The sequence below is a fragment of the Anopheles marshallii genome, chromosome 3 (assembly GCF_943734725.1).
Source record: "Anopheles marshallii chromosome 3, idAnoMarsDA_429_01, whole genome shotgun sequence".
Lineage (NCBI taxonomy): Eukaryota > Metazoa > Arthropoda > Insecta > Diptera > Culicidae > Anopheles > Anopheles marshallii.
In genome coordinates, this window is record NC_071327.1 from 65,985,135 (window position 1) to 66,129,313 (window position 144,179).

Here is a 144,179-nt window from a genome sequence, read left to right on the forward strand (position 1 = left end):
GCAAACGAAATTTTTGTATCCTTCAATGGCCCCGTCACCAAGCACGAATTTATTTGCCTTGAATCAGAGGGCACCGAAGGTAGATGGATAATTACTACCCATAACAAAGGTGTAAGTAGTGAAATTACAACTCGTTAATTTGAAAATCTAATCGTATAAGTTGACTTTTGTTTTTGCAGCCACTTAAACTGGATAAAACTTCGTTCTGCTTAATCATGTTTGATGGAATGTTGCCAAAGTATAAATGTTTACTTATCGTTCTGTTGGCCCCATTGTTTGCGGTATAAATGGCTTACTAGGCTGATTGATTTTATAGCCAGTCCTTGCTGTGGTGGAAAGGTTTTAGCGCCGGCTAAGTAAGTCAGTAAGTATATTTCCATTTGAATTGTTACACATTAATATTCTGATTTTTTTTTTCTAACAGGACTATTTTGAAACTCCAAAATCTCAACAAAAAAGTTATACACATACTGGGTAACCGATAGGGAGGCAATTCGAATCCACACAATGTGTTGATATAACTCATGAACCGCCAACCGAACGTTACTGCAGGACGCGCCATATAGGATATACGGAATTCTTTTGTTAAATTTCGTGATAGCGTCCCCGGTGCAACACGACAAGAGCAATACAAAATCGTACCGTGCCAATCTTTCTTTACCCATAGTGCTGACTATATCAGTTCGTGTTAATAATGTTAAAGACAGCCAGAATCACAGGCTAGTCCTCTGGCGGTTGTATACACTATAGTGCCACTACAGAAACAGGAACAGGAAGAACGAATACGTCGTCAACAGTTGCGGAATGCTTCGGCACAGAACGAGTCGAAACTGGTTGTCGCAGCACCGATCTATGATTTTGGGCACGAACACGATGAGCTGGGTATCCTAACGATTAAATTCGATAATATCAGACTACTCTTGTCACTGATGCAGAATGGTTCTGTATAAAACACCGCAATGTTTCTGGACAATGGCGTTACTCATTCAAATTGTAAATTTAGATTTATGATAAACAAAAGATTATATTTTGAATTATTATTTACAAAAGTATGTATGTTTTAATCATTCCCATAGAGAGAAATAATGGTAATATTTGCTAATCATACATTAGTTACAAAAATAACGAATACCCATGCATGGACCTTAGAAGCAAGTACGATTTATGTTTTCCCGCCCTTTGTCGTGGGAGCGTTTGGTGGCAGCGGCACAGTGGGTCATTTCCATCAACAAAACTATTATTCCCGATATCATTGGGTTCCTCATATTTTCATATCTCCTGAGTATAGTCCCACTTTCAACAATGATGCTTGTAAAAGTATATTTACAAATCGTGTCAAGGGAAGAAAATCAATTGAAACGAACAATGTTTCAACATTCTTCTGCTGTGCGGTAAAATAGCTGACAATCCAAATGTCCATACGACCTACCACCTTGCGCCTTTAATGGATTGTTGTCATATGAACACGCCTTTGCACCTTTGCCGGGAACAAGTCGTACGTTTTCGTTCAAAAAATCATTTTTACGTGCAATTTGTGTTGTATTCGTTCGTGAGTAACTCCAGATATATCCAAAGTGCAGAACTACATAAAGGGTAAGTAATGTTATAACAATAATTCGCTTCACTGAAGAATTGCTATGTCAGGTTTTTTATCGATATAATGAATGTTTGTTTAATAACTACAGGTAGATTCAAAATGCAAACTGAATGCGATATGAAGTTAGCACTATGAAAGTATGTGAAATATGTGGGAAAATTAACTAATGTTAAAAATGCTGCAATGCGATATTTCTCGCTTAGAAACATGAGGTAAAACACGATGATTCACAGTGATAGCGTGAGCAGCAGTGATGATTAATGATCATTCGACATTCGAAAACACACGCTCATATATTTTCTTTTGCTTATCAAACAACTCGAGGAACTCCGAGTGGAAATGGAAATGTCCGTCTGCAACTGTTCAAGATGTTCTGATTGTAGATACGATTGCTTATTTCCTGTGTGCGTGCGAAGCATGCGCAAATGCCTTATGGTGACGTGTTTATTGTTCAATCGATCGTCCCAAAAGTATTCGATTGAAGTGTTATAAGCGTTTCATTGAGCATTGTTTTTTTTAAATAGAAATAAAGTTTGTGTAACAGCGAAACACGATTGTAATAAATGGTAAGGTAAAACTATATTTTTAACGTGTCATAAATAGCTTTGTTGAAGATAAAAATACTAAAAAGTGATGTTTTTTTTTTATTTGATTTTGAATGATTTCAGAAAATGAAATTCAAGGTGATACTAATGTTGGGCCTATTGGGCCTTATATTAGTGTTGCTCTTTTTGCTGGATTTGGCCATTCGGTTCGTTACAGCATGGTTGTTCGGAACCGGTATCATCTCTTGGATTTTCTCGTTTGGCCCGGAATTCATGTCCAATATCGTGTTCGCAACAGTTCAAGCAGTGCTGCTCAATTGGACACTTACCAGGTATGTAAAGTAAAGTGCCGTTGAAAGGAAACATGTGCTCTATTTTTATTTATGTATTTACAGCCTCTTGTGTTTAATAACACACGTCAAGGTGCAACGCATGACACTGTCAGAAAACCCAGACTCCTCCACCTTGAAACTAGAGCTTTTGTTTGTTGCAATCAGCTATAATCATCGAGGCATCGATACCAAAATCAGATCGATACAAATTTCGTTAGACATCGATCCAAACGTATCGCCATGGATCTCCATCACCATCATCGATCCGTGTGTTACCAAGTGTATCACCAGAGAAACGTTTTACCGAAACGTAAATTCTGTACCCACGCATGAACCTCAAACTGCCGTACCGAAATTGTTAGAATGGTTGTTAAACATCAAACATGGTGGATTGCTGCAAATTCTCTTACGGCATGTAAAGTTCTGCGTTACAAATGGCACATTGGAAGTGAGGGATTGGACAAGCAAGTTTCAACTCTCAGTTCGCTTGCACTGCAAAGAATTTGGGCTTCGCGAACACAGTTCCATTCACGAGGATGCAATGTACACTGACGCATACAAGCAACTGTACGTGAGAAAATTTACTGCAAAGATTTTCGTTCAACCGAATGCAAGTGCAACATTCCACTGCAGTTTCTTCTCGCTTCACGTTGCGTATGTTGATCGTGTACGCGGTCAACCCTACAACAGTAAAGCGATGAACATTCTGCTCGGTCGGCAGTATTGGAAATTTGACGTGTGGATATCGCTGGTTTGCTTTTATCTAGGCACTGGTGAGCTGGACGAAAACGTACGCGAACGTGGCGAAATATTTTTCGCACGACAGATTGATATTACGCTGGCCAACATGCGAAGCAAAACACAGGAAACGGGAAAGCTGAAGATGAAAGTGGAGCTGCCGATATGTATGGAGTATCGTCCTGAGCTGGCCCATTTCATTATAAATATGTTTCGCTGCATCGCTCATTTCCGACCAGTTGTTGCAGACAATCGTGGCCAACAAGCAATGGTACCCGTTCCGACCAGTCAGCAAACTTTTCCGGCCGCGCTAGACATGGTGATCGACGTCACTTTGGGGAAGGTATCGTGTCTGCTATGGAACGAGCATAATACCTGTCTGTTGGTCAATTGGAAGAAGCTTACGATGCAGAAATTGGACGGCGATACGGTAATCCGACTACATACCCTTGCCATGCAGATGGGTGATTACAGCGAATTTACCAACGCAGAGTGCGGCAACGAGAAGCTTACGGTGGACGAAATCATAATCAAGCACGGGGATGATAATGCATACTATCAGGATTTGTTCATTGATTTGAAGAACCCAATAACCACCTGGAATAAGGATGTGCACAACCACGTTAAGCAACTGATCGAGGAAATGAAGACACTAACAGCGAAGCTAACCCGATTGATGCCGCCACCATCTCGGCCAGGGAAACGTGTGACGATTTGCGTATCACTTTTCGGCACTGTACGTTTTTTACTTCCCTTAACTACTGCAGGACCTACCGTGAAGATAGAGACCCGAAAAATAAAAGTTTCCAACGCTGGCAAGGACTACCTCTGTGTATGGGATGCTGTTATATACGTTGGTATAGCACGGTTAATCATACACGAATATCTCTGTTTTGAGTCGGAGGACAGGGAAACCAGGGGTGGCTGGATAATGACTACCCACAACAAACACGTAAGTAGCGAATATGTGACGCGTGAATTCGGAAGCCTAATTGGATGATTTGTTTTTCCTTTGTCTTTGCAGCCATTTGAAATCAATAAAACCACATTGTACAAGGTAGTATTTAACGGCTTTGTGCCAATATATAAATGGCTACAGGAGTGGTGGTAACAACTGGCATGTGACAACTAATACGTACACGATATTAATTTGCAAGTATCTCAGGAAACACGAAAAGGTTTTATATATAGTAGGTATAGCTGAAGGTATATACTTCTTTAAAATTTTAAACATTAAACTCAATCTCACTGTGAATCGTTAGTATGTTTAACATACATCCTCTAGATATGTTTGCACCACTTTGTGCCGTAATCTCTTTGACAGAAACTCTGAAACAACGAACTGTAAACCATTGATAGATACTATTACTATTTTGGTAGTAAGAGTAAGTCATCAATATTTGCAAACATTGCATTTTAGGAGGTGAAATTTTGAAATTTTAATCTATGAGAGAGAATTTTTTTTCGGAAACATAAAATGTTAATAAAGTGGATTAGAACTTTTGTGACCAAACAAAGCGGATGCTAGGGATTATATAGAGAATATTTGTGTATGACAGTTCCAGATTTTTAATAAACTAAATCCAGCATAAATAAAGTCTTTTATAAACGTTACCAATTTAAGCTCTCAAAAGCACACTGCCAAGAAGACTAACAAAAAAGGCAACTTGCTGCTATCACGTGCTTGCTGCAACTCGCTTCCTAGAAAACTACAAGTTCCGTGTTTTCAAATAAAATGATGACACTATATTGGGATGTGGATTCTGTATTCTCCTGCGCAGAGTTTTAACCGAACAGAAAGGCTGTGATGGCCAACGAGACTGACGTCTGCCGTCTTGGTCTTGGTCTTGGTCCTCAATGATTTGGAGTGACGCAAAGAAGAAAGTCATTGAGGAATCGTTCAAGAAAACGGAAATTTCAAATGCCCTGGTTGAAGCAAAAGAGATTATCACTGCGATGATGACTATTCCAGACCTCGAAGACGCAGTTGACGTGAAACATGACGAGAACGCAGCTAAAGAATTCCATGATTGTTATCTGTTTACTTTTGTTAAAAACGATTGTAAAATGTTGGTGCGCACTATACTGGATACCGTACAATAATTATTTTGAACTGTGTAGTTTGATGATACAAAAACATCGCCGACCGCTTTGCATAAAAATGCCACTAATTAATCATTGTTGTTAAAAAAATAAATAAATATTCTTTCCCAAAGTTCAAACCGAGCGATAGGAGCGAATGAATCACCCACATGCGGACATTGAAAACATCGCACACTGCTGGGACCGGTTGGAGCAGAAACTAACAACAAAATCGGAACAGTGCTTAACGCAACCAAAGAAAACGAAAAGAATCAAGCGTTCCTGCGTCGATCAACAAGTGTGAGAAGGTAATTAAAAATACGCCACCCAATACACACGGTAACGGTACAACGTGAAACCGAAACTAACGCATACACTCGTAGCCACATTTGCACGTGGCGCTAATGGTTTAACTGTGTACAGTGATTTTCTTTCTTTTTTGCTTTCTCTTTCTCTCGTTTTAGTTCGTTGAATAGTTGAAAAAAAAACAGCCGCCACACAAAAAACGCTCCGGAAGAAATTCACTGTAGTGCATGTGAAGCACACAGGTAGGATGCAAACAGAGGAAACTGCACACTAAACTAATGCCATTCGCCACGGGTTTCCGTATCGGAATCGTCGGAAAAAAATGCGAATTGAGGGAAACAAATGGAGACGCCTGGTCGTTCGTTCGCATGATGCTCCTACGAATGGCGAGAGAGCGGACGGTACTGTGCCAACTCGTCGCTCTCAACCTCCGAGTTGCGAGACACGCTTCAAACGCCTACCACGATGAATCGACCACCTCACGAAAGGGGGGGGGTACTGTCGCTCGGGGTGGAAAGTAAATTTAGGGACAAAGAAAAAATCGAACTTGAAGCCAGTTCAAAAGAAGGACGGTAACCATGATCATGGCGGCGGGGTCGGTTTCGGGTGGCCGGCATCATGCGAATGTTACGAGCAGATGAGAAGCAAATGAGCAACATTAAGCCACTCACCCCACACACACACACACACACCATTCCATTCGGGCGTTTTACGGGCGTTTGCCGAACGCTCGGACACGCTCGGAGGACATGCGGCCAACCGAGCAAACCCGAACCGTACGACTGGGACGCGAGAAACGAGCGTGATCGTAAATGATACAGAGGAGCGGTAACACAGGAAAAAAAAGCGACAAGAACACCAGCGGATCTGCAGGTCGACCGTGATCGAGCCAACGAAGACCGGCACGGGGCGAATCAGTTTCAGTCGAGCTTTCGAGCAGTAAAGTGAGTTAACCGCTGGGCAGCTAAGTGTGCAATGGGAGGATGAGAGTGTTTCGAGTGTAGACGGGTGGAACAGCAGGCAGTGTGTTACGTACCACATTTCACTTTGTGCCCATGGGACATAGTTCCTGTTGGAAAGAGCTCTAGAACATGTCGGGTCTCATCGAGTGCTTATAAAGTGGTTTTGAAACAGGCGGAAAAGTTACATTTTTTTTGTAGACGAAATTTGTGCTGAAGGTTGTTAAAACTAACTAACAGCGAGTGACGAATATAAAGATGAAAAGTCTCAAAACGTACCCAAAACGTGTTAAACACATCAAAAGAAGCGTTGCAACGCAAGAATTCTTGACCGAAACGAGAGAAAACCCTTTTAAATGTGAAGTATTGCTACTGAAGAAGGAAAATCGCCTTAAAAAACTGCTTAAGTCCGCACAGCAATTCAATTCCACAATGCCGCACCCCTCCAAATGGGGGAAATAAATCTTGTGCACGAGAACAAACCGCGGGCACAAAATGAAAAGTCTTCAGTTTGGAGCCTGCAAAATGATTGAGTAATCGCTGAACAGCAGTCATCCTTACATAATCGTGATTGGGGTGGGGGGAAGGTTGTGTTTGTGCAAAAAGTGATCACATAATGCAATCCGTCGCATTGCGAAAGAGTGCGGAAAAATCGGCAAACCGTGCGAATAACTCGCTCGAACCACGCGATCGTTGGGGCTTTCCGATTCCGATCGATTCCTGAACCCGAAGCTACGTGCGTGTGCGTGCACATGTTTGTGGCAGTGTGTGGGTGGAGCGGTACGCGGGGGCGGGCGGTGGCATGAATGTCAACTCGAAATGGTGTGTGCGTGTGTGTATGTGCGACCATTGCACCATTGCAAAGTGGGGTGGCTTTAAAACAAAATAATCGAATCTAGCTCAATATCCCTTCCCTGTCGGTGTGTGCATTTCGGTACGTTACAATGAAGCCGATGATGCACCAAACGGTCCACGACAAGAAAGACGCGGTGCGAAATTGGTGTTGCAAACAGGTTTTCGCAGGCTGCCGTGCGCGATTGTAGCCAATTGTTCGCGTTCGCGTAGTGCGTTCACACCCAGAACCAGTGGCGTTCGTGTTCGGCAACAGTGTGTGCGTGCGTGTTTGTATTGTTTAATGCAAAAAAAAACAAAAAACAAGAGAAACAAAAGCCATTCGCTTGCGGTGTCTGTGGTGCAGGAATGGAAGGTTCGTGAACTCACGCGGTTACCCCGTTGATACGGCGAGATCACATCGGGCACGCACATCACCGCAGCCAACCCATCCGGAACGTGGTTTTATTTTTCGATTCCGATACCGATCCGCGGCCGGTGTCCGCGCAATGCTGCCACTGCTGTTTGCGCGTTTTGTTGTGTGCCAACCCGCCGTCCCAACCGTCCGATCCGTCTGGGTTGGCGCTGGGTCCGCGCGCACCGTAGCAGCTGTTTTCGGTTGGCGCCGGAATTGGAAGCTGCAACGCTGATGGTGATCGTGTTTCGCGCGAGTGAACGCAGTGATTAAATGTGGTGTGGCAAACGGGGGTTTAGGTGATCATCCGCACGGTTTATCCACCCGGTAGCAGTGGCGGGGGTTTTTCGGGATGAAAATGAACCGGATCGGATAGATGGGCAGATGGGACTAGATCGTAGGATCCCCGTAAGCCTGTGGCAATGTGGGAAATTTGATACGTTTTGACTGTCCATGAAGCGATCCACTAATTAAACTAAATTAAGGCAAGCTAGAATACCGCCAGCAAATTGGAATAGAAGTCATCCGGATTGATTCCAATTGCAATTTGAAGTTACTACGAGTGCAACACTCTTAGTAATAATGCACATTTATTACCTGCCAGAAACACATTTAGCATCTTTCCCTCAAAACATTCACGAACCCCCTAACAGATTCACAAATCCTCGAGGATTCATAAATCTCCGAAGACTCGTGAATCTTCAAAAAAGGCATTAATTGCTCATGAATGTTACGCAGTTTTTCAGGTTTTCAGTTTTTGAAATAGGAATTTCCGTACTGGTGAACCCGGAGATTAACGGAGATAGGAAAATATCCACACAAAACATGGAGGATTTCTTAATCTTTGACGTTTCATAATTCTTTGAGGATTTCTTCATCTTTGACAATTCACGAATCTGTGGAAAATCATGCGCCCCCTGTTGGGGATTTATGAAACTCACGACTGCTCAAAGCTACAAAATCTTCATGAAAAGAGATTCAGAATTATTCAGTCAGTTTACGGTAGTCAGTTCCGAGTCAATCGTACAGTTCTTTCAGAATCTGAATCTGATGCAACCAACACTGAATAAATCGTTAGAAGAGCGCTTATGCACACTTTGGTGAGGTAAATCAAGGACACATCCCACAGGAAAAGCGCCAGAATTGGAAATAAAAGTATGGAACAAGAATTGCAATAATATGAATGATTCTTCTATATCGGAACAACAACTTCGAGAGGTTAAGAGGCCTGCCATTTCTTGTTTTCTTTGACTTTATTCACCCGCATGCTGGATAGTCAGTCCTGCGTACGGGGGTTTGGCCCGAATGGGAATTTGGGAACAATTCGCATTGCTTCATTACACCTCAGTCAATCAGAGGTAAATCCTGGAAGTTTTGCATAAATACAGACATTAGAAGTAAGTAACGAAATGTGTCGTCTTGCTAGGAGTGTTGATAACATGGTGTAATATCGAACCGGGTCTGAAGTGCCTGATTCAACCCGTTTGTTCGGTGACGATAGTAAACATTACCCTGCAAATTGAGGCGGAACTCCTGTAAGAAGTTACTCACTGCACAGAAAACCTGAAATAGGATCGACCAGGGGGGATCACGAAATGAAAGGGGGATCAATTCGCGGGGTTTATCTCACAACCACCGACAAGCCGCGGAGATTTCGATTATGTACCTTGCGTTTTTTTTTTGCGCACCGCAGTTCAACCAATCGGGTAAACCAGCAAGTCGTCGGAACGTGGCTACACGAGCGCCAATCCCACACACAGTGGTGCGCACTGGGTTCGGATCGGTTTTGTTAACCGTTTGCCAACAATTTATAGAATCTAGAACATGGTATTTTAATTTAAATTGAAATTTCTCTACACACACTGTCTTCGGGTGCGACAATGTCGTGTTCGCGCAATGGCGGAGTGTGCACGGTTTGTGGGCACGCGGGCGCGGGAAAGGCTAAGTAACGATTTAGTAGCGGAACGTTTGTTCAGAGGGTGGTAGTGGTGTGTTTGCAGCTCTCTGCACGCGAAAGCAACACTAGCGCACTCTAGCAAACTGAACCGCACACACCAAGTACACAATGAAAAAGGGACAACAAAACTCCCGAAAACCTATCCGTCGGGCAATGACAGACGACAACACAACCAGACAAGCCGAGAGCAGTCAACAAGCGAAAGGGAAAAGAAATATGTTACTCCCAAGCGAATAGGAAGTGGAGTACCGCGTACGGTGGAGTGGTTCGGGGGTAGGGTGTTTGATTGCCAGCCAGCGATAGGCTGCGTAATTTATAATTAGCGCTAAAAACTGGCTACCACATTGCGTACGGATCTACCGACAACACTAATGGTGGATGGCGTTGATATCCCCGAAACCTGTCCGATCTACACAGGCCTGCATGAATGTCTCAGTTTTCAAAACGTATCAATTTTACTTGGTACCAAGACACAAAACAGCCAAACGAAATCCACATACAAGCCCGGTAGATATTTTGGGCGCCATAAGTGCCGCTGATAAGCGAAGAAGCGAACCGATGTTTGTTTGGTGCGAAAGAGTACAGACACGCAACCAGTTTTCATTCATGCATTCCCCAAGAAAACTCCCGGGGAGAGGTCAGTTTTTGTTGCTTTCTTTTCCCTCTAAAGCTACCAATTTGCAGATCGTTTTGGCAACGGTTTCTCAATGTTTCGAGCGAGTTTTCACTTACCTCTATTTGCATTGCATCACTCGTCCCGCATGTCACAACATGCTTCGACCGGTTCCAATTTGACATCGGATAATCTTTGCTTGACGGTAAAGATTTGTTACGTCCCTTGGTGCTGCTTGTTTTGAAGGTTAGAACGTCGGTAAATCGTGCCATTCGACCACCCCGGAAAGTCATCTACATTGCGAACAAGAAAACGATATGCCAAACGCATTTTTCTGAGGTTATGGCTACAACATCCAAGCATGCCTTGAAGGTTTCGTGGAAAAGTACATGCTGGGTTCGACGCAATTTTATTAAGCCTTCTTGATCAGGAGAAGGTAAATACCTCCGTTGATGATATTATTTTTTATCATGTGGCGTCTTTTACGCCATACGTCCAAATCCACCACGGAATTCTAAATTGTCGGTGCCAGGACCGACATTATCCCGCTTGTGGGAAGATCCCTCCTTCGGTCCCAAACGACGAAAAATTCCACGGTCGTCAGCGCTGCGCGGATCGGGAAAGCCGCCATCCTTTGGCACAACAATCGGCACGACTCGGACTCGACTGATCAGCGTCGACGGAAGCAAGTGATCGGAAATGTGCAGATAGGTACGCAGATAGATGATACCGTCGTTGGTCAGCGTCCAGTAATACCAGTTCCACGAATAAATTTCCGTCACGAGCTTACGCGAAAGAAGCGACTGCATTATCTTTATAACATGCAGGTTTGGAACCCACTTCAGCTCGCGGTGCATACGCTTCGGATGATGGTCTTTAAAGGCCACCAAGACACCATTTTCGAACAGTGCTCTGTAAATAGCCCTGCGTTCACATTTACGGATGTACATGATGCTCCTAAGTGAAAAGGGGTTAAGATTCAGGTGGAATTATGATTAACGAACGACGATAAGGCTTAAATTAGACTTACAATTTCCTTCCAAGGTGTTGCTGCGATGTGAAATATGTGACTTGCCTCCAGTGCGCTCTATACAGAATTCCAGAAACACGAGGTAATGTCAAACCTGGGCAATGGTGCCAACTGCTTTTTGCACAAAGCATCGATGTACGCAAAGCGACAGTTTACTGTACCGACAAATTGAGAAAGTTAAAAGTCGGTACATACTTGCGGAAAGTCGGTACAACTCTCAACCAAATGTCATGAATAATGTATGTAAACAATGTGCCTTTCCGCAGATCAGTATGTTGAGTTTAAATTATACTGCATTTCATTTAATGTAAAGTTATTATACTGCTTTTTGGACAATTTTAGATACGTGATTGTGATTAATCCAATGTTATTGTTTGCGAAAGGATAATCGACGATTTTTCCTTGAAAAAGGATGAGCATCTTTCGGTAAATGAAATACTTATTACACTTAGCTTACTTCGAAAGCTGATCTTTGGTGATTAATCTGCACGTAAAACAATGCTGGTTCATAGCATGAACTTTATTTCATTTATTTTGTAGCGTGAAACACATTTCAATGCTCGTTGTATTTGATTTTGTGATGGTGACGGAGGTGACGAAAGCGCAGTATCAATCTACTCACTGAATCGGTATAGGCAAATTTGCTGTAAGTAAGCTGTCCTTCTAAAAATCCTCCTGTTGGAATGAGTTTTGATTACTCATAGTTTTCATATTTCATCAACAGTTTTTATCGTGTTCATGTGTAGAACACGATCGATGAACGTACGAAAGCAGCGTAAAGAAAACGTCAAGGAGACCTCATCTGATCTTGAAAAATATTAATACCTGTCCACCAACGCGTAAGGTGTGTCCGTACGGAAAGCAGGATTATTAATTCACCCTCGCCAGTATGTGCCGGTTGAGCAAATGCAAAAATGAGCACGGTTTTACGGTTGTTCTCCTGTCCGACGCCCGGCGAATGGTTTATTTACGATCCGTTTCTGTTGCTGTTTACGTATCGCATCGGTTACCTTTGCGTCCTTTTTTTTCAACGTGTTTCTATTCCACCCAAGATTACGTGGCGGAATGTTGGAATGTTCCTGCCAACAGCTCATTTCCAACTGCGTAGGCGTTGGCGGTGCTTAGAAATGTGTTTGGTTCAACCGTACGGTAGAGGGTGTTTTGACGGCTCTAGACGCCGGGTGCAAACAGCACTACCAGGTGCGAAATTAGCGTCTACTCACTCACCTGCTGTAGTCGTGTACCGGACGTAAGCAAAAAGCGGAAATTGCTCAAAATTCGCTACAATGTTTTGGTCTTATTTTATACAACAACCGACAGGCAACAGCCGTACCTGACCCTCGCTCAATTTGGTTCGGTGTGACCCCGATCGATGGGTTTTGTTGGTAATGTTCATGTTTTTCTTGGCCAATTTCGGACGAACCATTTGACGTATTGGCGTGCGAACTATTCAGCTTCACCTTGTGCCGGATTGGTTTCGCGATGGTCATTTACAGGCTGACAGACGATCCGATCCGATTGCGCAATCGTAATTGAAATGTGGGTCCCAGCCGAACCGCGGTTACTTATCACAAATGAAAGAGGCGCTACGTGAAGAGGGTGATGAAATTGGGAACTAAATTTAAATCTTTAAAGCCGATCGTTAACTACCTCGTAGGCGCCCATTTTCATTGTTTTAGTTTAGGCCGATAGGTTCCTTGACGCTGTAGATCATCGGTCTCTGTGGTGCGTGTTTTTATTGGCTTTTATCTACGCGTTGCCACATCTTTCATTCAATCAGTTGGCAAAGATTGTGGAATGTTGCACCATGTGTTGCTAATTGAGTGTTTGCTTACTTTAGAGCGTGTGTATTTGTTAGTGCATTTGGTTATATCATGCGAGCAAATTGCGAAACGTAGCAAAGATTAGCGTAGCGTAGACCTATTACGAAATTATTATGCATTGTGTACAAGCGGTTAGAAGCGAATTTATGAAAATCGATTCAACGATTCATGTAGCAGGCGGTGTTATATCGTAGACAAATCACGTAAACAAGTTCAACCACCTGCGGCTTTTCTGTCCATGCGGACGATGTAAAAGAAATTTACAGATTGGGTCGTTCGGTGCCATTTTAATGACATGATCTGCACATCGAAGCCTGACGAGCATATTTCGCTATACGATAGTCAGTCTTTCACTCATACGGGGCCAAAAATGCTTCTGAGCGTCTTTCTCTCGAACGCGATGAAAAGACTATTTGATATGAAGTTGTAATTGATTTCGCTTTATCTAACTAGTCTTAATGTCGGTAGTACAGTGAAAAATATCAGCATAAAACCGATTGGTTAAGAAGGTTTTGGTCTACCATTGGTGGCATTCTGAGACTTTATTTGTCTGTATAGCTAGCTCTGAATATCGAAAATATAATGGTATTAGTCTTGTCAGTCTAGTAACTCCTTATCCGCTTCTAGAAGATTCTTGTAGGACATGTAGTTCCTTTAATATTCTTGAATTTTTGAAGGCTATTTTATGGTGACTTCATGCAATTGAGTTTTATAGTACCAATTCAACTAATAATATACATTCCCTAATGTTTAATCTAATCAAGAACTATTTTAAGACATCAGTTTGATAGTTACCAGATAGTTGTTTAAATGGATTTATTGAATCTGCCCTGAGAATCCTTCAAGACTACTTACTTAAAATAATTTACTACAAATATTATGTCTAATTCTCTACTCATTAATTTCCAAATTTATCACTTGTCATATATCAGTATACTCAATAGTTTAATATTTTTTTCGGTGTATTTTAAAAATGGATTTAAGTGTTTGAGTATTTTATTATATTTTCTCACACTTTAACTTTAATCACACTCCGAAACTTTAATCCCCATTTTTCAACGGTTTACAATAGTTTTTCCCCCCGTATCAGGCGAAATAGAGAAAGAATCAGTAGAACGATCGCCGTTCCGATTGAATACTCGCGCGTGCTGTAGTAGTGTTGTGGGTTAGTAAATGCGTAGTGTGTGTGAGTTTACTTAGTGCAGTGAAAAAAAAAATTACCGTCAAGAATTTCCCCTTCTGGTTAGTGTTAGTGTGTGGGGTGTGTTACTCTACTCCTTCTGAACTGTGAATCTTCGCTCGGCAAGTTTATAGGCCATAGTCCTCCCTTCCTCGTGACCGGCACCACAAGCCGGGTTACCTTTCTCTCCAGGTTTTTTTTTCGTTCTCCTGCACCCCGCTTTCAACTCGCGCATCCTAGGAACCCGTAGGGGTGCTTCTTACGAGTGGCGTCAGCCTTAGAACTGCCGTCAGCATGACGCTGAAAGATGAAATATTGACCGCCGATGTCAAACCCGGTAATGTGTGCTGCCTCTTTTGGTGTCTTGTACCCTCACCCACCTGTCTGAAACGTGTTTATGTCTGTACCTTACACAGTAAACAGTACGGGTGATCTTCACGCCGGGTTAGCTCCGGTCGCATGTCGATGACTAAACAATGATGTGTAGCTGTTCGCACGTGTTTTGTCCACCACCTACTCTATATTCGTCCCTCGTCACTGGGTAATTGTTGACAGGTAGTATCGTCTGCACACACACACACACACATACAAAATAAAGTTCACACACACCCAAGGGCGAAGCGCGAAATACAAAGGAAGAAATAGCTTTCGCGTTGACAAGGTCAAGCGCTTACTGCATGCCGTCCCGTCATGTTTATCTTTTCGACAAACCTTTCCCAGCCGTGAACGAAATTTTCTCCGTTTTCCCAAACGGTCCCCGGGGTTGACATTCCATTCGCTTTCACGGTTCAAGACGGTTCGATTCTTGGCGTGATCTATTTCACCCCTCCCAAGGCACATACGGTGTCGGGCGTGTGTTAAACGGTGTTTAACGCGTGACAAATTTATCTACCCTTACGATACGCTGCATTAATTTTCGGTTGGTAGTTGTTTGGTTGTTTGTTTGTTTTTTTCCAATTCAAAAATGGACCTCAAGATTCAGCGTTAAATGCAGTCCCAGCAGTCTAGTCGTGTGTTTATATGTTTATGCGCAAGGTATGTGCCCTCTTATGTGAATCATATTACAACTACGAGAAGAAACGTATCATGCAGCGATGTGTCAATTAGGTGCATGGTGATTAAATGCGATTGCATCAGAGCGTGCGCAAGTAGGATAGCAGCAGTGAATGTGATACCCCCCCTTATAATTAAAGCCGATGGCCGAGATTTATTGCTTTTTTATTAACACATCCATACGTTTGCCGTCCCGTGATACACTCTGGGAGCCCGTTGCATTGGTGCAAAACGTGATCTTCTAGAGCGTTGTCGTGGTGTATCGCTGTTAACGGCATAAGAAGATGCCTTGGTTGTCCCATGTCAGTTGCAAAATATTTGGCGCGTAAACCGGGCGCCCTGCAAACCTCATTGCAATGCTACCTGTTTTTTTACGATCGGATACACATTACTTTTGTGTTGTGTCTGTTGCATTCAGGGAAAATTATAGTATATAAACAAATGATTGTTTAAATGATTGATGAACAAATGAACTCCTTTGCAGTAGCGTGACATTTAAAGTTATCCAAACGGTTAATATATATATTTTTTTTGCTACCTTTCTTCATGTTAATAATGCAGCATTTGAGTCTGACAAGATGTAAATAATGTGAATTTTACAGTCAAGTTTCATTTGGTTAATTCTTGTATTAAACACCATTCGTTTCCACCGCGATTTTCTTTACTTTTGCCCTCAATATATTGTAGTACAGGGTTTTGTTTTTATTTACAACCCCAACCCTTTCAAAACTCTCTGTTCTCATGGTTCAGCAATCAACTGACTTAAATCAACACTCAAACCTGCCGTTTCACTAAACCATCATTTGCAAAGCTGTTTACCCAGGCTGAGGATCGTTAACTTTTACGATCCATAACCGATCCTGGCTCGTTGTCATCGTGTTTGTGTATCCACACATCTGTGTTTTTCTCCCCATTTCCCAGCCGCACGACCGTTTCGCTCCCACCCCACGATAGAGAAATAACTCAAAACGTTCATGTACGATCAATTCTCGGCCCGGTTAACACCTTTTCGTCGAGTGTTTGAAGTGTTTCCGTTTTATGTGATGTGATGTAAAGAAATTCGTAGAGAAAAAAAAACGCGATTTTAAAACGTGATTGTGGCGATTGAAGCGGGCAAAGCTGTAAAACCCACACACAAAAAACAGTGAACCCTTCTGTTGACTAAACGCAAACACCGCTACTAATGGTTAATTTTAAATGTTTTCACGTGAACTGTGGTACGATCGTAAATAATTGCGAAATAATAATGAAGTCATTAAACCACTCAAGCTCCCGAACTGGAAAAAAAACTCTTTGTTTAAATGTATTTCATGTGAACTAAGTATTTGTTTACAGTGGTGGACGATTTGTTAAGCGTGTTTACTGCTTGGTGAATATTGCTGTTATTTAATTTATATCTTTTGCATCTTTCCCACCTGCCTGCGGTGTGCTGAAACAGACTTCGGCGTGTCCTATAGCAAGGAAGACATCCTTCTACCGTCGAAACGCCAACACCGCGCTCCTCAGGCGCCACCAGCCGACCCGGTACCCGCAACACAGCCCTCCCAGCATCGTTCCCGGGAGCCCGATTGTGTTGCGGCCCATCGTCCTGAGTCACAGCGACTGGCGACGAGGCCGATCTATCACTACCGTCCATGCAACACGACGTCCTCTGGGCTGCGCTACTCCAACGATCCCAACGAATCCGACGACGATAACCCTAGCGAGGGATTTAAGGTAAGTGCGGTTGCTTCACGTGTCGATTTGAACGCTGAAAGCTGTTTATTTATTGCCCTTTTGGACCGATACCAATGGTACTAACCATTTCGCTGCGCTGAGTGGGAGAATTTTTTTTGAACATTTTCAAATTTGATACATTGCCGTAGGTCCCATCGGGACGGACCTTTCAGAAGTCATCTTTGTGCGGCGCCAAAAATGAAATTGCTGCCCGAACGCGGTGAACGCAATTAAACAATTTTCACATTCTTTTCTCACACTTCCGTTCGTACCGTTGGCCGTGGCATCCGCTTTCCGTGCGGCTTTCCGTGCTGGCAGTCTGCCGGTAACCCGTGTGGGGTGTTGATATAGATGGGTGTTTTTAAAAATAAATTATCTTACGCTTCGTGGGAAATTTCATACCGTGTGATGTGTGCGGCAAACGCATACAGTAAATAAAATGAAGAAAAAAAATGGTACGTTCAACCAAAACATCAAAACCACGTCGATTCGTAGCGATACAAGTTTGAGCGCAAGAAAGATTTGGTACGAAGTGTTGCGCCCTCTAGTGGTGGGGGTTTAAAGTTGAACTTTCAAAGTTGGAGTGACGCTGAAAGCGCCATCTAGTAGTATTTTTCCAATCATTGTTGGAACAGAGGGCGAGTTGAAAAGTTCCTTTTATTGGTGATCATGAAGATACGCTGAAAATGATTGATAGTAAATATGCTTTTTTTATTTGTATTCTAGAAGTAAAATACACATTTCTGGATAAAATTAAATCTTTTATTAAGTACTCTTGTTACCAACAACCATGCGTCTCCATGACGTATTTTTTCAACATAAAAATAATCTGTAAATGGGATAATACTTATTGTACTAATAATACATTTATCACAATTATAAGAATCACTATCATACATTGAATATATTAATGTTTTTTTTTAAACAGTATTTAAATCGTCACTCGAATTTCTGTATTTTTGATATTAGATTTAAGAGTACCTAAATAAATATTTGCCACAGCTCATATGATTTGAAATGTGTAAACCCGGAGGCATTGAAATCCATCGCCAGCGTAAGCATTATGCGGGAAATATTAAATCATTTATGCCTCGTCACATTTTACGCGTAGCGTTTAGAAGGGCCTGCCATGAATCAGTCGGGACGACAAGATTACTTTCGAGAGTGGATTTACTGTTCAAACACTTAGACCGCTCCGGGTGACGGATAAAGTCCAACTGCATCCACCCTCAAGAAGATCAACGTGCGATTAAGACGTTCGTTTGCATTCTGCCGACAAGCGACACGTAGGAACGTGAATATGACGCAGGTGCAAAACGTTGAGTAGGCGTTGGTATAAAAGCGAATGAATTCTGCTGCGTTGCTTCATACCATGCGAATTACAATGCGAAAATACGTATGATTATGCATAGGGCTTGTTGTAAAACAGTTCAAAACAAATGATTGTACTTCAGAACTTCATGTTTTATTTCATCCCTATCGCCATAAATCAATTTTTCAGTTATTTTTTTACCATTATAAATCATAAACAAGATCATTTTACTGCTGTTTGATTAATAAGCTTTGTCCCTGTCGGAGTGGGCATAACGTTTGTCACACCGAACACAACTCAGCGATTAAATAAGTTACACGTCAGACACGAATTCAAACAACGTTTCCTGACTCACGCCTCGCGAAATGGAGGCGCATGGTAGCTTGTAGAAATTATTTCTTTCGCTACGGCTGAAAACAACGTTCCCGGGCAAAAAGAACACATTCCTTGTTTCGTTTTGCAAGCAAACAAAAAAATAACAGTGTTTCCGTACATTCTTCAGTGGTAAATTGACCGCCAAAAAAGATGATGCGCTGATGCATTCGCGCCAAAGCCGGTTTTCCTTTCCACACAAAGTTGATCCACTGCCAGACACCCGCGCTTGGCGGCAGATCATTTCACCTTTCATTGCGGGGTGAGCAAAAGGCGAGAATGGCCCATCGCTATGATGCATGCCAGATGTGCAACCCGACCCGATTCGGCCGGACGAACACAAACGGCAGCATACCGTGCCAAAAATGGATTCATGCTGTATGCTTTGTGTTGGGTTCCGTTCAGCGCAAAACCCGTTCGACCGAATCATTGTGCAGCATACGGCAGTCGGCTGTCTGCGGAAATAGGTGTACGAAAAATGTTTGTTTTGCAGCAAACAGTTCTCCCGCGTTTTGATACGCTCATGCCATGCCTTCCCTTTGTGCAACGGTCAAGGTCTATTTGCAGTAAAGCAAAACAAAAGAAAAGGAAGCAAAAAAGAAGGATCACGAGAAAATGAAAACATTCCACTGATGGTGGTTTGTTTACCGGGTTGACGCATCCTTAATGAGCAATTTTTATTAAACTTCGTCTCAAGTTGCAATCAAATTGCGGTAATTTAGCACCTACCGATGGAATATTCCTTGCGCTAATGTTGCTCATTAGTCCGCAAGTTAAAGCGCAGAAAAATTAAAGCCGACGTGTACAGCAAGACGCGTGTAGGGAATTTAAACCTCAAACAACCACTGTTATTCAAAAGCCGATGCACTCTCGCACATTCCACTGCTTCCGCGATTGCACTTAATCCAACCCATCTCATCTGTCAGTCCGACTTTACGGACAGCAGTCCGTATGCATTGATGCGCTCCATCAGCGTCGGGACCGGTTGCACACGCCGCCTGCAACGGGCATTAATTTACGCTGCTGTCAGTTCCGGGAGTGGCAAGTGTCGACCGGGCGTCGTGCATCGTGGGTACGGAAAAATCCTACCAGATAGATGGCAAACTGTCAAATAACATCCATCAGTCGTCGTCTCGCAGTTCCGGTGCGGTTGTGAGCGGTTCAGTTTCCGTTTTTAAAACTTTTTCCTCATCTTAAAAAATGCGGTTGACCTTTGCGTCGTGGAACCTTGATCGAGTTCATGATCTTTCGCTGATGTGGATGAGGATCCGGGGGCTGCGACATACGTAAATCAATCGACGTGGATCGTAACCCGATACGAACGGTTTACGACACGTGGCACCGCAAAAAAAAAGTGAAGCTCAACCTGAAATCGAAACCGGAACTAACCAAGATCATTTATCTTTCCCCGTGCGATGGTTCATTTAACACCGCAGGAAGCTGACGTCTTTGCCAAGTTCACCGGCATATACGCTTTAAAAGCGAAAACGTACAGTTTGCCATCGTTCCAAGCGCAATTGGCATATTTTTTGGGTGAAACGATTTGCAGGATGAACCACTTCTCGGTGATCATTAATCACACCGGCACGCTAACGATTATGGTGTGATCTTTCTCCACACCCATTTAGACGACAGATGAATGGCGATCGTTCGTATCGGTGCGGTGTTATTGGCTACTACCGAGCGTATTTGCCGCAATCGGATTTAACGCTTAAGATGATAAGGTGACAGATTTATTAATCCTGTTCAATGTTTATTACCTTATTGACTTTGTTTTCGATGCATCGAAAAACATGAATCATTTGGTGAATTGAAACGTAAATTTACAGTTTTGTTTGCGTTGATTCAAAGCTGTAGGCGTTCATAAATCCAGAAAATAGATAAAATTTTCCATGAAGTAAATTTAATGGAAAAAAGTACTTTATCAACAATTTTATTGTGATCGTTAAATTGTAAGAGTGCTCTATATGTTTACGAGTGTCTTGTGTCTCGTACTAACCGCGCCTGAAAGTATGCAATATTCCAACTTAGAGTCACAGTTAAGGTAAATTTGTAAATTTGTTCAAAAGTTGATTTCGGTTTGAAAAAAGAATATATCAAAGAATTTCCTTCGATATTTCTTAATTTAAATGTGCTAATTTGTAAACCAATTGCATAATTTTAGGCGTACCAGGAAATGTTTTTGTTTTATATTAGCTTCTTTTTTATCTCTTACGTTACGCGTTTTATGACTTTCCAATGAAATTCACCCAACAAAATACAATTCTTTACCCACTGCATAAGGCAATTCATGCATTTCCACCCCCCATGTTCTCTTCATTTACGTCCGTTTTCCTTTGAAAAAAAAAATCATAACTGACAGCTTTCGAATCACCCACCTACAAAGAACCTCCACAACTGGTGATGTTTGAGTTTGATTAATTTCGCGCTTGTGGATCGTTCCCGGGTTCCTGTCGGTGTCTGTGAACAAGGCTACCCGTCATGTTTTACACTGCACTTCGTACCAGCAAAGGCAAACAAGAATAATGTGTGACATTTCGCGGAAGTCGCTTTGAAGCGATCCTCTCTTTCTTCTGTCACCCATTCAGCGGTCGCTAACGTCTTGATTCTTCCTTACGGGTAGGTAAGTTGCCTGCTAATTGGAATTACCAGTTGGATTGAATCATTGATGAGCAGAAGGATTGTACTTGACGTACAAAAACAAAACGTTAACAAGACTTTCCCCAAAACCAAACCAAGGTCGAATCATCGAACTCTGTCTGTCCGTCTGCAGTGATTATTCGTTGTCAATCATACCCATTTCAATCACGATTTGGTGTAAAAATCATCCATTTAAACTGTGAATGATTAATCACAGAATGCGGTACTCAATTCTCAGACAAGACCGATTTTTTTTTTCACTCAGCAAAACCATCGTTGTTTACAAACAAACCCCCGTTTTCTTTCCAACATGGTTCCAGTTTGTTCGTTTGTACGATCATGAACATTCGGACACTTCCTTTGCTTACATTTTGCAAAATGGAGATACAAACCACATTCCACGTGTTTGCGGGCGGGGGTAGAGTGTCTTTTTTTTTCCCCCACAAAAACACACGATCAAGCGCGTTTCGTTACTCGCATCGCGTGAATGAGGTTAATAAACGGGTTGAGGTTTGCAGTACGACACCAGCTTGCTCGGCGATGTGCTGCGTAACAAATTGTATAGCAAGAAGTGACACATAGAAAAAAACCAACCCTCGAGGACGGCAATCATCATCTATCATGGTCCAATTTACGGTCGCAATCTGGTCCGGTGGTAATTTTTACACCTTCGCAAACTTCGCAAAACCATAGCACAGGCACTGTCTCATTAGACGTTGGAGGCAGAATAATCGGGACACCGCTTTCACCTGTGCTAGCGTTTGGTGGGTGAGCTGAAAAATGACCAGCTGGTGGTGGAACATCTAAGAACTTGGGGTGTGTTAGACGAGAGAACACGAACTCGTTGCTCTTCGGGGAGAAAAAAGAACCCGATGAGCGATGAGTCACTGCTCCCGCGTTCGGTTCCCAAGCGATCGCGTGATCTTGAAGCAGGAAATCCCACCATATCCCACGAGGATCAACGGACCGACACGCTCTCGCAGTTGGTGCACACTCTCATCCCGCGCTTGGTTCTCTCGCTTGCCGTTGTGTGCCGAGCGTTGCATCTTTGCTCCGTTGGAAAGGAAGGTTGGCGAGAAGCAGTTGGCCTGGGCAGCACGGGGGCAAGGTTTTGATATATTTAAATAAACGATCCCACCTTGTGAGAGCACGCACGCACGAGTTTCCCAGTCAGTCAGTTCGAGACGGTTGGTCGGTCCGGACCCGTTCAAACCAAAGCAAAGCCCCGGCAGGAGTGTAAGCAGCGCAAAGCAATGTTCTCGCCGTGCGTGATCCCAAGCGTGAATGGTTAAGAGGCGAAAACGCACGTGATACAACAGTTAAATTATTTAGAGTTTCGATATATATATGTGATAAAAAAGGGGGAAAAAAGCGAAGTGCAATCAGCAAGGCTAGTGCAAATGTAGAGGAAAGAAAAACGGCGCTGTGACACAACGAAAAAAATGACCGACGCGTTACACCATCCTGTCACGCAGTGCCGAGAGCGTTAATTGCAAGTGACATAAGTGAAACAAACAAACAAAAAAAAAACGACAGCAAAAGAACACCTACCTCCTACAACTTATTGGCAAAATACAAGTGAAAGCCTCACCGGTGGAGGGCTTCAATAGGCGGGGTTCGGCAGAGCTGCCACCGTCTTGGTCAGACGACGCAAAGTGGGCAAGAATTTAAGATATTTTTAGCAGCGAGAAGAAAAAGAAACAAGCAATAGGAAGGTACTTCCCGCACTCCATCTTTTCGGTTGGTGAATTATTCGGCAAACCGGTGGTGTTGTGTATTGGCCTGTGTGTTATTTCACTGCCACGAACCGCTCTTGAAGAAAAAAAAAGCCGCAGAAACCGAAACAACCACCAGCAAAAGTCACGAAACATCCATCAAATTAGTGGATCATTCGGACCATTCTTCGCGGCGAAGGCACCAGAACCAGCGCTAAATGCCAACAGGACACACGCAGATTACGCTACGTTTCGCAGCCATTTTGGCATTTTCACGTGTGTGACGGGAAACGGGTTGGGAAGTGCAACGCACCAGACGGGAGCGGTGCGGTGGATGCATAAGGGCGGACCGAAAATAAACCTATTCCGGCCACCGCATTGCGTTACGCATCGACTTACGCAGCAACGTTCGTGTCTTTTTTCCCGCGTGGTGGGAGAAAAAAAACTTCCCAAATTCTGACTCACGTGTTTGCACGAGTGTGTGTGTGTGTGAAGGAACTGTGAAGAAATCTCAACATCATTTTTTGGGCACGGAAACACTGCGGGTTTCCGGAGAAGATAAATTTTCCTGCGGGAAAGTTACGGTGAAAGTGATTGGTGCTATTTTCGGAACCTGTTTGATGCAGTGATTTTGGCTGTGAGCTACTGTTTGGAAGCACCCGGAATGCAAGACTGCTAAGCGCGGGACACCGATCGTACTTGTATCACGCGTTGCCACTTTCGGGACACAAAAACAAAAAAAAAAAAAAACGACCCGGCCGCACCATGTCGTTCTGTCGCATCACGGGCAAATGTCGGTCGCTGCCGAAGCCCAACTACTTCCCGATGCTGCCACCAATCTCACCGGCGGCAGCGAAGCGTTTCTGTCGCGTGACGGGCAAATCGTACGGGTTGCCCTCGCACCACTTCATCCCGGTGACGCTCGTGAAGCGGTCGGCCGGCGCGGACCGGTGCCGGGTGACGAACGTGTCGGCGGAGCTCGAACCGCACCACTACCAACCGGGCGCGTACGGTAACCGGCGGCACGAGGTGCTGTGTGCGTTCCGCTACGTGCTGCCCGTGCTGGACGACAGCGATGAGGCGCAGCGTAATCTGACCACCATCCTGCAGCAGAAGACGAAACCGCTCGAACAGAGCCTGTACGTGTACCGGGTGGATGAGCGTAGCTTTGGGCTCGTTTTCCCGGCACGCCTCGAGGCGGCCGTCCGCGACGGGGACGTGCGGGACGTCATGCTGGCGAAAGAGTCCGACAAACTGCTGATCAAGCTGCGCAAGGGCAACAGTGTGAGCGTACCGCTGCAGAGCTTCGAGCACACGGCGCCCGAGTCCGGCGCACTGTACGAGGGCGAGGGCCCGCGGGAGGAGGTGCTTAAGCGGAGGGAAAAGGAGGACGCAAAGCGCCCGAAACCGAAACCCAAATCGAACCTCTCCAGCATAGCGAACATCTTCGAGAGCAAGGAACGCGTCGAGGAGGAACAGATCGAGCAGGAGCAGCGGTTCATTGAGGAGCACCGCGAGAAGGCGGTTCGGCTCGCAGCGGAACGGCGCGAGCGGCAGCGGGCGGAGAAGCTGCAGGCACTCCGGTTGAATGAGCACCTGCTCGAGCAGGACCCGGAACTGGGCGATCTGGTCAAACCGCTGATCGAATCGTGGGACTGGAGCACACTCGAGCGCGAAGCGGCGGACCGGAATGCGGAACGGGAGGGTGTGCGCAGTACGGTCACGGCCCTACCGAAACCGCTCAACGTACTCCCGGTGGTGATCACCGCACGGAAGCTGCTGGTGGATGAAGCGCAGCTCGAGCACTGTTCCGGCCTGGAGGCGGCCTCGTACGTTGGCACAATCACCCCCGCCCGGGTAGAGTTGAAGCCGGAACGGGGGGCAGCAATCGGGGCACTAACGCCCGACATGCTCGGTCAACTTGCCCTGCTGGAGGAACGCCTCGGACCATCGGCTGAGCTGCTGCCCCATCTGGACGATCTGGCCTCGGTCATGACGCACCTGAGCCAGGCCCAACCGATCGAGGTGGATGGAGTGCCCGGCGTGAAGCTGATCGTAAACCATCAACCCGTATTCGTCCCCGGGCAGATGGTGATGGTCGGCGGTAAGCCAACCTTCGTACCGGGTCAATCGCTGCCCAGCTCGGCCGGTGCTTCCGGTGAGCTCGAGTTCATACCCGGCGTCACCATTACCGGGCAGGACGGTGCGATCCAATTCATCCCCGGCGAGGTAACGACGGTCCGTGCGGGAAAGCACCCCACGGCCACCTTCGTCGCGGGCAAGGCGATCGCCGGGCAAGGGTTCGTGTGTGGCCAGGTGCTGTCGGTGAACGGTGAGCCACGCTTCGTGCAGGGACAGACGATTGTAACGCCCGAGGGGGTGAGCAAGTTCATTGCGGGCGTGGTGGACGAACGGACGGGGCAGTTCGTTCCGGGCCAACCGATCGAAACGCCGGACGGGTTGCGGTTCGTGCCGGGACAGACAATCACCGTGCAGGGTCGGGAACGGTTCATCCCCGGCCAGAACGTGCCGAACCCGGACGGCCACGGTGAGCTAGTGTTCGTGCCTGGACAGACGGTTGCCATCGCCGGGGGGAAGGATCGTTTCGTGCCCGGTAAAACGATCGTCACCGCGGAAGGGGCGAGGTTTGTGCCGGGCCAGTACGCCGGGGACGCGTTCGTGCCCGGCATCGTTGATGGCAGTGGCCGATTCGTGCCGGGCGTTAACATCGAAACGAAGGAGGGTTCGAAGTTCGTCGAGGGACAGATCGTGCACACGAAGCACGGCGATGTGTTCATGCCCGGTACTACGACGATCGGACCGGCCGGTGGCGTGTCGTTCGCGTTGGCTTCCACGATCGATGCGGTGCGGTTCAGCGAGGCATCGCCGGTTGGCATGGTGGTGGACGGTGAGCGGCTGGCAATCGAAGAACCGTCGCTGTGTGTGTTTGGCCATCTGGTGCAGAACGACGTCGGGGTGGAGTTCTACCCCGAACGTATCGGGCGGGAGCATCTCCCGGCGGGCAAGGTGGTACCGGGCAAGCTGGTAAAGCAACTCGCCGAATCGAAGTTCATACCCGGCATCAAGACGGCAGATGACGGGTTCATCCCGGGACAGGTGGTGCTAACCGACCGGGGCGAACAGTTCGTCCCCGGCCAGGTGATTGAGACGTCCGAGGGCATGAAGTTCGTACCGGGGCAGATCATCGAGACGAAGAGTGGGCCCAAGTTTGTACCGGGTCAGACGATGGAAACGCCGGACGGGCCACGGTTTGTGCCGGGCCAGATCATCAATACGCGCGTCGGACCAACCTTCATCCCGGGGCAGGTGATCAGCACCGACGACGACGGGGAAAAGTTCGTGCCGGGCCAGATCGTCGACACGGACGACGGACCCCGGTTCGTGCCGGGTCGCGTGGTGGAATCGGAGAATCGCGTCACCTTCATCCCGGGCCGCATCGTCCAGACCGCCGACGGGCCACGGTTCGTAGCGCCGGATCTGAAAGACAACGAGGACGGTGATGAAGAGTTCTCGGTGCAGAGTTTCACCGTAACGCCGGAGGAGCTGAAGCTGCTGAAACCGAGCCAACCGGCATACGGCGGAGCGGTTTCGGGCGAGAGCACGCTTGTCGTTAGTTTGGATAGCACGATCCTGCAGAGCCTGGCACAGTCGGGAATGCCCATCGGACGTCAGGTGGAAGCGTCCGCCGTGGATTACGTACTCGAAAGCACGAAGGAACGCAAGGCTTTGCAGCAGTTCCTGGCCGAGAACAGTCTGCCCGGTGCGAAGCTGGACGTGCTGGAGAGCATCTTCGATGGGTTGAAACAGGTCTGCCGGAAGGTGGACCGCGAATCGCTCCAGTACAGCGATGCACACGCACCGAAGGATGAGACGGTGTGCAATGGGTCGATCGGCGCTGTGGAAGCGCTTGCCTCCAGCCTGGCCACAATCCTCAGCGAAGCGCACGGGTCGGACGCTAACGCACCCGAGCGGTCGATGTACGAGATGATCGCGGAAGCGATCAAGGCCTCGACGGGCGAATACACGGTGGAGGAACTGCAACACATCATCCAGTCGCCGGAAGCAGTCGACTATCTGTTCGGCGCTGTTAATCGTACGATCGTCAAGCACAACATCGATCACAAGCTGCGCACGCTGACGGCACTGATGGAGGAGGACCCGGTGGGCGAAGATACCGCACCGGGTGCGGGATCGCTCCCGACGGGTGCCATCGAAGAGTTCTGTGAGCTGCTCGACAACGGTGGAATGTCTGAGGCGTTCGTAAATCTGCTCAAAAAAGACGAAAACCTGTTCAAATCCATCGTTACCAGCCTGAAGAGTTCGGGCGTGGTGGAGGACAGTGTGAACATCTCGGAGATACTGCAAACGGCGCTGGTCGATAGCATTCAGGAGCGGGCCCAGGCCGCACTGGTCGAGCTCGTTGAAGATCCCCGGTCGCATGACGCATTACGCACGCTGCTCCGTAAGTCGGAAGGGCTGGCGCACGCCCTCGGCCACGCCAAGGAGGCAGAGGCATTGCAGTACCTGCTGACACATCCGGCGGCATTGCGTGATCTCCACAAGGAGGATGAACTGTTCACCATCATCAATCGGGTGCTGATCATGGAGCAGTTGGCGGAAGATGACGACGAGTATCGGGAGCTGATGGATGGGCTCGAGCGAACACCAGCCCACGCTACCAAGAGTGATAAGCTGCGGGAGCTCATACGGCAGAGTGGAGCGTTGTCGCATGCGCCCGCCCGGCGCCCCGTGATCGAGTCTTCCCGCGACGTGCCGCTCTCGCTGTTCTACACCAACAACCAGCTGGCGATCGAGGAGTTCTTCCTGAAGAGTGGCCAAAACCAGCGGCACCAGTACCCGAAGGCGTTCCTCATCATCAAGCGTGGCATACAGGCGGTGATACCGCGGGAGTCGAGCCACGAAGTGCTGGCGGGCAAGATCGCCTACACCGTGCTGGACGAGGACGGTATCCGTCACTTCCAGCCGATGAATGTGCTGTCCGCGTTGCGCCTCACGCCCAAGTTCCTGCACCGGTTTTCGATGTACAGCTGCGAGGTGCAGGAGGAACCGGACTACGAAACGCTCAGCAGCAGCGGCAGCAGCAGCCACGATGCGTTGGACAAGGTGGACGAGGCGGCATACTTCTATCGACCGCTGGCACGAAGAGGGTCGCTGCGTGTACCACCGGCCACCGCACCGGCCAATGGCGCTGCCCGGAAGGTCGAGCGTCAGGAATCGTTCAGTCCTCGGCTGATAGCACGCAAACTTCCGCCCATCAACGGGTATCATCCGGCAGGTTCGTTGCCACCGCTGCAACCGCTCTACCAACCGCTACACACCTTCCCCACCGTCATCACCCACCACCAGCAGCTTCAGCAGCCTGTACCGCCCCGGCAGCACCAACAGCAGCAGCAGTACCAACATCATCACACCCAGCATTACCACCCGGCAGCAATGGCAGACAATGTTAAGGTAGGTTCGCCGGTCTCAGTTCCTTGGCTTCCGACGGATAGGCCCACCCTGTGAAGCCGCGTTTGCTTTTCGGTAGCCTCGCCTGGGAAGGGCAAATAAAGCGGCACACTAATTATAGACGACATCGAGCGGCCAAATAATCAGTTTGAAGGACAACCGACATGACGGTTGACATTTCTTGTGTGCTTCGGGGCTGGCGAACGGTGCGCAGTCAGAAGAAGATGGGTATAGACGAGTTGCGTTGAGATGTTCCTTCCTTCGTGAATGGTTTGTTTTCGTAGATTAATCTTCACAAAAAATACACACAAACACCCACGATCGTGGTCGCGTTGGCGTACGAAACATGTTGTTTTCCATAAAGATGATAACATCTTGTCAACGGTTAGTCTCCATTTGCTAGCGCACTGTTATAAATGAGTTAAGAATTGCCCGAAACTCTGTCTCACTCGGTGCTCGTTAGGGGCGCATCAGTGGAGAATACGGATGACCAACATTCCACTGGATATGCTTCTAGATCTCGGAACTTCCAACTGAGCACTACACTAAGAACGATTAGAACTCAGCCCTTTCAATGTGCTGTGGAGCTGAGGCTAATCCTGAAGAAGTCATCGGTGTGATAATGGCAAACAAGGGATGTCGATTTGTGGTACCGTTCGTACCGCACTACAGAGGTGAAGAGCTAGAGGAGATGTCTATTTTTACCGCTTCAGTTACTGCTTACAACGAACGACACACACGAGCGGAATCTTATGCTTCGGTCTGAGTTCCCTAGCGAAGACGCATCTCAACGCAAGAAAAATCGTCAGCCATGTTCGTTATGGTAATGGATCATCATGTGCGAACCGTTCCCCGACCTCGAGATGGATCGTCTATAAATAGTGTGCTTAATAAGGGTATATGCTTACCGTTGCCGAATTGATCGATTCGACCGGACTCAAACCCGGGGGGGACGAGACATCAGGGCACTGCAGAGAGCTAGCGTAGCCCATTATCATTTTCCCGTGTTTACTGCGCTGTATGCGCCTGGATAATTGCTGATTGTGTGCAGTGTCTGTCTCCGTTGAGTCTGTCGGTCGGTCGCTGTCTTGCTCGGGGTATTAATTGCGAAGAAGCATCATCGTCGCATGTAATGGAACATCTGCTAATCGTTAGAAGCAGACACCACTCGTTCGCTCACTCACACACAAACTCTTTCTCCCTCTCTCTCTGTCAATTCGTTTTAGCAGACTCTACCGATGGCAATGAGGATAGCGATCAAGGCCTCGCTTGCGCAAGGCCGCGAACCATCGACCTGCTATCGCTCCAACAGCCGGGACTCGATCCATCGAACGTCATCCCGCACCAGCGTACCCGACTGGAGCTGGAAGTGATGTGTGGTGGTGCATTCGTCGACTGGCTGTCATGACAGCTGTCAACGCAACACAACTTTAGATCGCCTTTTTTTTCGTTAATGATTAGTTAGTTAGATGATAAGAACCATGCGAAGAAAAAAAAAAAACAAAACCAAAAACCCGTCCTGAAGCTGAACTGAACCCGTAACGGCAATGTGCACCCACTTGTACTGGCCAAGTGAAACTGTAAATTACGCCAAATAAACCTCTGTATCTGTGTGGAGAGAGAACAAAAAAAAAAAACGCTTCCAACCCACCATCGGCAGTACGTCAGTCCAAAACCCCGTACGTGTACGTGATATATCACACGCCCGGCCCGGGTTGCTTTGGTGCTGACGTTTTGCAGTTTCGATACGGCACGGTGCAACGGAATACAAAACCCGGCGACCTAATATTTCATCTTCCCTCCCGGGCACGTACATTCGATACTCTGCAAACGGTAATTAGTCAACGGTATGGAGACGTTTAAAGCCGTACCGCCGTGCGTAAATCATGCGCCGGCAGCTTGGGGGCGCCTTGGATAGGCTGGGAACAACCACTCATCTGTCTGCACCGCATATTGTGTCCGCGGTGCTCCCGCAATGCTAATGGACTGTGGCAGAGTGTGCGGCAGTTCACTGGAGGTGTACAAAACGGCCGCGCAAGGTCACTTGGATACTTGATCAAACGTCAGCATTTCTAGAGGATATCTTTAGGAACGGCTACGGTCGTAAGGTTTTCCAGTAATGTTGTTATTTGCTCCAAGTCATTCCCTGATGGCGTTGGAAATGGTGCTCAAAACGTAAGAACCACTTTTGCGCTTGACCCACATCCGTCTTCTAACCACCGAACGGTGTTCGGGTTATGCAATCTGGAGCAGAACACGAACAGACAAACATCTGCCTCCCTGTTTGTTGATGGATTACCTCTTTGAAGATGTTGTCTGTGTATGCGCCAACAGAGAGATCTCCATATTTTCAATTTCCGCGAATGGATTTCAACTGCAAACTGTTTGTTATTCTTACACGCAGAGTGTACCAGCTGCAGAGTTTATCGAATTCTTCCATGGCTCCATCTCAGCAAATGGAGGAACTTGGTCGTCTAATTCTTCCAAAAACGCTTAATCTTAGCTGCGTCTGCTTGCAGGCGTTGCCTCCACAGCACGACACGGAAGTCCACCGTTGGTGTGTAAATAGCGCTTTGCTGTTTCATTAGCTCTCATTAGACGATCCGCTTTGGCCGGTACCCAAATTGGCTCATGTGTCACTCACCTCACCGCGTGATGATGAAGATGACGAAGATGACACGTTGGTCGGGTTCACCTGCTCACCCAGTGCAAGTGGAAGTGTCCTATTAGCGGATTAGCGATTACCAAACCGTGCCACCGTGAACAACCCGTGTAGCTGTTGTGTGTTGCTGGCCTGTTTGCCGGTGCGTCTTGTGCTGCCCAAAGCCACGCGTTGCGTGTCCCGACCACTCGCGCAGCGGTCCGGTTCGGTTCGGTTGCATAATTCTTAAAATAGATTAGTCCGCTTCGTTCTTCTTCATCGGTTTGCAACACGTACTGGTACGCACGCGGCAAAACGCATCAATCGTTTGTACAGGGTGTTTCGGCAACTGTCGACACTGAAACAATATAAAGTAGAGTATTTTTATTTGTCAGTACATATAGTCAAAATGGCAGTATATTACACACTATTTGGAGTACTGTATTGTACCTTCTCACAAATTTAATCAATAATATTCTTTCTGATTATGGATATACAGGGTTTAACAGTCCTGTAAACAACTGTCCACATGATTATAACAACTGACTCTTTGACTAGACACCTGTCACTGTCTACCACTTGTACACACGCCAGATGGTGCAAGCTACTATGTCCAATTGAATGTCACAATAGTCAACTTCTTTTGAACAATTGTCATCTTCGCCATTTCGGCTACATGTTTATCATGTATATGCACATGTATACCTAACTTTTTCCGATTTTTTAATTTATGATATAGAGGTGAGTTCTGCGATTTCCATTTGAGCTTTCAATTGGCTTTTATTTACAGTCATTTAGTATTAAAATTCAATTTTCGCAAAAAAATTCGCAGAACTTACCTCTATTGAAATTGAGCATTCGGGAAAAGCTAGCAATACATGCTCATGTACATGATAAAGATATATCCTAAATGGCGTAAATGACAGTTGTTCAATTGAAATTTACTATTATGATATTCAATTGGACAGAGTAGCTTATTCTAAACTCTGTAATTCTGTCGGTCTTGTCTACTAAGAAGTCTTGTATTGTGGGTCTTGTAGTCTTGTCTTGTATTCCATTATATCAAAATCAGGAAACAGAGCAATTTAAGATTCCTCGATGAGGAATTTAACGAAGTACAACCCAATAACACGTAAAGTCTAAAAATCACTAACTACTACAGATACACCCTGTGCCAGCCACGTGTTGACAAATGGAACACTCCACCTCGTTCAGGTGCTCCAAAATGTCCGCGGACTCCCCGAGTTCGTAATGCATGGAAGGTGTAAACCTGCATTACGTTGGACAGGTTTGTGATTTACTGGAGGTCGTTCACCACACACCACCCGCACGGGTAGAATGAACTTCCCACCATCAACCATTTTGCTATATATATATTTCATCTTTGTTCCATGACACCTTCGCTTTTGTACAACATACCGCCCATTCTATTCACGCTTCTGGAAAAGCTCCTCGACTCGCCAAACAAACGGATATGACGTTTGCGCCGTACGGGAAGCAGCAAATTGCACACTGCTGACGGACATAATGAGGCATACGGCACACAACCCATTCTTCATCGCTTTGCGTAGGAGCGCTGGCCAATTCGGCTCTGAGGATTTTTGTCTGCAAAAGTGTTTTCGCATGTTCTCGCCAAGCGGCTCACATTCGCTAGCAGATGTTTTATTGTTCAGATCGAGGGGTGTGTTTGAGAAGGGAGTGGCAGCGACCGAGCACATCATCGTTTGGCGGCGGGTCACTACTACCCGTGCTTGACGTCATGGCAGGGGCGGTACATTCAGCACGTGGTGCGAAAAATGTAACCAATAATGAGCTCCAGATGGGAGTGCCCGATGGTACGGGAATCGGTAGATCGAAATGAACGATAGGAAAATATGGTGATCGCCGAACGAGTTCTTTGACTTAGATTTAATGTTCCACGGGGGTATTGCGGTGATCGTGCGTATGGCGCTAATGGTTGCCGCGGGTTAGCTAGCAATACAACATCCATTCAAGCCACCACCTGATGGGCCGGAAATTCTAAAAATATTTTAACAAAATGTGGCCTCCATTGACCTGTGTGCCATGACAGTTCAGCCATAGCTTTCGCTGATTTAGACCACGATACAGATGATGAACGGCAGGGGTTTCGTGCAGGGAACGTTTTTCTTTTTTTTGTTTTGCAGATGCAAGGGAAAGAACTTAGACACGTAGATGACAGTTCAACCGCCTATAAATCATATTCCAAGGTGGAAAAACTCGTCTAAATTATCTTCTATCTGTTGTGAAGTTGCTGAAATGTGGAGCACACTTTGGTACTTTAGCTGCTTTTCTCTTCTTATCTAACGACCCCGCTATCGGAATAGTCCAAATGGTACGAACAATTTTATGTTTAAAAGTTTTCCTTTCCAGAGATTTATTTTCATGACCAAAACTACATTTCCAATACAGATTTTCTATTCTCACGACCTGATTTTATTAACGCTCGTAGCTACTTATTATGTATTATTGCTAATTTATAAGTCAACTTCAGCATCAAGATGATCACAATGATCGAAAGACCATTTGCGGTGGACGTGAAGCCATAAAACTATTTCAATCCAAAACAGCAATTAATTTCATCGTTTCGTCGATTGCCACAAAACAAAAACAAACCCGTCACTGGCATTCTGCCCCGCAAAACGAAGGTGACTCAATCTCGGCTCCACGGTTTTTTTTATGGGGGGAAAGCTCGTTTTTTATTCATGCTCGCGATGTTATTTACATTTTTCCCACCTCCCCCCGCATTTTTTTTTCATTCCACTTACCATTCCCCGCTTTCCAAACACGCGAGCCAAGATGCCTTTCAGAACAGCTGGTTTTGTCACGCGGAAGCATGAATGAATCGTAGATCGCACACGTGACACGTTTCCGTGTTTGACCTACACCACTTGATCGGTTGGCAGTGTGGTGTGTGCGTGTTCGGGTGCGTCGAATAATAACGTTTCAAAACACAATCCACTCGCGCGGACCAACGTTGGGGTATGCAAAGTTTACGACAAACAAACAATTTATTGCCCACAATCTGGAGTGGCTGTTTTGTTGGACCACAAACATGGTGAATTCAGAGGAAAAAAAAAACAACGCATGCCTTCACTGTAATGGCACGATCGTATCAGTCGGTGGAAAGTGTATGCTAATAGTTGACCCATATCCGTCGGCTGGATATCACCAGGCAGGCGTAACGTCATGCGTGCGTGCAAAGAAATGATCGCTTTACTGCTGGCAACCCGGTCCAGAAATAAACTTTATTTATTATTTATTTTCGCGCAGTGGCTCCAACCAACCAACCAGCTAATAGGCAGCGAAACGCATAAATATCTGCGCGGCGGCTAGTGGGCATGGGCGGAGATCCCTGTTTGTTGATCCGGTTTGGCATTTATGTTTTGGGCAATATGATCGACACTTCCGAGCCGATGATCATTACGAAGTCCGGAGTACAACCTTGGAGTCATGGTTGCGTCTACGTTCGGCTTTCCCTTCCCAAGCATTTCGAAGAAGTGTTGCGCAGAAGAGCTTGTCAGTAGTGGCAGAATTTTCTTTGAACGCTGCTCAGTCACACGGACACGATTGACAAGTGCAAGGTGATTCATTGGCCTACGTTTCACACGATCGCGCGACCCAAATGTGTTAATAGGGAGAAATTGAAGATGACTCAAGAGTACAAACCGTGCTGGTGTGCTTCAAATTTTCAATTTTCCCATCTTTGAGGGAAATTCGTCGGAAGGAAAAACCGGGGCGACGGCAATGGTTAACGACCTGCAATGTCGTACTCGGTAGCGCAAATTTCTGACAGTGACAGTGATGCAAAAGTAGTGGGTGGTCGAATGGAGATCTGCTGTTGGTAAAATAATACACCTGCGCTATTATTTCTTCCCTTGTGTCCGCACACTACAATTTGTGCTTAAGGACACGAAAGGGCAACCGACGTCATGGTTGATTCATTGGTGGTTCAACAGTAGAAATAATTGTACCAGGTGGATATAGCCTGTAAAAGTGAATTTTAATTAGAAGTCTCACACGTGTTCGTGTTACTAGGCTGTATTATATTATATTAGGGCGTGACACCTATTCCCAATTGTGGCCCGATCATTAATATTGAGATTTTAATGTTTTAAAAGTTGGTCTTTTATATGTACAGAAGCCTGATAGTTGTCTACTTACTTAATTATCAAACGCTCCAACTTCTTCTGACGGACACATCAACGTCATCACTCCATCTTAATTTTGGCCTACCACGTCTCCTCTGTCCATGTGGACGATCTAAAAAGACTTGACGGACTGGGTTGTCCGGTGTCATTCTCATGACGTGACCGGAACCTGGCGAGTCTAATCCGCTCTGTGTAAGTTCGCCTTACAGCTCATATAGCTCGTCATTGTAGCGGCTCCTGCATTGGCCTTCCACATATACCATGCCAAAATTCCTTCTGAGCATCTTCGTCTCGAACGCGGCTAAGAGGGTTTCGTCAGTTTTGGACAAAGTCCTTGTCTCAGAGGCGTATGTGAGTACTGGAACTGTATAAGTTCTATATAGTCCCAGCTTCGTTCGTCGCGACAGGTGTTTTAAGCAGAGAAGCTTTCTCAGACTGTAGAAAGATCTGTTGACAGCCAGCACCCTAGCGCATAACTCAACATCAATGTTATTGTCCGTAGGGACTTCTGACTCAAGATAGATGACATTTTGGACGACTTCGAAGCGCTCACCCCTGCAAAGGTTAGGATGTGTTAGAGGCACCACCCCTCTATCAACTTGGTTAATCTCGTTAATATCCATCCCGGGGTTTTCGCTGTCTGTTCAATCCTTTGGTAATCATCCGCTACGTAGGAGAGTCGTAAACCAATGATGTATATGTCACCAGGATCTGGATTGACTTATAGAAGATGGTCCCTGAAATTTCCACCTCCTAGCCGCGGAGGGCCCTCTCTAGCGCTAGGTTGTGAAGGTTGTATATCTAGAGGTCGTCAGCTGACGATTTGTTATGATCAGACACTTAACGTTGAATTCACCAGGAATCTAACAACAAGCATGAATTCTTGCCATGCTGTTAATATTGATTTATTTTATACCTTTAAAGTATTGAAACTAAACTTGCTCCACCTGCAACATCTTCGATTCATCGTTTATCAGAAAATTGATTGCGTTTTTCCTACTCATTTTGATATTTTTACCTGCACCATGAACGCAAACACACCCTAAATGATCATCCCTTAATCATCTCACCGAAACTGTAACCATATGGCGCTCCGTAGACGTCATTTCATTCGATCATTTTCTACCATCAGATATCACGCTGACTCGCTCCAGAATTCGCGTTACAAATTATAATTCAAATCACATTCCTCCTCGCTGGCCTTAAACGGTGCACACCGGCACCGGGCTGGTGGGCGATCGATGGTTCGGCCTGTTTTTCTTCTGTTCCACCGTAAACAGATCCGAAACCATCAACAAAGCAATCACCACGCGTAGACGGCGGCACACCTTGGACGGTGGTGGACGAGATAAAAAAGCTTCGTAAATATACGTTCCTCACCTTCCGCTTCCAAGCGATCGCGAGTGTGTAGCATCCAGACCGTGCACCGATTGCCGGCCACAAACTATCACATTACTTATCGCAAACGGTAACACTTTGTGGCTAAATATAACCGGAGTACAAATTGATGCGCAACCTGTTTATCCCCAATTCCGGGGCTGGACGGGGAGATTGTTATTCCTAGCAGAAGTGAAGGTTCTCCCCGGAACGTAAGTGGAACACCACGGTCAAGGTATGCCCGACACTAGGTCAAATAGGAGCGAACGAACAACAACCAAGAGGATAGCTTGTATCAGCTTATATCATCACCGTCTTGGTCTCGGTGTTCTAGTGTGGCAGAAGAACTCACAAAACGAGGTCACATGTCACGGGAAATGTCATCTCGTGTTGGTGATGTTTTTATTATTGTCCAACCTTTTTTATCACCATCTTGGTTTGACCACCCATTTTTGGCACACCGGACGGAATTGCACTAAACCATTCCGGTTGACTGTCAGCACACCGTTTTCTGACAGTCTTCTGACGGAGCGCCAATTAGCAAAACTCACCATTCTCGCCATGTTTTTTTTCTTCTCCTATTCCTGCTGTTTATTCATACTGTGGATGAGATCTATCGGCTTGACAACTGGGATCTCTTAACTTAGCTTGACTCGGATGACGTCTATGGTTGGCGTTGTTCGATAAAATTCGATCTCAATTAGTTGCGATCAAGCGTACTGATATGATCATCATTCCTGCAGTGGGATCTGACTCCGACGATCAATTCATTCCCATTTATCTTCGCGTAAAAATTATGATCTCATCCGTATTTGAATTCTTGAAAGCTGTCAGCGCATGGCGACAAATAAGGGTGTAAAAATGGAGCTAGTTTTAAATGCATTGCCGAAACCTCCCTTTTCAAATCTCCCACTGGAGGTGTGCCAAAACACAACAAATCCCCATCCAAAATGATATAAAAACGAGCGTTTGATAAATTGTAACGATTGCGGTTGACGGATTTATGGCCTCATTAGTGTGATACTCATCTGTCGTACGGTAAGGTTGTTCGACTGGTGTCGTGAATCACTAATCCGTTTGCCTTGTGTAGCGAAAACGACCTCACCATACGAAAACGGGAAGAAATCGAATCCGGTGCAATAAATTAATCATTTAAGATTAATTTTACTTTTTAAGAGTCAACCCAAGGCAAGTATCACATATCAGCCGCTAGTGCCGTAAGGTTGGTATCGAGCGGAACATGCGATATGGGGGGTTTTTCCCGCAAATTAACACCCCGAACGGCGGTTCGTGTATCATTGGAGATACCGAGCTGGTGCCAACACGTTCTTTCGTTTTCATATTTTCGAAATAAATGTTCAACTTTAGTCCTCTTGAGATGCCAAAAGTTTTTCCCCAAACATAGCGGAATACCTTGTTCGTGTTGACGCATACTCGCTGAATAAGTACACCGTCCTAAGGTTTGAGTAGTAAGGTATCGGTCCAAAAACTGCCCAGGTGACAAACATAAAAACGACAAAAAATTCTTACGACATGTGGAAATAGAAAAATTTGTGTTGTAAATTGCATAACTTTAGGAGTAAACGATGAGGCGTTATTTTCTTAGTATGAAATTTAGAAGACAGCACGATTTTTTTTGAGTCACCTGGGTCAGTGTGTTGCATATTTGCTCAAGAGCTGTCCCAGTACGCTCATTGAAGGTAATTTTTGGCACCCAGCTGGTGGTCAGAATCATTAATTTTCATTATATTTCATCCCCGCATGACATTCGACTAATCCTTTCCGTTCTGCTCCATCTACGCGCAGATGTACGATATTTTGGTTGTGAACAAAAACTACGATGCCGAAGGACCGGACTCGATCTCGGTGCGAATTGGCGATCTGGTCGAGGTACTCGACATGGGCGATTCGGCAGTCAATGCGGCAAAGTAAGTATCATGATGATCCACCTGATGAACACACACAAACCACAGCCTGCACCCTTTCAATCGGCAGGAAGCCCAAGCTCGATCCGCAGATGAACATCGGTCAGACCGAGGATCGGCTCGACAGCTCGGCCTCGCGGCACAAGCTGGCGGTGAAGCCGAAGAAGAACCACCAGAGCTCGTCCCATCGACGTAGCGTTAGTCCACAGCCACCGTATCAACCGAAACCGAACGAGAAGTATGGTTTGTTTGAGCATGTGAGTTGAGAATAGTACTGTTGAGTGTTTTATCTCCTTTTCCTGCACAAGGTGGAAAGTACGAATCTTCGACGGTGATGATAATGCCAAAGCCGGCTGGATACCGGTATCTGTGCTGGACGTGAATCATACCGAACAGGCCGTGTTTGGCGAAAAGTCCAACGATGCTTCCTATCGACGAGAGTGAGTTCTAGCATTAGATGTGGTTGTAATGGAATGGTGTGGTTGGTTTATGGAAGAGCATTCTCATTACCAGGGCGGTGGTCCGTGAGCTGGTGGAAACGGAGGAAGAGTTTGCCAAGGATCTCCAGCAGGTCGTCGACAACTACCTCAAGTACATCGACAACAAGGACAACAAGGTGCCGCGGGTGGTGCGCGATCATAAGGATGACATCTTCAACAACTTCAAGCAGATTGCGGACTTTCACAATACGTGAGTATGCGATCGGTTTTATTAGCCACCATTGCAAGTGGATTCTAATGGCTGAATCTGCCTTCGTTGCGCGGCAGGGTGCTGATCGAGGGCGTTAAGTACTACGCAAACAATGCGAAGATGATCGGCAAAACGTTTCTGCGACTCGAGCGGGACTTCGACAAGCACGTCAAGTACTGCCGGGATGCGCCGGTTGCACAGGAGTTCCTTGCCTCGAACGATGCTATTCGCGACTTCTTTATGGTATGTAAACGATGTACTCATGGTTGGAAAGTATTGATGTTGATTCTCTGGACATATAATAATTCGAGACACTGTACGTTAAAGTTTATATACCATCTCCTATGCTGTGTTTTCCAAGTTTATAAAGCTGACGAGTTGCTTTCAGTATGAAACTGCTGCAACTCTCTTCATTGCCGTCAGCGCCATCTGTTGGAATTAAATCCAACATCGCTGGATTTCGCAAGCACACAAGAAAAGGCTTCTTCGATCAAAGTTCAGTGTAGCGTTGTGGGGATTTAAATTCGTAAATTTAGCTTATAGCTCTCTCACGTCGTGTCTCTCTCGATCTCTCATGTTTTTTGTTAAGTGTTGCTGTGTATTCAACACCCTAATAAAACATGCAAGAACGCTAACGATCAGAGATCGTTGTTCGACTGATCCGATGCCGGAAAACTAACCGGAGATTAGCTGCGACGAGGCTGGGATTAGTCCGCTTTGCTTAATATACGATCGCTCAGAAGATTAGCAGCGAGCTCGTAAGCCAAGTCCCCCCCCCCCCCCCTTTATTGCAAGTTTGTAGCCGAATGCCCCAAATGACGGAAATGCAGACATCAATGCGTTGATGTTCGGCACAATTTCACCAACCGACGTAATAAGAGTGGCTTGCCTCGCTGTTCCTCCAAAGGTCCCGCCCGAAGACCATCCGACAGCTGTCAAACCGTGTGTGTGCGTGTGTGTGATGAAACAACGGGGGCAACATGCAAACAGTGTGTCCGTGTGCCGTCCCGGGATCGGTTTACGGTCTGCAAACAGCCTGCACACACTTGTTACTCAACCGCCTGGTGCCGGAAATTGTGTGTTTTGCCGGACTGTCGGACCGTCGTGTACACGTACCAAACGGATTAGGTTTCTATTTTTTGACTTTATAGCGAAAAGAAAAAAGCCCACCGAGCATGTAAATGGGTTTGCCTGCTTTCCGCTTGGTGAGCGTACACCCCATTACAATGTCCTATAATCCGTTCGCGTACGTGTTCAGCATTGCAACATCTGGGTGGTGAAACCCCAATCAAAACTTGTCGACGATTATGTCACACGCGGGTCACAAGGAAGGGGACGGGGAGGTTTTCAATGTACGATTTAATGGTGGACGGAATTATCGTACCTATTATACAACTGGGGTAAATTAGCGCTCTTGGCATGTGGTCGTGCGTTACTTCATACGGACGTCTTTAAGTGCCGGCAGAAGTTTGCGTTCAATGATCTTCCTTGTGTGTCGTCCATTAACTTTTATCGCTCGATAACCATCGCAGCAGCACCAGCGGGCAACAATGGCCGTCAGGCGAATCTGTCACCATCAGCGTACGAAAGTTTCAAATGGAAGGAGAAAAACCCCCGTATCGGATCAAATTACGATTCCGTTCCCGTTTTTCATTTTACTCCATTAACTGGCCGCTGGTTCATTTAGTTTCAATAGAGGAAGCAAAAGGATAAAACAGACACAGCTTGCTGCGTTCACTTTCTGTCGGTTTTATTGAGCGACGAGCGTTTTGATTTGGTCTATTGAGTTGGTCTAAAATTAAAGCACACACAGCAGCACGGGTTTCAAACAAACGCAAACAAACGTACGGCACAAGGGCCGTTATGGTTTTTGCCCGACCCCTGTCGTCCGTTCGCTTCGTTCCGGTCAATTCTGCGTAACCCGCAAGCGGTAGATCGATCTGCGAAAAAATGGCAAGCAGCTGGCGCCGGTGTCAGTGATCGGAAAATGTTGTGCTGTTTGCATGGGTGTGTGAGTGAATGTTCGCAAAGTATTTTTAAAAGAACATTTGTAAAACTGTTCCACTGCAGAAACATACTTTTTTAAAAAAAAAAGAAGCTTCATAAATACAAGCTGATTTGTGTGTGTTCGGTTTTTGTTTTAACCAATTTTTAACATGTTTCGAAAGCGTTCAGCGTCGTGCAGCCATGTTTATCCATTTATTATGTCTCATTTGTTAATAGAAATTTTTGACACAGACTGTAAAACAAGATGAAACTTTTTTGCTATAAAACGAAACGCAAGGCAAGGGAAATATTATTAGCAGTCAATAGTCAACCAAAGCTTGGAATTAAATTCATCAGCAAAGACTTCTCGCCATTTTTTGAGGTCTAAAAAGCTACTGATTTAGACATCTGCCAAATCAAGAACTATTCAGGATATTTTCCACAATTTTACGGGTGCAACTTATGCTAATGAAAAATAGTGCTTTACAATAATATTAATTTCAATACTACAAAATAATAAAATTGTAGTAATGCTAGACGTCTCGTGGCCGATCTCCTTTAAACCTTTTCCTTTCCCTATAATTACAACGCAATCATGACAGAATGTCGTAGAATGATAATTTTTACGTTCAGTATTTACATTCAATTAAGTACGCCACATAGCCCATCACACACTCGGACGACGATGAACGAATGGCGCCAGTTTGAACTACAATCGCCACAGATGTGTCACATTCCTGGCACCGTATAATGCAGTAGAGGTATAATTTTATCATCTCACACCGCCCGAAAAGGGACAGATATGAGTCAAGGTGAACAAATTTTCGGCAGTCCGTTCGTTCGTTGTATTTTGTTGTTGTTGTTATTCCACCCTGCGCTTTTTGCTTTGCTCCACCAAGATGGCAGCGAACCAAGAAATTATCAACCTGGCATCCGCACATTAACGTCACAAAAAAAAAAAATCAATGCCACCAGCACACACGCTCCATCTAGGTCGCTTAACCTTCAGGTGGGCAATTTAGGAGCATTATTAGTAATTATTTTTTTTCATCAACCCCCCTCTCCCCAACCCTATCCCTCCTCTAACGACACACAAAACATATTTGCTACAGTGTGAAGCATGTAATCCAGCTGCATGCTGCATGGTTTGACGCAAGGGAAAGATATCGCGTCTATAGCCGTGGTCGTGTCGATCTTTCTCTGGCATCCGCATGGCCAATGGCCGACAAATAGCTCCCTTCATCGCCGACGTTGACGGCATGTCGTGGTGTAGAGCGCAACCCCAAAACGAACACATTCACACAGCGCAGACCAGATCGCAGACCTGGCCCTGCTCACGCGTTACGTTACGCTTCGTACCACCTGTTACCTCTCTCTCTCGGGGTGAAACTCCTCTCCTTCGTTCCCGCTGCCACACGCCGACCACCCGACCGGCTATGTAGCACGTAACCACGTAACCAACACACCAACGCGGCCCAACGCGCTCTCGGCGCTTGTCGGTAAAGGAAATTTTTCGGTCCGGACGTAATTTTAGAAATATCTATATTTTTCGCTCACGGTCGATGGGGTGGCCGAATTTCAGTCGTACTTCAAAGCTGCCAGTGGAAAGATCGATCCGGTGTGCTACGCCCGTAACAGATTGTGCCCGCCCGTAAAGTTTCGCCTTGTGCGTGGGAAAAGATCCACCGACGCGTCCGTCCCGTCCCGGCGATTGTGATCCGCGGATCCGGTTCGGTTCGGTGTGTGTGAGTGCGTTTTAGCTTTTATGAGTTCCGCTGGAGTCGCGCGAACGCGATCCGATAACGAGCGACCGTGATTTTATCCATCCTCCCGAGCTATTATACGAGGGTGCGAAGCTGCAGTGAAGCTGTAGGCTTCACGAAGCGTAAGAAAAAGTGTATTTAAAGTGAGTTTAAACAAGTGTATTAGCTTTCCCTAAATAAAAATGGTGAAATGCTTCCCATTTTACACTTGGCACAATATTGCATAATCGTTGATATCACCGTACGGCACAGAAAAAACAAGTGCTTGCATAAATGTTCCCCTTGCTGTGTCGGTGGAGAAAGCAACTTGTGGTCAAGTTTTGTGTTATTTTTGTACAACTGATCGTGTTTGTTTTTTTTTTTGTGTAAAAGCAAATATTATCTTACACCGTAACACATCGCTACAAATCGTGCCTGAGAGAATTATTCCTCATAAAAGAAAAGCTTTAATTAACAGTGCTGTGTGTATGCGACGAATCAATGGATAATGTTTGAATTATTTAAAAATATTATATGCAGAGTGAATGTGGTGGAAAACAAATTAGTAATGATGAGCCACTTGAGTTTGAGCGCATAAATCATTTTCTAAATCGAGCGCTGATATAATCCGCACAAGTTCATAGTTTTTTTTTGTAGTGTGGCTGTGTGTATGTGTGTTTGTGGGACGAGAGAGAAGAGAGAAAAGGAGTGAGTGGAAAGTGTGCAAAAAAGTGAAGCAACGATAAAAATTCAACCCTCATATTTACGTCACGTTCGCCCACGCGATAGCCGGAAAAATCTGACTTATTTAGTCTGATCATAGCGATATAATCTATTCCTTTTTTACGTTTCAAATGTTATTTATTTGAAATTTCTTTTATAAACTCGGTTTATCTTATGCTCAATCAAATATGTTTTATCTTTATATGTTCCCGTTGGTTACAGAGCCAGGCTTTTACTTTGCCTTAGCTTATTAGAAATACGACAAAACAGAACACAACCGTCCGCATTCACGACAGCTTTAATTACACATGTCGTCCGAAGCGCGAAACGGAACGAATTTTATTTATAACAACCGACCAACCAGCCTGAGACCAGACCCAAAAACCATACCAAACTACTAACCACCGTTGGGGAAACGGGGTTTCGCGGAACGAACCAATGGGAATCGTAGGCGACACAGGGACAACACAGGAAGCGAACGTTACGTTTCGTTATCACCTTCCGTTCCGAGCGAGGAAGCGACACACAAATTTGACAACCGCAAGCGTACCACCGCTCCGCCCCGTTTTGCAACAGATGCAAAACTTTCCGAAGTAAACAATCTCATTCAAAAGCTTTAAATCATTCAACGAACGAACAGCGAGAGATAGAGCAAAGCGGCACATAAATTTAGCCGATGTGTCGTAACGGAAGAAAAATTAGAACTGTGTGCGTCAAAAGATTGCAAAACAGCAAAGCGGATAAATATTGTTTTTTTGTACATGTTGGTAAAAGATGCAGCAAGATTAGTCCCGTCGATGGTGCGATGGTGTTTCTTGCTAAAAATATTCATTTCTAATATAAATATCAAACATTCGATGTTGGAGTTTGGTTTGTACAAGACACCAGGCGTCTCCATACAGTTTTAATGTCTGGAATTAATGGACGGATGCTAAATCTTGCTTTGAAATAGTTCGAAGGTTTGAAAAACTATTGTTTTCTACTACTATTAGAAACTGAAAAACTATTGTCTCATGACATTCACTAGTTAACTCTTGAGGATACAAAATTCGTTTGAGACACTAGGCGTCTCCATTACATGATCACATTGTGATCAAATGATATTTCTTCACTTTAGCTCATTCATAGAGTAGTCAGTCTATTAAAAATCTCTAATTTTTTTGTTTATGTATTGGAACCACTAGATAGCAAAGCATGTAGCTAAACCACTAATAGAAATTTTATAATGTTTACTTAAAGCACTGGGCGTCTCCATCGATGATTTTAAAAGCTAAATTTCCATTTCAATTGGCCCTTTTTTAACAAATACTTTCCCTAACTATTTTTTAACCATGTAGTTTTTTTTTAGATAACTTCTAACTGCTCTCATTCCAAAAGCAAAAACAACCAATTTCATGCCGACATTGCTCTACATACGGTAAAACCGTTGAAGGTCACACTTCGCTACAAGCTATTCCATCACACACCGTACTAGATCCTGTCGGTCTAAGCAGTGTCGGCAGAGGAACAAACAACCTTCCATCGGCTTGGCCCGGGGTAAAATATTACGCTCGTGAAATGAACCACATACGACGTGAAAGGTTGACATTACCACACATATTTCCCATCGGTTGTGCGAAAGCTTGTCCCGTAGATTTGGTGCAAGTAGTATTTGTTTGGCTAGCGATCAATGTACTGCCCACGGCACAGCACGTTACCTAGCGCTGACTGACTAATGCCGACGTCGGACGTGCCTCCGCAAAATAGCAAAATAGTACGGCTGTTTGCTTCTTGGTGGACGAAGCGAACATGTCACCAGTAGATGTTACCTTCGTAGGCGGGTTACGGTAGATCATCAGCTGCTGAAAGTTGGGGGTCACACCGGACAGAAAGCGGGTTATTATTTTACGCCCATTGGGCCCTTTTCCAGCTGCTCTACAAGTTGGTAAACATATGCTTCGCGAATGGCCACGGTACCAACCTTGGCCTCTATCCGCATACTATTGACCGTCTTTTAATGAGTCTTCATTTTCTCCTTCTCGTCCGGTTGACCTTTTGCTAGCTTTGTTTGTTTAAATTTACTTTTTCAACGTTTATTTTTGGAACATTTTTAACGATTTTGGTTATGCTACTACCGCTGATCGTGCGGCACTTGAGCTAAAACATATTTAGTCGTGTGACGATGTTCCATCTCCATCAAGGAAAACCGATGGAAGATCGCGATTAAAAATAGTCTCCCATGCTAGCGGGGCGACCAATGATTCGATCGATTTATTTCCTCCTTCCGAAACGAAATACCGTTCACCACATTCGTTCCGTTTTATCAACCGAACTATTTTTAATGCCGCTGGTGCTCCAAATATGCGCCTACACCCACTGCGAACGGTCGAGTCATTACCGTTTCGAGTGACAATCTGGTTAATTTATTGCAAGTCTCGTGTCGCTAACCCTACGCTGCGGACCCGTTGCAGTGTTTGCGTTAGGAAGAAAATATTCGACATTAAAGTGTAGAAAATGTGTGCAGTGTAGAAACCATTTTAGTGACCCCTGCTATTACGGTGGAATTCCATCAATGTGTTCATCTAAAGTGTCTGTGAATGTTTTGTGATCAAGTTAATTAAAGGTTCAATCCTGTATTTTTTTTTCTTCGTTTCGTTCTCTTTTTCTCTCTCCGTTTGTGTTTGTGTCCGTGTGCTTTCGTTGTGGCATCGTTGTAGGAGCTATCGGCAAAAATCGACGACGATAAAAGTCTCACCGAGCATCTGAAGCTACCGATCCAGCGCATCAACGATTACAAACTTCTCTTCAAGGTAAGCCTCACCGAAACATGGTGAGCAACTGGTAACATACGAAATACGCACACCTATACATTCAACATCAATCATTCATCCTCCACATTGCCATCCCATCTCATCTAACGACAGCGCAACTAATCAGCTGAGCTAAACCCGTAGCAGCATGCTTTAGATGAAAGTAATGCAATTCATACTACTAATACTGATTTAAAAACAGCCTATCGGTGCACAAAACACTTGAGAAAGGGAGAAGAAAAAACATGGCCTTCAAAACATTCGCCCATTGGACATCAGCAAAAAAAAAAACCCCACTCGGTTCCACAACAAAAAAATGAAGGGAAGTTTGAGTAAAACAACATTAACCTTCACCACAACATAGCAAACACCGCATAGTCGATCGATCGGCGATCATCGACCAAGTCGAATGATAAACAAATAAACACCAAAACAGTTCCTCCAGTGCTATATTTAGAGCTCCTTCTCTGCATAGGGCGGGGAGAAGTTTGTACATTCAAACCGTCGATTCAGCTCGTAAGATTTGCCGCTAGAAAAGCATCCAGGAAGCAAATATGAAATGCGCTGACCAATGCTATCTGGACCGGTTTTTCTTAGTATCTCGTGAGAGATTTATATACATTATACATTTACACCTTGTACTGCAAGCCATATGGGAATGATCTTTATTATTAGATACAGTGCCGGCTGTATTCATTATCTGCTGTCTTCCGTACGATGAATGTACGTTCCTTCCACCACCTTGTGGGGTTTGTGCATTCTATTCCCAACCAATGACGCAATGGCACACCGTACCTTGACGCGATTAGCTGTCGTGTACGTATTCGCAACCGAAGCACACGCGTTGATGGATTATGATATGGTTAACGAACTTTTCTCTCACCATTCGGCAAGGGACGGTGAGTCAGTGGTGATGCAATTCAAGGCGTTTGCTTCGGTAATCGCGGCTGCTTACAACGTTTCACCAATACTACATTCGGGAAGCAATTAATCATGCTCAACAGCACTTGAATAACATACCTGCCGCGCAACTAGGTCTAGCTTCATTTTGTTTTCAAATGCTTTCACTAGACGCAAGACTCCCAATAGCTGAATTAAAAAAGTCTACAAAAGCACACCGACTACACTTGAAAGTTTGAGAAAGTAAAGCGTAAAATTCTACGAAATAGTGTGTGTTACCTAATATACACATCGCGGTTACGGTATATCAGAAAAAGCATCCAACAGCCAGTACGTTCAGCACACAACCACAGTCCGACACCATACCTTCTGCACACGCCAGTGTTTTGTTGCCATTACTGACTCATATTCTGCTGTTCATCTTGCAAATTCTTCAATAAAAAAAAAAAATAAAAACCACACACCCACATAAATGGCGCACAGGAACTGCTCAAGTACTCGACCGCGCTCGGTGAGAATGTGCTCGACATCCAAAAGGCGCTCGAGCTGATGCTCTCGGTGCCGAGCCGGGCGGCAAACAACAAATTCCTCGAGGGTATCGAAGGATTCCGAGGTAGGCAAATGAATCGGCGGATTCGCACCAAAAAAAAAAAACCAACAAAGCGTGACAAACCGTGTATATCCACCTGTTTTCCCTTCCTCCCCTTTACCACGTGCTCTTCACCAGGCAACCTGCAGAAGCTTGGCCGGGTGCTCGCCCACGAGTACTTTGGCGTGCGGGACCGGGAGAACAAGATCAAGGAGCGCTACCTGTTCCTCTTCAAGTCGCGCATCCTCGTCACCAAGGTGAAGCGCCTGTCGGACGAACGGTCGATCTTCATCCTCAAGGACATCGTGCGGCTGCCGGACTGTGAGCTGCGGGATATCGATACGCGCGGGTTCGAGCTGGTGCCGAAGGCGAAGGGTGCCGACCCGGTCCATCTGATCGCGTACTCCGAGGAGGCGAAGCAGCGCTGGATCTACGAGATCAACGAGTACGCTAGCAATGCGGTCGCGCTGCAGGAACATTCGAACGATGATCTGCGGCTCGATCCGACCCAGACGAACATCGACGACAGCATCATCAAGCTGCCGCAGCGCATCGAAGCGCACAAGACGGATGAAAACATCAAGCCGTCGGACATCGCGGACAGTTACGTGGTGTTCAAGCACAAAACTAGCCGGGATGAGTCGCACCAAGCGCTGCAGAAGATCCAGTATCTGCAGCAACAGCAGCAGCAGCACCTGCCCCAGCAGCTGGGCGAACAAACGCCGACCGAGGAGGGTGAGGAAGAGAAGTCCGCTTCCGTGCAGGAACGGTTGGCCGCATTCGAGGTGAAGAAATCGGCCAAAAAGCTTGACCTGACGCACACCAAGCAGGAAAGCGTCGTTACCGCGTCGAGCGTTGTGCAGTCGGAAACGAAAGTCGCCTCCGTTGCCGTTAAGGAGGAGCAGCACGAATCGCAACGTTCCGTGGCCCTGAAGCGTCAGCAGGCGGTACAGCTGGAAAGTGTCACCAAGAGCAGCAAGGTACAGTCGGAAAGCAAGACTGTATCGGTCTCCTCGACCACATCCTCGAGCTCGTCGCAAGAATCGATCGCCGCCGTGGTCGAGGCGACAGCCGATACGCACCAGACGCAGCAGCAGCTGCTCGAGCAGCAGAACAAAATCAAGCAGATTGAATCGAAGTACGCGGCACTGAAGCAGAAACAGCTTGAGCAGAAGTCGGACATCGTCGACGCCAAGTTCCAGATCGTTGAGTCAAAGTTTGCCGCACTCAAGCAGAAGCAGGAACTGTTGCTGCAGGAGCAACATCAGCAGCAGCAGCAGGTAACCAGCACCAGCACTACTACCACCGTTACGAAGCAACAGCAGAGTGCTGTGCAGCAGGTTGAATCAGTGTCAAAGATCCAGCAGATCGAATCCAAATATGCTGCTCAGAAGCAGGAAGAGTCGGTATCGAAGATTCAGCAGATCGAGTCCAAAATTGCTGCCCGAAAGTCATCACTCAGCGGTGCCTCTGGAGAAGAGTCGGTCAAGCTGAGCGAATCCAAGCAAACGACCGCTGCTGTCCAACAACAACAACAACAGCAAACCGTTGTCTCTTCGGTCACTGTAGAAACGGTACAAGAACCACTCACTAAACTTCAGCAGCTTGAATCTAAATACACCGCACACATTCAGCACGCGAAGGAATTGGTAAAGGAGTCGGTAGAAACGGCCTTGACCGGTACTGTTGAGACGAAACCGGACGCACCGGACACTCCCCAAACTGAATCACTGTCCAAGATTCAACAAATCGAATCGAAGTACGCCGCACTTAAGGCACGCCAGCAGCAGCAACTGCAGGAGATGAAGACCGCCGAAACGGCGACGGAAACGACTGTAACTGTAGCGCAGCAAGGTCAAACCGAACAGCAAACAACCGAGGAACCTCAATCGAAGATCGCGCAAATTGAGGCAAAGTATGCGTTCAAGAGACAACAATCACAGAACGCCGATGAGTACACCAACTCGAAGCTACCGGTTCCGGCCAAAAAGGAAGAACAATCGATGCAAACGACCACCACCGGGAAGGTTGCGCTAGAAGCAACAGCTGCTACCGAGCAGCTCACGAAAACATCCGAAGCTAAGCAATCGGAGACCGTAATCAAGAAGAGTGTGGAAGTTGCCAAAACCCAGGAAGCGACCAAGGTTGAACAGGTAGCAAAGGTGTCGGAAACGAAAAAGAAAATCCCCGAAGCGATTAAGCTTCCCGAACAAGCGACCAAAACGGCAAGCGACAAAGGTCCGGACTCGCCGAAAAAGGGCAAAACACCGAAAACGCCGAAATCGCCGTCGCCGAAAAAAGAGGCCGCTCCGTTCAAGGTGTCCGAGAAGTCAAAATTGGAAAAGTCGGAAAAGGTATCCGAGGTGGCTAAAGTGGTCCGGGAGGATACGAAGAAAATCGAGTCTGCTGTGAAACCCACGGCGGTCAGTGCGCCCACTAAAGTTGAGCCAACCAAGTCTGCTGAACCGGCGAAGACTCCTGAACCAGTAAAGTTGGTCAAGTCTGCAGAGCCATCGAAGCCAGCTGAACCGGTTAAAGCTGTTGAAGTATCGAAGCCGGTTGAGCCAGTCAAATCAGCGAAGACACCGGAACCAGTGAAGCCAGCGGAACCAGCTAAGACTGTCAAACCCGCTGAACCAGCTAAGACACCTGAGCCAGTCAAGACTGTCAAACCGGCTGAACCAGCCAAGACGGTCAAGCCGATTGAACCAGCTAAGACACCTGAGCCAGCTAAGGCTGTCAAGCCTACTGAGGTATCGAAGCCAGCTGAACCAGTAAAGTCAGCCAAGACAGCTGAACCAACTAAGACTCCGGAACCGGCTAAGACAGTCAAACCTGCTGCTGAACCAGCTAAGGCACCTGAACCAGCCAAGACTGCAAAGCCTACTGAGGTGTCGAAACCAGCTGAACCAGCTAAAACTGTCAAACCGGCTGAACCAACCAAGACAGTCAAGCCTACTGAGGTACCGAAGCCTGCTGAACCAGTAAAGTCAGCCAAGGCAGCTGAACCAACTAAGACACCTGAACCAGCTAAGACAGTTAAACCTGCTGAACCAGCAAAGACACCGGAACCGGCTAAGACTGTCAAGCCTACTGAGGTATCGAAGCCAGCTGAACCAGCTAAGACTGTCAAGCCGACTGAACCAGCTAAGACACCTGAGCCAGCTAAGACGGTCAAGCCTGTTGAGGTGCCGAAACCAGCTGAACCGGTAAAGTCCGCCAAAACAGCTGAACCAACGAAGGCACCGGAACCGGCTAAGACTGCAAAGCCTTCCGAGGTGTTTAAGCCTGCTGAACCAGCGAAGGTACCTGAACCAGCTAAGACTGTTGAGGTGAAGCCAGCGAAAACAACTGAACCAGTTAAGAAACCAGCTGAACCAGCAAAGGCACCAGAATCTGTTAAAGCTGCCAAACCAGCAGAGCCTTCTACTCCAACGAAGATTCCGGAGCCTACCAAACCGGTAAAGTCTGCCGAACAAACCAAAGCTCCGGAAACAGCAAAGAAGGTGGAACCAACGAAAACCACTGTACCGGTAAAGGTTCCAGAACCGGTGAAAGTTCCTGAGCCGGCCAAAAAGGTGGAAACTCCAAAACCGGTGCAGGAAGCTGCAAAACCAGCGGAATCACCCAAGATGCCGGAACCACCAACCAAGGCGGAGGAACCGTCACGCCGTCCAGACTCACCAAAGTCCGCTAAGAAGGCTTCGTCTCCGAAGAAGGCATCGCCACCGAAGGTAACCGAGCCCAAGAAGGTTCCGGAGCCAGAAAAGAAGGCTACCGAACCGACATCGAAGCTGGCGGAAAAGAAGACTGAGACCGTCAAGGTACAGGAAAAGAAGACTGAAACAACGACCGTGCAGAAGGCTAGTGAAAGTGTCAAGAAGGTAGAGACTGTTACGACTCGAAAAGGTAAGTGGCCACTGCTTTGACAATCTTTCACCGTACTTTCTTTTGCGCTACTCGCTGCTTTTCTCATCCACTCACATCTCACATCTCATTCCATGCTCATGAATATCGTGGAAGAGTTCCATTACCTCACTGTACATTACTTTCCATCTGAATATTTTTATCACCCGATTGTTACGGTTCTCGTCTTGTGATAGCGGATACCGCACGTGCAACAGGTCGTACTACACCTGCGGCGGTGTCCGACGAACCGGACGCTTCCGTCGAGGGTGTCGTCGAGCAGAAGTCACGCGAGGAGGCACTCAACCGCAAGCTAGAGGAAATATACGCCCGTGAAAAGGCGGCCCTAGCGGAGGCGAAGCGTGTGCGCGAGCTCGAGGAGCAGGAGATCCGGCGTAAGTTCGAGCAACGCAGCATCCGCGAGATACAGCAGATTAAGGAAACTGCGTCGGAGTTTCTGCAGCAGATTGCTGCCACTAGGAACCTGGTGCAATCGGTACTGGAAACGAGCACCGAACCAAGGCTTCCGCAAATTAGCAAGGCGACCACCAGTGGAGAAGGCAACAATACGCAATCGGCTGGCTCTGGTGCGGATCAGGGTTCCACCGATCAGTCTGCGGAGCAGGGGCAGGGCAGTGAAGAGCAGGGAGCATCCTCCGACCCGTCGGAGCAGGCCGGCGATCAAGGTTCCGCCAACGGTGGTAACGACGGTGACGGACGTGAAGACAGGAAGCGAACCCCGCCACCACTACAGTTGCCCACGTTCTTTGATCCGCCGCCACCGCCGGTCTATCAGGCAACGATAGAGGTGTTCATCAAAAAGGAGCGCCCTCCACCACCACCACCGCCAAAGATTACCCGCAAGCTGGTCGTTAATACGGACGAGCTAGAGCGCAAAACGCAGGCCTTCTTTGACGGCGAGATAAACGAGCCCGATCCGGACTTTTCGATAGCGGCCGCCCACCGTAAGCTGAAGGGCATCAAGAGCATCTGCAAGAAGGCGGACGAAACCGTGCTGTACGCGGAGGACACGATCGTGAAGGCGGAACAGGGCGAGTTCGACAGTATCGTCATCCCGGAGCAGGAGGAAGACAAACGGCCCCGGGAACCGGTGTACGAGTATCAGTACACGGTCGAGGATCCGGTGACTGGTGCGCGCGTCTGTACGGCCGACCCGAACGTCGTGCTGATCGAGAAGGAGCTAAGGATGGAGGATCAGTACGGTTCGGCGCACACGCGCTACTCCACTTCGCGCTTATCCTCACGCAGGAGTCACACCACTGAAGGTACCGAAAAGCCACCGTACTGTCGTGTTGCGTGGATGTGTCTCTGTGTTGTGTCGTAACCACATGTTGCACCATGTTTGCTACATCCTGCAATGTAGTACCGTGCATTTACCGTTAGTGTGACCCTCGCAACTTGAAACGAAATTGTATCCAGATTGTTATTATTCGCACGCTATGATTTTTTTTGCACAGGTTGCTGAAGATCGTTTGATGTTTCGCGAAAAGACTACTGCCACGCAAGCAAATGTTTGTCTCGAGTCTTCGTTTGTCACTAATGGCTCAATGTTACTCGGCGCAGCTCGTTGTACTGTGGCGTCGTATCGATGGTTGTCACCGTGTATATGAAGATCATTGTGTGTTTGTCTGTTTGCTAGATATCAACCTAATCAACTAACAGTTCATCCATCACACACCATTCTCATGTGCTGATCAATCATTTCTCACAACGCTCTGTCGAACTTTCCTTCACTCTACGCTTCCTGTACTATGGTGATGCGACCTTTACAGCTCGTTCTCTAATGGGATGCTTCTTTTCTCTGTTTAATTTCTATTCTCTTACACCCACCGACATGCAACACCCATTCGGACACGTAACCAATGCCTAATGGTTGGCCTAATGCCTCATGAAACATTTACCCCATTTTCCACACAACCCACACGGCCCCGTACACGATACCACCGTACACTACACTCACCTTCCGACCCGGAACTTATAATACCCAATTTTACATGCCCCACCCTCATCACCGCTCCCTGCCGGCCACGTACATGCGCACCGCACATAGCTCACGAGAAAGAACTAGCTGCGATAGAGACGCGCCACGAGTCCAAGATGTCGACGAACAACACGAAGAAGATCCGTGTACCGACCAACATACGGCCGCACTTCATCAAACCGATCCGTGGTCTCACCGTGGAGCGTAAGTGTTCATCCGTTCTTTACTCCTGTCAAACACATCCAGCCAGACACGCACAGTCTAATAGTCCCGCCCCGGGGGACCTAGCCCGATCCGTTTCACCACTGTCAGTCGGAGCGTTCCGGAGCGGAACCCTCAAATAGCGTGCCAAACAGGTCACGAAGGTCCAGCGACTGCTTACTGCTTTCACTGTACTGGTTTTCAAGTCCCTTGTCTTACTGCTTATATTGCAATGCCGTTTGCAAACTGACCGACCCAATACTGAGACTGTACTGAGGGAGATTGTCAGTAAAATGCTAAACCTTCTTGCGAAAAAAAAAAACCCATTCGTTTCGCTTTTGTAGATACAAGCTTTTGTAGAGTATTACGCTTTAAGTACTCGTTCCAGTGCCGTCCTCTGTCCTTGTTCTTGTACCGTGACCGTCCCATTACGTGTGACGCTTCTGTCCGTCCCCAGTCCCCAGTCGGGACAATCGTTCCAGCAAAGAAATATCCCTGTTGTTTCCGTTCTACATCCTCCGCCACACTCTTGTTGAGCGAGTTTCGACTCCCGGACAAACCTGGTTACCTTACTACCTTCATCCTTCTGGGGCGGCCCGGTGGCATGATGGTAGCGGCGCCGGTCTTCACACGAACGGACCGGACCAAAATCCCATCCGGGCCAAACCCCCGTAGCAAGGACTTGACTATCCGGCTACGTGGTAAAATAAGTCGGATACGGCCAGGGCCGTTCTAGCGAAAAAAAAACCTTCATCCTTCATCACGGTCAGAACTGTGTGCGGTACGGGACAGTAATGGGTTCGTTTTGTCTACTCCACAGCGGGTGAAAATGCCAAGTTCAGTGTGCAAGTGGACGAGATGTCCAACATGCAATGGCTGAAGGACAACAAACCGCTGGACGACCGTCTGGCCGACCGTGTGATCACGAAGGAGAACGATGATCTGACGTACACGCTCGAGATACAGCACTGTCGCGAACAGGACAGCGGTATTTACACCGCCCGTGCCATCAACGGCACAGAGAATGCCTCCTGTACAGCGCAGCTCATCGTCGAAACGCGTAAGTACAGCGTGGCCCTTCATTCCCTACTTCGTGTTTATATCAAAGCTGTACCGTTGCATCCCACAGTGACACCGGAACAGCGCAAGGCAATGTCGGAATCCAACTCGCCGGTGTTCTCCATTCAGCTGAAGGACACCGAGGTAATCGAGAAGACCTACCTTACCTTCATGGTCAAGGTGAAGGGCGACCCAGCGCCGAAGGTTCGATTGTAAGTATTGTGGCATGCGCCACGACTCGACGTAGGTCGACCTAACCGTAGAAACGCTTCCCAGTGAATGCATGTCGCCAACTGCATGTGTGCTCTTTTACTATATTCCCGTTCGAAACACTATAAACAAACGCTCCAAAACAGCTGCAAGGACGACAAGGAAATCTTAGACACCGATAAGCGCATGAAGATCAACCGGGACCATGCGGAGACCGGCTTCTACGAGCTGATCATACCGGAGGTCCATAAAGGCGACTGCGGTGTGTACTCGTGCACGGCCTGGAACAAGTTCGGCACGACCAAAACCGAAGCCCAGCTGCTCGTGGCCGACCAGCTCGATCTGTTCTCCGAGCTCGACAACCTGGACGATAAGACCAAGTTTGTGTGGAAGAAGAACGGCGTAGCGTTCGATCCGGAGGAGCGCTTCAAGGTGCTGATGGCGGATGATTCCGACTCGCTGGCGCTTGTCTTCCAGCACGTAAAGCCCGAAGATGCTGGACTTTACACTTGTGTTGCCGCGACGTCCTCGGGTAATATCCAGTGTAGCGCTGAACTCACCGTTCAGGGACAAGTGAATCAGCTCATACAGGAACCATCCAAGCCGCACCTGGAGGTCGAGTCGCAGGAAGCGCTGGCCCGAATCGGCGGCAAAGCGCTGCTCGAGATGAAGGTCAAGGGCTATCCGAAGCCGGAGATCGTTTGGCGCCACGAGGGTACGATCATCGAGCCCGGTGGTCGGTACAAGTTCCTCTACGAGGACGCCGAGTCCGTGTCGCTCGTCATCAAGGACGTGCAGCCGTCGGATGCGGGCGCCTACTCGATCGTGGCCCAAAACGAGCTCGGCGAAGACTCGACGTTCATTAATTTGGTTGTGAAGACGCCTCCCACCATCACGAAACCGCACGATATGGCGGCGATGGTGAAGGAACAGTACAAGATGTCGATCGAGGTGAACGCTGTGCCGGCGGCAACCGTGCGCTTCTTCCGCAACGGCAAGGAAATCCGGGAGGACGACCGCATCAAGTTCCTCACCGCGGAGAACTACTACATCATCAAGTTTAACCACACCGTACTGGAGGATGCTGGCAACTATTCGGTAAGCGATTCGCGCGGGAGCAGGTCTCTTCGAGGTGTGGCGCGATGTTGACTAATGCGTTGCCATGTTGTTTTTTTTTAGATCATTGCGATGAACGAAATCAGCCAGGCGTCCGAGTTCTGGGAGTTTACGATCAACTCCCCACCACGAACGACCCTGCACCTGCAGGAGGAAACGGTCGTCAACGAGAAGGAGGACATCGAGCTGGTCGTGAAGGCCGAGAGCAACCCGGCCCCGATTGTGCGCTGGTACAAGGACGGCAAGGAGGTAGTTGCGGACGGTAAGCGCATCGTCATCATCGCCGAAGACGGGCGCTACGTGCTGAAGATTCACGCTGCCAACCGTGACGATACCGCACTGTACACGGCCGACATCATCAACGACTTCGGCACGGTGACGGAGAAGTCGCAGGTTAACGTGAGCACCAAGTCGAAGGTGCGTGAACAGCTGACCGCACTCACCTGCAAGGAAGGCGACACGAACGTGGTGCTTGAGGTGAAGGCGGACGGCTATCCGCGCCCGAAGGTGCAATGGTACATTGACGATGTCGAGATAACCGAGTCGCGCAACGAGTACAAATTCCAGGAAGATGGGCTGTACTATCAGCTCGTGCTGAGGGAAGCGAAGGCCGAATTGCAGGGCGTGTACAAGGCGAAGTTCACCAACGAACTCGGCACGGACGAGACGAGCGCCAAGACGACGGTGCAATGTTCGCCCAAGGTGCGCAAACCCCTCGTCGACACGGATGTGGACGAAAACACCACGCTCACGCTGGAGGTGGAGATCTACGCCGAGCCGGTACCGGAGGTGTCTTGGTTCAAGAACGGGCAGCCGGTGCAGACCGACGCACGGCTGACGATCAAGCGGGATTCGCAGCGCGTCGAGAACTACACGCTCTCGCTGACGATGGTGCGCGGTGCGGATTCCGGCGACTATGAGGTGCGAGCTGTCAACTCCATGGGTACCGCGACTACCAAGGGCCGTGTCGTTGTCCAAAGTGAGTATCGTAGTGTGAGTGTGTGGGTGTGTATTGTCACTTTTCTCCGCCCCGTCTGACACGTCCAATAGGTATACCGTGGAAGATGAAGATCGCGAAAATGGTTCCACTTGTAAACTAGCTGGTTGTGTGTTGGTGCTGCCGCTATATGTTGGTTTTCTTAATACCGTGTTAATACACTGTATCGATAGTTTTTGAAGCTACACACGTGCAAAACAAGAGCAAACCCTGTGATAATCCTTTTTTTTCTATATGTTCGTTTGTTGATTGCAAACCCACACACACGCACACACATAACCTCGGCGCGTCCGCCTACACACGCAGCTGTATATGTAGAAGTGCGGGCAGATGGGGAACCACCGCTGGTGGTCGAAGCGGAAGCGCACGTTACCGAAACGGTTGCGTTCGAGGTAGAGGAAACTGTATTGCAGGTCCAGTCGCAGGTGGAGCAGTGCGTACAGGAACCGGAAGATGAGGAGGAACCGTTGCCGAACGTCCTGGCGGTGGAAGTGGCGACGCTGGTGCAGGAAGTCATCACCGAGGTGACGCTTGCCGCACCGATCGCGGTACCGGAACAGGTGCCCGAAGCTATCGACGATGCGCCGATGCCGGCGAAGAAGATATCGACAGTGGAACAAGCGGGTAACAACTGTCAGCCATGGGGAGCGAGACTGTTTCGTTTGCAGTTTTACCCGATTTTTGCCTGCCGGTTTTTTTTTCCTTGTTCAGCATCCACTGTTGCTAGTTAATAGACACCGCTCCTGTCCACCTGTTGACTTGCTGTGTATTGCTCGTTCGCGATGCTGGCTCGATAGATGCATAGTCACTCTGCCTACCCTATTTCCGCGCGCAAGCCAGCCGTGTACATAGTTAGCTAAGATGTGCACAATCACAATTGGTTTGACTGTTGTACTTCCGTGTCTTCAGCCACAATAGTTGCCTCGCTCTCGAACTCGTTTGACATAGCCTCACCCTAGCAGTGAAGGGCGGCGAACGGGCCAAACGTTTGCATTCGAGGAACAAAAACACTGTACAAATAACATTTTTGTTTTGTATTTTACCCATTCACATTCCCTCCGTTGCGTGTCTCGGTTTCACACGTCGCAAACCAACCACCCATCTGTGTTACGGCCATTCTCCGCCACGCCAGAGGCCATTGTAGCGAGCCCCGGGGAGAATGCCGAAGCCCACCGTATGATAAGTGAGTGTATGAAGATCGGTCAGCACGGTGAGACGATCATGGTTTCGGTGTGTACCGAGGAAAGCCACGCAGCAATAGTAACAGGTAATTTTCCGTACCGTGTTTAGTGTTCGTTCGACATCCCTTTCTCGCCCCATCCCGCCCTTCTCCTATACGGAGGATCCCGTAAAGACATGCCTGTTCATGTTTTTAAAAAAACCTCCTTCACGAAAGCATGAAGGCATGGACCACCTGCACATCCCTTTAGTTCCCTCTAGCCCACACTGTCTCACCTGTCTCAGCAACACTTGATCGCGGCCAAGCACAAATTCCCTGTTCGTTCACACTGCATATAACCCGTTCTGTATCCTTCCTGTTATGAAATCACACTGCACGCACAACAAACCCAAACACCCCGCGCCCATCCCACCCATCGACACCCACAGGGCCCGAAGAATCACACTCGGTGCATCAGATGCGCGCGACAACGGTCATCTTCGAGGAGGACAGCGGTTCACCGATGGAGGTGATGCAGAAGATCATCTACCCCAACAAACCGCACGCGTCGGCCCTGCACGTGGAGGAGATCGACACGATCACCTTCACGTCACCCGAGCAGAAGCGGCAATACCAGTCCCAGCTGTCGGCAACCGAGGCGTCGGCCGGTACCCGCACCGTAATCGAGGAGATTGAATCGGACGGTGAGGCGACACCGAAGGGCAAGATATCGCGCGGCGTGTCGATCACATCCGCCTCGGAGGAGGAACTCCCGCTGTCACGCCAAAACAGTCGCACCGGGGCCGAGTGTGAGCTGGCGAAGCCAGCAAACGCAACGCTCGATACGAGTGAGCTTCAAAGGGAAAATGTCTCGCCGGGTTTGTTTGACGCAAAGTCGGAGCAATTACAAACGGAGGACGTTCCAGACTCCCCGCGGAAGGGTAACCTGCTCGAGGCGGGTGTGTGTGAAGAGCGAGGCGGCAAGCGGATGATCGAGAAGAAGGTGTCTTTCGAGGATGAACTACCCCAGCAAGGCAGAGCGCTCGAAAGGCAAGAGCTTACCGAGGGCGAACCCGAACACCCGGAACCGGTACAGGAGGAGCAAGTCGAGAAGCGATCCACGGCTAGCCAGAAAGCTCTTGTGAAGGAACCGATTCTGGACGGTACCATTGATGGGAGCGCCGAAAAAGCTGTTACGAATGTTCCACTGGAACCGGCACGCCCTGAAGGTATAACATAATTACACCAAACCAAACCAACACACACACGCACACACACAAACACTACAAATTCTCACCGAACAGTTTGGTAGCTCACAGACACAGCATGATCAACAATGATTGCTTCCTGTTTTTTACTCCCCCCCCTCTTGTTGAGACTTTCCTTCTACCCTTTTCCAATCCATCTTCCTTCTACTGCCTAACGTTCGAGTTGCTCGGTTCAATTGGTATTGGTTTGTTACAGAAAAAAAAAACGCTTCACTAACCATTTGTCTACCTTACGCAAATAGCACGCGCTTGGATTAAGGTACTCCGGCAAGGATGCTGATCGGTAAGTTATCTTCGTTCGTACCTTGCGAGGTATCACAAATTGTGCATTAAACCACTGAAGAACACTCAAGAAATTTCCGTTGTAGATAGCTGTTGTACATTAGCCGCCATCTTTTGTTTCTTCCCCACCTTCCGCTGATCGTTCTACTTGCGTGTGTTTAGTGACCGGATCTAGGATCTGTATGGTTTTGCGGGAAGGGAGTGTTGCTGTAGTTGATTCTGTGGTTAGAATAGTCTAAATTATGTACATACTGTTTGATTGGTGCGATGAGTCAGGCCTCCCCCATCATGATTGGAGCACTCTACCTTCACAATACTTTGCCGTTTTCTTTGGCTAATTTTCACCTGTACAGTCCGCCGCTCATTAGCTGACAATTCTGACTGCCTCACCATTTGCTGTCTTGTCTGTCCGCCTGTCTGTCACTATCTCTGTCACTCTGCTGTACTGTATATACTGCTGTAAATATTGTGATATCGACTCTATAAGATAATATCTACTTCCAAACTTCACTCACCATGCAACTATCGGAACTAACCAAACCTCTAGTGGTCGGTAGTTCGGCCTTGCACTGCTGTCATCTGTGTTGGTGATGTGACCTTTCTAACCGTACGTTTGCCATTACTATCAACCCAGCATCGCCGGAGATCCTGAAGACGGATATCGCAGACGTGACGACGTTCGACTCGCTGCCACTGATCTGGACGGTGGAAGCCGATGGTATTCCACGTCCGGAGGTGGCCTGGTACCATAACGATGAGCTTGTGAAGGCTAGCGATCGCATCCGCATCACGGACTCGGGTGTAAGTAGTCTTGTGGAGGGGGAGCGGGAGAATCGCATACTGATGTAATTAAACTGTACCCCATGTAGACGACCTACAAGATCGAAAACCGCGACGTAAAGGAAGCGGACGCTGGCGAATGGAAGGCCGTGGTGAAGAACCGCATTGGCGAAAAGTCACTGCCAGCGAAGCTGACCGTTATTCGTACGTTCCTCGTAAGTTCGTGAATCCTTATCCTACCGTACTGACTCTCGTCCACTCTATCTCAGCTTGCAAGGAATATCGTCGCCCGAAGTTCCTGAAGGGTCTGGAGAACATTTCCGTGCACAAGAACGAGCCGGTGTCGTTGACGGTTACGCTCACCTCGGATCCCGAGCCGGAGATCACCTGGTTGCAGAACGGTGCGGAGGTTAAGGCGGACGACTTCATCCAGATGAAGACGGAGATCAAGGAGCTGGAGTACAGTCTGAAAGAGATCACCTACACGCTGCACATTGATCAGGCCCGCCACTACGACACCGGGGACTATACCTTCCAGGCGAGGAACAAGTACGACATCAGCGAATCGAACGGTCGGTTGGATGTGCTGCTGAAGCCGGAGATTGAAAACTTCCACGACACGACGGTGCTGCCGTTCACGCAGGGTGTATTCCAGGTGCTCGTTAAGGCGAATCCGAAACCGAAGGTAACCTGGACGAAGGATGGTCTTAATCTGTGCAACAACGACAACTGCGATGTCATTGCCGACATTGAGAAGGAGGTCTACACGTAAGTGACATCCGGGATAAGCGATGAGCTTAGCAATGACCGGGGGTTGTTTTTCGTTCCTCAACAGACTGGTGATTGAGTCTTGCGCGCTTGCCGAGCACGGCACCTACACGCTCACGGCTTCGAACGCACAGGGGGAAACTGTGGCTACTGCCAAGCTCAATGTGCAAAGTAAGTGCCAGCAACAATATATTTTAAATGCGAGTACCCACTGACATTACGTATCGTTCTATTGCTCAACCTCAGCCTCGAAGCCCAAGTTCACGAAGGAACCGGACTGTCTTACCGTGCACGATTGGGCCGACGTGTACAACAAGGTGCTGGTACAGGGTGTGCCACGTCCGGCGATACAGTGGCTGCACAACGGTACGCCGCTCGACACGCAACAGATCGACGAGGAATCGCAGGAACCGAAGATCAAGATCGTGACGTCGGGCGATACGGAGGTGACGAGCGAGCTGTTCATCACCCATTTCGGGCCGGAACTGCAGGGTGAATACTCCTGTCTGGCGACCAGCATCGGTGGTGAAACCGAGGCGAAGTTTAACATTCAGGTGAAGAACGAACAGCCTGTGTTTGGCAAGGGACTGGATCGCTCGCTGGACCTGGAGGAGGATGATCGTTTGGAGTTGCGCTGCATCGTCGACGGTAGCCCGCTGCCAAAGATGACCTGGTACAAGGATTCCAACGAAATCAAGGCCGATGATCAGTAAGTGTGCTCAGTGAGGACCGTCAGGAGTGAGTGATTAAAACGTCGTATCTTTCGTTCCCTTCCCAGCGTTAAGATCACCTATGGCCACGATGGTATCTGTCGCTTGGTGATCGAGAACTGTCTGCCGGGTGATAGCGGCTGCTATAAGCTGGTGCTTTCCAACAAAAGTGGCGATGTGACCACACAATGCTGTGTCGCTGTCACTCGTAAGTATTTTTCACGCGAGTGTCTCTATCTTGGCTCGTGTTCTCATTTCCGCCCCCTCTTTCTGTCCATCCGCAGCCAAGCAAAAGCCTCCGGTATTCTTGCGCTTGCTCCAGGACCACAAGCTCACCGTTGGAGATACGCTGCACATGGAGGCCGAAATTGCGGGCTTCCCAATGCCCGAGGTGCGCTGGTTCAAGGATGGATTGCCGCTGCGTCAGACGCGCGGTATCAACTTCATTAACCAGCCGGACGGTCTGATCGGTTTCATTATCGATCGCGTGACGGCCGAAGATGGTGGCATCTATACGTGCGAGGTTAAGAACAAGAACGGTGAGGCCAAGTCCGCCTCGCTGACGGAGATCGTACCGAAGGGCAAGAAGCCCCAGTTCGTCAGTGAGCTGATGAACGTCAACATCATCGAGGGCTTCCCGGTAAAGTTGAACGTCAAGGTGATCGGTTATCCGCAGCCTTCGGTCAAGTGGACGCACAACGGTACGCTCGTATCCGGTGATCGGTACAAGATTACCGAGGACACAGATGGCGCTTTTACGCTCGCACTGGACAAAAGCATCGGTACGGACTGTGGCGAGTATCAGGCCATCGCCACGAACGAACATGGCGAAACGATCAGCGCCGCTACGGTAACGATTCTGCCCACGACCGATCCTTCGCTGCCAGAGGAACCGCCAAGCTTCCTGGGCGGTCTGCGCGACATCACGGCCGACGAGGGCAAGGAGCTCACGTTCTCGGCCCGCTTTGCCGGCAACCCTGCACCCGAAGTCATCTGGACGAAGGACGGTGAACCGTTGCAACCGACCGGCCGTGTTTCGGTGACGTGTGACGGCAAGAGCGTTGGGCTGACAATAATGCCCGCGGAGATGTCCGATTCGGGCGAGTATGCTTGCCTGATGGCGAACCCGCTCGGTGAGACGGAAACCCGTGCCTCGGCGATCGTGCGCAAGGTGTTCCAGAAGCCGAACTTTGTATATCCATTCTCCGATCTGCAGCAGCTGCCCGGGCTGGAGGCTAAGTTCCCGGCCAAGCTGGTCGGTGTGCCACGCCCGGAGATTCAGTGGTACAAGAACGAAACTCCCATCCACGCGGGTGATCGCTACAAGATGAAGTACGAGGGTGACTGCTGCTGTCTGTACATCAAGGAGTGCGAACCGGACGACACCGGCCTGTACTCGTGCACGGCGACAAACCGTGAAGGTAGCAGCACTATTGAGGCTAAGCTGGATGTCGTCACCAGAATGTAAGTGTGTGTACGGCCACTGTGGCGAACAACTATTTCTGACCAATTGCGTTTCCTTCCACAGTGAAAAGCGCGATGAACCAACGCCACCATCATTCATGAAGAAGCTCAACGACATGACGCTACTGGATGGTATGAAGGCGAAGCTAACCGTGTGCGTTGATGGATTCCCGATGCCGACGGTCGAATGGATCCGCGATGGTCGTCGGCTGGTGCCGAGCGAGAAGTACCGCATCGAGGCAGAGAGGAACGGTCTCGCGAGGCTTATCGTGGATGATGTGCAGGAGGAGGATCTGGGACGGTACAGCTGCAAGGCGGTGAACAATCTCGGTGAAGCCATCTGCCATGCCAACCTGAAGTTCGAACCGTCCGACTACCGACCTCGCCGTCGTTACGGCAAGGGCAAGGGTAAGGATCTGCTGCACACGCCACCGTATCCCCTCACGGAGAAACCAATCATCTCCAAGTTGTCCGATCGCCGCCTCACGCTGTCCTGGCGCCCATCGATGACGACCGTACCGCGTTATCCGGTCACCTATCAGCTGGAAATGATCGAACTACCGGACGGCGAGTGGCACACGACCCGGTCGGGTATTCGGGGCTGTTCGTGCGAGGTCCGCAACCTGGAACCGTTCCGCGAGTACAAGTTCCGCATCCGCGTCGAGAACCTGTACGGTGTGAGCGATCCCAGCCCGTACGTGCAGACGTACCGCCAGAAGCTGGAACCGGAACCGCCAGTATTTTATCCATACCTTGGACCGGGCCGTGACTTCCGGCCGGACACCTCGTCGTTCTATCCGCGCGATTTCGACGTGGAGCGGCCAGGGCATCGCCACCAGGTACAGGTGCCGGAGTTCCTGCGCCAGGAGAAACCCGTACAGTACGGTACGAAGAATCACAACGTGAGCCTGTTCTGGTTCGTTTACGGTTATCCGAAGCCTACAATGACGTACTACTTCAATGATCAGATCATTGAGGCGGGCGGTCGTTATAGCTTCAGCTATACGCGCAACGGCCAGGCGACGTTGTTCATCAATCGTATGGCCGATCGGGATGTGGGCGTTTACGAGGCGGTCGCCACCAACGAGCACGGCACCGTGCGCCAGCGTGTCTGTCTGGAGCTGGGCGAATATCCCAGGTTCCTGCAGCGCCCGGAAGAGGTGTTCATTATGGGACGCCGTTCGGGACGTGTGGAGGCAAAGATCACCGGTGTACCATTCCCGGACATCAAGTGGTACAAAGATTGGCAACCGATTCACGAATCCTCTCGCATCAAGGTAGGCTATGGAGGATGGCAAACTGTGCCGCAAGGTAGTGCAAACCGCTTATTATGTTACGGTCCTTTTTTTTAGATGATCTTCTACGAGCCGGATACGTGCGTGTTGCTGCTGACGGATGCGATTAAGAAGGATGAGGGTCTGTACTCGATCAGCGCCCGCAATGCGATCGGTTCCATCAGCTCCTCCGTGACGGTCCACGTGGAAGACAACGAGGAAGACTACGTGTACAATGCGCATCACCGTACGCCGTACGTACGCGCCCGCAACAAGGTCTACCAGGACTTCTACGACATTGGCGATGAAATTGGCCGCGGTACGCAGGGCATCACGTACCATGCGACGGATCGCTCCAACGGTCGGAACTTTGCCGCCAAGATCATGTACGGCAGCCCCGATCTGCGTCCGTTCATGTTCAACGAGGTTGACATCATGAACATACTGAACCACCGCAAGCTGATCCGGCTGCACGATGCGTACGACATCAACCGCTCGATCACGCTCGTGCTGGAACTTGCTTCCGGCGGTGAGCTGGTGCGGGACAATCTGCTCAAGTATGATTACTACACCGAGCGCCAGATTGCGATCTACGTGTACCAGGTGTTGCTCGGGCTGGAGCATATGCATACGCGCGGTATCGGCCACATGGGACTGACGATTAAGGATCTGCTCATTGCACACCCCGGCAGCGATAATCTGAAGATCTGCGACTTTGGGCTGGCGCGCCGCATTGAAGATGACAAGCTGTACACGCTCGACTACGGTATGCCCGAGTTCATCGCACCGGAGGTGATCAATCGGTGTGGCGTTGGCCTTGGACAGGATATGTGGTGCGTGGGTATCATCACGTACATCTTGCTCGGTGGTGTCAGTCCGTTCCTGGGTCGGAATGATCGCGAAACGCTGACCCGCATCAAGGAGGGCAAGTGGACGTTTATCGGTTCGGTGTGGGATAACATTTCCGCGGAAGCGCGCGACTTCATTACGCGCCTGCTGGTGTACGAGGAGAAGCACCGTATGACGATCCGCGATGCGCTCAATCACTCCTGGTTCGATGTGATCTACCGGCGCACGTTCGAGGAGTACCAGATCGGTACGGATCGGTTGCGCAGCTACTACTACCATTACCGCGACTGGTACACGAACGCGTCCTGTCGCACCTGGTACCGTCGACGACCGCTGATGAGCTGCTTCGACCATCCGTCGCGTATGGTCTACCCGCCGGGTATTATCTTCACGCCCGAGGGTACGCCACCGCCGATGCAGGTCGACGACATCCCGCACAAGCGCAAGAAGTGGGAGGAGTACGTGTCGAAGGACAACCATCCGGACTACGAGACCGCTTCGTTCAAGTCGGAAAGCCACTACCAGTACGGTCCGGACACGTATCTGCTGCAGCTGCGTGATACTACCTTCCCGTGCCGTCTGCGCGAGTACATGAAGATCGCGAAGCACCGATCGCCGAGCTTGGTGTCGGATTCGAACTACGATGGAAGTGTAAGTATTGCGCTTTGTCAATAAGGGTCTTCGCTCTGTTCACTGACTTCCTTCCTTCCGTTGTTGTAGCTGCCCATTATTCGTGAGCGTCGTCGCTTTACGGACGTGATGGATGAAGAAATCGACGACGAGCGTCGCAGCCGCATCACGCGCTATGGTACGGATGACAGCTTCACGGTATCACGCCGCATCCGCAACGAGGTCGGTACGCGCCTTGGTTCGTACGCGGAAGCGGAAGCATTGATTGAGTGCAAGCGGGAAGGACAGGCACCATTCTTCCGCGAGAAGCCACAAACCATCTCGATCCGCGAGGGTGAACCGAACCAGATCATCTGCTATGCCGTCGGTGATCCGAAACCGTCGGTGACTTGGTTCCGCAACGACATGGTCATCACCGATACGAACCGCATCAAGGTGTTGGACGACGTGGACGGTCGTTCGGTGATCCAGTTCCATCCGGCCACGCACAACGATATCGGTGTGTATAAGGCGGTCGCAAGCAACCGTATCGCGAAGACGGTTGCCCGGTGCCGGGTGGTGCTCGCCGTTATTCCGGACGCACCGGACGCACCGGATGCGGTCGCCGTGAGCGACACGGAGGTGCTGCTGCGCTGGAAGCAACCGCGCAGCGACGGTAACTCGCAGGTTATCTGCTACAGTCTCGAGCAGAAGGAGCACGGCAAGGTCGACTGGGTGGACGTGGCGTGCAACATCGATCACGAGTTCTTCCTGGTGCATGATCTGCGCCCGAACGTTTCCTACCAGTTCCGGCTTGCCGCGTACAACCGCATCGGCTGGAGCGACCGTGGCCTGCCGACGAAGAACATCACCACGCTGGAACCGGGCGCGCCCAAGATTCAGATCACGCGCGCCATGAAGCATCTGCAGCAGCTGACGGAATCGGGCCAGCAGGTCGGCCCGGAGGAGCGCACCGGCCGGCTGGACTACAGCTACGAAAAGACACCGCTCAAGTGGAGCATCGAGGGTAACTACAACGAGAAGTACACCTTCATGTCGGAGATGTCGCGCGGCCGGTACTCGATTGTGGTGAAGGGTCTGGAGAAGGCGACCGACAAGATAGTGGTGGCGAAGATCTTCGAGCTGGGCGATGAGCGTGCGGCCGAAGCGGTGGAGCGAGAGTTTGACGTGCTGCGCACACTGCGCCACGAGCGTATCGCCGCACTGTTGGCGGCGTTCCGTCCGAAGAACACCTCCATCGCGGCGTTGGTCATGGAAAAGCTGCAGGGTGCAGATGTGCTGACCTATCTGAGCAGCCGGTCGGAGTACAGTGAGCAGATAGTGGCCACCATCGTTAACCAGGTGCTGGACGGTTTGCAGTATCTGCACTGGCGCGGTATCTGCCATCTGGATCTGCAGCCCGACAACATTGTGATGGCGTCGGTGCGTCAAGTTAACATCAAGCTGGTAGATTTCGGTTCCGCCCAGTACGTGTCCAAGCTCGGAACTAACGTGACCCGGTCGGGATGGTTGGACTTTATGCGTAAGTTCATGAATGGACTAACAGAGAGAAGAGCCCGCACTAACTTGTATTTCGTTCCGAACAGCACCGGAGATCCTGAACGATGAGCCGGCACTGCCCCAAACCGACATCTGGACGGTCGGTTGTTTGACGTATCTGTTCCTGTCGGCCACAAGTCCCTTCCGTGGCCAGGATGAGGCAGAAACCCGCGCCAACATAAGCTTCGTGCGCTACCGGTTCGAAAACCTGTACAAGGAGGTTACCGCCGAAGCGACCCGCTTCTTGATGCTGATCTTCAAGCGTGCACCAAAGTAAGTGTCAACGGCTCATACATCCCGCGTCAGAAGATAATGGACCGGTAAGAATGGTACTGACCGAGTTTATAAACTATCTTTACAGCAAGCGTCCAACGGTCGAGGAATGTTTCGATCATCGCTGGTTGGTCCATACCGATTTCATGACGAAGAAGCGCGAGCGTGCCATCTTCCCAGGCAACCGCTTGAAGGTTCGTTACCGATCTCACTACCTTCATCCTGCCACACTAATGCACAATGTGTCCCTTCTTGTTTGCAGCAAATTTCCGAAGAATATCATACGATGAAAACGAACGAAGCCACCAAGTCGGAGACGATCTCCAACTTTGGCGGCCAATCCCCACGGCAGCTGTTGCGATCCAACAGCATCCAGGAGGAGCTGCTGACCACGTTCTAAAAGCCATTTTGCCGCAAACCTATTACCCCTTTCATCGTAGTGTGTTCCGTTTTCAGCGTTCTTTATTTGCTTTGCTTGCACATCTGTCTGTTCGCGGCCCACGCAACGCAACTGTCCTGTGCCTTCTGTTTTGTTTAGCTATTTCCTTCGACTGTAAATAGCACTGAAGCAAGATGGATTTTTGTGTCGTTTTTTTTCTGTAGTGCCATGCTTAACCCCCCCACCGTGACCACAATTGTCAAATTTATTCGCTATTTGATATGTTCGTGGGTTGGTGGGCTGTTCGTTAATGAGTAGCGTTTCGTGCGTCGAGTTATCGTTTTCCTGTCCGTTTTTGTTTGCTCGCAAACTGCAAAAGAGTACTTATAAACGAAGTCAAACGATATAAAAAAAAAACCTTTTAAAAAAGTGTTCAAAACACTTAATAAAAAAAAAAACAAACAATATAATGCAGCATACGCAACGATTTAACAAATCCTGTTCTTTATATACAATCGTAACACGTTTTTATACACGCGACACACATTTTGCCGGTATGTGATGGAAGCTGGGCTTATGGATACGCGTACCCCCGGGGGATCTTTTTTTATATGACTTTTTTAACCGCAAAACAAACACCACTGTTATACACATCCCTAAGAAAAACCGGGCGTTCGTCGTTCCACCCAGCGCAGTGCGCGCGGTACGTTAGCTCACTAGTTGTATAGGAAAATTTCGAGAACGGCACGGGGTGGGGTCTCTCTCCCGCTCTGTTCTCCTCTTGCGGGGACGAGTTTCCGGGGGTGCAATCACCCTCGGAATCCGCCGCAAGCAGGTGCCGGAAAAAAGAGTGTAACTTATTTATTTGTATATTGTATATTTACTATTATTGCTTAGTGATACAAAATTACATTTGCTTCCTAGTCCCATGAACGTACAGATGGATTCAAAAAGAGGGTTTACTTTTATATATTAATTTGCACAAATTCAATCAGCTTCGACGCTGATGTTTTTGACCTTTCCGGAGGAATAAAATTGTTTTTTCTTTATGTTTCTGTTCAAACAATGTGTCTACTGAATGTGATGTTGTAACTGTTTGAGAAAATGTATTCGAGAACGTTTGGTAAGCAACAGTAACAATGTTCTATCAACAAAAATAAAACAAAGGTGATATATGTAACGACGGATTTTACGAGCACAAAAAAAAAAACTAAGTCACACTGTCTAAAAAACTTTGGTACGGAATATTTAGAACCTTTGTTGCATCTTCACTCAGCTAACACACCTTTTTTCAAAAACAAACCTCCTCCCTAACGTGAATCACCCTAAACCATTTTAATTCCGCCCTTCCATGTATGCTTAGTCGCTTTATTCCTACCTTTACACTAATCCAACGGTAACAAAGCACAATCCGGTATAACATAGAAGCACATTAGTAGTGACTCAATACGGATACGATAAATAGTACGGAAATAGGCCTAAAGACAACAAACACCTACAACACAAAATCGAGAAATCATTCTTTGCACCTAAGATCATACTTAAATAAGATGCTGATAAAAAAAATGCTGCATCGAAAACATAAATAATCTCACACTTACATTAATAAAATGTAAATACCCCTGATTGGTGCCATTAAAGCTTGCCACTATATGTTCTTTGCTATATGCCGAGCCGCCACGCCCTAACTTGCTTCGCACACTCTCACTTATTGGTCATACCATAGACGGTGATTTCTGTTCAACAAACTACAAAGCAATAAAGCTTCGATGCAAAAATCTACCTTTTCACTGGGTACTTTTGCTATCTTGAAACTATTATCAAACTGTATGGTGACCACATGTGTCAACCACACTTGGTTAAAATTACGTTTATGCTGCGATGATTGCACTTGGGAACCTTGCCCGAACTTGGTACTGATACTGATAATGAATGTGATAAATTATGATATTAGAAGATCACTAGATTTCATTGTATAGCGCGCGAAGAATATAATTTGGTGAATTTGAAGCGTACTTTTGTCTTATTGATAAACTCCCTAATCCAGTGATGTTTCTTAACGTTTTCTCTTTTAAATCAGCTGTTGCACACCTTCCTTATGATTTGGAGAACTTAAATACACCCTTCCGAAGGCTCTTGTTTTCCGGCTGAAAGTACGCGAGAATAAATTTGCGTATAGTAAAACAAAGTATATAAGGTTCTAGAAAACTTATGCTAATAACAAGCGGAACATGCTTGATTAGATGCAAAGGAGAAGATAAACGTAAGCTATTTTCAGGGTTTTTTTAAAACAGGAAAATAATCAACAAAAAGTTTGCTTCTATGAGATCGTAAATGGGTGCTTTAATCAGTACAAAACCGAAAGGACTTAATTCAGGTTAAAAGCATCGTCTGAAGCAGATCGTCTTATATCCTTCCCATGTGAACTCGCAAATGACTTCGCATGTTTAACCATAGAGGGCGCTAAGCACAACGATACCAAGAACTATGGCCGAGAGATAGAGGAATCGCAATAGAATCCGTGCAAATGGAGACAATAATTGTTTTGCTCAATAAACGAAATGCCAAAAAGAGACCTTTATGCTTTTTTTGTTTTGATGGTGCAATTTGTGTTGCGCTTAATATAATGGACTTTTGAGGTAAATTGCCAATATTTCATTATGATACGTACAGCCCTGCAATCGAAAACAAATAGCAGAATACAAAACCAATAGTGAGCAAAGAAAATCAAATTAAAACATAACAACAAGTTGTACTAACAAAAAAAAAATATGCATCACACATGTACCTTATTCCGAGCACGCTGTTCAATCGTACAACATACGTGAGCGTATTTAGTGTGAAGAAAAAAAAATATACACAATTCCGTCAGACAGCAAGTTCTTCCCATTTTGTGAACGCGGCAACGAACGAAGCAACGGTATGGACTGGTTTACTTACCGCATGTCGATTGCCGAACAGCATCTTTGCCTTATCCTCTTCCTGCGGTGATGGTTGCTCGTCCACAAGTGCCTTCTTCAGTTTCAACTTTTGCTTTATTGCCTAAAACCGTAAACAAATGGAGTGATTAATTTTACATTCACTCGAAACGCACTCAAACAACATCGCTGCATGAAGCTACCTACCTGCGATAACAGAACACGCCGACTGTCCGATTTCATTGCTAGCAGCAGGTCGAGCCACGTCCACGTGACATTGTGATACTCGAGCGTGGGTATCAGCAGTGCCAGGTCCGTGATGTCTTCGAAATTTTTCTCCTTATTTCCCTTGTAGCTTACCTTCACCGGTACCTCCGGTATCTTGATGTAGATAAACAGCTTGTTCTTCTCTGCCCGCTCCTTCATTTTTTCCACATCGTCCTGAATGCGCACGTAGAAGTTGCTATCCTTGGACGCCTTTTTGCCTCCGCCGGCGGACGATTTCGACCCACCGGCGGTGGAAATGGAACTGCTCGAGGAAGCGGATGCACCACCACTGCCACCAACGCCACCACCACCACCACCACCACTTCCGGCACTGCCAGCTAACGAGGACGAGTTCGTTTTTCTGATACCTCCTTTCACGGCAACGGATGATCCACTGCCGCTCGTACTAGCAACCGATCCGCTCCCATCGCCGCTTGCATCAAGCTCATCGGCTGCATCCGCTTCGTCGCGATCCGGAAAGCAAAACTTGAGCATCGTGTTGTAAAACTTCTTCGAAATTTGTATCGTAATCGGTACGACGTTGATCTCGAAGTGTTCCTTCACGGAAATTCCACCAACCGGTGGTTTCTCGCGACAGAACACCCGCAACACACGCTTATGTTCCACCGGCATGTCACGTTGAATTTCGGTCGGACAAAGCACCTCCGTGTAGCTGTCGCGCGGTATCAAATTACTGATCCTAATGTAACCCAGCTCTAGCAGATGGTCCACCGAGTCGTCACTCTTGGAGTTTTTCGTGTACAGGAAATTGCTCAGTATGAGATCGGCGATACCGATCTGACCGTCCGCTTCCGTCAGACGCCACTGGGCATGCTTGAAGCAGATTTCGTTCGCACGCACTATCGTGACCGGTTTGTCCTTGCGGAACGTGGCCAACCGGTTCGAAGCGGACAGCTGTGCTTCGTTGTAGCACGACAGCATCATGTCCAGCTCGTCGCTTTTGGTCGTTAGCAGTTCCTTGAAGTATAGGATGGAGTTGTGCACGTCTTCGAACTCCACACGAAGATCCTCCGAGTCTCCGTCTTCCAAGCGCGCCTTCGTGATGAAATGGATGTCCTTCTCCAGACACCGGATGCGCGACATCAAACTGCGGATCTCTGTCTGCAAATGCTGGATCGGTCGCTTCTGATCCTCGCTGCTATATAGCTGCAGCTGGAATCGCATCCGGGCGAGCTGTTCCAGCGCTTCCTTGCGCTGGGGTTCCACGTACAGCAGCAAATTGTTCACGATGTCCAGGATCATCGCGTACTGGAGCGAGTTGGTACAGACGTCAAGATCGTGATGCATCAGCGTGAATGCATCCACTGGTTCGTCCTGATTTTCCCACGGGCTCATCGATTCCTCGACCGGCGGTGGCGGTACCTCACTGATCATACCCGGATCGATGCTGGTGTCACCGTAGCTGACGTAGAAAAATTCACATTTACACCGCGACACGATGCGTTGCAGCTGGATCGGGGGCTTTTGTCCACTGGTGTAGCTGCTCTCGCCGAGTACTCCAACCGTCTCGGACACGACTCCACCCACGCTCTGTCCACTACCGACGAGATGTGGCAGATCCGGCAGCTCACTGATCACTACCGGTGCGTCACGATCCTTCTCCTGGATGTTATCCACCGTCAGCCACATAATTTCTGCCATCTCGTGCGAGTCACCCTCGTTCGCGCTTACCGTAGCGTAGTACTGCATGCACTCCAGCGACCCGACCCAGGTCGTTTTCGAAACGATCGTGTGATCACGCCATACCGGTCGATGAACACGTTGTAAGATCTCCGCCTTAGCTGCGCTCAGTATCACATAGCCGGACGTTTCGCAGCCTTTCAGCAGCACCTGCGAGTTGACCAGCGATATTGCCCAATTGTAGTGTAGCACATCACCCTCCTGGTATGCCTGCAGGCCCTTCAGCTGTTGCTGGCGCGTCTGAGCTGACTGATCGTCACTGTATACTAACGGTTTGTGGTCCGCTTCCTGTATCAGCTGCTGCAACATCGCCATACTGTCGCTTGACTGCTGTGCTTTTCCCTTCGCACTTAGGTGGCCTCCACTACTCGTGGTCCCTGCTACACCACCGCTACCCTGATGTAGATCTTGCCCGGTACTTCTTGATTTGAATGGTGTTCCTAGATCCGTTCCTCCTGCTGCTGTTGTTGCACCACCTCCTGCAGAACCGCTACCGGTGCCCGCACCCGCGGTACTTCCTTCCTTGCGGAAACACTTCAGAGCTTCCGTTGCGAGGTTGTTTTTCAGCTTCTGGCTCTTGACAAGCGAATCGAACAGTGCGAACGCAACATCTCTGTTGTCTTTGGTCCATGCACCTTTCAGATCGTACACCACGAGCTTGTGTGTCGGCGTATCCTTTTCACGCTCGTTCCCATTGGTGGAGAGCAGTGCTTCCCGCCCATAGGAAACCCTTGCGACGCTCAGGAAATAATACCGGTAGATGTCGCCACTAGCGTTTGAAAGGCTTTCCGAGCTCGTATCGGTACGTTGCTGCTGCTGCTGCTCGTTGCTGATCTGTGTTGTCCGCAGCCAAATCTCGGCATCGTTTAGCTCACAGTTCATATACATCACAGACCAGTCGGCCCGAGGACGATGAATCAATCCGTCGTCAATCGGTAGCAGTGTTAGTGTGTGCTCCGAGCTAAACGTAATTCTGCCACCGCTCAGTTGAAAACCACGATTCAATGCGTGCGACATCCAGTAAAATATCTGAAACCGGTGCAAACTCATCTGAAGATTTGCTTTGCGATAATGGCGGCTCAGTTGCTTTTTTCTCGGACGCACATTGTTAAACACTGGACCACGACGGGTCGGGCGCGTAACGCCGGAAAGGATTAGCTTTAAGCTTTCGAACCACCGCAGCGTACTGCCGTACAGGACCAGATTAGGGATATCGTAATCCGACATAGCATTTTGCTTGATTTCGAACGACACCCATATGTTTAGATGCTGCGAACGGAACGCCCGAAAGGAATCGTGCACTTGATTGCTGCTGTACTCGGGCAGCTTGTCTGGCGCACACGGTACGACCGCATGGTGATCGTTCGGGTTTGCTAGGCATACCCAGTTCAGCTTGAACGTTAGCTTCAAGTTTGGCAGATGCAGCAACCGACAATCGTCGTATCGTGAAGCCGTGCGCACATAGATATTCAGATCGCCCTTGAACATTAGGCGCGCATTCGAATACATTATACCGCAGTTATTCCATGTGAGTTCCATTTCCTCCGTTGTGTTGTACGGATCTAGCGAGGCGTGCAACAAAATTGTAAACTGCTTAGCGATGATCGACAGCTGTCCGTGCATTAGCAGACGCATCTTATCCCAGAACGGTAACGGGGGACTCGGATCACGTGATGGGGCCGATATTTTCTCCATCATAAGATTACACTGCGCCATCACCGGTTCCCAGCAGGGTCCGAACGCGTACGCCAGATAATCCAGTTCCCAGTTGAAATCGTGATAAAACTTTATCGACGTCATACTGCGCTGCACCGTGTGCGTCCCGAACGGTTCGCCCAGTTCGATCTCGACGTCACGCTTGGCCCGCCTTGGCGGTGCCATCTCAGCGCCTGCTAGTGTCCCGAAAAGATGCATTGCCTTCACGTGAAACATTGGCTGCGGATAGTCGCGTAACATAAACTTCCACTCGCTGCATCCGATATTGATGGCACGCACCCACAGCGTCACGAACTCAATACCTTCGTCGGGCCATGGACTTTCCGGGTCAAGCATACGCAGCCAACGCACTGCATTGTCTCCACCATGCAGTGAGGGATCTGCCATAGCCATTATTTCTAAATCGGTCATAATCCAAGCGATAAGACGGGTACGCGGTGGACCGGATTCGGAGATTTTTTTCGATCGTTGTATGTAAATTTCCGAATTTTTCTTTATCAGGTTCGCGTTTAGCTCCTCAAGCATACCGGGCGGTAACATTAGACGCTCCGAGCACAGTTGAGCTATCTTTTGATCAAACAGCTCCTTCCGCTTGACGCTTTCGTGGTACTCATCCAGCAGCAGCACGTAGTTGTCGCGTAGCTTCACCTCGAATGGGTCGTCGCTCATCTCAAGCAAAAATTCTTTGATCTGCAAATAAATTTAATTTGTTAACGTTAAAAAACAAGCACTATGCAAGGTACTGTAACTGTGGAGGTCTTGGTCAGTCATTTATGAGTTTTTCTTATATCTCATTTAAGTGTAGCTAGATCATACCTGTATTATCATATCACTCGGCAAAGGACTGGCCATTGTGAACGGTTTCTTCTTGTAGTTGTGTACCACCTTCAACCACTTGTAGATCGACACGAACTCATTCACTATTGCTCCGTAGAAATCGTGCTCGTACGGGAAGATCACCTATTGGGAAAGAAAAGTTAGGTACTATTGGAATGCTCACAAATATTAATAGCCTTTTGTAAAACCACGTACCTTCACACCACCAATCGTTGTCGCCCACACACGGTTGGAGTCCAGCTGGAAATGATCATAGTTTTGCCGTTCCTGGCAGAGCAACTCAACCCGCTCCAATGACTGCATCACCATATCCTTGATGGTAAATATGTGCTGATCGTCGATCTTGATCACAATGTTTTCGATCGACAGCATCCATTGGCCCTTCCGGTGCACGAACGCATTTTCCCCAAACACCTGCATAGAATGCCGTTCGCTGATCTTGATTCCAAACTCCACGCTTCCCTCGGCGTACAGCTCGAGGATCATCGAGCGGAACAATGATTTCCTCGCCGATGTATTGCGTTCCGGCTCTAAAACGGGTAAATCTAGTGGTGGGTCGGGAAGTGGTTTGGTTTTCAAACCATCCCTCAATTGACGCATCTCTTGCAGCAGCGTTACAATGTGCATATGTAGATTAGTATTCCACATCACGATCGCATCTTCCAGCAGCCAAACGTCTACCTTCGGGACCCCTCCAACGTCCACGTGCTCCACACGTATACCCTTCACATTCGCAAATACATTCTGCAGCTCGGCCGACCCATACTCGCAGCCAGTTATGTGCCGGAAGTCCAGTATCTCCATTTGGAAGCTGTCGAAGCGGATAAAGTTTTTCATCGCCGTCTTTCCCACCGTGAGCTCGTTCAAGTTGGCTAGCATGCACGTTTCGTGCTGATTGAAGAAAAATCCAGATATGTCTGTCACTCGTGCGTTGATTAGTAAATCGATCGTAGCCAGCGATCCTCGACGTTCCTTCCCTGGTGGAGGTATATGAGGTTCGCGCGCTGATTGCTGTCTTGTGTTCGCCGCTGTCGTCGAACGGTACTGCTCCAGACAGCGTTTCGCATTCACTAGATAATCTGCCAGCGTTGGGCTATACTCCACCCGAAAAGTATGCACCGAAAAGTCCAGCATGGTCGTATCGCCGTAACTGCTCAGTTTGCACAAGCTCATCGCCACGTAGAAGGGACTGCCGCGTATGTGACCCTTTTTCAAGCTTTGCGCGTTTTCCTTATGTGAAATGTTCGAGCTAAGTGACCACCAGACCGATTCAATTAGCAACTCAGCACTCCAGTGCCGACGATCGAGCAGTAAGTTCAACATTCTATTCTCGTACACCTTGGTGCGCTTTTCGGCAAACTGTTCCAGCAGCAGCTTTGCGTGATTGCAACATATGGAGGAAACTTGCGCTGAACCAAACCGGAAGACGGTCGTTACGTCCCACAGCTCGGCACAACCCTTGACGACGATGCGCTTCAGGAAGTCTTCCAGCATCTTTGAACCACCAGCGGATTTTCGTCGCGATCTGCACTGTGTCGCCAGACCAGCTAGCTTCAAACTTTTCGGATTTAGCTGCCGAGCTGTACGATCGCCGGTGAAGAAATTCTTGCTGATCCACCCGTAAATCTCACGATGGTTGTAGATCAGCACAAACGATGCGAGTTTCGAGTAAATGTTAACCAAGCTACCCTCCAGCTTTGAATCTACACTGAACTGCTGCAAAAACAGCAGCTTTTCGTGCATCGTGTCGATCTCGAGCTGCTGCAACTGCATCCCTACATAGACCAGGGGCAGCTGGCACTCTTCTGCGATGCTGCTCGGCGGGGTACTAAATTTGCTCGACACTGCAAACTTTTGCAACGTGGCGGAGAAATCATTCGACGAGTTTTCGCGTACCGCACTGATGGTGGTGTTTTCTATTTTCACGAAAAAGTTTTTCGGTATAACCGGCGCAAACCGCTGGTACCATTCGTACAGGGAAAACTCTTCCTGGGCAGTTGGATCAACCGAACGGTCTGGTTCGTGTTCCGCTTCCGGCACACCGTGTTGTCGAAGAAACAGCTGGTGTCGGCGCTTCTGTGCCTGTGTGTCCTTAATGAATTCGTACAAACCGCCGTGCAGGATCACTTTCGTCGTTGTCATTGCGAGACTGAGCTTTTCCAGCGACATTGGTGCATCCACCACCAGCACGCCATCGAGTGCGATACCGAAACTAAGCTCACCGAGACACGGTTGGGGTAGATCGGATATTTTGCGCGATCGTTCCAGCCGCTTCGGGGTGGATATGCAATGGCGCAGAATTTTCGCCTGTGCATCACAAAGCGATGCGGATACGAGCAACGATTTGGTACTGTGCACGAGACTGCCATCTAGGTGTAGCTCCTTGGCAGTGGCATGCAGCAACCAGCCCGGTTCCTGGGCGCTGTTTAACAACGCTACCGACACATTGTTTATATGTACTGCCATGAATTGAGCAAACTTGAGCAACTTTGGCGGTACCTTCTTTTCCCGAAAATCGAGCGGTTTCCGCTGGGGGTTGCATTTCGCTCTTGCCTGAAATCCGGCCCAGTCGCTATTGTTACCCGATCCCGTCGGGCTGCCGTTGCTACCCGGCGTTGTGGAATTGCTGCCTCCTCCGCCCGGTGTTTTGTTGATATCCTTGTTAATGCGTACATCGCGCACATTAATCGACAACAGCTTCGAAACGTCTGAATTGACGAAGCTACTTTGCAGGCTAATTTCATCGATCTGCACCGAAAAGCCACTCTTGCAAACGGTCACATCGCGTATCGAACAGGGTAAGCTAATACGCCCAACATTGATTTCTATATTGTACAACTTTTTCAGCACGAATCCAATTAATTTTGGTACTAGCCTGAAAAGAATTAGGGACAGATCATTCATCACACTCATCTCCACCGATGGGCTGGGCTTGGTCGTGAGTCACAAACAATATACGTACCATGTTAAAACCAGATAACCGAGCGAACTAAATAATATTATGTACAAAAAGTTCAACATGATCTATGCACCATTGCCACCTTGGCGGGGGGAAGGTTTTGCAAAATGCTCCAGAATAGAGTTTACAGCCAAAATGTGGTAAATTCACCTTTTTCGTTCCCCACAGCTCAGAACGATTGTTTTTCTCCTATCTGCTCAACAAAACTTTGACAGTTGTGAAGATTTTTTTTATTCTGCATTTTCCTCTAAATGTAAACGTCATATGGTTTGCCTCACACACACACAGCCCTATCACTTTTCACTCACACTTCGCCATATCAGCATAACAAATGGTAACGCGAATCAGCTGATTTTATGTTTATACCGGCTTCTGTTAAACAGAGAGGGAGGAGTACATGTTCATTTTATTCATGAGCTGCCATCATTCGATGCGTTCTCTCTTTCTTCCTTTGTAATCTAAAGTATTTGTCGACAGTTTCCTAATTTTGCACATGTCTCGCGATGATCGTACCAAATTACCAATTCTTCCTTTGAAATACGCACAAGGTTTTATCTTTGATAGTCAAAACTTAAGCCCTGCATCAATTTAATGTTTTCGGTTTGCAATATCAGGAAATCTTCGCGATTTGATTTTTTTTTTTTCATTCTTGGGCTTTATTTTACCGTAATGGGAAAAACAATGTTGTGTAAAACAAACTGCTCGAGATGGAATGCGGTACCGATCCTGTGGAACAATAAATGTTTTCCAATTCTATTTTATCAAAACGATCTTTTCAACGGCGGAATCTGGCAACTTTTCATCCAACGAACCCTGCACAACAATAACAAATAGCTGTCAAACCCTTGTCCGCCTAGTTGTAAATCGGCATTCGCCTGTGAACCGTTGACAAGTGAACAGCTAATCAGTTTAATTTGAACAGACAGTTATACACAAACACACAACATCAAAGACACACGGATACTCTTACAATCGCACGAATTTTGGACAAAGGAAAAAAGGACATACGAATAAGATAAGTACTTAAGATGGGGGTCGTGGACCCTGGGGGGGGCAGTTCCCCCGGGTCATATTATGAGATCCTTGGGGAGGATCATCGAATAATGGGAAAAAGAAGAAGAAAAATGAAGGGGGATCGAATGATACTGGAAGAAACACGTGACACGGAAGAGATTTTTATGGTAGTGGAGAGTACCACAGCAGGCAAATCACTTGCCACATATAACCCATTCTTGTTTCAAAAGGCTGTTGAACTTGCAATTAGCGGTAAACCCATACACACTACTCTGCTACGAGATGGAAAGATCCTAATGAAGATGAGGAACAGGAGCGACGCGAAAAAGCTGTTGAAACTGAACCTTAATCAACCAAACGCGTCGATCAATGTAAAGGTGTACGAGCATGAATCACTTAACCTCACAAGAGGAATTGCCAAGTGCGATGCATGCATGTTCCTTAGTGAAGAAGAACTTTTAGACGGATTAAAGGACCAAAAAGTAACCAAGGTCGAAATAATGAAAAGAAAAAATGATAAGGGGCAAATCGTCAACACCAGGTCGGTCATTTTAACCTTTAACAGCACGGTCCTACCCAGAAAAGTGGATATTGGCTATTTTACCGAAAGAGTTGAATTGTACATACCGAAACCCACCCGTTGCATGAACTGTATGCGAATCGGGCATACAAAAAAAGTTTGCTTCAAAGAAAAGAAATGTGCAAAATGCAGTCAACCATTCCACGAAAAGTGTGAAAATGTTGCAAAATGCGCAGAATGCGGAGAGGCACATGTTACGCTGGACAAAGAATGTCCAATCTTCAAGGACGAATGTGAAATCAAAAAGATTCAAACCGAAAATAGAGTGACGATGCGTGAGGCAAGAAGAATACGCAGAGCCATAGCTCCTGTGATCCCAAGGAAGTACACATCACTAGATTATGCAACGACCACAGCAAATAAAAACGGGCAAATCACCCAAACCCCACCAAAAGTAACTGAAAATAATGCAGAAAAACTGAACAAACAAGAAAATCATAACCTAAAAAGCACAGAACAAACAGATACAAACACAGAATCTATTACAAATGAGACAGAAAATAACAATTTACTAAAAGAAACAAACAAAGAAACACATATCAAAAATAAAAACACACCGACCCACAAAACCATAGAGATCATTTCATCGGATGAGGAAGGAAGTACTTCCTCCACAATCACAGCCCCCTCGAAATGCTCAGGGGAAAAAATCGATATGGATGTGGAAAATGAGAATTTTACACTAGATAACGGAAAAACACTACCGTATAAAGCATTAACACAAGAAGAAAAAAAAGCAGTCACAACCAAAAGGTTACTAGAAATACTTTAACTCGCAATAGCTGAAATGGCTGCAGAAAACAACATCAGAATAATACAACTAAATATACAGGGATTATTAAATAATATAGACGAATTAAAGCACATAATAAGCAGTGACAAGGCAGATGTGGTATGCCTACAAGAAACCTGGCTACTAGATCATACTGTCTGCAAGATAAGAATGCCACAATACAACCACTTTTACCAAAACAGAGAAGATGGCTATGGTGGCAGCAGCATCTTTGTCCATAAAAAATACCAAGCAATGAGCGTACAGGTACACGCACGTAACGAACACATTCAAACCACCGGCGTTACAATAAAAGGTTTAAACCTAACAGTTATAAGCACCTATGTGAAACCCACTACAACAAAAAATAATTACTCCAGATACCTTAAACGAATACTGCAAGTGGCTGACAACAGAAAAGCCATAGTAACAGGCGACTTCAACGCTCACCACACAGCATGGGGCAACCACTACTGTGACGTGAGGGGAAGAATAACCATGGAAGAGGTAAATAACTGTGATATGGTAATGGTGCATAACAAAGAGCACACATTTATAAATCCAGATGCAACAAAAAAAAATACCGCCATTGATCTCACTATAGTGTCACCGAACATGGTCCTAGACATCGAGAGGAAGGTCACGAACCAACACGTGGGTAACAGTGGGCATAGAATGATCAACATAATTATTAAAAAACCTGCCAAAGCTTATACAAGATCGGTGATAAATAGAAATAGGATAGACAAACAAATACGTGATATCAGATGTACGGAAAATACCTGTATTGATAACATTAAAAGTACCCTTCAAAGCATTATAAAACAAAACACCAAAACCATCGCGTACACACCGAAAAGTTGGTGGAATGAAAAGCTGCAAGACGCCTGGAAGAAAAAAAACATAGCCCGGAGCAACTTCAATCGAAACCGCAGTATAGAAAACTCTATTCAATTTAAAAAGGACCTGGCAAAATTTAAGTACCTGAAAAAAAAAGAAAAAAGAGCCAATTTTGAGGTCTGGCTTGATAAGGTCAACGCGGACAACACGAGTAAAGAACTATGGGACCTAGTAAATAAATGCCATGGGAAACAAGTTTCCCATAATTGTACAAATATCATAGCCGGAAATAAGGACAATGCGAAAAAGTTCCTGAAACTGAACTTCAGCAGTCCTAAAATATCAAGGAGCCCATTCACTCCACACTTCATTTCAGATATACAAATCTTGGACTTGGAGAAATGGAAGGACATCTTAAACAATAAAAAAAACACCACACCTGGTTCAGATGGCATTTCCTACAACGCTCTGAAATTGTTGAATGATGAAGTCGTCCTTGCTCTGATTGGAGAACTTAACAAGATGTATCAAGAAGGAAGGGTACCCAAAAAGCTAAAAAAGATAAGGATAGTGGCAATTGCTAAAATAGGTAAAGATATCAATTGTGTAGAAAATTATAGACCTATAGCCCTGTTGTGCACCTTAATCAAAATAATGAATACAGCAGTACTGAGAAAGATTACTGAGCACCTGGAGAAATATAATCTCCTTCCGGAAACCAGTTTTGGTTTCCGAAGACACAAATCTACCATTACGGTAGTGAATCTCCTGGTACACAAAATTACACATAACAACTCAAAAAAAAAGTACACTGGGGTGGTTTTTATAGATGTTAAAAACGCTTATAACAGCGTACTCACCAAAGAGCTTCTGGACACCCTTAGGCACAACATGATATCCGAAGAGGATATTGCATGGATTGCAAGCTTTTTAACTAACAGGAGCTTAGAAATATCAGTAGGGAAGGAGAACATCAAACGAATTATAAGTAACGGCCTTCCACAAGGAGATGTGCTCTCACCAACACTTTTCAACATCTACACCAGCAGCTGCCACGCTCTAAACGACAATAACACAAGAATACTGCAGTATGCGGATGATTTCGCTATAATTGAGACTGGGTTAACTCCAAAAGCGGTTGAATTAGCACTACAAAGATCAGTAACATGGCTGAAAGAACGACTAGGACAGCTAAACCTAGAAATCAATAGTGCCAAATCCAAGGTAATGGCCTTCCCGAACAACAAATTTCAACTAAGGGTAAAAGTAGATAGCGATGTAATCGACCAAACAAAAGAGCACAAATTTCTGGGCATAACAATTGACAGCAAGCTAAGATTTAATACCCATCTAGATAACCAGATCGCTAAAACGGTGAACCGATTTAACCCAATCAAAACGATATGCAACAATTCAAACCACATTAATCCAGAAAAGGCCATGCAAGTTCATCGAGCCATTGTAAGAGGTACAATAGAATACGGGATAGGTTTTAGCCTCAACGCAAACAAAGGGAAACTGCGCAAAGTGGATACGATCCTGAATCAATCCTTGAGAAGGGTTACGGGATGCACCAGAACCACACCTCTCAACTCACTTCACGCTATAGCCGCGGAAAGACCGTTTACCATTAGAGGCAAGTTCCTTCTATGCAAACAAATAGCCAAAACAATAGCATATTCAGCCCCCAACAATGCCTTATTTTTGAAATTGAACCATCATCGCTCCGGTAAACTATCAGCAATAGAACAAAATTATTTAAATAATAAGGACACTCTACAATCCATAGCCACATATCATTTCAATGAGTCTATCAACAGTAGTCGCAACATAATGATCCGTACCACGATACCTGGACTAAACAATAACAAACAACAATATAACCCCAAAATAGCACGACAATTAAGTCTAGACCTGATTAACTCCACTACCAACCCCCCTACTTCCACAAAAATCTTCACAGACGGAAGTAAGATAGACGATAACTGCGGGATAGGAATATACATTGTTAGTAACAATCAAGTACTGTTAAAAAAGTCCTACAAACTCAAAAATCCTGTGTCCATATGCTCAACAGAACTATATGCCATAAAGTTGGCACTTGAGTTTGCAGTGCAAGAAAGGATACATGCTCCAACTGTGTATACCGACAGCCGAGTGGCGTGCCTAATCATCAAAGGCGCGGCGGAGGATTTGTATACTGACGTCATAGTATCAGAAATTCTGAATAATGGAACACAAGTAAACGTATCTATTCAGTGGATCCCCAGCCATGTTGGCATTGAAGGGAACGAAATAGCAGACAGCCTTGCCAAAGAGGGTACCAACTGCGACAACCTCATAAACAACAAGATACTCCTCAAAGACGCCCTAACGAGATTCCAAAACAAGGCAAAAGATGATACGGACACGTGGTATGCAGAAATGTGCCAGCACAAAGGCAAAAATTTTGCGGAGTATCAATCCCGAATGGGGAAACAAATGTGGCATCACAGGCTAAAACTACCAGCTAATGGTATAAAAATACTGAACAGATTGATATCGGGCCATGACTATAGTAATTATTGGCTACATAAAATGAGATTAGTAGAAAACGGCCTCTGTAATACATGTAATGAGCCTGACACGGCTAAGCATAAAGTTTTCCACTGCACTAAGTTTGCATTAGAACGAAGAAAGGCAATCTACATCAACGAAGTAACCTTCAAGAGAACCTGGAAGAGAAAAGACTCACTGGGACTGATGAAAGTATTAAAGTTCATCAAAGAAAACAGAATGAAATTCTGAATCACCACGGTATAAGAACTGATATAACAACCCTGATTCCTGAATCCAACACCCTAAACATGAAGACAATCACATACAAGAAAAGTCAGAGAGAAAAACACAAACAACACCCAAATACACAATACCAATCACAGAAGCAACAATATCAACCATAGAAAGTGAGGACATATGGCCTTAGTAGCCGGTCCGTAATAACTAGAGGTAGTGGTAACAACCCATAACCACGGAGTAGCTAAGGAAGACCCAGTAAGCTGGGTTCCTATGTAGTACCGTGGCATTTCCTCGATACAAAAAGAAGAAGAAGAAGTTGTAAATCGGGATCGAACCAAAACAAACTATTGGTTCTTTAAAATGCACAATCTACAATGAGTAACGTTGAGGAAATTTGTCGCCTTTGCTTACGTACTTTTCCCAGAGTTGCCAGAGGAAGAATCGCGATCGCGAATGAAGTGTTTCATCCCAAGCTCCAAGCGGTGTTTCCGTTTGCCGTAAGTTAACATCAGAAAGTCATTCAATCCTTCACCAAGGCAGTTTTGTGCAATTTACTTTCGTGCCTTTGTTTTACAGATTTTACCTACAGAACATCTTCCAGTTGATGCCTGCCGTGGCTGTCGTGTGACGGTAGAACAATTTTTCGAATACAGTGAAAAGGTACGCTCGAATCAGGCAGATTTGGATGCGAGACTGCCAATACAAAACAATGATGAGGATGGTTCAATTGAGATGGTTAAAGCGGAATTGAGCGAACACTTTCATGTAGAATTGAACAGCTCCCACGAAACGACCGCAGGGAGACTTTCGATTGAAACTGACTCCGTCGCATCCAACGAACATTTTCATGTTGAGCTGTTGAAAGTGGAACCTTTAGTGGATAGTGCACAACAAACCGGGACACAGCTCACAGACCATTTGATCAAAACGGAATCAAACGAAAGTTTAAACGATGAGTTTGACATTGATCAGGTAGATGCCCTCACAGCATCACCCAGTGAACAGGCTTGGGACGAATCGGGTAAGGATGAACGAAAAGTTCTAGAACCGGTTACCAGAAAAAAGAAACGACCCCGAGTGGAGGATGAAAAACTGTTGCGTGAACATTTCCACCTTGGATGTGAAATGTGTTCCTATATGTCGGAAACGGTTCCAGATCTGTTTCAGCATTACCGCCAGGAGCACAAAACGGCCGGTTACGTTCAGTGCTGCAACCGGAAATTTTTTCGACGGGCGCGTCTGCTCGAACATCTCGGCGCTCACCTTGGCTCGATAGTGTGCGACATCTGTGGTAAAGTTTTCCGGAATACCTTCTCCCTCGATCTGCACAAACTGGACCACGAAGCGCCGGATGCGAGACAGTTCAAGTGTGACCAGTGTAGCTTTTCGTTCCACAAACTGTACCATCTAAAGCAGCATCAGAAGCGTCACGAGCGGGTGCGGTGTACCATCTGCGATAAAGTTTTGGCAGGCGAGCTCGGACTGAAAGGGCACATGCAGAAAATGCACGGAAGCGACAACAAACAAATCTGTCCAACCTGTGGGAAAGAGTTCCGTTGCAGTTTGGCGATGGAACGCCACATTAAGGCACACTTGGGGCTCTTGAAGATCGAGCGAGTGCAATGTGACCGGTGCGAAAAGTGGTTCAACAATAAGCTGAACCTCCGGAACCATTTCAAGCGCGTGCATGACGAAGCGGGACCGATTCAGTGTGACGAGTGCCAGCACGTAAGTCCCAATCGAAGAGCGCTCATTTACCATAAGGCGCGAGCTCACGGACAGAAACAGTTGTACGAGTGTGAATACTGCGGGAAGAAGCTCAACACGAAGCTGACGCTGAAGGAACATTTGTCTATACATACGAATATTCCATTGTACTCGTGCGAGTTCTGCGGGATCACTTTCAATTCCAACGCGAACAAGTATGTGCACCGTAAAAGCAAACATCCGCAAGAATGGGAGGCTCTAAAACAACAGAAGCTATTGAAAAGAATGAGTTCGGCCGTAGTATCTACTTGAAACTATCCAAAGTGCCATCCTGGTATGGAACTTATGCGTTGTATAGACAGGTTAATATTTTATAGATTGTAGACCAAACAATAATTTTATTAATAAAATCTATCTTTATACGAGTTTTTTTAGTGTCTAGGAGCATAATTTGGGTGAAGCTTCTTTCGTTTTTATACTAAGAGCATTATTTTGTTTTTACAATTGTAACAAATCATGGAGGAGGCTTGTTGGTCCCATAATCGCCATCGGTACCAACTATCTGTAAACTGGCAAGGAGTGCTTCGCTGGTAGTTGTTGAGATGACGATTTCCTGTTTATCGTCCGAATTGGCTGAAACAATCCATCGTATTGCGTACATAAACGTTCATGCTGCAGAATAATTATGCTTACATTCCAGATTAACTGTTATCTGTTGCTGTGCGGCATCGCTTGGCTGGTCAATTTGGTCTTCCAACCTTTTGCAAAGCTTATTGATATAGTTAGTCCGGCTGTCGCTTCTGGAAGACATTTTTTCAAAAATAAGCTTGCACCGAAAGTTCAGGTTTCACCCCGCAACTACCTTGTTTTACGAGCTGGACGAAAGTAAATAAACAAACGTGATGACAGCTACCAAAGCTATGTTTACACTACACATACAGTCGCTACCCGAGATACGCGGATAATGCGTTCCAGAGAAATCCGCGTATCTCGAGTTTCGTCTAAAACATCGTTTATATGTCATATTAAGGGATCGAATACTAACTCCTGTATTTATACGTTTACTTCAAGAATTCCAACATCTCTTTCTACAAGAATTTCCATCTTGCCAACATCTGCCTTCCCAAGAGCAATTTCGGACAAGAAGCAAATCGTTGGATTTGAATTCATATTTACCGAACGAATAAATCCAAAATTGTATTGTTTCGGCGGCAATCGTCAAGCATAGATGAACATTTCTTTTCTGTTCTCATTCTCGTTTTTGTTTGGGCTGTTCTTCGACAAGTATGGCTGTGGCCAAAATGTTTTTCCGCTTATGACAAACCGCCTTTCTAAGACCTTGCAAGTTTATCCTTTGCTTTGCATGACGCAACTTTTTAACAAAAAACTTATGAACGTGTAGTTCACCTACGGTCATAAACTTATTGCTAGCGACATCTGCAAACAGCTTCAATATATTTCTTCGTTCTCGAAGAGCTATCTTTGTACCCTCTCTTCCACACCCAGTCCAACTACATAATGCCACGAATTTTCGATCATAAATCATATCCATCATTTCGAGCATCCGATTATCTGCATCGTTAGCTTGTATATGCCTGTTAAGGTCCTTTTTAAGACTTTCATAATATTCCTGATCTGTGCCAAGTTTGGTATCGAGCTCTGTGAACTCCCCTTCGTTGGTTATTTTGGAAAACATGAATTGTTCCTTAGACGGAGCATCGTCATACTGCACAATAACATCCTTCACCTGTTCCATCGTTGCTAAAGAAATGCCCATTTTTTTCTCGACCCGTTTCAAGCGTTCTGACATGGTCGTCACTTCCCGTTGGACGCGATCGGTCTTTTTGTGAATTGTTGCGATTTGTTTTGATATCGATGTAAACATATTAATAACTGTCGCGATTGTGGATTCCTTCGTATTGCAGCCGTTCTGCAATTCAAGCGCGTTTGGTATTGCACCTATGCCCGGGAGCTCTTCGGACAAATCTTCACTGTCCGAGCACGTCATCTTTAAACTGGTCAGCAGTGCTTCGCTGGTAGTTGTTGAAATGACGATTTCCTGCTCATCTTCCGATTCGACTGAAATAATCCATCGTTGGGTATGCATAAACTTTCATGTTCAGAATGGCATCAGCTACACTTACCTTCAATTTTAATTGTTGTTTCTGCTTGTTCAGCTTCGTATTGCTTGTCAATCTGGTCTTCCAACTTTTTGCAAAGCTTATAGATATAGCCCGATTTTTTGTCGCGCTGGGAAGACATTTTAGAGCAACACTGCTTGCGCTACGTTTAGTTTTCTTCTTCTCCTTTAACGAGGAATATCACGATACTTCTCTAGAATCCAGCTTCCTGGGCCTTTCGGTGCTATTTCGCGTATGTTCTTGACAAACCCCTCTAGTTATGCGTACCAGCATCCAGGGCCATATGTCTCAGTTTAACTTGCAATCCTGGACTGAACGATTTCCCTGGCGTCGTTTCGAGGGTAAACAAATATTCTGGACGACAGATACCAAAGTTATGTTTACACTCACACTTTTGCAGAATGAATAGCCCTGTCTACACGAAAGAATAGAAAATAGCTAATAAATTATGATTTTTTTTTTGTAAACACTTTTTACAAAACCGATCCCTGGCCGTTTTTTTCATTTCTGTGGCAATTGCAAGGTACTGCACATCATTTAATAATATTTAAGAAAACTGATTCACAACTATCGTTTTCAGTTTATTTTTGGCTTCGAGATACACCATTTCCGGCCATTTAACGTTGATGCTCCTAGAGCAGTCGATCGTAATCAGAAGGCCTATTGCTGATGGACAATTACATCCGGCCATTCGGCATATGTTCCGATGTTGAAGGAGTTGTTAGTTCATAGATGCTTCGTCAAATCGACGATTACAATTCAGCTAGATTCCTTTTACCATATTTTTCCATGAACGATATAAAATCATCAATTATTGAGAAACTTCCAAAAAGTTTCTTTTTTTGTTGTCATCCTCGTCTTTATTTCTCTTGTTTTTCGAAATAATTTCATGATGATGTTGATGATGAGTTGCTACTGATAAACGACCTTACTAGTGCCTGGACATTCTATCCTTAGCTGTGCACTACGTAACTTTCTTATAAAAAAATCTTGGATGAAGTAACCGTCTACGGTATTACAGTTACTGCTACCGATATCTGCAAACAGTTTCAAAATATTAGTTCGTGTTTTAAAAGCTATTTTCTCTTCTAGTTCGGTTGTACCATGACCTGTCCAACTGCACAGTGCCAAAAACGATTGATCAAAAATCATATCCATCGCCTCCTGCATCTGTTTACCTTTCTCGCTGGGTTGGATGTGCATCATAAGCTTTTGTTTAACATTTTCATAGAACTCTTTATCGTTACCAAGCCTGTTGTCGAACTCAGTGAACTCCTCTTCGTTGGTTACAGTGACTAAATCGAAAGGGTTTCTTTGAATTTTCTGTCGTTGTAGATTTTGCAATGTGTCATCTGTTACTACAATAACATTTTTCATTAGTTCCAGTGTTGTTAACGAATCGCTCACCGTTTTCTTCACTGCTTGAATTTCCTGCTTTAGTGGAGTTTTCGAAGTTTCACCAGTTGTTCCAACAATATTTTTCTTTTGTGCGACTGTTGCTTCCGAATTGTGTACATTTTGTACTGAAGGCTTTTTTTGCCGTAATGGTTTTACCGTAATGATTTCTTTCACTCGTTCGAGTGTTCCTAACGAAATGCCTACCTTTCTCTCGACTCGTCCCAAGCGGTGTGAAATGTGCGCTACTTGCTTTTGGACGCTATCGGTTTTGCTGTCCATAGCTTCGATTTGTTGTGATAGCAATTTAAACATATTCATAAGCGCATCTGCCGTAGAATCCTTCATAGTGCTTCCGTTCTGCAACCCAGCCCCGCTGGGCGTTGCCGCTGTTCCCGGAGGTTCAATGGTATGGCTGGTCTGGGATATGGAACCATTATCTGCAGAAGCTTCAAACGAATCATCGCTATCCGAGCAGGTCATTCTCAATTGGGCAAGGAACGCTTCGTCACTGGTAGCCAAAATGTCGTGTTCTTGTTCATTTTCCGGACCATCTGGAACCATTCATCTCGTCAATCGTAACAAAATGTGTGTTGAGAACGACATCTATTATGCTTACATTCAACATTAATTATTGGTTCTTCTTGTGCAGCATCGTATTCTTGACCGATCTGGTTTTCTAAACCAGATAGTTTGACACGTTTCGAGGGTAACATTTTTTTTCACTAAACTCTCCTAGCGCTGTAAATTTTGCGGTTTCGATAAGCTTTACTTTGACTTGAATTTTACTTTCAGCTGATCTATTTCACTAGCGTCGTTCCAGTTGTAAACAAATAAGCACAATGACGGATGCGGCTAAATGTGCAGCGGTTACACTACACACACTTGCTGCAAAAGCCGCGCTTCCACTTGCAAAATCATTAGCTCTGTCTACACGTCGGAACTACATCGGCGAAATTTGAATTTGAAACAAGGTAGTGAATGCACCCATGCGTATTGGTTATTTTATCATTGTAGATTGTATTTATTTACATAATATGTTTTCATTTTCACGTATTACAACCAGTACAACGAATACTTAAATGACCTTTTTTTCAAATATGGCTGACGACTTCTGTTGATAAATTAACGGTCTATTTGACTGGCAAGTGCCCGAGCCGATGGCAAGTGCCCGAAATCCCCGATCGCTAGTGGGAATGGCCAAGTGGCCTTGGTGGAAAGGACTCGGCCAGCAAACGGCACTCTACCAACGAACCCGGGACCATCGACGTGATTTTTTAGCTTCGTATAATAAAGAAAGTTTGTTAGAATACGCGATCGTCTTTCGTTAATTAAAATTTCGGGTGACAAGAGTCGGTTCCAATTCTTCTTCATTCGGCATGGCGCAACTTTCCGTAAAATAAACCTTTTTACGGGTGATTCTCATAAGCTAACAATATTATTGCTATCTCTAAACAGTCCTAAAACTATTTTCCTTGATGACTTGCCGATACCAGTGCAGCTTCACTGAGCAAACAAAGTTCGTTTCGAAAAGCAAATCAATGAAGTCGTGCATCCGTGCGCTTGGGTTGCTGCTATAGATTTATACATTTAAGCCACTTTTTAATGCTCGAAAAATATTCCTCCTCAGAATGTGGATCGATTCAGATTTTCGATTGTGTTTATATTTTAACCACTTTATTATTATCACACATTTCCATCAGCACAATAAGCTTAAAATGTCTAGATGTATCGCTTATGGCATGAAGACTTTACTAAACCTTTCTGATTTAGCCTGTACTTAGCATAGCGCAGCTTTTTCAAGAAAAATAATTTCACGAACGATTCATTAATGGCCAAAATTTTGCTGCTTCCGATATCAGCAAACAGTTTGATAATGTTAGTTTGAGTGTGGAAAGGTATTTTCGGCTCGGATTTACTATTTCCAGTCCAACTGCATTGAGCCATAAATTTTCGTTCGAAGATCAAATCTCTCGCTACATGCATCCGGTTATCTGGGTCGTTGGAGAAGATTTGTCTTGTAAGCCACTTTCTAACATTCGCATAATATTCTTCATCATTACCAAGCTTGGAATCAAACTCCATGAACTCCTCCAGGTTGGTAACTTTTTGAAACTCGAAACGAGGCGCTAGTGGATCATTGCCGTCATTTTCATTACCCGTACCGTTCATTACCACCACATCCTTCACTTGCTCCATCGTTGCAAGCGAAATGCCCACTTTTCTCTCGACTCGCCCCAACCGGTCCGAAATGTTCGCTACCTCCTTACGGATGTGTTTGGTTGAGGCTTTAACTTCCATTATTTGCTCGGACATCGATCTTAGCATGTTTAAAATAGTTCCGAATTCTTTCGAGGAACCTTCGTTCTGCAATCCAATCACATCTGACATCCCGGTTGTTCCCGAATGCTCATTGGTGTGATGTTTTTGGTATACGGAACCATCATCTCCAGAAGCTTCAAACGAATCATCGCTGTCCGAGCAGGTCATCTTTAGGCTGGTAAGTAGTGCTTGGCCGGAGGTTCCCGAGATGACGATTTGATGATCATCGTCCGAATCAGCTGAAAATGTTTCGTCGTTTTCTTTATACACATTTCAATATTGCCGGGGATATCAAATACACCTACATTCAAGGTAAACATTTGTATGTCTTTGCTCAGCCTCGTATTCCTCGTCAATCTTCTTTTCCAACTTTTGAGTTAGTCTGTAGATAACGCCTGTTCTTTTGTCGCGCTTGGAAGGTACCATTTTGTCACAAAAATGTTGCTCCATTCTGATCCAAGTTTAACATTCAATCTCAAACTGAGCGATTTCCCAAGTGCTACTTCCAAGGTAAACAGACTAGCATAATGACAGCTACCAAAGCTTTGATTACACCACACACACTAGCAGAACCGATAGCTCTGTCTACACGTTGGAGGTGCATTTTCTTGATTGCTTTTCAATAGCAACAGTAAAGCCTATAGCATAGCCCCTTTATTGGTTTCAAAAAGAGAACATATCACATATCTCAGAAACATATCACACACTTACAGGCAGGTTTATTTGAGCTTTTTCTCAGTTCGGCATCGTGTTCCCGGTCAATCATGTATTCCGGCTGTTTATTAAGCAGGTAAAAATAGCAAGTTCTTATGCCGCGTATTGATGGTAACGTTTTATCAGTAAACTCGTGTACGTTTTACTTTCACTCTTGAACTGATCAACGTTTGTCTGTGAAACGCCACTATGAAGGTAAACTAATATCCTCGACAACAGTTTCTAATGCTATGTTTACACATCATACATTCGTTGAAAAATAGCTCTGTCTACACGATAAATCTGAGACTCGCGATGCACACACGAATTCGGTCAACGCCTGTAGACGTACCGCGAGAGATGTAAACAAATGTAGCTTATGGTTCTACTGTTTATGATCCACACTGACAGCTGAGGTTGCTTGGAAAATTTGGTGCTGGTCGCGAAAAGACCAGCAAACTGTGCACCACATTAGCTCCGCAGCGAACGGTTTTTGCACAAAAAATGAATGGAAAATGTCGCCTCTGTCTGGGAAATGTACCGAACGAACCACGAGTATCGATTAGAGACAAAGCCTTCCACGTGGAGTTGAAAAATGTGTTCCATTTTGATGTAAGTAGAGTGGCTCGGTGCTGTGAAGACCGTTGGTAATGTTTGTTTTGCTTTCCCCTCAACGAAGATTGCGTACGATGTGCATTTGCCGGAATACGTGTGCGTTGAATGCAGAGGCACGGTGGCATTTATTCATTCATACTGCCAACAGGTACGGAACAATCAGGCACAGCTGATCGGTCAAGCGAAGGAAAGTTTTCTGCAACCGGTAGAAAATGTCAAAGTGGAGTCCCTGTACGATGCGGATTATTTCCAGTCGGAGGATTACGCTACAAAAAATGAATTTGAACTTGGGCAGGCCTTGCATTCGGATCAAACAAGCAGTACAGCAGGTTCCAATGAGGAGAAACCCATGTGTCCACCAACAAAAAAAGCTGCCAAGTGTGCGGTTGAAGATAAGAAGGAGCGCGAAAAATCTTGGCGACGAAGTCGCAGGAACACGAAGGAAAAAAACATTCCAAACAGAGAAAGTGTCAAACAAAACAGCCCGAAACGAGAAGTGCAAACGAAGCACCTGGAGAATGATCGGATGATAAAAGATTTCTTCACCCTTGAATGCGAGATCTGTTCTGCTCCGTTGGAAAGCTTTGTGATGCTACTAGATCACTATCGGTGCGCACACGATACGAGAGGCTATGTTCGCTGCTGTGGTAAGCAGTTCTTTCGTCGCTACATCCTGGTGGACCACATCGCAGCGCATCGTGGTTCGACGCGGTGTGAAATTTGCCAGAAAACGTACAAAACCAAACGCTATCTGATGCTGCATATTGCGAAAAGTCATAGCAGTGAGGAGGAACGACCGTTCAAATGCGCCAAGTGTCACATTTCTTATCCCAAGCAGTACTTGCTGCGCGCACACGAACTGCTACACGTTCAGCAACAGTGCCACATTTGTCAGAAGGTCCTCTCAAACAATCAGTCGCTTAAAGTGCACATCGCTCAAATGCACAGCGATGATGGGAATCACATTTGTGACACGTGCGGTAAGGTTTTTCGCACAAAACCAGCGATGGAACGGCACATCAATGAGCATCAAGGTTTGGATGTAGTTGAGAGACTGCAGTGCGAGTACTGCAAGAAGTGGTTCAGCGGAAAGTACAATCTGAACAAGCACATTCGCTTTCTGCACATGCAGGATGGTCAGGTGTTCCCTTGCGACGTCTGCCAACACGTTAGCCCAAACAGTCGAGCGCTCGCGAACCACAAACAGCGGATACACGTGGCGGAAAGATTTGAATGTGAGTACTGCGGGAAGCGGTTCAAGCGAAGGCCCAATTTGCGCGAGCACATTGCAACGCATACGAACGTGCCGTTGTATTCGTGTGAAATTTGCGAAAACCGTACGTTCAACTCGAAGGCGAATTACTTTACGCATCGGAAAAACAAACATCCGCAGGAATGGGAGGCACGTGCTCGTTTGCGGGCGGAACGATTGATGAACAATACTGCAACACACTAACTTCCTTACAGGTGTAATGAATATAGCCATGCAAAACCAATTAACTTATTACGCTTAAGTTTTTAATAAAAATAATTAAATTTATACACCTAGACGCGTATGTGAGATTTTCTAGTGAATTCAACTTTTTCAATGTTGTTCTTTCCGTCTTGATAATATAGTTTAGAAGAATTGGTAGTGGTATGATTTTATTTCCCGTTCCCAATGATGTGTGTATTTTTGAACAAATGTTGCGGAAAGGTTTTTGTACGCGCGCACGTACTGGTGGCAAAATTTGGCTCGCACTGTACACAGCTTGACAGCACGTTGACATAAGCGGCCTTATGACTCCATTGTGTACGAGCAAAGCAACAAACGAAAACAACCATTCGGTTCGCAATGCTCAAAATAGAACCTGGAAAATCGTCCGAAATCGATGAAATTAGTGACAAATGTCGCTTGTGCCTAAAATGTTTCGATTCCGCCAGCACAACAGCGATCACAGATGAAGATTTTGGTGCAAAGCTTGAGGATGTGTTCAAGTTTCCGGTGTGTTAGCGTCCTGTCCTGATCGTTCTGTTTGACTCCGTCAGGCCAGCGTCATTCATAACCACTTCCTTTCTTGCAGATACTGCCGGGAGATATGCTACCGGAACAGGCCTGCCACGAATGCCTGACGATTGTGTCGGATTTTCACACTTACAGCCAACGGGTGCAGCTGAATCAGGAGCAGTTGAGGCAGTATTTTAAGGAGCAAAAATTTCATCCATTTGAAGAGGTGAAAATTGAAGCACCTGAAGAGGAAGATTTCTACGATGCAGAAATCGAAGACGCAGAAGAAGAGCAGGCAGAGAAAGTGAACGTAATCGTTACACGCAAACCTGCCAAGCGAAGGCACCTCGACGCCGTTGACGACGTTAGTGACGTAGAAGAGGAAGACATCGACGAAGAGGATGATGATGAGGATTTCGTACCCAAAGTTGATCCCACTGATGGTATCTTGAAAATTCCAGAGCGACGTCGTCGTCGGACGGGAAAAAATAAGCAATCGCTCAAGAAAAAGGAACGGGTTTTCAAAACGGAAAAACACACGGAAAAGCTGGAACCGGAAGAGCTCGCGAAACAGATCGAGAATGATAAGCGGATACAGGAATTTTTCAAATTTCAGTGTGAAATCTGCTCACTGCCGATGGAGAACTTTTCCTACCTGCAGGTACACTACAGACGTGAGCATGGCACGAAAGGCTACATACGCTGTTGTGAGAAAATGTTTTATCGACGATTTCAACTTCTGGACCATATCGCTGCACATCAGGGCACGATCAAGTGCGAGGTGTGTCAGAAGAGCTACAAAAGCAGCCGCTACCTGGCACTGCACATGATGAAAAGCCACAGCCGCGAGGAGGACCGACCGTTCAAGTGCGACAAGTGTCATCAGTCGTTCCATAAGGAGCACCTGCTAAAGGCACACCAGGCAAACCACCTGTCGGAAAAGTGTCCGATCTGTGACAAGGTTGTATCGTCCAAGTACGCACTGAAGACGCACGTCGCACATATGCACGGTAGCGATGGCAATCAAATATGCGATGTGTGTGGCAAAGAGTTCCGCACGAAGCAGGCCATGGAGCGACACATCAACGAGCACATGGGGGTGGAGGTGGTACAGAAGGTACAATGTCACGTGTGTCAACGGTGGTTCCACGGCAAGTACAATCTGCGCAAGCACATCCGATTTATGCACCTCGAGGGTGGCCAAGTGTTCCGCTGCGATCTGTGCTCGCACGAAAGTCCCAACAGTCGCGCTTTGCTAGATCACAAGAAGCGAGTGCACGTGGTGGAGCGGTTCGAGTGTGAGCTGTGCGGGAAACGGTTCAAGCGAAAACTGTATCTGCGGGAACATATTGCGTCGCACACTGGTCAACCGTTGTACGAGTGCGGTATTTGCGATGCCAAGTTTAATTCCAACGCTAATTGTTACAACCATCGAAAGATCAAACATCCCGAGGAATATCAGGCACGTAGGCAGGCTTTCTTAGAGGCACAACGTAAAGCGCCCGACAGTGAACTGAAGAAAGAGGATGTCTCTTAGGGAACGTGGTTATCTTTCAGGTTGAGCATGTAAACTTTTTTTTTTAAGTGTGGTCTTGGTTTGTCTTTCGCTTACCGGTTGTCTGCGCGTGAATTGACTAATTCGATCATCAGTCTAAGGTGGTCTCAGGTAAGGTGCAGAAAATAATTTTGGCTTAGCAAATTGTCAACTCCACGCGTTAAGGACTGTATTCTGGGACCCATCCATGAATGTATGTAATAAACTTATCACTTATGTAATGTATTTTTAGTAGATTATATTTCCTTTCGATTCCATAAAACAATAGTCATGAAGTCCTGGATTTGATTGAATATCAATATTCTTACATACTATCATACCATACCTACCGACTGGTGCTGGAGGTTCCCACTGGTGAGGAAATATTGCTCAATGTTAATGAACTTGTAGATGAAACAGTCCATCAGGTTTTTTGGACAGCGTGGTAAATATGCATACATGGTAAAATTCGTGGAAACTCTACATCTTGTATCCTAATACCAGTGAAACAAGTTTGACATCTCTGGTAAGTGTTGTAAACCCTACCAAGTCGAGTATTGCGTGCAGCGAATCTTGGGTTAAGCACTGTTCATATTGTTGATGTTGTTGTTGACCGCTTGACAGCTGCATTCATAAATCGGTGGTTTTGTTTGGGTGCTGCTGCATCAAACCTAGTGTAGCAAACCATTTTCCATTGTAAAATGAATGAAAAGTGTCGCCTATGCCTAGAAGAAGTCGAATGTGCGGCAACCATAGTGATAACGGACGTATCCTTTGGGCGAAAGCTGAAAAATGTGTTTCTATTCGCGGTAGAACCTATTTATTACGAAAACAGTGTATGAATTTGATAATGGTAATATGGGTTCTTTTCCAGATTGCTTCAGAAAACAATCTTCCGCAGCAGGTATGTCAGCAGTGCGAGACGATCGTATCGGACTTTTACATGTACAGCCAGCAGGTACAGGCAAACCAGCAACAGCTAAGATCAGTAACAAACACCGGAAAAGCGTCGCTACCACAGGAAATTATAAAAGTAGAACCAGAGTTCAAGATTGAAATTCTCCAACGGGATGCTTCGGAAGAACCGCTCTTGGGTATTGAGTGTGTCGATGTGAAGGAAGAGTTCAGCGGAAGCGTTTCGCCCGAATCGGAACCAGAATCGGAATGCACCTCGGATGATGATGCTGTAACGCCGACCAGAAGGGGACGTAGCCGCAGAACGGATGAAGGTGACAGGAAAGCAAGCCACAGGGCGGAAGCTAGACGCAGATCAGACGGAAACCATCAGGCTCGATTGCAGGAGAAGGACGAAAAGATAAAGGAGTTTTTTACGCTCGAATGTGAAATTTGTTCCATACTGCTGGATAATTTCGTACAGCTTCAGGAACACTATCAGCTAGTGCATGAAACCCGTGGGTATATACGCTGCTGCAACAAGCAGTTTTATCACCGCTACACGCTGCTGGATCACATTGCCGTACATCGAGGCACGATAAGGTGTGAGGTGTGCAATAGAAGCTACAAAACGAAGCGTTATTTGGGTTTGCACATGGCCAAAAGCCACGGCACCGAGGAAGAACGGCCATTCAAGTGTAATAAGTGCGGTTTGTCCTACCCGAAGCAGTACCTACTACGATCGCATCAGCTGATGCACGTACAGGCGGAATGCAGCATCTGCAAGAAAGTGCTGTCCAGCAATTACGCACTCAAAGTGCACATTACCCAGATGCACAATGACGACAGTAACCATATCTGTGCGACGTGCGGTAAAATGTTCCGAACGAAGGCAGCGATGGATCGACACATCAAGGAGCATCTAGGGCTGGAGCCGATCGAGCGGATGCAGTGTACGTACTGCCAGAAGTGGTTCAACGGGAAGTACAATCTGAACAAGCACGTTCGCTTTCTGCACAACGAGCAGGGTCAGGTGTTTCGGTGTGATATATGTCCACACGAAAGTCCGAACAGTCGGGCACTAGCGTACCACAAGCAGCGGGTCCACGTGCAGGAAAAGCACGAGTGTGAACACTGTGGGAAGCGCTTCAAACGAAAGCTTTATCTGCGCGAGCACATCGCATCGCACACAAACGTTCCGTTGTACACGTGTGAGTATTGTGGCATGAAGTTTAACTCGCATGCTAATCACTTTACGCACCGCAAGAACAAACATCCGGAAGAGTGGGAAGCTCACAAACGTATGCGATTGTTGAAGAAGATGAGTAAAAATTGATCGGAATAAGTTCGGCGCCTATGGTCAGGGTGGGTCGGGTACATAGTTCTTAAGCTAACAGACTGCTTAATACATTAGGATTTAAAAGGATACACCTGTATAGGTAGCCCTTCCGTTCGGTGTAAGGTACATGAAAGTGATATGCGTATGTTTCGCTTTTTAGACATAAACGTAATAAAGTCATCAATTGAACGTATCGATGAAGATTTTGCAGCCGTCGTAGCGATAGCCACTATTCAGTTGATTCCTATTTACTAACGGCATTTTTATTTATGCTTGAAATTTATGCTTCAAATTCTTCTGCACTTGGCATATACTTAAACGAAATGGGTCAAAATAGTGTTTTAGTTTGGTTACATCCCATTGCAAGCCCTCGATTACATCGAAAAACATTCAGTGGAACTCAGAATGCAACATTTCAACTAACGGTGCGTTAAGGGTTAACGCAATGGTGCTTGAAATATTTCAACAATGACACAATCGAGGCGTCAAAAGCGAATGTCATAGCAAAAGGAACGGCGTAAATAACAGGTAAACAACAGGGCTTGCAAAACTGAAGATGCGTGAAAAATGTAGATTGTGTCTGGGTAGAATAGGTTATCGGAAAGATAGTTCTATAGTAGACGAAGCATTCAGCCCCATGCTTAGCAGTGTTTTCTCCTTTCCGGTATGTATTTCGCGGCTACTTGCTGCCCGCTTTCGTTTGTTTCACCATCTGCATCTGCGTTTATTGTTTGTAGCTTCCGCGGACTGAACCCAATTTGCCGACAACAGTTTGTGCACGATGCGTGACGATGGTACGCGAATTTCACAATTACAGCACATTGGTGCAGAACAATCAAGAAATTCTAATGCGCGAGTATGTAAATCTGGTGAATCCCGATTTGGAAAACATGCAGTATACGAAAGTTCCGTCACAGATTGAATCGATTGAGTACGGTGAAGAAATCGAAAATGAAAAAGGACACGCAACGGATACCAGCAGTGAGGAGGAGCACCCAATGGCAGATGTGGAAGTAATGTCGGATGATAAGGATGACTCTCTGTCAGACGACGACTTGAGAAGTGCTGTACTGAAAGTTGTTTTGCAGGACGACCATGACCGCCATGATCGAAACAAATGCGTCAAGACTGAACTATCGGATAAGAGCCTTTTGCATGAAAATGATCGTATAATTCAGGAGTTCATCACGATGCGCTGCGAGCTGTGTCCGGCCAGGACCGAGCAACATTTCGATCGATTTCATGCGCTACAGATGCACTACCGCAAGCAACACCAATGTCGTGGCTATCTGCGCTGCTGTGGGAAGCAATTCTATCGCCGATTTCGCGTAATGGAACACATTGTATCGCACCGTGGAATGATTCGTTGCGAACTGTGCAACAAAACGTTTACCAGCAAAAGCTACCTGATACGACACACGGCTGAGCAGCATATGGCCGCGCAGAAAAGTAAATCTTATGCCTGCGTACACTGTGATCGTACATTCCTCACGAAAAAGCGACGGGACGTGCATCGCACTGTGCACGATAGAACCGTGTGCAAGATATGCGGCAAATCGGTCAGGATTCGGTACATGAAGCAACATATCGCCCAAATACACGACACGCCTCGCAAGTGCTACATGTGTGACTTGTGTGGGAAGAATTTTACTAGCAGCTTGTCGCTGGATCGGCACATCAAGCAGCACCAAGGCATACAGTCGATCGAGACGCTACAGTGTGTGCACTGTGGCAAGCAGCTACGCGGAAAGTACAACATGCTGAAGCACATCCAGCGTATGCATCAGGAGGTGGGTAACGTATATACCTGCGACGAATGTGCACACGAAAGCCCCAACAGTTTCGCCCTGAAGGAGCACAAGAAACGGGTCCACTCGGGCGAACAGTTTGAGTGCGAACACTGTGGCAAGCGGTTTAAGCGCAAAGTTTATCTGACGGAACACATTGCCGCCCTGCACACGCGGATACCGCTGTACATGTGCGAGTTCTGTGAGGCAACGTTCAATTCGAAGGCCAACTACTACAGTCATCGAAAAATACGGCATGCGGAAGAATGGGATTGTCTACAGGAAGAGAAAATCACTCAGGAACTGAAAGGATAAAGGTTTGTGCTTTAATTAGCTTGTGGGATTATTTATCGATCCATAAAAAAGGATTCTTTATTTAAATACACTCTAAAGAAACATACCATGCAGTAGTGGCAAAGTCTTATTGTATGTAAAGAAACCAAACCATCTTCCAAACAAGAATCGCTCGCTTAATTTTAAGATTGATATTTAAAAAAAATAAAAATAAATTTTAAAAATGTTCAGGTGCTTTCAGTTAAAGTCCATTGTAGTAGAAGAGTTAACATACGATCTAGTAGTCTGTTCAACATACTCACCTTGGGTTCTGTTCAATAATAAAGCCGATGATGCTTTGCTATTGTATCGTTTGATTTTTATTAATATTCCTTAGACAAACCATTGTCTAAAGTGCCAATAGTATTTAATTTTGTTATTCGAACTCCGGAATTTGTGTACTATTAATCAGTGCAAATAATGTTTCATTATTTCTGTTGTAGCCATTGTAGCTATAGCAAACGTATATTGAAGATTTACCCAACAGAGGTGTACGAATGATTTGGTGCAGTAAAATCATATAAACGCCAAGCATAATCGTATGCACATGGATAGGATTTGATATTCGATCACGTTCTCAGTGAGCATGCCTCTAGCCTGTTCAATTTATGGCTTCATCTCCATCAAGTTCAATTCCATTTGATCCAACTAAAAAGCTCTCAGTTTTGCACAAGTAGTTCTTCTCTTTGTCTGGCAAAGGGTTTTCAAATTTTCAACGAAAGAAGTTCGACAAACCACAGATAGGTAAAATGTCGTTCAAATTGTCGGACCATTTGATTATGAAACAATCCAAAGACCCTTTCATCCGGCTGGAAGTAATAGTGAGAACTCTATCTGTTGTACGATTGAACCAGAAATCAGATGATGTAAACCAGAGGAAACTGGTGCGATACCGTCCGCAAAAAGATATTTGATCTGATCTAGACCATTTCCGTTTTTTTGTTTTGCGGCACTATAGAAGCTCAAGTTGTCTTGGCCTGCCATTTATGGCTTTCTTTGACTTTATTTTCCAGTAGATAGATAGTCAGTCCTGCACACGGGGTTACGATTATGCAATAGAAATAGTCCCGCATTTTAAACCATCTCTACAATAGCCTTTTGTTCCTGATCTTCCTGACTTTGGAGATGCTGTTGCAATTGTTCCTGTTGCTGCTGCAACTGCTGCTTTCGACGTGCTTCCCATTCCACTGGATGCTTGTTCTTCCGGTGCGAGTACTTGTTAGCGTTCGAATTGAACGTGGCGCCACATACCTCACACGAGTAGAGTGGCTTGCGGGTGTGTAATGCTGCCACATGCTCTTTCAGATAAAGTTGCCGTTTGAAGAGTTTGCCACACTCTTCACATTTAAAGCGCTCTTCCACGTGGACACGCTGCTTGTGACTCGCCAGTGCCCGGCTATTTGGGCACCGTTGTGCACATATATCGCACTGAAACGTCTGACCTGCCTCCATGTGTACCAGCTTGACGTGCATCTTTAATGCTCGCTTGCTGTTAAGCCATTTCAGACACACGTCACACTGAACCTGCTCCGTAACTTCCAGACCCTGGTGTAGCTTAACGTGTCGCTCGAATGCTTGCCGGCTTCGGAACTCTCGCCCACAGCTATCGCAAATATGATTTTCCCGCTTCGCGTGCATGTTTATCATGTGCGTACGGAGTGAGAGTGCACTGGCCAGCTCCTTTCCACAGATCGTACAGTTTACACGCACGTGTGACACAATGTGCGCCTTCAGGTGACATTCCATCGCGTAAGATTGGTGGCATTGGGTGCACTTGTACGGTCGGTCTTCCGCTTGGCCGTGTTTCCGGCTTTTGTGCACCAGTAGGTAGCTACGGCTGCTGAAACTTTTGTTACAAATGTCACACCGAACCATGCTTGCTCCAACGTGGTAAGACACGTGTTCCAGCAACCGGTAGCGACTGTGAAATGTACGACCACAGCACTTGATGTAACCCTGCACACCGTGCTGTTTGAAGTAGTGGTTCTTCAGTGCCGTGAAGGATTCCAGCTTATCCTCGCAAAGCTCACACTTCATGTCGTAGAATTCCTGTAAGCGCTGGTTGGTTTCTTCTGACGGTTGGCACCTGCGTGTGGTAACGGCCTTCATCTGGGAAGTTCTTTTTATTGTTTCACCCTTCCGTGGTCGGCCTCTACGCTTCTGGCCTAACCGTGAGGATTTAATCCTGCCCATCTGAGCACTTGTCAGCGGTTTGTCCTCTTCATATTCAGTATCGTCGGATTTGTTGCCCGTACTGCTCGGAGGATCGTCATCCTCGTACTTCTCTTCGTCGAGCTCGCTATCGAGATTGTGCTCATCGTCGCTCTTGGTACCCTTTTCTCTTTTATAGATATCGCCTGTCTGCTTTTCTTCATCGGGTTCTGCATCCTCGAAGGATAACTCGAATACATCATAATCTACGCCTTGGGACGGTTCCTCCTTGATTTCCACAAAACATTTGTTTTGCTGTGTGGCCCACAGTTGATCCTGGCTGTTCTTAACCAGTTCATGGTAAGAGTGGAAATCAATAACCTTTTCCTCACACTGTCCGCACACCGATGAGGGAAATGTTTCTATTGATGTGATCTAAAAGAAATGTTATACACATTGCACATTATTTGATTGTTACTGACTAGGCCCAACCGTTCTTTTCATTTGATTGCAATTGAGACTGGAATGCACCACTTACCGGAAAACTAAAGAGAGTTTTAAGCTTAATACTAAACTGATCCTCTTCGATCGAGGTCTTTGTTTTCTGATCTTCCAATTGAATCAAACATAATCGACACTTTTCGTCCATTTCTTTCTTTTCGCGAGCTGCTAGGCGTTTGTTTGTGATAAATTGTCAACAAATCAATATTCCAGGGATTGTCAGAAATTGTCACTCTCGCAAAATGTCCCTATCGCGAAAGAGCGGCATTGTAACAGGCGTAGATAACATTACATTTATCGAAATATCATTGTATGAGTTCGCTATTGGGATGAAAATATATTTTTTGAAATAATTTTCGATGATTCCGTTGCAATAATTGCTGATGGCTTTGAGAAATTGTCTGACGATCCCTGTCTACTGTTGACAGCGATGCATTTCACGCACCCCATGATGATGCTATCCTTTCACACGCACACTGCCGCAGATGTGCGTTTTAAATTGCACGACGACGATGCACTTTGCTTGGCCGAGTACACCCGGGAAAAAGGTTCACTGTTCGGGGAAGGACAAATGTTCACTCCAAACCAATGTGAATTATACTTAAGATTCTTCTGGATTTATACATTACGGTCTGGCCGTTCCTCACGGATAAAACTAAAAATTATGCACTTTACTATTCTTTGCGATTGTTAATACATAAGTGATAAGTCGAGTACATCCCATAACAGGCTGGTTTATTTGAACGTGCTATCAAAGCCTAAACTACCGCCAGTAAGCGCACTGGTGTTAAGCTACGGCCATGATTTCTTTGCCTCATGGCCACGATATTTCTGTTTGTATTTTAATCCGGTCACAATCGTAGAACTCTTGGGGAAGGCCGATTTTCCACCAAACATCGTATCCGTTTCCGGATGGAACCGTACATATTCCTGCTGAATATACAAATTTTCCGGCAATTCTACAGAACTTATTGCATCCAGTGGAAGTCTCGTGTCGATCGGTGTTTGATAAAACACAATTGCATCATCTAAACGAAACAGCAATAGAATAATAAGCGGTATACATATAAAGTAAGTTATTTTACACTGTACGGCAGGCGAGGAATCTTACCGACGGTTTCTAATTCATGCAGCATTGAGTTTGGAACCCAATGTCCAAACGTTTTGCCGCAGGCAGACAGGAAGGCAAATTTTTGCTCCATTCCACCGAACGGCTGCTTGGTGTCGTTCAGTTTATTTTCTTTGGCAATCTTTAGCACCTGCTCGATAACATTTTCTGGTGGTGTGTAGGGTTTTATCGCTCGCAAGTAACTGAAAAAGGGTACAGTAAGATTATTCATACCACAGCTTAACTTATGGAATAGAACTTACCCTCGTGCGGAAAGCGATTGTGCCGCTGATTCAAATCGTTTGCCTTCATACAGCACACTCTGTTCCTCTACTTCCGCTCGCATTGTTGCCGCTTTAGCCTGATTCGCATCTCGATTGGTAATTTCTGGCTTTTTAATACGCTTGACGCGATTCGAACTGGCGCAACGGATGTGCGTGAGATCCTGCAAGTATTAGTAGTTATGGAATAAATTTATTGGAGAAACATGTCGAATGTAAACATCATTCGTTTTGGTAGCCGACTCCCGGCATGGACGTCACATAACACTGCAGTTTATCACGCACATTTGCACTTAGCTTAGCACAATTTGCTCAAAGTAGGAAAATATTTATCTTACCATTGATTTTTTGGACAGGAGGGCCACAAAAGTTCTTCCTGCTTTCGTAGAACGCATAATTCCAGCCATGGCGAGTCTGTTTATGGGATATTTGTTGTACAATCGTGCTTTTTTGTTGTTAATATTGACAGCCCAGATTATTCGATGATCGCTTGTCAAAGCTGCCGGCTGTCAAAGGACAAATGTCAAATCAGCTGATCACAATAATAACAAACATTTTAGATCGACACAATTTAGATCAATTTAGTGGAAGTTTGGTTGATATCGTTGAGAAAAGCTCAAGAAAGCAGAGAAAAACTTGTTGAATATCGGAAGGTATGTATGAAGAGAATATAAGATAGCAAATCAACCCACAAAATATGTTTTTACTGGTTATGTCTTTTCGTACGAATCAATAATTTGTTCCCAAGCAGCAAGATTGGAAATTGAAGAACTGGCGGCTTAAGGAATCGGTTTCGGTAAGTTTAAGAACCAGCAGAAGATATGATTCGCAAGGAACAGATACATGCTTATTAAATTGTAGTTAACTTCGACACAATCTTAGGAAAGGAATACATACCTCTTGTGAGCGGGGGGTTTTTCAGACCGCAAAATCAATATTCATAAAATATAATTCCCAGACCATACATCTGTGGTGTATAACTCAATAGTTATGGTCATGCTGACAAAATACCCTCTACGTTATGGGAAATACCAGCAATGTTACACATTTCAAGGAGAAAAGCAAATAGATGTTCGCTTTCAACACGCTTGCCACCGGGAGGACCAGCCTGCGGTTTGATGAGCGGCCCCCGGTAGAAGGTTGATCACAGTTGATAATTTTCAAACGCGGGAATCTGACCTTCCCTGGTTATTTGAGAGTGAATATAATGTCCAGCGTGTTTACCACGGTTTTATTTTCTCGAGAGTTTTATCACAGATTTATATATTTATTTATTTCATCCAATATGACGGCTATTGCCGTATGATCAACATCGTGTTGAATTTTGTACACATCTTGAAAGGGGGAAATTTCGTTGCAAATTGCCCTATCCCGAGCAACGAGGTTGTTGGTTGTATGTCTTTGGGGTTTTGTTATCGTACTATTGTTGCTGTTCGTTATGTCTGTCACAGATTTATATAAATAATATTATAACTACAAACGCGTATCATACATTAGACTACGCAACAAAACTACTTTTAATAGAATTAGAAGAGTTTCAGTTCCATTTAGTTCGTCCAACATGAAGTATTCAACTGCGGGGGTCTAGCGAGGTGTTGCAAGCCGGCCACTAATTGCCGTTTGAACGAATGTTCGATACATCGTCCAAGCATTGCCGATAACACCAAAAAACGGCACGGAATCGTTGTGATAAACGGCTAACGGCAGCCTGGCGTGACCATTGGGTGTGAGTATCCGGTGGACCATTTTCTTGTCCACACACGCACTCCGCAATCGCAATCTATCATCGTGCAGAAGACGTACGTTGGCCTTCGGTTACCGCGCACATCTTGATCCTCTAAAAAATAACACATAACGACACGCACACACCCATACACTTCTTCGCGCTTGGGGCAGTTTGGAGACGGAAAAATGCCATCACCGTTGTGCATTGCCGCTTTCCATCCCAAACCAACACCCGGTGATAGGAGAAGGAGGGGAGGAACGATTGGGGGACAGGTGTTTGTCGTTTGAAGCAGGTTTGCTAATCATCAACCTTTGCACGTGTGGTTGTGGTGCCACCCGAAGGAGCAGTTTAACACCATTAGTTGAGGCTTCTCCGCGACTCGACAGAGGCCGGCCGTGTGTCGGAAACTGGTCGAACAAACCGATATTTGTTTTCCTTGAGCCAAATCAACTCTTACCCACCGTACCAAATGCAGTTACGGCGGTGGCAGACATGCGTGCAAAGTTCGTGCAGGGTAGCATAAAGGGGGGGGGGGGGGGGGGGGGGGGGGGGTGGAGGTGGTGGTTGGAGGGAATGGCAACTGCGGGGATTGGCCGTTTCGTTCATTGGTGGTTCGATTGTATTGTTTGCTTCAAATCTGGGATTTTGGGCCGTTTTAATGCTGCGTGCGTGTCACCCGTTGACGTGATGTACGTAAATGTTACATCCGAATCCGATATGCCAGACGTACGATGGTTTGCCTGTCCATGAAGATCTCGCCATCGGTGTATTGGGGTCCATACACGAGCATTGTAGAGCATTAAATTTAATTGATTGTGAACAACTGTAAGAGAAATAATGTGTTTTATGTTTTCTTTGAAACTGTATTGAGTATGTCTTTCAGGGATTCACGTTCGGTTGATGCGCAAAACGAACTCAGGTCCATATAGGATATTTATTTCTTAACTAAATATTGTTCCACAATGAAGTGTGGTTGTGAGTTATGTAATTCGTAATGTATTTCTTTGTGTTAAACTAATTTATGTTTCATAAAATTTTTAAGTTGTATTTCCTTTGCTCTCGAAAAGATAAATGTTGAGATCTACAGAGATCACTTAGAAGATTTTTGTTAAGCATTTTTGGATGAACCTTTCGTGTTTTGAAGGTTTGATTTCGTATGATTTTGCTTTATTTTGTGGTAAGATTTTGAATTTCTTACTTATTTGTAAGGATTAGATTTGCTATTAATAGTTATGAAATACACGTAAAACACATTAATGGTATGCAATAATGAGACATGCAATTCTACCATAAACCGTGTACGCAATGGCAAAGTGTTGGCAAAACAGCAACAAAACACTCATATAAAAACGACCATTCCAGGTCGTTCTATTCCGCACCCGTATCGAAGGTGGTACCGTACTGCAAGTGCGTGCAGCGCAAGACTTTCGAACGCATCGCCACCGACTTCTTGGACAGTGGTGAAGCGGCAAAATGGCGGCAAACCGGAGGTTGGACAGTTGGGCGGGAGGCTAATTTTAAAACCAATTCCAACAATCCGCACCAGCTTCCCGTCCATCCACCCTGCCGGCGAAGGCAACCCACCCTGGCCGGTTTTGTGTTGGTACGGCGGCTGGTCGTGTACGGGCGCACACCATCATACCGCCGTTGGGAGGGGGTTTACGCCACCGTATGAATTTCGCCGTTCGTCGCTTGACGGGGCGTTCAGTTTTCCAGCAGCGCTCGATGTGTGAGCACAGGCCCGTGAGACTTGCTTTCGCGCTCGGTGCACATCCCATCACAATCCCGTCTTTCGCTAGTGCTATTGCCTACCGTGAGTGTGAGTGTGGATCGATTGGTGTGTCTTGTCTGCGTGTGTATGTGTGTTTTGGAGCTGCTTGTGCTGTTTGTGTGACTGCGTTGTTTTCGCTTAGATTTAACGTTTGTTTAATTTTTTTTTCTAATGTAACCGTTTTGGGATTTTTTGTTTTTGTTATTGCTGGGCTCGAGCTTTTCGATCGGCCATTGGGCTCCAACTGTTTCCCGGTGAACAATGGCACAGGAAAATGATCAGTTTGTGATGGAACAGAAGTAAAAATTTCGTTGTCCGGAGGGCGCATTGGTGAACGAAACATACACTCGCCGATCGATCCGATTCGATCGTACGGGCTTAGGGTGGTGATCAGATATTTAGTGCGTGCTGTTGATCAGTGATCAGTCGATTTATTGTTTCTACGTTTGGGAAAGAAAATTCACCAGTATCCATCCAAATATTACCCTTTCCCATCGACTTTTGTGCGCGCGCGTGTGTGTGTGTTTTTGTTGTTGTATTAATATTGTTGTTGCTGATCCGCTTTGGTTTTTGGATCGTTCGTTCGATCATGCTGCGGTTTCCAACCGGCGGTGGCAACACTTTTCCTTCCGGTTCACGAAATTTCCGGGGTGAATAATCTGGCGCTTCCGATGCCGTGCATTGATCGGCATTGTCTGTGCGTGTGTGTGTGTGTGTGAGCTTTGTTGTGTGACAGAGTGTATTTTCTCGCTTCCTACAAAGATCGTGTCTATCGATGTGATTGACAGTGAATTCGAACCAGTGTTTGTCAGCTTTTTTGTTTAACGTGATTACAAAAAAGAAAACTCGGAAAAACACTGCAGCAAGTCAGCTGAACTCTGCACGTACTGCGCGCTCTTGAATGTCTGGTGCGCGATCGAGTAAATTACATGCATGGCACGAGAAGAGGTAAACTAAACGTTTCACTAGTAATTATGTAGGCTTATGGTCAATTGCTTCAATGGGTTTCGTGTTTCACTCGAAAAACAACTCCTCCCAGTTCGTGCAGTTCTTTAATGTAACACATAGCATCACTAGCGACATTCGGATCTGTACTAGGAGGACCCCAAATGCTGTGTCCATATTGGATCGATATTGCCATTTTGTTACCCTGTTGGACAATTTTCCTCGTCTGCGATTTGATGCAGTTTTTGGATTTGCGTTTCCAATTCACCTTGGGTGTTTGAAACTCCGGATAAAAATGTCTTTATTTCGCGAGTTCCTTTCGCGCACCGGCACGCTCATGTATTTGAGGTGGAACGAAGGACTGTTTGTGGTTGAGACGTTTGAGTCTTTAGTGGGAGAAATGGAATAAACGTTTATCGAATATCGAATCGAAATATCGAAGAAAACTGTGATTAAAAAATGTCGTTTCAATCAAAAGAAGATTGGTGCCGTGACCAGGATCGTCTTTGATATAGCTCTGTTTTACTAGAATTTCTTTTACATTTTAACAGTTTATTCTTCAACAATTCTTCAACTTTATGCTAGTCTCAATCTTAAACCATATAACAGTTAGATTTTTCTACGGCAGCATTCGTAAACTCCTTTTTTCCATTTCGATGTCTCTCTTCGGTTGCCACCAAGAAACATTAACCAATCGTTGATCGTACATCGAAACATTGTCATCCTTAGCAACAATCGACCTGTAGCATTACCGTAACATTGATGTGCGTTTTTTTTTATGTTACCCCGCTCAGCATTGAAACAAACACAAACAAACAAAAACTTCAATTGTTGGCAAAACAGAAAATTTGCATCACAAATGAAGGTAAATTGAAGTCGCTTCGTACGGCGAACCGAACACCGTTCGATGGCTGGTGTAACACCGTACAATTGAGATAAAAACAATCAAGATAGGCTCTTCCGATGCTTTGCCCGGCACAGCATGTGTGCGTTTTTGTTTTGCTTTTATTGACCGTTCGGGCTTGGAACCAGTTTTGTGCGGCATGCGCCGATACACCCGGTTGTTGCAGAGTGTTGGATCGGTTTTGTGTGTGATTGTGATGGTTCTGATTCATCGTCCATTCCATCTGCCGGGCGATGGAGCAATATTTGAAATTCTAATGCATACTGTCCATCTGTCTGCGAATCGTTCGAAACAAACAAACGATGCGAAGATGGCCTGTTCGGACACACATCAAAGTGCCAACTTGCGGCTCACAATGGCTCCATTAGAAGCGATGCCTTTATGGTCGTGATCTTCGGACCCATTTTCCCCACGCTCCAGAACGAGCGGTTTAAATGGTTATCGGTGGCAATAAAGCGACCGAACCAGTTCTTGTTCGCAGTGAGTAAAAAAAACCAACCGGTGTCGAAAGTGAAGCTATCTATCTGTTTTCATTAATTATGCAAACGGATTAGTTCACCAGTTGCTGTCGCCAATCTGGTAATCTGCATCATCGGCTAGGACCCGTTGGTTCAAGGTGGTCAGATTAGAACGATAGCCCCAGCGATCCGGTAAGCCATTTTGTACCGCGCGATGTTAATCTGTGGTGATTTATTTTACGCCACAAACCTTCGGTGTATCGGTCTGTCCGGCTGCATTATCAAACGATGATGTCCGCAACGATGGACAGGTATGAAAAATCCGGCGAAACATTTGGCGTCCTTGATGGACGCGGTTGCGGTGCTTGACATTTGGCGTTCGGTTTTTTGGTGACGGTAAGGTTGTTTCATCAACCACACCACCGTTTGGGGTCAGCCTTTCACCTTTTCCAGGTTAGGAACGAAGGATGGGTAGCGCGCTAGTGTATCGGTAGTTTTACCATCACCCGGTTGGTCATTCTAGTGAATGTCATCCGGTGATCCGGAGATCAAGGAGACGTTCGAATCGCATCATTAACGCATGGGATAAATGTCATCCAATTGTTCCCTCACATTAGTGGATCATTATGAGTTCTATTTGTTCGGAGAGATTAGTTTTTTTTTTATGGTTTTACTGTTTATCAGTTGAAAGATAGCAAATAATAATATACAAAAGTGTGGTTTAACGAAATTAATGATGTGTTTTGCATAATTCATTGATAGTACGCAATAAAAGAGTCTTGGCGGTGAATTTTGTAAGGTCATAACATATTGCGTTATACAGTTTGTAACATAACTGTGCCATCAGTATGTTTTTTTTTGAAAATAAAACAATTTAATTAATAGATAAAATGTTTTACTAAAATACAATGATCATTAAAACAGGGTTTCTCTATAAATGTGTCGTATTTGCAATAAGTCTATTATATTTATTTTTATGTCTGTTTTATGTTCAACTTGGTGTTTTATTGTACGTGTAGAGCGACCAGGTCATGTTGGTTATTACTTTTGATAATTACAATAAGAATTCAATTAACAATGATTGAGAGACATTTCCTTCACCGTATTTTATTGTTAAAAGGATAAATTGCCTTAATGTTGTGTTAAACACTGTAAATGTCATCTCTAAACATCATCATTTAAAAATGCTATCAACTAATCAATCAAACATTGCAATACCTCTACGTATTTAGCATGAAAATTTGCATTCAATTGTATTGTAGCCTCTGCAGTCATTTTCAATCCATTCGTTTCTTGTGTCAACATCTTTCACAATTTTCAACTCATTCGTGCATGGTACCTATTTTTCCTTAGCATCGCCTCGTGTTTTTCATCTCACTGGTTAGCCTGTCGGCTGCGTGGGCTAGCTAATCTCTATGCACCAACCATTGCAATCCGGCGTGCGCGCTACTTGAAAGCGCGGACAAATCTGACCCGAATCCGTCACTCGCGTAGTGCGTGCGTGTATGTGTGGAATGGGTGAGAAGGGAAGCGAGTTTAGAGAGAGGGAGAGATGAAGCGTTCCAAGATGAAAAAACACTTTCGCACTAGAGCATTGATTAATCTCGCGAAACAAAACCGTCGAGTGCGTTAAGCTCGTAACGATCGTAGCCGGGCGCGTGTAGCAGCGATCATAAACCGCACAGAAACACAGCATAAACATGCACCGGACCCGGACCACAAAGTGCTGCTGATCGCTTGGGCAGCTTAATTGCGAACTAATCTCGCACATCACGACCACCACCACCACCACCACTATCGCCGTATCGCTGGCACTGGTTGCTAATCTCAAGGGGCAGGATTTAACGAAATGCACATTTCACCCTGCAACAGACACCGGGACCCAATGCGCTTTCGAACGTGCAGTGGTGCAAGTGGTGAAATGTAAATAAAATAAGATCGCTCCGGTGCGGTGGTTCGGCTGCAGTTGAAGCAAACGGCTCACCGTTTGCATGCGTTTGATTAGTGTGTGTGTTTGAAGGTGGTGGATGTTACTTTTTAATGTGGTGCTGTTACTACGTACACACCTGTCGAAACGCAGACATAAAAACCAGTTGCCAGCTCCGAGTTGCTACAGCTATCGAGCCCATTAAATTCACTTTCCATGCGATCCGCGATCGTGCCAGAAATTTGGTTGTACGGCCACATTTCACAGGCTCCCCCTCCGTTTGTGTGTATGGGCAGCGGGTGTTGTGTGTGTGTGACTTTTGTAGCTACTTTCATCGCTCACTCAACATCAAACAGTCCACCTCCTCTCGGGTGGACGGATTGGTATGCTGCATACATCACAACATAGCTACGGATCATTCGTATTATGCTTTTGCTAGCTACCTATCATCCCCAATGCCCCGGCGCATCGGACACATATAGGTGTCCCGGGTTTGCAGACCGGAAATACAAGTTACGCGGAACGAAACCGAAACATCTTGCCAACAAGCGAAGAGGAAAAAAAACAACCGTTTTCAGCAAAACCTCACACATCCACTAGCAGAGACACAGCGGAGACCTTCGCGATCGGGTCCCCGGACGGAGGCAACGTGCATGCCAGGGAATATTAATAACAATTTGTTACAAGTTATTGATTAGTTACGCTCCGTTGCAGGAACGCTTTGCGACGACCACAAAGCAAGAGATGCACGGATAGGGAGAAACGGCATGCATTAATCGTTTGGCGTGTTTTGTGGCTGCTGCTTTGCGCCTTGATGTGCATTTTTGTGTGGCAGGTGATGAATACGTTTCAGGTTGTTTCAGCTGAGATTATGAATGATTATGTTACGGTAGAAAGTATTTTTATTTGAATTATGGATTTCGGTACTATGTTTTTTTTGTAGTAATTAGTAAAGCTGATGATAAACTTGTATCGGTATGACGTTTACGGTGCAACTCTATTTATTCGGGTATCTGTTTATCCGTGCTACTCATTGAATTGACAGCTCCAAACGGCCGGATTAACACTATAGTCAATGACAGCCAATTAGTAAACACAGCGGAGCACCGATTATCCGTGCCCGTGGGGACTCGACGGTTGCCGGATAATCGGATAATACGGATAACAGGCATATTTTCTTGTTATGATAAAAAAAATGTGAAATTCTTACTAATTCGTGTTATTTTTACCTTGTTGTTCCATAAACATATAACTAATTGCATTTTTTCTTTCTTTTTTCCACAGGTTCGTATAATCCGGTGTTCACATACAAAGCAACGCATGGCACAAATGCAAAGTAACTGAAAGACCAGCACCAGACGGGGTGTTTCAGTGCGTATATCGCGAATGCGTGCATAAGCGACGAACCCTCGGTTCGCATGTATACGTTAAAGCGCTGGTCGATGCAGCCGTGTGACACGGACCAATAGTTCGCCCGTCACCCACAGTGCAGTTGTGCCGGGGGGAAAATCAATGCAACCAATTGCCCCGGTCGCTGCCCGTGGGGTACCGTGGTGGTGAAGGTGGTGGTGTAAATAGCGAGCAAAACCACGGACGCACCAGCACCGAGCACTGCTAAAGAATCGGTTATATCATCCAGTCCGGTGGCTCCGTAATCCCTTTAACCCGTCCTAGACGGCGCGGGTCGATACGGGTGCGCTCCACTTACCGTCGGACGGTCCAGTTTCCAGCGCGGAGATTGAACCACCGCAGTGTTTTTGTTCGCCCGCTCTACCTTTCTCTACCGTTTGCTCTCACCCGTTTGCTACCCATCGATCAGGTCACCGAAAAATGCTTTCCTTCTTATGCTGCGAGCACAGTGCAGCACATAATACAACCGGTGGTGTCTGTTACAGGTCTGGCGCGCACTGTAGCTAAATCTCTTCCACCGAGCGCTTGTTATGGACGATCGGGTCAGCCGGCACAAATCGGGCGCAATGAAAATGCAAAGTAACAACCGCATAATAAGCGCAACGGCACACTCCCGTACCACATGACCGGTGGTCAAAATATGGTCCAGCAGACACCCGGGAGCAGTGGACGATGCTTCACCCCGCCTCTCACCATCGATCTGAGCTGTGCAAGTACAAGAAAGAGGGAACGCAACAACGAGACAAAAAGAAAGGAAGAATCGGGAAGCGAACGACACGTAGAGACCTTGCGGTATAGCAATGGTTGGCCAGGAGCTGATCATCGACAAAAAAAAAAGACAGGGAATAGCGTGGCGAATTGGATGCAGGCAGATTTTATTATGCAATAATATGGTTTATTAAAAGCGATCATAAATTGGAGTAACACAAGTAAGACGCACGGGCGGGTGAGCGTCAATGAGAGAGCAGTAGCGAAAGGTGAAGTTAAAAAAGAAACACAACTAGCTTGCTACTAAGTGTGGACTGTGATCATTAAAAGGGAAAACAATCGGTATGAAAAATTGTGCAATTGTGCATATATCGCTACTTATCATCGCAGTCCGAGTTTATGTCTGAGCATAACTGGTTGTTTCCATTGCGGAAACGGAAACCTACTCACAATGATCGCACACGATCGATTGCGCACCGTCGGTAGGCATTTGGGTGCTATTTTTTGGATATATTTAAGGTTCATAGTGCTTGCGGTTATTATTTTCTATCTGGTCCGATGGTACATGCAGGAGTATGACACTGGCGAGAATGGGGACGCGTTACAAAACACAACGAAAGCCACTAGCGGAAAGGATGAACTTTAGCGGTGCTTCGAATTTATAATAGTTGTTTTTAGCTACAATTTGATGGATTAATGTTCTATTTTAGGTGTCTTTTTGAATGATAGTCGATAGCTTACTTGATTTGCGTTTAGAATAAGAAAGATCTTCGTGTGCTATGATGCAATTCGGACACATCGAGTAGCAAAACTCTCATACTTAGGATGTAATATAATGAAGCTGATTGATGGTTCTCTACCTACGCGATTTAGAAAAATAACCCGTAAAAAAAAGTTCGCCTACTGAGAGGCATCCTTTTCCGACTGTTCACAACTGTTCTGCTTTGCAACTATGACATGATTTCCTAATCTTTTCCTCTGAACGGCAGCACGAGCCAAACGTTCAAATGTAGCAAGAACTTTTGCGAGTGTTGACAAACATCATAATGGTTGGTCGGATGGTCCATTCACCACGCTGCTGATGGTAATCAATAATTAACTTCCCACCCTCTTGCCGTTTTTTGCGATTGTTGAAGATGTGCTTGATCGGAACAAATTATTGGACGAAATAAAGGGGTGAATGTACGTTGGTACATTCTTTGTGCTTCCTTAAAGGTCTATTAAGGCAACAGAGTTGAGAGAAACAACGTTGATTTTGAGCAAGATCTAGAGATAGCTTTTTTCACTGTAAACGATCAAGACCGCACCAAGAAGACGTTTGATAGCGAATCGCAAAAAATGTGAAAAAAACAGAGAGCATCTAAGGAAAAACTCTATTTTCTCCTGAGCGAGCGCACTAATTCGTAGGGTTTTCCAGTTGCTTCGAAACGAGTGAAAACCCTTATTAAGCTATCGCTCTTCAACCTTCTTGTGTTAGTGCCTACCACTTTCTAGACAGTGATGCATTCCAAGTTGTTGTTTTTTGTCCGTTGAAACAAAAGTTTTTTTACCGCCAGCACATATTTTTGAACCACCCACCGTGCGCTGCTGCTGCATTGGCATCGGAAAACTCATCTGTGTTGAAAATAAAAAACCCTTTAAGCCGGTAATGTTTGTGCACGAAGAAGGCAAAACAAGCCATCTTTATTAAACGTTTCAGCTGCAGACAAAACGGACCGTTTTCCAGCTGGCCGCTGGCTGGTTGCATTTTTCGTGCGGATTGTATTTGTGCAAGCAAGTGAAACATCTTGCCTGCCACTCACGGTGCCTCGGCGTGCGGGTTAGGCAAACGTGATCGGGCGGAGACGTACGTAGCGCCCGGCCGGCCGTGAATTTGAGAAAGTTTATTGAAAAATCAAACCCGAACGCACACAAGCTCTGCAGCTGCCAGCCAGAAGAAATAATGATCGCATGAGCATTGGCAAAAATGCATCCTTGCTGTGGGCGCGCAGGCGGTACTCCGCAATCGCTTTCGATCGGCAAATGAAAACCCTTCTTTACAGTGCGCATTAGATAACGGTCGAAAATGACCGATCAATCGATCAATATTTGCCGGAAATGTTTTTATTTAAAGCCGTAAAACAAAAGCGCGGAAAGACAGATCAGCTCTCCGTGGGCTGGGGTGGGTTTTTGACAGCTTCGAAAATCGGTTGAACGTGTTGGCTAAAGAGGGAGTAGGCCTGACTTCTTGATTGTTCGCGGGTACGTGGATTGATTTCACATCTTGGCGCGATTCGGAGGAGGGGGTTTGGAAGGTTTTGTTTTTTTCGTGATGGTAAGTGATGGAGTGGGAGTTGAGTTTTGTTTTGGGTGCAATCATCCACAACTGTTCGCAAGGTTGTAATGCAATTGCTGTCCACTGCAACTGAGCAATAGGCACGCGAGAAGAAATAGACGCGAGTTTGGAGTGCTAAGTTGCTAAACAATGTGAAATTGCGGTACTGAGCTAGTTTTGTTGAAATATAATGGGTATGGAAAAGTAAATTACAAATTTGATTCTATATAACAGCGCTCAGTTTCGATTATAGCACAGTTGCTATAATTCTACATCGCTACCTAAGTATCTACGTCCATTAAGATTATATTGATCGAATTATGTGCATTTAAGTTAATCTGATATAAACAATAAGCTTAAATTACAATACAGAAATAGGAATGAAACACTAACAGAAATAGAAATGAACACAATATTTGGAATCTGGGTAATTTTAATTATTATATTGACTAGTAATGCCATCTGTAAGAAATCGTTAGAAGCTTCCCTTAGTAATTAATTTGATAAGTAATCACATACACAAAGAAAGGGGATCTTTGGGAAAGAGTCTAAATCGCTCAATATCAGTTACCGTCTAAATTGAACATATTTTTAGAACCGTTTTTTTTAAATGCAATAAAAATATCTAATTAAAGATGGACTAATGTTATGTAAAGCATTCCCGAAATTAAGCAAATCTTCACATCATTTCAAACCTTATAAATCGTGCCATCGAACTGCTAGCCGACGCGAGAGACAAAATAGATTACTTTCACCACTCAACCTTGACGATTTTTGAAGAAATGTGTTGCGCAATTCATGTTTTAAAGCACAACGTTTTCTACCTCGCTTTCTAAGCATCAAAATACAGAGCTGGATTTACAGTACACGCATTTCACGTTATGCTGTGCTCACAGAAGGTCCGCATCAATCTCCGTTGCTCCGTACGCGCATCGGTGCATTATTTCGATCACGTCGACGGCTTTTGTTGAACGTTGCTTTATGTCATCGGTTCTGTGTGGTGGGTGAAAGAAGGAACGAAAGAAATAAGGGAAGAAAGCAAAATCGTCACCTTCGCTACACACCGACCGTGTGCATTTTAACAAGTTCGTTTCCTAATTTTGTTACCATCTTTTTTCTTTAATGACATTTTCTTCTCCTTCCAATTTCAGACATGTGCCGGCCGCAAGTGGCTGCAGACGAAGCGACTCACGTACTCACGAGTGATCGTTTTATGTAGTTTGTGCATCGAGCGATATCTATAGAGCCGATCGGTATGATAAGATAGTGAAAATGGGTTTGCAAATGCGCCATTAACCAAAAACGGAACCAGAGAAGCGTGGGGGCATAATTGGGCAGCAACAGAAATATTTCAATACAGATGATGAATGTGAACCGAGTGTTTGATTTTTCGATAGTTTACTTTCCACCAGCTGGATCATCAATAGGCTGGAAGTGGTTTGTTGTTTCCCATTAGCTTCCTCTCATATTTTTCTTCTCCATTTTTATAGTGCGCTTTTCCGGGCGAATATATTGTTTAATTTGTAGCATAACCGGCGAGTGAAGTGAAGTGTTCCGTGTAGTTAACGATAACGCTCGTTGGAGGTGGTAGAAGCCCTCTTCTACAGCTTGCGTGAGAGTATGGTGATCGTTTAGTGTGCTTGAATCATTACGAACCTCGACGAGGTTGTGACAAATAGCAGAGCGCTGTGCAGGCTGGTTGATTGTGGAGTGAGCCGCAGTCACCGGTGGTTCCGTCAAACCTTAGGCATAATTACTCCTGCTGGCACAGGAGAAAGAGACGACTTTCTTTGGGCGACAAGATAGAGTACTAACGGTAAGTAAAACTACCTAAGATGAGTATCATTAAGCATCTTTGTTGCAGGAGCAATGTTGCGAAATGGAATACGTTTTCGATTCGTCGAACCACACTCTGGATGCAATTTATTCCAATCAACAGAGAACATCGCTTTCCATTAGTTAAAGCATCTCTTCTTGGCGTAACGACCTTCTAGGCCATGTCAACCATCACGTGCGAATCGATGTATCTTTCTCATCTATAGTTAGCAAAACTGTATCTCAATATCCTTTACTCTGGACACTTCTACAGGGAAGATCATGGACTTTGGATTTGTTGGATTTCTTTGATATTTCTTTACTCGTTACTGAAAGCGTTGAATATCGCTTTTGCAATAACATGAAACCTCCAGTACGGACATCATACTTCTGCTGGATCTCCTTTAAAGATGCGATCAGGCAGCTCTGGTGTATTGGTAGCGGTGCCGGTTTTCACACGACAAGACTGGTCCAAAATCCCACCGTTCGCAGGACTAACTAACTAGAACCGAATAGATAAGAAAGCCGGAAATGCCAGGGTTAGATCTCTTGCGGTTGTTGTGGCAATAAAGGAGAAGCTGTTACTCACGTCATGAGAAAGACACGGGAAGAATTTTAGCCGTAAATTACTTGATACTCGCCTTAAAAATCAAACAAGTGTCCACTAGTCTATAAATCACGTTTAATTAGGGAACACTTTAAGCTCAGTTTCACATAACTTTCTCGTCATTCTGTGTGAGCAAAGGTTCATTTAATTATAATACCAATGGAACAAAACAGCAGTTAAGATGCGAGGTTAAAACAGTGAGGCTTCTGCAAAATAGCCGTTTTTCCCCGATGATTGAGCCAGGCTGATCGAGGACAGCATGTGGCAAGTATTTCCTTAGCCGTCCGTATCGTCCGGAAATCCCCCGTTCGGTGATCGCTGTGTGGGGCAGCACGAAAGAAGGAAGGAAGTAGTAGCATTTATCAATCATTCCTGTCCTTCGGGGTTTCGCCGAGTGGTGCAGAATGTGGTTCATGTGCGTTCGACGGGGACAGCGGCTTTGGGTTTCGATGTCAAGGTATCATTAAAGGTGCTCCTTGAACTTTTCTACTAATGCATCGTTTGGAAATTCACCATGGAAGTGGCACGGAAATCATTAGCTGATGAGCATGAACGATCAGTGAGAGAAATGCAGATGGTTTTACGAAGTGTTTTTTTTCTGTTGCGAAAGCAGTTAAATTAGAGTTAGCTTAAGCTTAGACACTTAAAGCTAAAGCAGTTATGCTAATAAATATATCAGAAGAGAAAAAAAAACAGTTTACACTTTGCAAACACAAGCTAAACAAAAGTTTTTTTTGTGTATAACTTCACGAAAGTAACGCGAATAAGTTACAACACAGCGAAGCAAAGACGACGACACGGCCCAATCAAAACGAGAGTGAAACGATGAAATAATAACCCGAATCTAAACCAACCGAAATCGAAAGTGAACAAACCAGAAAACGTAAAGAGGTGTAGACACAACAAAAAATGGCAGCAGAAAATGAAGATGAAACATAATGCGTCGACGGACTACGAGCGACGAGAGCAAAAAGAGCACCACCAGCACGCACACATAAACCGTCTGCTTAAGCTTAGATGTTGGCCATCATCACCTTCATCAACTTTCATCCAAAGCCATGCGCGTGTGTGTGTGTCTGTGCCGTTGGGGTTTTGCATTCCGAAAAGAAAACGCGCGTTAAAATAACTTTAACCGAATCGAATCCGTTGCGCTTGGGGACGATCGAACGGTTTAAAACAAAATAAATTGCCGCGATAACACCAGCAAAACGACATGTTAACATGCGCACCCCGGTGTCTGCGCCTGTCATCGCTTGTTAGATGGGAAGCGGAACATGGGTTTCAATGGGCGCAGCGAATAGATTAGACTCCCGGACATCTTCGACCGCACCAACTTGGTACACCCGACTGATCATAACGTTAAACTGTTCCGGTCGACGGCACGAGGAAGGTTAGGATTTATTCATGGGACCGTTTTGCTTTCCGTGTGCCGGGTGGGATGTGTGAGGTGAACATAAATAATGAAACCACCTGGATTTGCCAAAACAAAGCAAAAACCTAACGATCCTTTAATTGTGCTTTCATTTCGTTCGCTTCATTTAACGCGTCCGCCCGAAGGTCATTTAATTTATTTGAGAAACTAGCAACTACCGGCTGGGTTTGCTTTGGGCACAGTTTGTACACTTGTAAAAATGGATTTGTGGCCGTTTGCCTGGTGTGCCCCACCGCTCACCGGTGGCTGGCCGCGGCTACCGCCGAACGAGACATGCAAATTACAAAATGAATGTGATTTCGTGGTTTTGCTTATTCGGGCCGTATTTCGACACGCGCGCGCAAGGTGAGAAGAGGCAGGTTACGAAAAAGCAGATCAATGCGAGTTTTTTTTTTTGGGAGGGCGTAATAAGAAGAATGAGGTAAAAGTCGGTGGTGCATTATGTTCGCTTTAGTTTAGTAGACTTTCCATATATTCTTTAAATCGCAAAAATAGACACTTTTAGTAATTGTTTTTTTCTTTATTGGCTTCTATTCCTATCACACCTTGTTCTTTTTGTTAATGTTAATGTTCTTTTTAATACAAACGATGTGTCGGTGTGACACTCAGATGGGTGTCGAAACACGCGGGTAGTGCCATTCACTTTTCCGTGTGCCACACCCGTTAGCAACGCTTGCTGTTTGATTATAAATTACCTTTTCCTTCATCGCCTTCAACGTTCGCCATGTGGTTTTGTCCTGACGTTCGCTCCTGTAGGTGATTTGAAAGCATTAAGCAATCTCATTCTTACTCGAGCTGCGAACAGTGCATTAGCTCTCCTATTGTACGCTCCTAGCGGCTGCTAAAGCTAATTGTTAGGAATTTATGGAAATGGTAGTAAGTAAAAAACAGAACAAAATGCAAATAAGCGGGTTGGCTTATGGATATTATGATGGATGGATGGAGTTGGTGTTAAAGCACACTGTTAGTGCAGTGCGGTTAGGCGTTACACAATCGGATGGTTGTTGAATCACTGTCAACGGTGAAAGTAGAGTGGGAATTTTCTCACGGATAACAAGCAAAAACCTGCGTTGATAAATCTGCGATTGCTCTGTATTTTCGATAAGCACAATCTGTTCAATCTTGGGCGAAATTCAAAGCGTTAGTCGTGGTTTTAGCGCACGTCTAACGTGGTTTTTTTTGTTATCGTATGTTACTGTAGACATACGGGCCCAGCTATATAACTGTCATGCTCATTTTAGGCTCGAATTCTGAATCTGTGACATTATTGGAAGGTTCATCGGACATGGCTTTATCATTAATCTACGGCTCAAACTAAAAGAGTTAGAATTTTGAAATTGAAACAACTGAGTCTTAATTCTGGTGTGTAATAATGGAACTTCTTGTAACTTGGCACTTTAAAATACAAGGAATTATTTAATTTTACTCTATTCGCTGAGGTTTTAACATATTTTGAAGAGGTTGAGGTGCCTCCAAGAACGTCAAAATATGTATCATTTTAATCGTTCCAGAGCTCCTGTTGGTGAAGGACATCTTTGAATCCATTTGTAGTCTCAAAAAGCTTATTGAGATAGACTCGGAACCCAGATAAGCAAAAATGAATATGAGTATGTATGCAATTATAGCAAGACAAGAGTAGAGAGTTTTGAAGCTTATTGGAATTAGGAATTCTCTATCATTTGGAACTCCCTGTCACTTGGAGCTTCAAGATACAAAGAATTATGTTTCTCTATTCTATGGCTAGTTTAGGTGCCTCGAAGATTGCCAAGATATGCAATTTTTACAATAATTTCATAGATCCCGGTAGCAAAAGGTCGTATTAAATCAGTATGAATATCTAATGCATCCTTAGGATTGCAAAACATTAGACGTAGCACAATAGTCGGTCCTGAATAATAGGTTCAAACCGCTTGATAATTCTCTGAATAATTGTGTTTAGAAACTACAAACTTGTCTATTATAACACAATCTATCGGTTTATTTCGATTTTCATCCATCCTACTACCAATTAAGAAATATCTTGTATATGCTACACACAAACTTCACGTACCATTTTACATGCAATGCTTCGATGTCTAATTCCGATGATTTTCTCGGATGGTTCAAAACATTTCAAAACATCGGCCAGCTAACACAAAAACAAAAGCAATTAATTACTGCTTTAAGCGATAAAACTCAACACTCCCATAGCTCGACCTATTGTCTTATCATGTGGCCTACTAAAAGATCGTCAGCATTATTTTCGTAACCGAAAAAAAAACCCGTTCCCCGACCAGACCCGGGACACGGACCTGCCGATAGGCACCACCAAAGCTGGTGTCGGCAGCGGAAGTGGAAAGTTCAGAGCTAATGTATTCCTAAAAATCAACATTCACCGGCACCGATTTGAAGGTCGTTTTGCGTAATCGGTTCGGTCAACGGGAGGGGAAAAAACAAAGAGGCATATGGCATGATTTTAGGAAATTAACATTCATTCAAATCAACAGTCAACGGACTGCTCCCATTGTGGCACTCCTGTGCAGGGCTGTGGGGTGGGACCGAGAGGATAATTCGGTTGCCGTTTTGTCTATTTCAACGAATCTCATTGTGATCCTGTTAAACGCGGTTAGAAGACCGTAGGGTGAGTCTTTTAGCAACATGATCGTAGTTTGCTTGTAGAGTTCTAGCTTAAGGCTTGCAAACCTCATTTAGATTCCGGCACCGGAGAGCAGGGAGAACTGGTTTACTTTCTCATTCGATCGATTGGAGCACGAAATCAACCGCGCGCGCAACCCGTTTGGATATAGATCGCACTCCAACCCGTCCGATAGCAATGTACCCCCGGAGCGGCTGAGCGCAATGTGCTGAAGTTTTGTTGCATCGATACGAACACCGTTCCGAGCACGAAATGGAGCAGGCTGTGAAGCCTTGAGTGATCGTGTATCGTGAGCTAAGTGTGCTGTTTTTCTTGCATTACCGCAAGTCAGCACCGAGCGTATGATCGCGGGTCAGCATAACACGAGCGTCGTTGCATGCTTCACGAAAAGGAAGAGAAGGAAAAAAATATGCAATACTCACAAAAAAAAACCTCCCCGAACCCATACACGGGACAACTCCGTGAGCTCTCGTTTGTGGTTGCATATTGTTTTTTCTGTACCTTTTTCCTTGATTAATCGCCCTCGCCTGGCACACGAGTGCAAGTGTAATCTGGAAGGCTGAAGCGGTAGTACCGGAGCCCGGTCGCCTGGTCTTGGGGTGGAGCGGCAGGCAGTCTCTTGTACTTGTCGCTGGTGTAAATGCACAAGGTTGCACAATCTCTTTGCGCATGCTCCAGTTTTATATCTGTTTTTTTGTTGTTGTTGCTTGATTTAGCCTCGATCGTACGTATGTACTTAGTGCCGGTTGTGATTCGTAACAGAATTAGGTTCTCCTTATAGGGGTGTGTAATAGAAACATACCGTTTTGAAGCTCCTGCACACTGTTTTGTATGCTCGTACACGGTAAAGCGAAACGCGAAGCAAATAATTAAATGCCATAAACAAACGACACAACAATCAAGGGACGCGAGTCCTTGACATCCGAATTGAATGTGTCATGAATATGTTTTGCAAGCTCAACTACAGTCAGTTGATGTCAGTTATCATTATTTGAAAAGTCGATCCTGCATGCTGGTACGATCGAGATGCTGTTCGTGGCTTTTGCACCATGCGAGCAGGCTCATGAATGGGCTAAGTTTTATTTACCAGCCAAACACTTTCGTACCACACGGCATGCACGAATGCAGAGCTCAAGTCGAATGAATGCTATAAACACGCAGATACACCTAACATCTCTCGGGTTGATGAATCGTCTGGTGATAATTTATTATTTTCACGCTTCTCAATCAAAGCGCACTAGCAGTGCGGTACAAACAATTTGGAAGCGATAAATCATGTGACTGTTTTGAAGTGGATCCTGGAATAGTAATTTCTTTTAAAACTGGAACAAAAATATGTGCAGAAACATTAGAGAAAGGAGGCCGCATTATGCCACATTATGTTCTCATGGACTGGGGCAGCAAAGATCATCATATTGTGAAGGGTTTCCTTATGAAACATTTCTACAAACCACTTTGCTTCAACCTCCTCGGCTTTTTTGACGTTTAACCCACAAAGTTAGAATGGAACTGTGATGTAATAGTGATTGTACGTTCAGAGAACTACTCATCCCCAAATGAAAATCGATTGCTGGTGATCGTTCTCTAAGTCGTGATCTTCTTCGTCCTACACAAACGATGGATTTTCTGCGATCAATAGGTACAGATCAAATCATCTTTTGTGTGATCTTCGTTGCGATCTATGTCGTTTTATTGTATTCTTTAGCATATTTAAGGGTTTTCTCTTTGTGTAGGTGCTGCAACATTTGAATCACTATTTTCCATTGTGGTTAACTATGTTGTTATTTAATTCAAAACTCCACAAGCTGTAGCGTATCATTTACTTTCCTCTTCTGTTACTATACGACACTGTTTCATTGGATTTTTATAACGAGTTTCATCAAATTATCAGCATGCTCAATCGATGATCAAGATGACTGTGTAGTCGCCCCTTTGCACATGCTACTGATACAAACAACTTTCGGCCGCTTCGGTTCCACAACCATAACGAACGGAACCGTACGCATAAGTTGCACGCCAAGGTAAACCATTTCCCATACACACGCCACTATTGAAACAGTGCACCGAACCCGGGCCCAAAAACGCTTCAGCAACAGCGCCCTCCATTCGAAGCGGGTGGTGGCATATGGACTGTACCATGCGAAGAAACGCTCAGATTTAAATCAAATGTGTACCGTTCCGCAGCAGCGCGGTAAGTAATTAAGAAAAATAAACACATCCCAAAAGGCAGGCACGTAAAAGGAAAAACGGTGCGCCGGTTTGTTGGCTAGCAGAAAATGGCAGTCCCTTGCACTGCGCTCGGTGACACTATCCAGCTTGTGATGGCGAGTAAAAGCAAAACGAAAACAAATAGAAACGGCAATAACTTCCAACCGCAGCCAACCGCCGGATTGCAGCTGGGCGGGAAAAGTGAATGTTTCGCACTGCGAAGGACGTCCAGTGTCGGGTGGTAAGCATGGTGATGGTGGACAAATCTGGTCGTCGGTTGGGAATGGTTCTTGTTCGGTTTGGAACCGATCACTAGATCGTTGCCGTGTTTTTTTTTATTATTTGCCAGGTAAGAACCACTCCCGCTGATGGTCAGTGCAATGAACGTGTATGCAATGGGGCGTACGAAAAAAACCAAAAGCTGCAATGTCTAGTAATTTTACATCCTTAAAACCAAGAAACAAAAACATCCCGATCGATTTTGGCGTCTTTTTTAATATCGCACAGCTGATTTTGCTGTGATTAATCGAAAAGAAAACAAAAGACTTCAACGCTCAATTTGAAGCGACGAACCCTGTAACAAATCGGCCAGATTTCTGTTATTCCGCACAAAAAAAAAAAAACAATTTTAATATATATAACGCCATGTATTACTTCTGCTACTTGTTCCATATGACCTTCGAATAGTCACACACCGAGCCAAGCGGTTGCTGTCCCTTATTCGCCAACGTAGTTACAGCCAATGGCATTTACATCGACTGCAAAAGAAGTTATAAAGTTTTCCAGTGCGCAGATTTCCGGTGGCAGGTTTTTTTTTGTTTTCGTTTCCCCCCTAGCCGGAATACCCGGAGGCCACTCCCGGTAGAACGCGATGCCATTGAGCATTGGCACCCGGGGGGTGGGATTTCTCGTAGTTCTCTCGCAATAAAGACGGCTGCATGTTTTACGGCCCGCTGTTTGCGACCAATCGTGTACAATGACGATAAGCGTCAATCGGGCATGACTAAACTAAAAGAAACACTAGCCTCCTTGCACACGTACACAGCACCAACCGGCTCTAGCCGGATGCTGGAAGTGCGTTAAGATGTTAATAAATAGCCCGAGAAGCCATCTCGATGTGAATTACAGCCCGACCATAGTTCTATTGTGCGCTCTGCCCCGTCATGCCCATGCCAAGCCACATGCCCGAAGCTGGCTGCGTATGGAGAAGCGGTCCGAAAATGTACCACCGGTACGGTCCGGTTGTTAGGGCGCCACAAAGCCATGCTCGTTTGTCGTCATGTTCGCTTCTGTTTTGCAGCGCGCCACAAGCGTGCGGTCGCACCACTATAGCTGTCAAGTTAATGACCGGTTAAAAGTTATCGTTGTAGCACCACAAAGGAATCACTACCGATTCTTGACGGTTTCTTCGCGCACCAGCATACAAAAGCGTGCAATGAAAGAACTGCTCTCGGATGGGGCCGTGTTTGCAATGGGAGGAAGTGATTGTGTGTACCGTGCGGCGTGGTTGCTGATTATGCCACCGACGGATGACGGTTCGGTGGCGCGTTTCCGCGTTGGCCGTTTGTTAGACTGTCGCGGTGATCGTCTCGCATGGAACGCTCCATCGTCGTACGGTGTATCGCGCCTCAAAACCGCGTCACAATGATTTCCGCGTAGGCAGTGCACTTGAATTACGAGCGTCGGTGTTACAGATTGTAACGATGTGGGTGATAATTTTGGGTTTGTCCTAAGATAAATGCCACGCAAGGCAAGAGTTTTTTTTTAGATGACATAATCGATTTTAACTTTGATCTTTCTAATGATCTTTATTAAAAGTAGCAAATCACTTAAATCAATATGAACTTTATTTGTTTTTAATACCCTTTAAATTAGTCATTTAGCAAACTTCACTTCAAACTTCAATGTTTTTTTGATTTGTATTAAAATCGAACAAATATTAGAACTATTCAATATTTGTGTTTCGATGACCAAGCTTTTCATATGAAAATATAAACTGATCTGATCCATAACCGTTTCTAGAATGCATGCATTGGCTTCATCGTAAAGATCAATCATTGAACCGTCACCATCATTGATTGATTTTCACACTGTTTCGACATTCACATACGTCAATCGGTGGATACGAGGTTCGATCTGCGATTAATCTTCACCTTCCGTGGCAATGAACGGACGGACGCAGCTTTCTCACCTCTGACGTCGATCGAACGGGTATCGAACATGATCGTGTAATCACATCACCATGCTTATCAAAGCATCCATCCCTGCATGGGATGGGGCCGAGCTGTAGCAATTTCCCCCTTCATCCCATGGCCAGCGCGCGGCCATACGGAGAAGACAAGCTGAGGGTTATAAATGGTCCCATGTGTGTGTGGTTCGGGTGGCTGTTGGCTTCGCGGTTATCTTGTCTGGTGGATCGGATCGAACACCGCTCATCGTGGCGTGGCGTCTGTTGTTGCAGCGTTGCACCATCAGCACGATTCGTTGTGCTTAATTTGCAACCCATTGTACACATATCGGCCCGTCAAGGTCATCGGAACGGTTCGAACGCCGGGTGGCGAAAGGGGGGGTGTAAAACACAACCGAAAGAGGTTGCCACCGTGCAGAAAGAGAGAGAGATTTAATCGGGCTTATCGCAGTTGCTCAACCGTGGGTGGGTTTTTGTTTTGCCTGTAACATGCGCATATTTGTCAATCTTCATAGCTTATATTCACTATCTTAAAGCGAATCATTCGTGCTCATTTTCTTCTGTTCTGTTTGTGCTCTTCGTTTGCAGGGAAAACGATGAAAAAGATCCGGCGATGGCTGCTACTGTTTGCGGGTAAGATTGATCGGCAATTTATGTATTTATTTGTTATTCCTCACCCATATCATCGACACCGTGCTTTTTAACAGAAATTCTATTAATTTCCTCTTTTTTACTAACCACAATTGCTACAAGCATTTTGATTTTTTTTTCCGGATCTTTCTTATTTTCGTGATATAAATCACAATATCGCTTGTAATTATTAGATCTGAAAGTCTGAAAAAAAAGATTAATAAATCACAATAATTTGACTTCAAGGCAGAAGTTTGAAGAAACTAGAAGAAAACAAACTAGAGTTCTCTTCAAAACGATGAAGATTTTAATAAAAAATGGCGTATTATGCTGTTACTACTGTTACTACCGAACACTGTTTGCTTTTAATCCAACATCCCTTTACCTTCGAAACCTCACCCGAAAAAGATCTACCCACAAGCAGTAATTAAATGCTTGCTGCAAGGATTTTTGTCGAAAAACACAACCAATCCAACGGTCCACCTTGACGGACATTCAACACTATTAACATTCTAATCCATTTCCGCTTCATCCGCTCTTCCAGTCATAATAGCGCTGATGGTCCGAGTGGACGGTTTGAAGGCAACGTCGTTGATCTTCGGACGCGGTCCGGCCACCTCGTCGACGACCACGACCACCAGCACAACGACCGCCGCCACATCGACGACAGAGGAATCCGCCGAAGCAGACGATGAGGTAGGTTCGGATGGGATTGTACATGCCAGCGAAGAACAGGAAACCGACGAGCCTTTAAAAGTTCGCCAGCGCTGTAAAGCAACTGCTGTACAAAAGGTTTCTAATCAATCTGAAAGCGTCTCCGTTACGGCGGCGTATATTTACCCCCAATTATGCACACAAAAGCCTGACCGATTGGTTTAGCATTGATCGCTGTATGCCTCCAGATTGTGGGCCCCCGTCCTCCGTCCAAAATGGATGTGCTTTATGTAAGAAACATAACACCACACGCTCCACATTCGCACACACTTGTGCGGAAACGATTCGGATCGGTGCCGGTAGCGACCATAAAACACACGACTTCATGTTTTGAGCGGTGGCCCAGCGACGTGCAGAGTTATGGATGTTGCGAGACGCTTCTGTCTGGCGGGCGTTTGGTTAAGAATCGCTCGTCAAATGGGAATGGGAATTGCGCCATTTGCGCAACATGTTAATCGTCACCGGAGACACGATGGGCTTGTATTTTCGTCTCTTTTTTTTCGTTCGTCTGCCCTTTTTTTCGTGCCCAAGCAGTGAAACGCTACTGTCCAAGGGCTTTGCCGAGGAAGGGATACGTTAGGGTAGGTGTAATACGAGTTCGCCTTTCGCTTTGCGTCAGGGCTCACAATACAGTATGCCACCGAATGGTGCCACCGGTGTGGGCGGTGAGTTGCCCTTTTTTCAGCCATGGGACGGACTGCAGTGGCCCCGATTTGATGGCATTCTGTCTACCTGGTGGTGTGTTAAAATGTGTCACTCGTGCCCATGAGTGCACCCAGACGTTCCCGAGACGTTTGACATCGGACATATGTCTCCTGAAAAAAAAAGTGGCATTTTAATGGTTGAGCAGCTCTGACGCAACGGTTGCACATATGGGACACGAAATTGATTGTGGCTTATGTGGTAAAGACTGTAATGGAATTTCAGCATTCAGCTGTATTGAATAAGTCAGTTCTTTCAGACTAACAGTCAATGTGCTTAATACTATGTTTGTAGCGTAAAATCATAGTCTAATTACATTTTTTCCCTTTCACCGACTGTTGCGCCCTCTACAGGATTTTTGCGAAAATTCTATGTAGGCATTAGTGGCGCTATAAAAACAGAAGTTTTACTCTAGTTACTTATCACTTATTGCAATTATGTTGCGGCATTTAATTCGTTAAAGCTGACTCAAAACAAGCAAAAAAAAAACGATGATGAAATGTATTAGTTATTGCAGAAGACATGTCCAGAAAATGTGTCAGACAGCGGTCCCAAATTAGTAACTAATTTCCTTCGATCCATTCAAATTATAGAGACAACCACAGTAGCAAAAAAAAAAACAAGGCGAGTTATATAGACCGACCATTTCGTTGGAGCTGTTCCCGCTTTCGCATCGGTGATGTGATAATGAATCCGCCAAGCAGCTGTTGCCTTTTGGCAGCTTTTGGGGACAGAAAAAGTGCATCCTCACCAGGTGGGAGGTTCGATCTTTCCTCCGGACGGTAAAACCGGACCCGTAAAACCGCAATGAAGCAACACACGCGACACCGAAATGGTTCGCAAGTTTGCACTTACACAGCGACGTAAGCTTCGATTCCCTGGTTCCCATCACGAAACTAGTCCAACGCTGCCACTGATGAAACATCCACCGCGGTGTGACGTAACATCCTTCCAGCTGGGGTAGTGTCACACTCACCACCAATCCAACCAACCTTATAATCGGACATCGTTTGGGACTGTTTTTTTCTTTCTTGTTGTCTCTTTCATTTGTTTGCCTTGTATTGGAAGAGGATCTCCCGGTGATGACGCTACACGGAAGGGGTTGCTAAAGTTAAACGGCACGGGCTTTCATTCATAATCACTGGCGCACAGGTCAAACCGGTCGATGTGAGCGAAAAGGGCAAACCGCACCCAGCAAAGGTTGTTGTCCGGTTGTTGCTGCCGGTTCGGGAACACATGAAGTGCGAGTGAGCCACAAGTGTTTGAAGAGTTTTGGGCGGGTGGCAAAGTGACTGGATTCGGGATTAGGTTAGGAAGTTGTACATGTGCGGAAGATGAAAAGTTTGGACATTTAGATGCATCAACTAGCTGTTTAGCTCAGAAGAATCTTGTTTCATCACTCGATGTTCACCAGAAAGAAATTTGGTTCTAACATTTTCTAATAGATGGCGCTACCTATTCATAAGCGGAGCGACTCTTCATTGGCTTTGTGTTCCGTGAAACACGGCCTCCCATCAGTCGACCGATCGATTCGGTATTGTTTGCTCTTATCTAATGTCACGGCTACCCAAGAACGTACCCCACAATACACACGCTAAGTGTGCCAATGCCATATCAGCTGCGTGAATTAGGTCATCCAAGGCAAGTGCCCGAAAAGTGAAACCAATTCGTACGGACCGTGAAGCGTATGACCGCAACTGGAGTTTGCCTTTAATTGGGTGTTAATTAACGGTGCAAAAACCTCGCAAATGTTGACGCGCTTTACGCGAACCGCGACCACGATTCCGCCTTGCTCGTGGAGGCGCTGTCCTTCGCGGTTGCGTTCTGTGCGTCCTGGGGTCTGCAAACCAAGTGCTGCTGTTGTAATTTACCATTACAGGTTGCTGCACATAGCACGCCCATACCACCCGGGCGTGTTTTTTTTTTGTTTGCGTTTTGTTTGCGGTTGCAATGCGCACAAATTATGGAACCACTCTATGGCCAAACGGCCATTCATGTAATTGGCGTTAAAGCAGCACCCGGTCAGTGGTGGTTTTCTGATGCAGGAAATGGAAAATGGAAAATGGTACATACAAAAAATGTGGGTAGCATATGGGTAAAGAATGAAAAACAGCAACGGTTACAGGAATGAAAAACGGTACAAAGTGGATTTTTATGTAAGATGCTTTTTTCCGTGCCGTGTCCAATCAACATTCCGGTCGCAATGGTGTTGCCGGGCAATAAGAATCGAATTGTTGCTGCAACTTTGTAACACCTATCGGGTCTCGTTTATGCTGCGTTGATTCATATCGTGGTAACAGAAAATTGTACTTAATTTTTAAAAAAAAGTCTATAATGCTAGGGTGGACATGCCAGAGACTTCGGCACAGCCTAAACTATATCACCCTCAGTTAGAGATTGACGAGAAGATGGCAACAAACTTACATTCTCTTTAAGTCTTACTTGTGTCTTGGCTAAGTGCGCCCGGAAGTATGTAATTTATATCTAACATCTCCTGTATGTTTGTCTTTATATTCTGTATCTATAATTTATCTTGATTATTACTGGAAAAATCACAAAACACTACGTTTGATGTTGAATCCTCACTGCCGGTAGGCAACAGACCAACTTACACCTTACCCTGAAGTTGCAAGGCCACTATCCACCGTCATAAAGTTGAACTGGCTCAAAATATCCATCAAACATCTCGTCAACTCCCGCGTGAAAAAAAAACTCCCCATGTTTATAGAAAATGTCAATCGCAGCGTGAGATTCGCTCGCAAGATTTATTACTTGTTCACACTTAAAAGCTTACCGTGTTTGAGCCTCCGTAAGCTTCCACGGGTGTTCCACGTCGCCAGCGGCATTACCGAATCCCGATGGTTTTTGCAGCCTGCGCCAACTTGCGTAATAAGAATTCAGCAAACGCGACGTCCGAAGCAGGAAGGCGGAAAGCAAACCTTTCAATCTCGTCGGTAAACGCATCGGAGTGGGCCGGTTTTTGTGTTGTTGTTGTTAGTTTGGTAAATGGCAAGCTGAGTGGCGGTAGAAGCAAAACAGCAAAGAGAAACACCTGACCGGAGCGGTCCAACTTCGACAACGCGGTCTTGCGGTGCCCGATCGTTTGCGTCCGTCGATCGGTAATTAAATAGACCACTCGTAATAGTTACCATCGCAAAGGGTTGACGACGGGCTGAAGGATGAGCAATTATTTATAACTCATAACGTACGCCTCGGAAAGCAGTATAATGGGTGCCTACGTGACGGTTCAACACACAAAGTTGAACAAACATAGGCAAGAGGAGACAAGCAGGGAAAAAGCACACACACATACACAGGCGCTGGCCCATGTCCACACACGGTAGTGTATATTCAAATAAATGTCGATTGTAGCATTACTTAACCTTTAAAACGAGCCAGCTCCTCGGAACGGGTGGGTTAAGTTTGTCTGAAGAAGCACACTCGTGCAGAGGATGACAGCGACACTGCCAAACACACGCGTTGTGTACGACTGATCGACATCTTTGAGGATGTTTGGGGCGGTTCACTAACCCCACTATCGGGTCGCCACGCTCCGGACAATACGTCGTTATGGCATAATTAAGATGCAAATGCTGTCACCGGTCTCGCGCTTGATCGTATGCGAGCATCGGTTCTTCGGCACTGGCGGCGGGCTGTTCGTTCTTAGTCCGCTGTGTGTTGTGTGTTGCGGTCGCATGATGTTGAGTGCCTTTTACGGCCTGAAGATTATTTCTTGTGTGCCATTAACGTATTTCGATACGGGCGACATTTGCGGCTGGTGAAGATGATGGGCTTAATCTTTTTCATCGCCATTAAACGGCATGCTCTTGGACGATGGCTCAAAAGGGTATATCTTTGCTATAAACGCCACAAAGGATTCTTTAAATAGAAATCGGTATTTATTTTTGCCCGAAAATATTGCCATGGCAACGGAATGTCAGTGTGCAATTCGCAAGAAGGCTCAGAAGGTTTTCATTATGATGAAATTCTGGTAAAGCCATGTGTCCTTTCCCGTCGAGATACATATTTGTATCCCTCCCGGTGCGTCTCTTACAAATCTACTTTCAATTATACGATTTTCATCTCTTGCCATCATATCTCAGCTGTTCTATAAGATATTTCCCCAGTTATTCTAAGTTGTTTCAATTAATATTCATGCTACGATTAACTTTTGCAGGAGTTTTTCCTTATTCTCAGCTAAAATTATGCCTTTTAACTTTGTGGATCGTTAATGTCTAAGTATTGTGTTTTCAATAGCAAACAAATACAATTTCTATGCAACAACATATTTTTGCGCACAATAATTGCAAACGAATGTATCATTCAGTATAGTTCACATCAAACGACTCGTTCCATTCTATTCCCTTGTCTTGTTGCGCTTTACGGCAGAACTAACGCCGCCGAAAAGACTTGCAACCGCATGAAGAAACGAACCCCAAATAGCTGCCATGTTTTCGGGCCCCATTTCATCAGCCGATGGAAACAGTTCACCAACTAACTCGTTTGGCTAATTGCTTCGACTAACACGTTTCTCGTGCGGCGGGTTGCAATTAATCTACCGTCCTTGACGGAACGATTTCCGACGATACCATTCACCTGCCAGTTTGGCCTTTTCGGTACGTATCGTTCGCCTTGCCGCTAAAAATATAAATCTAAATTCGTTACCCACATCGGAAGGGAGTGTGAGAAAAGACATGGGTCCAAACCAACGTCCCCAGCTTAGAAGCGAGCGATCTGTGGCCATTGTTTTATTGTGTGTGGGTTGCAAAATATGCATTCGGCGCGAAACCCTTCACGCACGGCTACCTGCGACGGTGATGTTCTTGCTGGCGCACAACGCATAAACCTGTTCTGAATGCCACCCCGTTCTTGGCTGCGTGTTTGTCTTGTTGTGGCTGGGAACGGTGGCTGGATGCTTCGCCAAAGTTCAACTTTCCGTGCGCACCATAATCGGAACCGCCGTGGCTGCGTGTCTGAAGCACGGTTCCACGAGTACGCGTCCACATTCCGCTGCGATAAGTATCGGTAGCCCTTTTTTTGCGTGGATTGCGTGGCGAAACCACGTACGCGTTAGAAGTACCACAAGGCGCACCACAACGTGCGGCCAAACACGGCAACGCTACAATCAGATAACCCGGGGTGTGGAAAGAATAAATGAGGGCACAAGTAAACACCCCACGTTCTAAGTGTTCCGATCGCACACTTACTGATCGCACCCATACAGATACACCGCAGGGGAAATAACAAACAGCAAACACCCTTAATCCCACGGCACCATTTGCGAGGTTTTTTTTTACCACAAATGTCAAACACACATCTTCCCGCCTACTGAGTGTGGCGAGCCCTGTGAACGATTTTGCTTGCAGCGATATCCGCCAGAGGGCGACAGTAAGCTGATAGTCCGCTGCTTGCGTGACGGACAATTGGTGTCGATGGCACACTTCCCTTACGTGTAACGTTATCTACCTGCCTGTCAACTGACCGCAGGTGAATCGGTGTACGCATATCGGTCATTTCCATTAACCTTAACCTGTATAGCGTCCTATAACGCTGGTGTTGGTTGCACCCGACAAAAGGTTGCAACGCACGGAGACGCATTAGTTTCTCGTAGCCAGGTTCACCAATAACATGCCCTTTTGTTTTGTGACGGTTTCCAAAAGCTGTATCTAACGGTCCCACATATATTGGGGGTAAATTGTTAATTAATCACGGACAAAGAGGATTCACCTGCGTTGAAGCACGAACTGTTGCAACATAAACCCTCTCCCACCCAAACACACTCGCACGCACGCACCCTGCCACATGACGAGGAGCACGTGCCCGTACAGCCATCCAGTTGGGATCGTGTTCGGCTTCGATCGGTGGCCTTTTATGGTGAACGAAACCGGCAAATGCCACTGGGGTAGCATCATGCCACACGGGCACGCCATTTGCATTCGATTGCGACTGTTACTTTGTTGCGTTACGGCCGATTCGCTGATATGGACAACCGGAAGTCGAACCAAACAGGTGACCATAACGCTGGAAGTGTGATGCACTGTGATGGTGGCGTTGGTTTTCTAAACCCAGGTAAAAGGTCTTTCAGTGTCATGGGGTGGAAATTATGCTGCACGGAAAAGGGCTTTCATCGTGAACTTGATCTTGAAATTGAGCAGATTAATATATTTTCGCCCCGTGTCGTGGAAAACCCTGTAAAAATAAAAATATGAGATAATGACTGATATCTGTCCTAAATATCGGTCATTCCATTTAGCTAATGTTTAGCAATATATTAAAAACATTTTTGTAAATATGCTTTCTTTGCCTTCTGCAAACATGTACATGGTTACGGTGAGCATTTTACGGTGAGAAATGAAAATACCGCACTTAAATTAAACCATTTCCAAAACTGAATGGAATATAAATATGATTTATGCAATATACTAAAATAACTTTGCATTCGACTAGCAACGCTTATCGCATCTGAGATCCACATTATATCACACAAACACGTCATATGAATCGTTCGCAATCTGTCATCGCATTTCACCCACACTCGCTTCCATCTGCTTGCGGCGCAAAGTGGCCACAAATATGTGCCGTCAATATGAATGATTTAGTTTTCGACCAGCGCTTCACAGGGTTACCCGGGTTCTGCTAACCGATGCGTAATGGGTAAAAAAAATTACCTCCCATTCAGTGAAATACACGGAAACCGTCTGCCTGCTCGTCTACGTGGAAATTGTGTGCCCGATGAATTTTGATCGGATCGGAACGTGGTAGATAAACCAACAAAAAAATAACGAAACCAACACCGTTATTGAAAATAGCAATCGATCATGCATCAAGCAGGAAGTACCACCGGACACAGGGGCGGGGAAAGGGTGACTATCGATGGCATACTCATACGCATCGAGCAACGGCGCATTGGCGAGCACGTCACGCAAGAAACCCATGCACTTGCTGACGTGGCGCTTGAAGTTTGAACTAATTTCTCTCGATTTATTACAAAATCCATTCCACCACGCACGACCCTCTTGGGTGGTTTAACCGGGGTAGGCCCGGAATGGATAATGAACTTCCAATGCAGCGAAATAAAATTTAATCCAGAAATGACACTTTCGTCACGCACAAAACCTTCGACAGCGGGCCTCGAGGGGGGATGAATGAGATGAATGGATTAGGTTTTTTGGAGTACCGTTGGTTCGGTTTACGATCTTTTTTTTGCGCTTAGATAATATTTTCACACGGTTACATAACCGGCGACAGATGGTTTGCATTTATTAGTTTATTTCTTTCTTTGCCGCGTCAAAGTTTCCGTCAGCGTTCCGATGAATGAATGAATTGCGTTGAAATTCTTTACCGATTGCAGTTTGGGGTGCATGATATTTGGGCGATGTTAACGATTACGGAATGGACTGAATGGGAAAATTAACTTTTTGTCAATTTGTTTTATATTGTTTCGTTTGCTTAAACTTTTACATCCAATTGATAAGTTGTGTAAGTTAATTGGACATAATAATTGAATGATTGATCAGTCAGTTTACTAATTGAGCCCGTTTTCTGCCGCCCTCTGGCGGATATAACTGCAAACAAAGATGTGAATTTAACAAATGATCTTCAAAGGACATTATAACCAACCAACACCACACGTAAACTTAACAATACATATTTAAAAAATGGTGGGAGGGGGTCTTATGTATAATTAACACTTAGAAATAGTTAATATGTGTAGGAGACAGGACACTTTATATCTAAGGGGTCTATCCGGTTCCGTTTGACTTAAACGGAAACCGTTGCTTATGTTTCGTTCAAATCAAACGAAACACAACCGCTGTTATGCCACCTGGGCATAATTTGGTGACAGGTTGTGTATTAGAAATGTTATTTGGGAATCGAATTAAAATGTCAAACATACAGGAAAATAAAAGGAAGAAATCAAGTAGTGAACGTAGCGAACGGACGCGTTATCCTTTGCTCCCGAAATTCCACCTTGGTTTTTTCACCCTAATACAGTCCACTCGAAAGGACATTGTGGTCCTACCAAACCGGATGCGGAAACCAGTGTAGTGTTTCGTGTATTATCGGTGTATGGAACATCCGCGATCGGATGTTAGCGGCGTGACAGTGCGTCCCTACTGTGAAAGAGTAGCACTATCCGGAAAACAAAGCACCGTGATTCGGAAAGTGTGATTCAACGGCATTCCTCCCGACTAAGGAAGATCCGCGAACGGATCTTAGTGACGTGACAGTGCGTTGCTACTATGCAAAAAGAGTAGCACTATCCGGACCGTGATTTGGAAAGTGTGATTCACCGGCATTCCTCTCGATAAAGGCATTCTGCTGCTCGAAAGTAATCCGCTCAATAAAAGGAACATTGAATATTCTCGAAAACCGCATGTGATTTGGCTTGGCGTGGGTTTGCCAAAAGCAAATGGCGGACCAATAAAGGTGTGTGAGTGTAAAGACAATGCAATCACCGTTTACTCGGTCTAAGAAAGTGAAACGATCACCAGTAAAACGTACGACACCTTCACCAATATCAACACAGTCGCAACACGAAGAAGTAAAAAAGGTTTCCAACAAAATGGAGGACCAACTACAAGCTATAGTGAAGCAACGAGAGGGAGTGCGCAGCAAGCTTAGTCGTGTGTGTGCATCCTTATGTGATAGTGATGGGCAACCGAATGCCAACGTTAAAAATGTACGCTTCCTACAGCTCCAAGAAAAGGCTTTGGAGAACATATACAAGGAGTACAACGAAATACAAAGCAAAATCTACGAACTGTCGCTCTCGAAAGACGAAGACGAAAAGCAGAACAATCTTTACATCGAGTTCGAGAAAGTGTTTAATGAAGTCTCGTTGAAATTAAGTATGTGTTTTGACGCCGTGCCCAAACGGGAAGCAACTCTTCCAGTAGCTCCATCGACCTTGCATGAATTTTCGCCTTACCTGCCACCGTTGAATGTTCCCCTACCTACATTCGATGGTTCATACGAAAAATGGTACTCATTTAAAGCAATGTTTACCTCTGTGATGAACCGATACAAGCATGAGGAACCAGCCCTGAAACTGTTCCATCTTCGGAACAGTCTGGTCGGAAAGGCATCAGGTATCATTGACGAAGTATTAGTGAACAACAATGACTACGAAGCCGCATGGAACCTCCTTGCGCAACGGTATGAGGACAAACGTGTGGTAGTAGAAAAACACATCGACAATCTTCTTGGCTTAACTAAGTTTAGCCGAGATAACGGTGCCAATCTACGTAAGGTGATCGATACTTGCAACAAGAATGTTGATGCATTGAAGCATCATAGCCTTTTGGTTGATGGGCTTGGTGAACAAATGTTAGTGAAGCTCATAACGGGAAAGATGGACAAGAAGTTACAGGTTGCCTGGGAAACGAAGCAAAAGAAGAACGTGTTCTCATCGTACGCAGCATTAGTAGAGTTTTTGGAAGAGCAGTGCAGAATTTCCGAGATGGTCGACATAGGCGTGAAATCCTCTACGGAATCTGTTAAACCAAAGACAGTGACAAAAACGTTAGTTGTTAGCGATTCCAATCAGCAAGCGAAATGTGCAGTGTGCAGTGAGGTTCACGAACTTAGAAACTGCGAACGTTTTAGGAGTAAGAGTGTTAGCGAAAGGCTTGATGTTGTGAAAAAGTGTGGCGCTTGCTTCAACTGCCTGTCGAATGGTCATCGCATCCGTAACTGTCGGTCAGGTTCTTGTCGTCGATGCGGCAAGAAGCATCATAGCTTACTCCATGAAGATCGTTCAAGCTATGTTCCCGATAGTGTAGCGCCAACAACGTTAGCTGAGAATACAAACTTGCCTGCTGAACCACCGACAACTCTATGCACGAAGGAAATGTATCCTGAGAGACAAACTGTTCTCTCAACCGCAGTGGTTTTAGTAGACGGTTTGTATAATACTGTTTACCCGTGCCGAGCGATTCTGGATTCAGCGTCACAAATGAATTTTGTTACTGAACGTTTTGCTAATCTTCTTTCTTTGAGAATGGAATCTACTGACGTCATAGCCAACAGTTTGAACGGCAACAAAACCCGTTTAAGCCGTAAACTGCACACAACGATTAGGTCTCGTGCTGGTGACATCGTAGCGGAAATGGAATTCTTAGTGACCCCACGAATTACTGGTGAACTTCCGTCCAAGTCTTTTGATATATCACAGTGGCCCATCTCGAGCGAACAGGTGCTGGCCGACCCTACCTTCAACAGAAAAGGACCTGTCGATATGTTGATTGGCGCTGAATCGTTCTGGGACCTAATGCAAGATGGCCGATGCGAACTTGGTTCCAACCGACTCGTGCTGCAAAAAACGAAACTAGGTTGGATTGCTGGTGGTGTGATTAGGAGCGACACGGCACTCATTGCTCGTACACTTTGCAACACTACTGATGATGAGCCGCTTACTGAACTACTGAGGAACTTCTACAAGATAGAATCCTGCGACGAGCTCCGTCCTTCAACGAAGGCGGACGACGAGGTGTGTTTGGAACATTTTCAACGCACACACGAGCGAACGGAAGAGGGTCGGTATGTGGTCCGACATCCTTTCAACGAACGGAAACGCGAGCTTGGCGACTCGCGTGAAATGGCACTTCGACGTTTTCTAGCTTTGGAGCGAAAACTTGACAAGCAGCCCGACCTGAAGGAACAGTACTCTCAGTTCATTCGAGAGTACGAGCAACTAGGACACATGCGTGAGATTGTAGAAGCACCAAACGAGGACCCAGGAGGGTTCCAGTACGTCTTCACATTGGACATTCCGAAGATGTTTCGTCAGGTGATCGTCCATCCGGAAGACACGAAGTACCAGCGAATTTTTTGGAGGTACAACCGGAACGATCCACTGACAGTACAAGAGCTGCTCACTGTTACTTATGGCTTGGGACCTTCCCCATTCCAAGCAACCATGGCGCTCAAGCAGGCAGCTAACGATCATCAAGACGAGTTCCCGAAGGCTGCCGAAGTAGTTAACAAGGGAACATACATGGACGATACGTTAACGGGAGCTGATACCCTTGCTGAGACATGCCAACTTCAACGAGATCTGACCAGACTGCTAGCGAATGCTGGTTTCAGTGCTCATAAATGGTGTGCTAATCATCCCGATATCGTTACAGAAGTAGCAGAAGAACTTAGAGGAACTTCTTTCGAAGTTACAGACAACACCTCCAAGACGACAGTGAAGACTTTGGGTGTTACATGGAATCCGCTTGAGGATTGGTTTTCGGTGTCTGTTCCTGATTTTGACAACCCACAAGAAATGACTCGGCGAAGGCTTCTGAGTCAACTGGCCAAGATTTTCGATCCACTTGGATTCTTTGGGCCAGTTATCACCTACGCAAAGCTGATTTTACGTGAAGTCAGCGAACTTCGGATCGATTGGGATGACACGGTTCCAACCGAAGTCAATGAGAAGTGGCAAAATTTCCGAACTGAAATGACAGCGCTGAGGGAAGTCCAAATTCCGAGATGGATTTCCTGGAATGATGTGCTCAAGCTAGAACTGCAAGGGTTCGCCGATGCATCTGATCAAGCTTATGGTGCCTGTTTGTACGTGCAGGGCTCTTTCTCGAAAGAGGAGCCCAAGATGCAATTGATCTGCAGCAAGTCTCGAATTCTACCAAAGAAACGGAATCCGAAGGAGAAGGCTATCACGACCCCTCGAGCTGAACTGCTGGCGGCACTGTTACTTGCTAGAATGGTCGTGAAGTTCCTGGACGTTACGGAGCTTCGATTTGAATCTGTTAATCTCTGGAGCGATTCAAAAATCGTCTTGTGTTGGCTCAAGAAACCCCCGGAGCTGCTGCAAACGTACGTATCAAATCGAGTAAGTGAAATTCAACAACTCAGCCTATCTTTCCATTGGCATTATATTTCCACTTACGATAATCCGGCCGATTTGATTTCACGTGGAGTCACACCGAAGAAATTGATTAAGTCTACGATGTGGTGGCAACCTCGGCCACTACAACCCATCGCTAAGAAGGCGGATTATACGGAAATTCCGGACAACGAGCTGCCAGAAATGCGAGCTGGAGTGGCGTTGGCCACTACCGTTCCTGTTGAGCGTTTTCCAATCTTTGAAAAGTTGGGAAGTTTCACGAAAATGGTTAGGAGTATGGCCTACTTGGTGCGCTTTGCTAGGTTTATCAAGTCACGCAAAAAGGTGGTGGTAAAAGGTCAACTCACAGCGACAGAATTACGTACAGCGACACACGTAATTATACGAATGGTTCAGCGAGAGGCCTTTCAGCAAGAAATCCTCGCTCTAATGGACGATGCGAATACAAATCGTCGACTCAATGGACTTAAGGCGTTTTTGGATCTAGATGATGGTATCATACGAGTTGGTGGAAGAATCAAGCGAGCCATCATACCCTACGATAGTCGGCATCAGATGCTGTTGCCGGCTAAGCATCCCGTCACCGAAGCACTTGTTCGTGAGTTACACATTAACAATTTGCACATAGGGCAAAGAGGCCTTCTTGCAGTTGTACGCCAACGGTACTGGCCGTTGAACGTGAAGAGCACCATCCGTAAGGTGACAGGAAAATGCATCGTCTGCTTCAAGGCGAATCCGTTTAAGATGACGCAGATGATGGGTGATTTACCATCATATCGTGTCCAGCCAGCCCCTGTTTTTTCGAATACCGGTGTAGACTATGCCGGTCCTTTCTTTATCAAGTCATCGACCTCCCGCAAGCCGCAGATCACGAAAGCCTACGTGTGCCTATTCGTATGCCTGCAGACTCGAGCCATACACTTGGAATTGGTCTCGGATTTGACGACGGACGCGT

The 144,179-nt window shown here is 46.0% G+C and overlaps 9 protein-coding genes across 9 annotated transcripts in view; 5 read left to right on the top strand and 4 right to left on the bottom strand.

Annotated features, from left to right (window-relative positions):
* Window positions 1-1,728: 1,728 nt before the first annotated feature.
* Window positions 1,729-4,323, top strand: LOC128713038 (uncharacterized). The gene is made up of 4 exons (XM_053807901.1): window positions 1,729-1,734; window positions 2,266-2,474; window positions 2,538-4,164; window positions 4,237-4,323. The coding sequence occupies exons 1-4, from the start codon at window positions 1,729-1,731 to the stop codon at window positions 4,321-4,323; spliced, it is 1,929 nt and encodes a 642-aa protein (XP_053663876.1).
* A 6,534-nt stretch (window positions 4,324-10,857) lies between these two features.
* LOC128713039 (40S ribosomal protein S10b-like) lies at window positions 10,858-11,325 on the bottom strand. Its single transcript, XM_053807902.1, has one exon. The coding sequence runs from the start codon at window positions 11,323-11,325 to the stop codon at window positions 10,858-10,860; it is 468 nt and encodes a 155-aa protein (XP_053663877.1).
* Window positions 11,326-14,702: 3,377 nt separating this feature from the next.
* LOC128714658 (obscurin) lies at window positions 14,703-69,124 on the top strand. The gene is made up of 32 exons (XM_053809534.1): window positions 14,703-14,745; window positions 16,900-17,177; window positions 38,700-38,821; window positions 38,889-39,056; window positions 39,127-39,258; window positions 39,332-39,508; window positions 39,586-39,751; window positions 46,656-46,748; window positions 48,132-48,261; window positions 48,376-51,383; window positions 51,453-52,146; window positions 52,341-53,429; window positions 54,215-54,349; window positions 55,167-55,406; window positions 55,476-55,617; window positions 55,762-56,713; window positions 56,795-57,710; window positions 58,861-58,995; window positions 59,337-60,116; window positions 61,072-61,238; window positions 61,307-61,421; window positions 61,487-61,985; window positions 62,053-62,156; window positions 62,232-62,694; window positions 62,764-62,903; window positions 62,980-64,159; window positions 64,224-65,436; window positions 65,512-66,933; window positions 67,003-68,434; window positions 68,499-68,724; window positions 68,813-68,918; window positions 68,987-69,124. Exons 1-32 carry the CDS (start codon window positions 14,703-14,705, stop codon window positions 69,122-69,124), a joined length of 16,605 nt encoding a protein of 5,534 aa, XP_053665509.1.
* LOC128714659 (uncharacterized) lies at window positions 23,982-30,079 on the top strand. The gene is made up of 2 exons (XM_053809535.1): window positions 23,982-28,709; window positions 29,933-30,079. The coding sequence occupies exons 1-2, from the start codon at window positions 23,982-23,984 to the stop codon at window positions 30,077-30,079; spliced, it is 4,875 nt and encodes a 1,624-aa protein (XP_053665510.1).
* A 2,075-nt stretch (window positions 69,125-71,199) lies between the features above and the next one.
* On the bottom strand, window positions 71,200-79,563 carry LOC128711827 (protein hobbit). Its single transcript, XM_053806713.1, has 7 exons — window positions 79,505-79,563; window positions 76,738-79,417; window positions 76,522-76,665; window positions 72,229-76,395; window positions 72,044-72,145; window positions 71,892-71,906; window positions 71,200-71,250 (listed from the first exon to the last, which is right to left on the bottom strand). The coding sequence occupies exons 1-7, from the start codon at window positions 79,561-79,563 to the stop codon at window positions 71,200-71,202; spliced, it is 7,218 nt and encodes a 2,405-aa protein (XP_053662688.1).
* Window positions 79,564-100,668: 21,105 nt separating this feature from the next.
* LOC128711629 (zinc finger protein 224-like) lies at window positions 100,669-102,214 on the top strand. The gene is made up of 3 exons (XM_053806511.1): window positions 100,669-100,776; window positions 100,850-101,043; window positions 101,095-102,214. The coding sequence occupies exons 1-3, from the start codon at window positions 100,669-100,671 to the stop codon at window positions 102,212-102,214; spliced, it is 1,422 nt and encodes a 473-aa protein (XP_053662486.1).
* Window positions 102,215-103,306: 1,092 nt separating this feature from the next.
* On the bottom strand, window positions 103,307-105,032 carry LOC128711578 (transcription factor grauzone-like). Its single transcript, XM_053806460.1, has 2 exons — window positions 104,922-105,032; window positions 103,307-104,818 (listed from the first exon to the last, which is right to left on the bottom strand). Exons 1-2 carry the CDS (start codon window positions 105,030-105,032, stop codon window positions 103,307-103,309), a joined length of 1,623 nt encoding a protein of 540 aa, XP_053662435.1.
* Window positions 105,033-105,676: 644 nt separating this feature from the next.
* Window positions 105,677-106,680, bottom strand: LOC128714403 (39S ribosomal protein L50, mitochondrial). Its single transcript, XM_053809277.1, has 4 exons — window positions 106,612-106,680; window positions 106,256-106,437; window positions 105,996-106,195; window positions 105,677-105,912 (listed from the first exon to the last, which is right to left on the bottom strand). The coding sequence occupies exons 1-4, from the start codon at window positions 106,678-106,680 to the stop codon at window positions 105,677-105,679; spliced, it is 687 nt and encodes a 228-aa protein (XP_053665252.1).
* A 23,237-nt stretch (window positions 106,681-129,917) lies between these two features.
* Window positions 129,918-144,179, top strand: part of LOC128712010 (zinc finger CCCH domain-containing protein 18) — a 19,964-nt gene continuing 5,702 nt past the window's right edge. The window contains exons 1-2 of the mRNA XM_053806903.1: window positions 129,918-129,954; window positions 130,496-130,647. Coding sequence (XP_053662878.1) covers window positions 129,918-129,954; window positions 130,496-130,647 — 189 coding nt within the window. The remainder of the gene's footprint in view (window positions 129,955-130,495; window positions 130,648-144,179) is intronic.

Excerpts from the sequence above, each read along its gene's own strand:
- LOC128713038 (XM_053807901.1), top strand. Across the intron at positions 2,475-2,537 it reads CTCAATTGGACACTTACCAG|CCTCTTGTGTTTAATAACAC; the intron begins GTATGTAAAGTA and ends ATGTATTTACAG. Across the intron at positions 4,165-4,236 it reads TGACTACCCACAACAAACAC|CCATTTGAAATCAATAAAAC; the intron begins GTAAGTAGCGAA and ends TTGTCTTTGCAG.
- LOC128713039 (XM_053807902.1), bottom strand. The coding sequence starts at position 11,325 with ATGTACATCCGTAAATGTGAACGCAGGGCTATTTACAGAGCACTGTTC.
- LOC128714403 (XM_053809277.1), bottom strand. The coding sequence starts at position 106,680 with ATGGCTGGAATTATGCGTTCTACGAAAGCAGGAAGAACTTTTGTGGCC. Across the intron at positions 106,438-106,611 it reads TCCTGTCCAAAAAATCAATG|GATCTCACGCACATCCGTTG; the intron begins GTAAGATAAATA and ends TAATACTTGCAG. Across the intron at positions 105,913-105,995 it reads GCATGAATTAGAAACCGTCG|ATGATGCAATTGTGTTTTAT; the intron begins GTAAGATTCCTC and ends TGTTTCGTTTAG.
- LOC128711827 (XM_053806713.1), bottom strand. The coding sequence starts at position 79,563 with ATGTTGAACTTTTTGTACATAATATTATTTAGTTCGCTCGGTTATCTG. Across the intron at positions 79,418-79,504 it reads GGTTATCTGGTTTTAACATG|GCTAGTACCAAAATTAATTG; the intron begins GTACGTATATTG and ends AATTCTTTTCAG. Across the intron at positions 72,146-72,228 it reads GGCGTGTTCTGTTATCGCAG|GCAATAAAGCAAAAGTTGAA; the intron begins GTAGGTAGCTTC and ends TTACGGTTTTAG.
- LOC128711629 (XM_053806511.1), top strand. The coding sequence starts at position 100,669 with ATGCGTGAAAAATGTAGATTGTGTCTGGGTAGAATAGGTTATCGGAAA. Across the intron at positions 100,777-100,849 it reads GCAGTGTTTTCTCCTTTCCG|CTTCCGCGGACTGAACCCAA; the intron begins GTATGTATTTCG and ends TATTGTTTGTAG. Across the intron at positions 101,044-101,094 it reads TCACAGATTGAATCGATTGA|TGAGGAGGAGCACCCAATGG; the intron begins GTACGGTGAAGA and ends GGATACCAGCAG.
- LOC128714659 (XM_053809535.1), top strand. The coding sequence starts at position 23,982 with ATGTCGTTCTGTCGCATCACGGGCAAATGTCGGTCGCTGCCGAAGCCC. Across the intron at positions 28,710-29,932 it reads CAATGGCAGACAATGTTAAG|CAGACTCTACCGATGGCAAT; the intron begins GTAGGTTCGCCG and ends AATTCGTTTTAG.
- LOC128714658 (XM_053809534.1), top strand. The coding sequence starts at position 14,703 with ATGACGCTGAAAGATGAAATATTGACCGCCGATGTCAAACCCG. Across the intron at positions 52,147-52,340 it reads GACTGTTACGACTCGAAAAG|CGGATACCGCACGTGCAACA; the intron begins GTAAGTGGCCAC and ends GTCTTGTGATAG. Across the intron at positions 66,934-67,002 it reads ATTCGAACTACGATGGAAGT|CTGCCCATTATTCGTGAGCG; the intron begins GTAAGTATTGCG and ends CCGTTGTTGTAG.
- LOC128711578 (XM_053806460.1), bottom strand. The coding sequence starts at position 105,032 with ATGGACGAAAAGTGTCGATTATGTTTGATTCAATTGGAAGATCAGAAA. Across the intron at positions 104,819-104,921 it reads AAACTCTCTTTAGTTTTCCG|ATCACATCAATAGAAACATT; the intron begins GTAAGTGGTGCA and ends CATTTCTTTTAG.